Source organism: Cibotium barometz, chromosome 14, assembly GCF_041138505.1.
Source record: "Cibotium barometz isolate CiBa-2024 chromosome 14, ASM4113850v1, whole genome shotgun sequence".
NCBI classification, from domain to species: Eukaryota; Viridiplantae; Streptophyta; class Polypodiopsida; order Cyatheales; family Cibotiaceae; genus Cibotium; species Cibotium barometz.
Window position 1 is genome coordinate 11,750,742 of NC_141059.1, and position 144,179 is coordinate 11,894,920.

Here is a 144,179-nt window from a genome sequence, read left to right on the forward strand (position 1 = left end):
GCAATATAATCACTTATAAAAATCAAGATGGACTCTCGTTGAAGATCAGCAAGATCAACCAACAGATCCATATAAAGAGCCATGGACTCATCCATTGAAGACCAGCAAGGTCAATCAACCAGATCCATGCCCGTTTTCACAAAACAACTCTTACTCCTTGTTCCAATATCTTCCTCGACGCACGCGTGGGTATCCTGGGCGACCCAGAGCCCGAGCACCGTATGGTCAGCACCCTCTAGGATCCTTCGTCGCAGGTGACCTAGCGCTTCACTCATAGGCCGCTTCCTTGGTCCCTCATCCACCATACCGGAAGCTCACCATTTTAATCGAACCGAGGCTGGTCAAGACCTCGGCCAACCTTGCTACGCGAGACGTCCTCCATTGACTCTCCGTCAGCAGTTGCAACTTTATCAGTTAGGTCTCCACGACCTTAATCACAAGACGGTCAAAATGCTTTCCCAGCATTCTTGACATAAAACAGCCATTTACAAACAACATTTACAATAGTTTACAAATACAGTTTCTATATTAACTCTCAATTTTCCACATTATCCCTCATTAATCCACATTACTTATTCCACATTCCATTTATATATGTACTCATCCAATCACATCATTTTCCATCTCTTCACTTCAGATTCCTTCACATCACATATCATATATTCACATCCATATCCACATCCATATCCACATCCATACATCCACATCCATATCCACATCCATACATCCACATCCATATCCACATCCATATCCACATCCATACATCCACATCTACATGCTTACCTCCATTTTCACATCCACTTCAGATTCCTTCACATCCATATCCACATCCATACATCCACATCCACATCCACATTCACATCCATACATCCACATCTACATGCTTACCTCCATTTTCACATCCTCATTTATACATCCACATCCCGTATCCACATTCATACATACACATCCATATCCACATCCATACATCCACACCCACATGCATACATCCACTATCACGTCCTCATTCATACATCCATATCCACATACATACATACATCCACATCCACATTCCACATTCACATCTATACATCTACATCTACATCCACATTCACATACATTCACATCCACATCCACATTCCCATTCACATCCACATTCCCATTCACATCTATACATCCACATCTACATCCACATTCACATCTATGCATATACATCCTCATGCATACATCCACATTCACATTCACATTCACATCTATACATCCACATCTACATCCACATTCACATGTATGCATATACATCTTCATGCATACCTCCACATTCACATTCACATCTATACATCCACATCTACATCCACATTCACATCTATGCATATACATCTTCATGCATACATCTACATCCACATTCACATCTATGCATATACATCTTCATGCATACATCCACTTTCACATTCATACATCTACATCTACATTCATCTATTTCTAGATTTCCATTCATATGGCCTCATACGCCTTCACATCTATTCTTTTACATCACATCCATTCTCGCCCTATCACAACCCATATACATCTTATCTCATCTCATACACTTCTTATCTCATCCCATACACATCTTAACTCATCTTATCACATCCTAACTCATCCCATAGGTCTCTTATCACATCTTAACTCATCTTATCACATCCTAACTCAGCCCATAGGTCTCTTATCACATCTTAACTCATCTTATCACATCCTAACTCATCTTATCACATCATAACTCTTCTCATATACGTCTTATCACATCCTATCCCTTCCCATATCTATTTATAGAATATAAGAGAATTCTTATATTTGATATAAAAATTTCTTTACGCATCTAATTATGCATAAATTCTAGTTAAGGATACTAACACTTTCGAAATAAAAATCAATCTTTTATGCATCTTCCTATGCAGAAATTCATTTTAAATGAGAATGACACTTTGAATTAAAATGAATCTTTTATGCATCTTCTTATGCATAAATTCAATTTAGATCAGAAAGACACTTTTGAATTAAAATCAATCTTTTATGCATCTTCTTATGCATAAATTCAATTTAGTAGGAATTACACTTTTAGAATAAAAGAATTTCTCTTATGCATCTAATTTATGCATAATCTATTTATGATGAAAATCACACTTTTAGTATAAAAAATATCTTTTATGCATAACCCTATGCATCAAAACCAATTATGACAAAAGTAACATTTTTACAATATAATAATCATCTTTTATGCATACCTCTATGAATAATTTCAAATGTGATAAAAGCAACACTTTTACTATAAACAAAAATATCCTTTATGCATACTTCTATGCATGAAAATAAAAAATGATAAAAGTAACACTTTTGATATAAAAAAAATTATCCTTTATGCATACTTCTATGCATGAAAATGAAAAATGATAAAAGTAACACTTTTAATATAAAAAAATTATCCTTTATGTATACTTCTATGCATGAAAATTAAAAATGATAAAAGTAACACTTTTGATATAAAAAAAATTATCCTTTATGCATACTTCTATGCATGAAAATGAAAAATGATAAAAGTAACACTTTTAATATAAAAAATTATCCTTTATGTATACTTCTATGCATGAAAATTAAAAATGATAAAAGTAACACTTTTGATATAAAAAAAATTATCCTTTATGCATACTTCTATGCATGAAAATTAAAAATGATAAAAGTAACACTTTTGATATAAAAATTTTCTTTTATGCATACTTCTATGCATGAAAATTAAAAATGATAAAAGTAACACTTTTAATATTTAAAAAAAATATCTTTTATGCATACTTCTATGCATGAAAATGAAAATTGATAAAAGTAACACTTTTATGTTAAAATAATAATCTTTTATGCATACCTCTATGCATGAAAATCAATTATGCATAATATCAATTTTCTCTATGATTATAATGAATATCTTTCAATTAATCTAGGATGATAATTCCTAGAATATGGTAGGAAGTCCTCTTTTCATGCTTTGAATAAAATTATATTATGCATAATTGTTATAAAAATTTTGCCATAGCTCCGTTGCTATGACTGATAAATCTCAATTTTTCTAAGAGATAAAGCTTATCATTAAGGAAATAATTAGAATGGTCTCTAATTGGATCATCAATCCATAATGGATTGAATCATCAATATACATAAACTAAAAGCATAGAAAAAAAAAACCATTAATTCGGCTTCAAGCATAGCTTAATCTTGGGTTAAGGAAAAGCTTTATAAAAAGCTTGATTTGGATTGAGAATGGGTCATGAGTATGACCATTTCTTGAGTGAGAGAGAGAAATTACATAAAAACCATTAGAATTTAAACATAAATGAAAATTAACTTCAATAGCATTTATTAAATTATGTAACTCTTCACTACTATTCACCAATTAACTTCAATAGCATTTAAAAAAACCATACCAATTAAGCTTCTCAAGCTTGAGAGGGGTTGAGAAGAGAGAAACATTGAGAAATTATAGAAAAGATCAATATTCACTAATTACCTTACAAATTGCTTGATTTTTTGTTCACGGTAGAGGCCCCCAACCAATCAATTGGTTAAGTATGTTGATGGAGCCACTAATGGGGATTGAAGAAAGAGGGAAGCTCCAAAAACTAGTGAATTATTAAATGAATTCACAGTTCTTGGCTTAGGTGGAGTAGAGTAACGATGCATAAACACTATATATTTTTCAACAAGGGGGAGGCTTCTATTTATAGGAAAAATTGAGCTCCTAACCAAACAAACTGATTCTAGAATTTTCTAAATCAGTTTGGTCAATATTTGACCATGTTTAGGTCGGTTAAGCTAACTTTTTGGAACTAGACTTGAATGAGGAGAGAGGAGAGATGAAATATCTCAATTTTTATGAGTTTAAAACTCATTTAAGCATGTGAAATATGCACCTCCTTTAAAGAACTCCCCTTCCTTACATATGTGTCATAATGGAATCATTTTAATATTGCTCATAGTTTTTTACTAATAAACCTTGTACATTTTCAACTCTTCATATTATGTGAAATATGCACCTCCTTTAAAGAACTCCCCTTCCTTACATATGTGTCATAATGGAATCATTTTAATATTGCTCATAGTTTTTTTACTAATAAACCTTGTACATTTTCAACTCTTCATCTTATGTGAAATATGCACCTCCTTTAAAGAACTCCCCTTCCTTACATATGTGTCATAATGGAATCATTTTAATATTGCTTATAGTTTTTTACTAATAAACCTTGTACATTTTTAACTCTTCATCTTATGTGAGCATTTACTCATTTTTGGATACCCAAAATATCTCATATTTTTAATATTGCTCATAGTTTTTTACTAATAAATCTTGTACATTTTCAACTCTTCATCTTATGTGAGCATTTACTCATTTTTGGGTATCTTCTTTTACAAATTGGATTTATCTCCTCCCTACACATGGATTGATGCTATTGGCCCATAAGAACCTTAATTGGACCATAATCCAAAAATTTCTGAAAATCTAGACCCTTAGGCTAAGGTCCTTTATACCCATTTCCAATTAATTCCAATTGCACATTGGAAAGTTCTTTTTGAATTTCTGTTTCAGGGGAACTTATTTTAATAAGATGAGATAATTTTATATCTAAAAATATTAAAAATTTGAATATTCTCTCTCTAGAATATTTTCTCTCTCTAGGTTAAAACAGTTAGAAACAAGTCTTTTATATTTCTGAAGAGGGATTGATTACAGGGGAAGATGCTAGACATCAAAAGGGGGTTGGGGGAGGAATCTTACAAAATGGATGTAAATGAATGTGGATGTGGATGTGATAAGATGTGATGTGATGTGATGTAAATGGATGTGGATGTGGATGTGAATGAAGAGATGAGAATGAGATGTGACGATATGTGAAAGGATGTGATGTGATGTAAATGGATGTGGATGTGGATGTGGATGTGATAAGATGTAAATGGATGTGGATGTGGATGTGATCAGATGTAAATGGATGTGGATGTGGATGAGATGTGATGTGATGTAAAGGGATGTGGATGTGAATTTGATGAGATGTGGATGAAATGTGATGTGATGTGAATATATGTGGATGTGAATGTTAATAGATGTGAAAATATGTATGGGTGTGATGTGATGTAAATGGATGAGAATAAGATGTGAAGGGATAGATGTGAATATAAATGAATGGATGGATGTGGATAGACATGCATGTGAATGACTGGATGGATGTGGATGAATGAGATGGGATGTGTATGGATGTGATGAGATATGGATAGATGTGGATGTGATGTAATGTGGATGGAATGAATGAGATATGATGTGGATAGATGTGGATGTGATGTAATGTGGATGGAATGAATGAGATGTGATGTGGATAGATGTGGACGTGATGTAATGTGGATAGAATGTATGTGATGGGATGGGGATGCAATGAATGTGATGGATGTGAACGGATGCGATGAGATGTGAATTGATGTAATGTGATGTGAATCGGGATAGATGTGAATGGATGAGATGTAATGTGAATGGATGTGATGTGAATCGGGATAGATGTGAATGTATGAGATGTGATGTGAATGGATGTGATGTGATGTGAATCGGGATACATGTGAATGGATAAGATGTAATATGAATCGGGATAGATGTGAATGGATGAGATGTAATGTGAATGGATGTGATGCGATATGATGTGAATCGGGATAGATGTGAATGGATGAGATGTGATGTGAATCAGGATAGATGTGAATGGATGAGATGTGATGTGATGTGGTGTGGATCGGGATAGATATGAATGGATGAGATGTGATGTGAATGGATGTGATGTGATGTGATGTGGATCGGGGTAGATGTGAATGGATGAGATGTGATGTGAATGGATGTGATGTGATGTGATGTGGATACGGGTAAATGAGAATGGATGAGATGTGACGAGGATACATATATGTGATGTGATGTGGATAGATGTGATGAGATGAAATATAATGTGATTAGAAGAGAATGGATGAAGGACGATGGGAATACATATAATTGGATGTGGATTAAGCAATGTGAATTGATGTAGAAGAATGTGGAATAGCGAGAAATGATGTGGAACAATGTGGAAAGATGAGAGTTCGTTAGAAGCTGTATTTCTGACCTGTTTTTAAATGACTGTTTTATGTCAAGAATGCTGGGGAAGCATTTTGATCATCTTGTGAATGGGGTCGTAAAGACCTAAGTGATAAATTTGCAACAATTGACGGAGAGTCAATAGAGGACGTCTCCCGTAGCAAGGTTGGCCGAGGTCTTGACTAGCCTCGATTCGATTTAAATGATGGTGAGCTTCCGGTATGGTGGATGAGGGACCAGTGGGATGTGTGGATTGATGTAGTTAATGTGCATTGATGTGGATGATGTGGATTGATGTGTGGATGATGTGGGTTGATGTGAATGAATGTGGGAATGATGTGAATAAATGTGGGAATGATGTGGGATGATGTGAATTGATGCGAAAAATGTGGGATAATGAGAAATGACGTGGAATGATATGGAAGATATGAAATGATGAAGAATGATATGGAAAGATGGGAATTTTGTTTGGAAACTCTATTTGTATGTGAAATTTTTACATCAAGAATGATGGGGGAGGCATTTTGACTCTCTTGTGAATGAGGTCGTGGGGACCTAAGTGGAAGATGTTACAACAGCTGATAGAGAGGCAAAGAAGGATGTCTCGCATGGCAAGATCGGCCGAGGTCTTCACGAGCCTCTATTCGGTTAAAATGGTGAGCTTCCGGTACGGTGCATGAGGGACCAAGGAAGCGGCCTATGAGTGAAGTGCTAGGTCACCTACGAAGAATCCTAGAGAGTGTTGACCATATGGTGCTGGGGCTCTGGGTCGCCCAGGATACCCACGCGTGCATCGAGGAAGAAAATGAGTTGGAGTTGTTTTCTGAACATGGGCATGGATCTGGTTGATGGGCCTTGCTGGTCTTCAACGGATGAGTTCATGGCTCTTTTACATGGACTTGTTGGTTGATCTAGCTGATCTTCAATGGAGAGTCCATATGGTTTTTATGTGATTATACTCCTAGGTACTATGAGCTAGGAACTATTGACAAGGCCCCTAAGTGAGCAGGTAGTGAGTGTTCGGGTTACCAATGATGCCATAGGTACGTTGAGGGGAAGGAATGAATGGAATATGGATTTTATGGAAAAATCTTGATTATATTCCTGGGTACTATGGGCCAGCAACTATTGAAAGTGCCCCTGAGTGAGCAGGTGGTGAGCGTTCGTGTTGCCAATGATGCCATAGGTACGCCGAGGAAGGAATGATTGGAAATTGGACTTGGAACTAGAATACTAAGAATTATGTTGGAAACACTGTGGTTTTATTGCAATGCTGTTTTGGAAATAGTTGAGTCTAAGAAAAGGCAATTTCATATCGGGTGCGTAAGTGGTGTGTCTATTTAAATTTTGCATGAAGTGCCGGCCAGGGGTCCTGGGAACTCTTTTCCCTGGTCCCCAGGACAGAATATAACCCAATGTTTTTAATGGATCCTATCAATATAGTGATTGGGCGGTTGGCTAACCCATGGGATTGGATGGGGTTAGGCTAGATTGATGGATGTCTATAGTAAAATTCAATTTTGTTCAAGTTACGATAGTTGAAGTAAGTCACAGGATAATTCTTGTTTTATGGAAAAGAATCAACAGTTGTGCCTCTTTTGATGGGGAAACAAGTGTTGTTCTGTATGAACCAAGTGCAAGTTCCTCCTTTGATTCGACCATGTGACCCGCGCGAGTTCAATCAGAATACAAAGGATAGTTAAGGCTCTTGACTACGTTAGAAGATTTTCCTAGAGGAATCGCCTATGCTTTCTTGCCAAGGGAAGTTTTTTCTAGGTTCGGTTTTGGAAGAACCGAGGGATTAGTCTCTTGTCCGGACATTTGTGGGCGAGGCCCCGAGTGGGAAGCTCTGCACTACGCGTAAGTTTGCTACTTACGCTGCCAGCACTCCAGGGGGGGCAGGGATCTCACAGCTGTGGTATCAGATTAATTTGGTTGAAGTTGATAAACCAAGAAGCAAGAAATGTCAAAAATTTATGAATTACCAGTGAAAGACTGTAATTAATTGTTGAAACTCGTACAAATTGATATCCAGAATGGGAATTCATAAATTGGGAATTGGGTTTTTAGATGGAAGTACCACGTTTGTGTGGAATCCTCGACTTGCTTGAGGCCTAGATATGATGGTATTTGCCTTATAACACCAAGGACCATGAATACTTGTATATATTGTGGATATACTGCATTTCTTTACTGACAATATATAAGAGTGAATCTAAGACCTTGAAGTTATGAGCAAAAATACTATCCTAGATGATGATTTCGAATGCTGGTTGATATGATTTTTGAATTCTGGTTGAGAATTGATGAATTGATTTGGATTTTGATTGAAGAAAGATGATTTTTGAATTCTGGTTGAAAGTAGATGAGTTGAAAAAGTCATGATGAGTTGAAAGTAGATGAGTTGAAAGTAGATGATGATGATGAGTGATGAGTTGAAAGTAGATGATTTTTGAATTCTGATTGAAAGAAGATGAGTTAAATAAGTCATGATGAGTTGAAAGTAGATGATTTTTGAATTCTGGTTGAAAGTAGATGAGTTGAATAAGTCATGATGAGATGAATTCTGGTTCAAAGTAGATGAGTTGAATAAGTCATGTGAGTTGAAAGTAGATGAGTTGAATTCTGGTTGAAAGTAGATGAGTTGAATTCTGGCATGGTTGGTGAGATTATGAGTGATATGTGGCCAGTGGGATGACAGGCTGTGTGACAGCCATTTTGGATTACTAGAGACAAGCATAGTTATAGCGCCAGCTCATTTAGTCGGGTTCACATTATGGACCGACTCATGTATGTTGTAGTAGTTGAGTACTAACCCATATAGTGTGTACTCTTATCTTTATGTTATGTTGGTTGAGTAGAGAAGAAGAAGATAGAAGAAAATTCAACCATACATCTCTCTCTTGTGTGTTTCTCTCTCTTGTGTGTGTGTGTTTGCTTGCTAGAGGGTTTGAAGCTCTCCCTCTCCCCCACATTCTCTTTATGGTATCAAAGCCTAGTTCATGTATAAGAGCTAAGGAGCAAGCAAGAGGCAAGAACAAGCAAGCAAGGAAACGGTACTACACGGGTAAGAGCATCATCATCTCTTTCCCAATCTTGGTTTCGATACAATACCCCCTGAGTAGCTCTGGGAGCTACACATCCCCAATTGAAGAGATGTCTTCATTGGAGTGGAGCTACAAGGTAGGTCTACTGTCCTATTGGAATCAATTTTTTTGGTCAGAATTACGTTTTGAGCGCATTATAGGCCCTGTTTTGTCACTATAGGGTATTTTCGACAGTTTTCTGGAAGTTCTGGTAGAGAATTATTTTTGCACGAAATCTGGTTATTGCAGTGCAGCAGTACATTTTGGAAGTGCAAACAGGGTTTTCACATGTATTGTTGATACTAGGTGTATGTACATGTACTCTGGTCACAGTTGGTGACACACAGGTTATGCTGACTGCTGCTGTAGCAATTACAGGAGATACTACTATATTGTAGGTTGCATACAAAAGTTGTTTGTTTGTAGGTTATTTTATTGCTGCTGCTGCAGGAGGAAAACATGTTTGACGGAATTAATAAGATTGTTAGTGAGAAGCTAGATAAGAATAACTTCCATGCCTGGAAGTTATTAATAAGAATTAATAAGATTGGTAGTGAGAAGCTAGATAAGAATAACTTCCATGCCTGGAAGTTCAGAATGACCAATTTCCAATGGGTAAAGGATTTTGGGATTATGTAGGAGACAATGAGAAGACCTCAAAGTTATCTGAGGAGAATACCACTCCTGCAGATATAAAGTCATTCAAAGATTGGAATCAAGGTACAAGAAAAGTCATGTACTAGCTTTAAGTTAGTGTCACATACACTATGATAGGACACATACAGGATGCAAACACTCCAGCAGTTGCATGGCAGAATCTGGTTCAGATGTTCCAGACTAACACAAAGGCAAGGAAGTTACAGTTAAAGCAAGAGTTGCATACTGTGAAAAATAAAAGCATGTCCATCAACGAATATGCCTTAAAGATCAAGGGCATTGTTGAATCCCTTGGGTCTATCAATGTATCGGTGGAGGCTGATGATTTGGTGAGTGTCTGTTTGAATGGGCTTGGCAAAGAGTACAAGCCATTCAAGAACTCCATTGTAGTTAGGGAGAATATTCCCAACTTTCGGGACTTGATATCTATACTGATCATAGAAGAAAAGGCTTTAGGTGAGGATTCTTCTTCACAAATCAAGAACACATCCAAACAGGCCTTTTAGTCTAATTTAGGTAGAGGCAGAGGTAGAGGCCGTGGTCGAGGCCAAGGTGGTGGCCGATAAGGAAATCATAATTCTGGACAACAACAGTCCAATGATTCAGAGCAGCAATCTTACACAGGTAGAAGAGGCCAGTCTAGAGGCAGGGGGAGCCAAAGAGGCCGAGGTGGTTGGCAAAGAAATCATAATGCAAAGAGCATAGAGTGCTATTACTGTGGCAAACCACGACACATGGCAAAGGACTACTACAAAAAGTAGAATGACATTATAAGTGGGAAGTTGCAGCAAGGCAACTTTGCATCATCTAGCAAATATGGAGGTGATGACAGAAGTGAGCAGCTGTTTGTGATGTAGCACATGATTAGTTCCATAACAGGGGATGTTTCAGGATCTCAAGATATATGGTATGTGGATCTGGGTGCCACTAACCACATGACCAGTCATACTGAGTGGTTTAGAGATATGCAGAAAATGGAAAAACTAGGTTATGTAGAAAGAAGCGATGATACTACACATCCCATTGCACATGTTGGTAAAGTGCCATTGTCTATGCAGGGTGGCAAAATGAAGTACTTTGCTGATGTACTTCATGTTCCCAATATTACAAATAACCTCGTTTCTATTGGATAAATGGTTGAGCAGGGTCTGCAAGTGAGGTTTAATCCTCAAGGATGTTTTGTGGAAGACTTCAAAAATAAGTGTCGCTTGGTTGCAAAGGGTAATAGAAATGGCAGGATGTTTACTTTGGATGTGAACATGCTTGAGATAAAGGCAGCCATGTTTGCGCATGGACAGGTTTCATTGCAGATATTGACATATGGCACAAGCACATTGGTCATGTGAATGTACAGCGACTAAAGTCTATGCAGGCCCAAAATATTATTGCAGGTTTGCCAGAGTTTAAGGTTGACGGTATGCATAAGGTATGTGAAGCATGCCAACTTGGTAAGCAGGCCAAACATGCTTTCCCACATGAAAAACATGTCAGTGCAAGGCCATTGGATATCATACATTCAGATGTATGGGGACCGACCAAGACTGCAACAATTGCAGGGTTGCAAGTACTATATGTTACATTCATTGATGACCACACTAGGAAAATGTGGGTTTATTTCATGAAGGCGAAAAGTGAGGTGTTTGCTCACTTTCAAAGATTTAAAGCCTTGTTCGAGAAGGAAAAAGGCATGCAAATAAAATGCCTAAGATCAGATGGTGGGGGAGAATATTTCTACAATGAGTTCAGTGATTTCCTGAGAAAGCAGGGAATCAAGAGGCAGTTTACGTATAGGTACACTCCACAATAGAATGGTGTTCCAGAAAGGATAAATAAGCATATTGCAGAAGTGGCACATGCCTTGATGGCTGAAAAGAATATGCCACATTACTTTTGGGCAGAAGCAGTAGCAATTGCTGTGTACATTATGAACAGGACACCCACTGTAGCTGTTCATGGTATGACTCCTGAATAGAAGCTTATAGGCATAAGACCGGATGTGTCTCACTTGAAAGTTTTTGGGCGTATTGCATATGTACATGTTCCTGATGAAGTGAGAACAAAGTTGGATCCAAAGGTAGAGAAATGCATCTTCATTGGTTATGCTATAGAGCAAAAAGGTTATAGATGCTATAACCCTACCGCTCGTGAGATGCGAATAAACAGAGATGTTGTCTTCGATGAGATGAGTAGCTAGTATGCACCAATAGTGAAGGCAACAAAAGATGCAAATGTAAGAAGTGTTGATGTTGCACCATATGTAGAGCAGCAATCACAGGTGCTGAATGGACCTAGGGAATCCTTGAGCAGTGGATCCAATGTTAGCCCATGGTCAGGCAGGTTGAGGAATGATGCAGGTACATATGTATCACGAAAAGGGAAGGAAAAGGTGGATCAACCTTTTGTGCACCTGATCTGTCAGAGCAGGTCACTCATATGTGGATGGTGACTCTAGTGGGTCACTCATATGTGGATGGTCACTCTAGTGGGTCTAAGCATAGCCTTGATGAGGAGCTTGGCATTCTGTCTATGGTTACTCCTAGTGTAAGGAGAACTAGGCTGTTTTGAGGACATCTAGCAGTGATCCAGATATATGCAGGTCTACGAGGGTTAGATACCCTGTTGACAGGTTGAGATATGATGGATATACAACCCATCATTATGCTTACATGGTAAAAGCAATACAAGAGGTTGAGCGGCAGCATTGGATGCAAATACATGGGAGTTAGTGCCTTTGCCTAAGGAAAAGAAGGCAATGAGATGTAAGTGGGTGTATAAAGTCAAGCACAATGCTGATGGTTCAATGAGGAGATACAAGGCAAGATTGGTTGCCAAGGGCTATGCGCAGACTTATGGCATAGACTATGAGCAGACATTCAGTCCGGTTGTAAGAATGGAAAATCGTGAGAGCTGTCATTGCTATGACTGCAACAAAGGGTTGGTCTTTATATCAAATGGATGTAAAGAATGCTTTCTTACATGGTGATTTGCAACAAGAAGTGTACGTGATGCAGCCAACCAAGTTATGAGAGTGATGCACATCCAGATTTTGTGTGCAAGTTATGCAAAGCCTTGTATGGCTTGAAGCATGCACCTAGTGCATGGTCAAACAAGATAGGGGAGTATCTTGTTACCATTGGATTTCAGATATCCAATGCAAATTTTTCACTATATGTGAAAAAGACAGATAGAAGGATCATGCTATTAGTCATCTATGTGGATGACTTGATTATCATTGGTGATAGTGATGCAAACATTCATGATGTTAGGATGCTTTTGAAGTAGAAGTTTGAGATGAAGGATTTGGGTGAGCTGCGGTATTTCTTGGGCATAGAGGTGGTGTGAGATCACCTCATGGCATTTTTCTATTGCAAAGGCCATATGGCTTGGACATGTTGTCCAAGTATGGTATGACAGGCTGTAAGCCTATTTCAGTGCCATTGGAGCAGAACACAAAGCTTCCCACAGATACAGGTGAGCGTTTGGAGGACCCCACTACATACAGGTGCATAGTGGGTAGTTTGATCTACATTACCATTATACGAGGCCAGACTTGAGCTGAAAGATCCCTACCCCCTCCGTGCAACAAATTCTAGGGTGCTAGCAGCACTTTTTGCGCAGGGCAGAACCTCTCACTCGGGGCCTCGCCCACATATATCCTGACAAGAGACTAATCCCTCGGTTCTTCCAAAACTGAACCTGAAAAAACTTCCCTTGCCCAACAGACATAGGCGATTCCTCCAGTATATTTTTATTCTAACGTAGTCAAGAGCCTTAACTAACCAAACTGATCCGACTGAATCCGTAAGTCACATGGTCAGATCAAGGAAGAGACTTGCACTTGGATCATAGAGACCAACGCTTTTTTCCTCATCAAAAGGCATAGCCATTGATTCTTTTCCATAGAACAAAGACTATCCGGGATTTACTTCATCTATCGTAACATAGCAGAATTGAGTCTCATTTTAGGGATCCATCAGTCCAGCCAAACCCCATCTAATCCCATGGGTTAGCCAACCCAACCACTGTAGTGATAGAATCCATTTAGAAATTTGGTTATATTTTGCCCCGGGTACTAGGGAAAAGAGTTCCCAGGCTCCCTAGCAGGTGCTTCAAGCAAACTTCAAGATAGTCACACCACTTACACACCCAATATGAAATTGCCTGCTCCATAGATTCAGCTGTCTTTAAAATAATCTTCAAGCAAACTTCAAGATAGTCACACCACTTACACACCCAATATGAAATTGCCTGCTCCATAGATTCAGCTGTCTTTAAAATAATCTTTTAATGAAACCATAGTATCACTGATCATAATCCTCCAAAATATCTAGCTTGAGTTCCAATTTCCAATCACTCCTTAATCGGTGTACCTATGGCATCATTGGCAACCGGAACACTCACCACTTGTTCACTCAGGGGCCTTTTCAATAGTTCCTAGCTCATAGTACCATGAAATATATTCACTTAAGAAAGTCCATATGGACTCTCTGTTGTTGAAGATCAGCAAGATCAACCAACAGATCCATATAAAAGAGCCATGTGAGAGGGGTTGAGAAGAGAAGTCATTTGAGAATATTAACAAAAACCATAAAATTCATTCTTACCTCAAGGTTTAGCTTGCTTCTTTTTCTAGAAGTGAAGCCCCCAACAAATCAATTGGTTTAGCAAGTGGAGAAGAGAGCTCCAATCTCCCAAGAGAGGAAAATTTAAGGGATAATAGAAAATATGATTATTTTAATATAATACTGGCATAGTATAGCTCCAATATTTTTTTACAAAAGACTAAGGGTTTATTTATAGGTGAGGGAGGCCACTAACCAAGTCCAACTGGGTTCTAGAATTTTCCAGGTTCAGTTTGACTCAATTTGGACAAGATTTGGACCAGTTTGGCTCCCTTTTTTATTTGGTTTGATCCACGAGAGAGGAGAGATAAAAATATCACAATTTTTTTGAATTAAAAACCCTTCCACACATGTGAAATAGGATCCTACCTCAAGAGTCCCCCTCTCCTTACCAAGGTGTAAAAAATGCATCATTATTCTAAAATATCTCATTTTTTTAGTAATATCTCATTATTTTTAACTAATAAACCTTGTACTCAGTCAACTCTTCATCTTATGTGAGCATTTACTCATTTTTGGGTATTTTCTTTTATTCTTTTGGGTTTATCTCATCCCAACACTTGGATTAATCCAATTGGCCCATTGGAACCTTAATTGGACCATAATCCAAAAATTTCTGAAAATGTAGACCCTTAGGATAAGGTCCCTTATCAATTAATTCCTAATGCACATTGGATAGTTCATTTTGAACTGTTTCAGGAGAATCCATTTTAGACACTAGGAGGATTTTTATATCCAAAGATATTTCAATTTTGGATTATCTCTCTCTAGGCCAAAACAGGGCAAAACAAGATCTTTCTTCTATTTCAGAGAGGGAAATAATTTCAAGAACAGAAGGGGAGGTTCTTACACCTCTACACCTCAAACGTTGGAGGGAGAAATCTTACATGATCCGGATTGTCAAGAATGGTTTCTAGCATACCACCTTTCCAAAAACACTCGTGTTACTTTTATGCACCGTTAGGAGTGACTTGTTGTGGAGATGATTTCATCGATTTATTTTTACTGCAATTCCATACCACAACTCCATGCCATGCATGTAAACGATGCATGCTTCTTCCCGATTCCCACCTTTTTTGTAGAATGTATTTTTGATGTGATGGGACCATGTTACTTGAATCCATGGTAGGAGTAACACCATAAAGGCATGGTGACTTGAGTGTTCTTTACGCAATCAATGGACCTAACCAAGTAAGAACATCCCAAGAGGAGGCAATGAGGCAATGGATTTACCTTGTGTTCATAAAGAGGAAGCAATGGATTTACCTTGCACTCAACCCACCACTTTATGAAATCCTCTTGCCCACACTATGTTTATTCTGGGTAGGCGGCATTTATAGATGATTTCCAGGGCATGAGATGCTTGACCAACTTACCTATAGTACTTATGCCCTTTCATAGCGAGGATGCACAGACACCATTGCCTTCCCATCCAACTAGAGGTTATGTTTTAGAGGAAACCCAAGTGAGGGAAAATCAGCCTCTAGTGGCATGGAATCGAAGCATGCTTACGAGCTATGGTTATCTGATGATGAGCTTGTTAGATGAGTTTAATTTCTAGAAATACATTTATAGAAGGGGTTTTTAAAATTTATTTTGAAAAAAAACCCATAAGTTCATAAGGGGTCATTTAATTCATGAAAAAATCATAGATAAGGGGTTTTTTAAATACCCCTTGAATGCATGTGATAGATAGGGCCTTACATACTCTTAGCAGAGGTCTCTTGACCATTCCTTGGTCTCATGAGGTAAATGCCTTATCCCTTTATGAGGGGAAGCATGTTAACGTGCTACACGTTTATCTGTTCGGGATAGGTGCTAGTTAGCATGAATTTTTATAATAATTTTTGGATCTAAAGATAACCCATGATGCAAAATTTCCTATCATGCTATACATCATTGAAAATCTCTTGAAGACGAGAATATTTTTGGTATAATCTCCAAAACCTTCTATTTTTATTTAAAAAAAGTTTACCACATGCCCATTTTTTTATGTTAGCACTTCTAAAACGCAATGCTAAAAACCTAAAAAAGCATAGCATGTTAACATGCTTCCACCCTTATATTGTATTTACTGAACAACCAAAAAAAACCTTCACACTTAGCGCGCTAATTCTAGTAAAGTTTGTGTATCTTGAAAGTGAACCATAACCATAGGCATGTGACTAAGACTATTTTAGGTACAGATAGGCTTCTTTTACTAACCTCTAAGTTAAATTGGCCTTACCTTTCCTCTTCATAGCACAAATTGAAATATACCTAGTCATAACAAAAAATGCATGCATAACCATATTTCATCTTATTGCTACACAGAACTCTTTACTGGTTGATTTGTCTTTCACATAGGTATCACAACTTGGCCTTCAACTATCATCACTTTCCTATCGACATCATCAACCTATCTTCACCAACATATTTTGAAGATAAAATCTACATCAAGAAGGGGGGCATATTAACCCTTATTAGATACCTCTCCATCATCGATGGTATCCATTAGCACAATTGTCACTTCATTTAGTCATTGGCATTAGAAATGCTAATATTATATATATTTATGGTGTGTGATCGATGCTTGTCTATGAAAGGCACACCACAAGATTGAGATTACATGCTTAGTTTAAGTGTTTGCACAAGCCTAGGTAGCCTTGGATAGCTAGGGACCTATATTTTAAGTATGACCGACCAAGGATTGAATGCTTGGGGTCAAGATAAGGTTCAATATATAATTCTCACCATTCATTCTCTTATGCAGCTAATAGAGTTCTGTTCTTCTCCATTCTCTTACTTCTTGCCTATTCTCTTATCTAGTCCAATTAGAGCTTTTATAGTCTTATTGTGTATGTGTGAGTCTATGTGTGAGAGAGAGATTGAGTGAGAGCGTGACAAAAGTGAACAACTGTTTATGATGTAGCACATGCTCACTTCCACAAATAGGAGATGTGTCAGGATCTCAAGATATATGGTATGTGGATTTTGGCGTCTCTAACCACATAACCAGTCATGGTGAGTGGTTTAGAAACATGTAGAAAATGGAAAGACCAAGTTATGTAGAAACATGTGATGATACTGCGCATCTGTTAACCCATGGCGGACATTGAGACGTACTATGTTTTACGTCATTAATTTAAATATTCTGAGTCATGGGCCGGGCTTGTCGGCACCATATGTTAAGGATAAAGGGATTGGGTGATCGCCGATGAGAGGCGGACCTTGAATATCAGTAGGATAAGGGTTAGGATTGGCCGGCCATGTATGGGCGCCCAAGTGTGAACGGCCAAGTCACCTATAAGAGTCAAATGTAACCCTAAAATCCTCATTCTCATGTGTTGTGAATACAAGAGTGCTCTTGCCTTATCTCTTTGGTTTCCTTCTCCTGCTGCGTGTGTAAGAGAGAGAGAGTGAGAGAGAGCGATCGAGCACTGTGTAGCGGCACGACGGTAGAGAGGCGGTAGAGCGGCGACGACGGCTCCTTCTTCACTGCTGCGGTGCGGGAATCCTTCAAGGCGGAGGTTGAGCGGTGAGTGACACACCCTTTGCATTCTGTTTGAGCTTCCTTCCCTGGTTGTATGCTTGCAGCCATTCGTGGCTCGCATACGGTGTCCGGCAAGTCCCCAGCTACGACCTGTGCGGCAAAAGCGCACATTTTTGGCGCCGTTGCCAGGGAATTGCCCTGCACCAAGCTCCAGTTTGCAGCTCGGCTGCTGCATGAAGTTTAATCTACACTGTAGGAAAGCGACTGTGTGTTTGTTGTTGAGGTGTTTCTGTGTTTTGCAATCTGTTTCTGCAATTCTGCATTTCTGTTTCTTGTTATTTTTTCGCTCCGCGTGTGGGAGTGCGCTCTGTTATCTGGTTATCTGCGTGCGGGGGGGATTTCTGAATCCCCAGATCTGTGCTGTGTGCGAACTGCGCCGCGGCCAAGGCTGAACCCTAAAGAAACCCTAGAAAACTTATCTAAAAAAAACAGAAAATAAAAATTTAAAAAAATATAAAAAATTAAAAATTAAATTTTATTTTTAAAGAAAGAACCAAACGTGTGGAGAGGAAAGATTTTCTAATTAGAGAAAAAAATTTTGAAAAGAAAGAATCCCAATTGACCCACGACCCACGCCCCGGCCTCAGCCTCGATCTCGGTCTTTTGATATATATATATATAGGAGAGTGAGCCTCCATAGCTTTCTTTCAAGTGAGAGCTTATGGGAAGTCGTGCCCTATATGTAGCCCACTCCCCAAGGAGTAAAGTGAGCATGTGGGATAAAGCCCTCACCCTTTCCTCCACAAGCAAATAGGCTTTTGCCCCTTCCCCCCAAGGAAAACGGACTGTTTTGAGGACTACATGAGCTCTAGATAGGCGAACACGGTGCTGTAAAGCACACTAGGACCCTTTGAACGATACGCTCGTTTCGAGCTATCACACGTCCTAGTCCAAGTTTGACCGTGGTGAGTAAGGGGGTCAAAAACGAGTTAAAAACAATCTAAAAACAATCTAAAAACAAGTAAAAACGGAGTGCGAAACACCTAAGAAACCACTTGTGTGAGTTTCAAGGATAGTTACCAACGCACGTAGGGTACCCACGTCACATGCATCTACGTTTTGGTCGGGTGCTAGAGCCTGGGCCACTAGAAAGCATTTCAGTTTACGCAGGCTCACACCATCCCTCCACGTTGGCATCTTGGCCTTCGGCTGGAACCCAAGGGAGTGCAACCCAAGATCCACGAATAGTGGATAGTGACTCGTCCTCTGACTCAGAAGCCATGGAAGAGCACCCTACCAAGAATCCTGAGGAGACAAGCCAAAACATGCCAGTGTGGGCCCCACAACCTGGATCTAGCATGTTTAGTCGTCTAATAGAGACCTTTAGTAGAGCTACACGCTCTGAGCATGCGACAAGCGAAGTAAATGAAGAAGGAGGGGTAGTAGATTCACCATTCACATCTTATGTAGACCCTACCCTCCCAAAGAGTGTCCATGTGGATATTCTACCCACTTCGTTTAATGAGGACCCTACTGAGCTACCAACTTCCGATGCTCTTCCTAAAGTAGAGGTCCCTAGAAGCCAATCCATAAGAAGTGACATTGCGTCCACTTCAAGAGAACCGTTTGGCACACCAAGTCTAGATGGGATATTTCTCAATGAAAATTGGGAATATGATCTACACACAGAGACTCTAACTGACCTATACACGGGCTACACATACCATGTAGGTTGGTTAGAAGTCCTACGATCTACATCTAGCGCCACTAATCTAGAGGAGCAACAACAAATGATATGTGAGGTTATTCATAGAATTATCCAAATTGAGAGGCAAAATAGGGGAGTGAACCTAGTTTCCACTGGCCCTATGAGGTTTTTGGATACGGGCAAGGCCAAACAACCAACCCTATCACAATTGGAGACTCCCTCGGTGAGTCCCATAGACCCTTCGTATGTTGTTTCGCCTGGAGTCTCAATGCAGGTTGAGCCCACGAGCAGTAACTTTAGTTTTCCAACCTTGGCTCAACTTTCCATTAAGGAATCCACAATGCCTACCCCAATGATGAGCATGACAGAAAGCGCACCTGTTACCACTGTAGTTAGTACAACACCACTACCTAGTGGAACAGTACCTACAACAGTGCGTGCCAGTGCCTATCGACCCTATGTACCTATCTCAACTCATGCTCATGTAGCTCCTACGCCTCTTAGTATGCCAATGGTGTATGCTCCACGACCACCTTATCACAACCCTTATCCAAGAGGAGCTAGGCCTAGTCATACATCATATCCTACGTCATTTGCCAACATACTCAGACCAACGCCAACTCCTATCAGCCAGGCTATCCCAGAAGTGCCTCCACCAGCTATGCCTACTCACCTAGGTGATCTCGCAGCGTTTGCTCAGACGATCGGACGATCCATTGCGAAAAACATGCGGGGCATGCCTGAGAGAGAACCTAGAAGCAAGGCAGTACAAGTGGCTAAGCTCACTCAAAACTTCAGTGGTAACGAGGATGTTAGGAAGCACATTGAAGTCTTTGAACACGTGTGTGATTCCTTGGAAGAGCACAATGAGCTGCATAAGTGTAAAGCCTTAGGCTTAACCTTGAGTGGGAAGGCCGGAGATTGGTATCGAACCTTAAGGGTTGAAGAGCGCACTCACTATCCCACTCTCAAGAGATTGTTCTTGAAAGAATACATACGTGAGGGTGTGCTTTGGGGAGTAGCATCTCAACTCCAAAAAGCTGAACGCGAGGAAGGGGAGTCAATGAGAGACTTTATAAGTCGATTGAAGCATCTAAATTCTCGCTACACTCCCGACGAGCACTTCAATAATAACCAACTGCTCGATAGATTCATCCGAGGATTGCGCCACGAGGACATTTACAATGGCCTAGTCATTAGAGGTCTTACAACGTGGGAAGCAGTCACTGCCAATGCAATCCAGTTAGAAGACAACTTGATGATTGCACAGGTAAAAAGGTGTCTTCAGAAACAAAATCCGTTAGTTCACAAGTATCTGGGCACGAGCCAATGACAGTAAAACCTATTGCCAAGGAGCCCAAGATATCCGAAATGTCTGTGACCGACCTTACTAAGGCTCTCCAAGAATACTTTAGGGGTAATCGAGCTCCTCAGAATAGCCATATGTACCCAAGAAGAGAGCAACAATGGTGTTCGGTGTGCTTAGGACCACATAGCACGAGTGAATGTCCTACATTCAGAGTCAAATTCAATGGGAATTGCAATGCATGTGGTAAGTATGGCCATCAATCTAAAGATTGCCTAGTACTTAAGCGAATGTTGGCAAATCAGGCACCACTGGCCTGGTCAAACACACCTCAAGTACCCGCGCTAATGCCTGCACAACCGGTCGAGCAACCGTCACAGCACATAGTTCCAAGGAATCCGAATGTAGTCCAGTCTATGCCGTTACCACCGCCAGTGCTAGGACCACAACCTCCACATCCAAGGATTACCTCAATAAACCAGATGGGTTGTGAGTCACATAGTGCGTGTGGGGATTATGAAGAGGAGATAGACCCCACTGCTCCATATGGGATTGATACGTTTGAAATGATTCCCCAGTACTACATGGAGGATCATTTCGGGCAAGTCAAGCCTGTATATCAAGCGGTTGCTCTCGCCACAAGAGGGCAAAACCTTAATACCTTGGCGAGGAGACCACCTCTTCAATGCTACGATTGTGATGGACCGCATCGTGTAGCGGAGTGCCCTAATAGGCTACAGAAGATCGCTACTCAAATGCAACCAAATCAAGGGAGCACATCGGGAATGCCGGTACTTACATGTAATCGTTGTGGCATAGATCATTTGATCGCTCAATGTCCACATAATCCTAATGCACCCAAGATTACGCCATTGAATTTGGTTGAGGTCACCAACCAAGCACGAGGAACCACACCCGTTGTACCCGCGAATGTAGTTACACGGTCAATGCTTCAAAATCAAAACTACATTCTTGAAGAGAGGGATACTGCATCAATCACTCAGGCAAAGAAAAAGAAAACACGACGATAGAGATCGATTAATGCCACGAGCTCCAAGCCCAGTTCAAAGACTAACATAGGGACAGGAGACGACCCCGTGTATATGAATGATCCTGAAGATGATTCCGATTCAATAGAAACCATAGGGACCAAAGCCACTACCTTAAGGGAGGAACCCACTCGGAAGCTCAATGGAGGAGAATCAAGCGAGTACATAAATAAAGGAAAACAGAAGGAAACTTCCTCGGCCCCACAACCAAGTCAGTTAATGCCCTCTCAACCACCCAAACTGACTGAGACTCCCCAAGACAAGCCACGTGGGCCAAAACCCCTCAAGAAAAAGATTGGAACTTACCCAAACCCAATTGAGGAGATTGAACAAGTGCAACACTTAAGGGGTTTGGTGGAAGAAACACAAAGAGAACTGGAGCCAAACCCGAGAAAAATCAAAATTCCAGACACAATGTTTCCTACGCAAGTTCAGCCTCACAGGAACCATAAACCGTTAGCTATTCCTAGTATCATTCGGGAAGAAAGTGAGGATAGGACATCAGGAAGTGGACAAACACCCTTTTTGCTTGAAAGAATGTTTAGTGAGGGAATGCCTGACCCCATCGAAGAGGAAGTAATTCCATCTTCACCAGTCCCTAGTCAAGGGACGATATCTCGAAAAGTACCGTTGAATGTGTCTAAGCTAATGGATTTCATGTCCTCTGAAATCAGAACCACGATCATATCCAAATTATACGGAGATCCTGAGCTATTCTTAGCTCTTCGGGCATTTCTCAATGGAGAACTAAAGGCGGGGCTACCACAATTTGCAAATATGGATAGACCCGACACGCTTCAAGATGAAGGGGAACATTGGGATCTACAACCCAACCCAAATGAAGATTCGGTCGTTGAAATACCTGTGAACAAGTTGGGACAGTACTTTGAAGGTGATGAATCTAATGCCACCCTCCCCAAACTCACCGCTCAACCACCCAAACTGACTGAGACTCCCCAAGACAAGCCACGTGGGCCAAAAACCCTCAAGAAAAAGATTGGAACTTACCCAAACCCAATTGAGGAGATTGAACAAGTGCAACACTTAAGGGGTTTGGTGGAAGAAACACAAAGAGAACTGGAGCCAAACCCGAGAAAAATCGAAATTCCAGACACAGTGTTTCCTACGCAAGTTCAGCCTCACAAGAACCATAAACCGTTAGCTATTCCTAGTATCATTCGGGAAGAAAGTGAGGATAGGACATCAGGAAGTGGGCAAACACCCTTTTTGCTTGAAAGAATGTTTAGTGAGGGAATGCCTGACCCCATCGAAGAGGAAGTAATTCCATCTTCACCAGTCCCTAGTCAAGGGACGATATCTCGAAAAGTACCGTTGAATGTGTCTAAGCTAATGGATTTCATGTCCTCTGAAATCAGAACCACGATCATATCCAAATTATACGGAGATCCTGAGCTATTCTTAGCTCTTCGGGCATTTCTCAATGGAGAACTAAAGGCGGGGCTACCACAATTTGCAAATATGGATAGACCCGACACGCTTCAAGATGAAGGGGAACATTGGGATACCCAACCCAAATGAAGATTCGGTCGTTGAAATACCTGTGAACAAGTTGGGACAGTACTTTGAAGGTGATGAATCTAATGCCACCCTCCCCATTACTACCAAGGGATTAACTCTAAAGGGAATCCTTGATCGTGGTGCTGGAGTGAGCATTGTGACTAAAAACTGTTGGGAATCTATGGAGAGACCTCACCTCGAAGTCACAAACATAGTGGTTAAGATGGCAAACGGAACTATTGCTAAACCTATTGGAATGTTAAGGGACCTTAAGATCAAGGTTCTGGGATACAAGGTACGACATACCTTCATTGTAATGGATTTCTCCAAGCATCCTATGTCATATCAAATGATCTTAGGACGTCCTTTCATGAGGGAAGCACAAATGGTGCATGATTGGTCGAAAAACCATGTCTATCTACAATTCCAGGACTCTGTCATTCGAGTTGATCTTGAGAATGGTCGTGCACATCCTTTAGGAAGCAAGGTTATCATTGATAATCGATCGGATACCACTATTCACTCCGCCCCATTAAGGTATTACTATACATGCAAAAAAGAGACTGATGATGGGAAAGATTCTCCTTATATGGATGTCCTACCGGGTATGACTGAGTCGGATAACGTGGATTGGGTACACCTAGCGGCAACCATAGACACATGGGGAAATAGAGGCACAAGTTGGGTAACATCTGAGGGGCAAGATATGCCACCGTTAGTGCCAATAAACATGATAGGTGTTATGCACTTGACTCCTGATGGCGAGAAAGTGGCAAACTCCACTGACACTGAAAGTAGCGAAGACTCTGACTAATGCAACTCTGAGTATGAATCTCAAGAAGAAACTGACCCTGAGCCTGATGGGGGGGATGAATCAAATATTCACCCAAATGTGGAAGCAAGGTGCTCAAGGCCTAGGACAGTGACCTCCTGCAGTTCATCCGAAAGTGAAGATCGACCAAGTGAGTCTGAATCTGATAGAAACAAAAATCAAAAACTTGGTAAGAAGAAAACGAGACATAAGCGCCAACGCTATCGAGCTAATGTACGAACTGCAATAAACAAGAAGAGATCCACCGCAGAATGGCTTAGTTATGTAGGAGCCATTGATGCTCATCGGGAAGATAGCGGATAATTGGAGACAATACCTCCAAAGTGTCATGTGGTGTATTCCGCAACCTCATGACGTCGCCCAATTAGAAATCAAAGAGAAGTCGAAACTAAGTCGTACTGCAAGAAGGCGGCAAAACCAAGAGTTGGCTCAGCAACAAAAGGAAGCGGAATTAAAAGAAAAAAGCCTGGCACAACAAGAACCAGTAGACTTACACCCCGCACCCGAGCATTTCAAATCATTTACCACCACAGGGGAACGTAAAGTGGTCTACACAAAAGCCCAACGAACGCCTACCAATGGGAGTAGCGGTGTCTACGATGGCCCTGCGGTAGTTAAGGAGATAGACTTTGCAGATCCGGGTGAGGAGTCTAAACCAGTTTTTATTGCTCAAGACCTCACCAAGGCGGAAGAAGCTGCACTTACGAAGCTTCTCAAAGAATTCAAGGACATATTTGCTTGGACATGTCATGATATGAAGGGTGTTCCACCCTCGGTGGTGCAACACACGATTCCAATGATTAGCACTGCTAAACCAGTCCAGCAACGTCCCTACCCAATGAATCCTAAGTACGCAAAGATTGTACAAGAGGAAATTGAAAAGCTTGTAAAATGTGGATTCATATACCCTATTGAGCACTCAGAATGGGTTTCTCTGATAGTCATCGTACCAAAGAAGAATGGGAAACTCAGAGTGTACGTTGATCTCAAAAAGGTTAATGCAGCCACCAGAAGGGATCATTACCCCTTGCCATATTCTGAACATGTGTTTGAAAGAGTGGCAGGCAAGGAGGCATATAGCTTTTTAGATGGGTACTCGGGTTACAATCAGATCACAATTGCAGTCGAGGACCAAGCTAAAACAGCATTTATCACGGAGTTTGGAGTGTTTGCCTTTCGCGTCATGGCTTTTGGCTTGACCAATGCACCTGCAACATTCCAACGATTGATAAACACGGCCTTTAAGGAATATCTAAGGGACTTTTGTGAAGCTTTCTTAGATGATCTTTATGTTCATTCCTCTTGGGATGAGCACTTGATGTGTTTACGAAAAATATTTGAAAGGTGTAGATTATATCGCATCTCCTTGAATCCTTTCAAATGCCAATTCTGGGTTAAACACGGAGTTATCTTAGGGCATATAGTGTCCAAAAATGGGATTTCCACGGACGAGAGTAAAATCAAGGTCATTCTGGAACTGCCACCACCCACCAACTACAAGGGAGTCCAACGCTTTATAAGCCACGTTGGTTATTATCGAAGGTTTATTCTCTTCTTCGCCGAGATAGCTCGACCATTGTATAAGCTTCTCATCGAGTTTATTTGGACCGAAGAATGTGACCGTGCCTATGAGCTATTAAAGAAAGCCTTGGCGAGTGCTCCAATCTTGAGAATGCCTAACTGGGATTTACTCTTCCATGTGCATATTGATGCATCAAACTTTGCTATTGGGTGTGTGTTAACTCAACCTGGAGAACACAAGCTAGACTACCCCATTAGCTTTGCCAGTCGCCAGTTGAATGATGCTGAGATGAACTACACCACTACGGAGCGAGAAGGGTTGGCAATGATATATGCAGTAAGGAAATTTCGTTATTACCTCCTTGCCACCAAGTTTGTTTTCTATGTGGATCATCAAGCATTGTTGTATCTAGTAAACAAACCATGCTCCACAGGAAGAATCACATGATGGCTATTGATTCTTCTTGAGTTTGATTTCACTGTTGTTGTGAGACCTGGCAAAAAACATGTTATGGCTGATCATTTATCTCGCATACCTAATGGTGAGGCTCCTACGGGGGTTGATGATGACTTACCTGACACTTCCCTGTTCATGGTGGAGACAATGCCTGAATGGAGTGAGAAGATTGTTAACTTTTTGGTTAATGGCTTTCCACCCAAGGAGCTTCGTAAAGATCTAGCTCGAAAGCTAATCAAAGAATGCGAACCCTATTGCCTGATAGCCGGGACTCTTTATAAAAGAGGAAAGGATGACGTTCTTAGGCGTTGTGCCCGAGAGGATGAGTATCTATACATTTTGCAAGAGGCACATATGGGCGTAGCCGGTGGTCACTTCTCAGGAGACTTAACTGCGCGAAAGATCTTACAATCAGGGTATTGGTGGCCCACTATGTTCCAAGATGCATCACTCTTTGTGAAGGGATGCGATGAATGCCAATGATACAAGAAACCCCAGAGGAAAGATTAGATGCCTCTACATCCAATCAAAGTAAACCAACCATTTGAAAAGTGGGGTTTAGACTTTGTAGGTCCAATTAGCCCAGCGGCCCGAAACACACAATCTCGCTATATTATTGTGGCCACTGACTATATGACCAAATGGGCTGAAGCGAAAGCAACACGTAAGGCAGATGCAAGGACAACAGCCAAGTTCCTTTTTGAAAATATAATCACACACTTCGGTTGTCCTTTTGAACTTGTGAGCGATAATGGGACGCATTTTATAAATGACGTGATTAAGGAGCTCACAACAAATTTCATGATATCCCATCATAAATCTACTCCTTACTATCCGCAAGCGAATGGCCAAGCCGAGAGTACCAACATTTTGGTTATGCCTGCGGGTACCATGGAAGGGACTGTAAACTTAGGGTGCAAATGGATGATGGCCACCAAGCGCAATATCGATTGGGCAACTAGATGAGTCACAACGCAAGAACCAACACTAGGTCTGACCGCTCAAAATCCCGCACCTAAGTCATCCACTCAAATATTAGATAATGAAAAATCACAAAGCCCAGTGGCAAAACCATCTTTGATTGTTTGCCATCCCTCTAACGCTTTAACGCCAAGAGTGGAAACATGCAAGGTGGTCTCTAAGGTTCCGCTTACTATGCCAAAGAGTATATACAAATGGGTCCCAAAAGCTTCGTTAACAGCTACTTCCCCTGCTCAATCTCGTTCATCCACCAAGAAGCCTCGTAAAAGGAAAGCAGCTACCCACCCGAGAAAGGGCAATGTAATATCGCGATGGATCCCTAAAAAATTATTAGTAGCCCAAGGGTACTACGAGGGGAATGACCAGATTTGGGTCCCTAAACATAAGCTGAATCCCTCTACATCACCTGTAAAACCTTGCAAACCAATTGTTGCCACCCCAATGACAATTCAAGACCGTGGTAAGGGAAAGGTAATAGAGTGCTCCGCACCACTTCTTCCAGAGTTAGTTTGGATTCCCAAACGTTATAGATCATTACCACCTAGCTCAGGAAGGGGGGAGCCACATGAAGCTTCTAGCTCCTCATGCCAGGCACACACTCATATAGAAGTTTCTACATGCTCTACACCTACTCTTGTCAACACCCAACAAAAGACCGATGAGTCTACGCCTCCCCTTGTAATAGTATCGTCGGAAACCATTTCCTCCATTCGTCAATGGGAGCGTACACTACCATCTTTGCAATTGGATGTGGCCACAAGGGTCATAAAAAGCTATCTGCCCACATCACAACCTATGACCCGCTGGACAAATTGGTTCCAAGAGGCTGCAACATCATTGCAAATAATATGATCTACCCAAGGAAAGGGGGACATGTACTCACGCTCGACATTCTAATGCTTCCTCCTTAGCCTTCTCCCCTGACCATGTAATTGCCAAATTCAAGGGGATGTATATATATAGCTTCATACATTTTTTTTAAAAAAACAAAGAAAAGAAAAACAAAAAATAGTAAAAAGAGCAAGAGCACGTTAAGAGCAGAAATATCCGTATATACAATCAAGAACTAGATTGACCTGTCATAAACCGACTGATGCTATATCTGTGTTTGCAGATATGGCAGATGCACGATCATCATACACTTCATCCACTCCCACCTTTGATGAGAGGTATCATCTGTACCTTTCTCAGATATTTCACATGTGCTATCCTGTAATTGAAATTGAATGGGATCATATAGATGTACTAGCCAGGGAGGAAAATATTGAGGAATTAGAATGGCTAATTCGCTTATTGACCATGACTGACCCCTACTCCGTAGAGGACATATCCCCGATAGCCCAATGCTTTCCTTTTCCACAAGATGACTATCCTCGCATGGTTACATTCTTGATGAGTTTATGTGGATGGGAAAATGAAAAGGAAATATCTGACAATGATGAATGGACGGATGAAACTCATGGCACTACTGAGGTTGACTTTATTTGTTTGGATGATGCGGATAGAGGCTTAGCCTTAGGGTTAGAGCCAAGACTCTACAACATCCTCTTACCGTATCCTCTTCAGTAACTTGATCTCCAATTTCAGGTGTAATTCTTCCATGCCCACTCTCTTTAATTTTTTACTGTTCAATTAATTGCATGAACTATAATGCATGACCACATGGAAATTGTCAATGTACTACTTAGTTTTTGAAGTTGCCTGACGTGCTAGTGTAAATCATTAATGAGCTTAACCTTATTGGATATATTCCTGAGAATGCATGACGTCTTTAGTTAACCTTGGAATATGATTGTCTTAGGTCTAGGGTCAAACCATCTTAATGTTTGACACCTGGCCATGTGTGTGTTGACCTCTAGGACATAGCTTTTACCCCTTTGTCGAAAGGATGCAAGACAAATTATAGTTCAGGAGCGAAGATCAAAAGAAATCATTAAAAAAAAAAAAGAGAGCTTACAATAAATGGCAATAAAAGTCTATGATGTGCTTTAATGTTGGCCTATCGCCTTATTGATTCTTGGTAGGCGAGAAGTATTCTACTCCACATCGATGCCTTGGTTGGTAGGGGGTAGCCTTGCCTAAAGTGAGCTAATAGATTCCTGGATAATGCCTTGTGTTAAACATGGTACCAGGATCGATGTTAGTTTTGCCTTAGGAAGGTCGCTATTGAGTGTAAAAATTGTCACGTGCATAAAAAAATAAAGGCAAAAGGCTCCTGTAACTCTGATGTTTCTTGTGTCCCTAGGCTCGTGGTAACTACTTGTTCTTAGAGTAGACACAGTGTGGTCATCTGTTTATTTATTAAGCTTGGTTATTTTCCTTGACTTAGGCCAGTTATTATAAACCTTGATTAACCTTTGACACCTTGCTAACTCTTGATTTACTTTCAATAATTTTAAACTCCTGTTAATTTGCTATACTAGCTCATTCATGTGACCCTTAAACTAAGTTCTCATAGCAACATCCATTGTGGTCTAACATGCTTGAATTTATACACTTTATATCTTTTGAATTCCAGCATACCTTCACTCTACTTCCCTGTTTTGCAGACGGTCCACCACAACAACCCTATCGAGCTTACCATACCATAGCTTCCGAGGATGGAATCTACATCAGGAAGGGGGGCATGTTAACCCATGGCGGACATTGAGACGTACTATGTTTTACGTCATTAATTTAAATATTCTGAGTCATGGGCCGGGCTTGTCGGCACCATATGTTAAGGATAAAGGGATTGGGTGATCGCCGATGAGAGGCGCACCTTGAATATCAGTAGGATAAGGGTTAGGATTGGCCGGCCATGTATGGGCGCCCAAGTGTGAACGACCAAGTCACCTATAAGAGTCAAATGTAACCCTAAAATCCTCATTCTCATGTGTTGTGAATACAAGAGTGCTCTTGCCTTATCTCTTTGGTTTCCTTCTCCTGCGTGTGTGAGAGAGAGAGAGAGAGAGTGAGAGAGCGATCGAGCACTGTGTAGCGGCACGGCGGCAGAGAGGCGACGGCGGCTCCTTCTTCACTGCTGCGACGCGGGAATCCTTCAAGGCGGCGGTTGAGCAGTGAGTGACACACCCTTTGCATTCTGTTTGAGCTTCCTTCCCTGGTTGTATGCTTGCACCCATTCACGGCTCGCATACGGTGTCCCCAGCTACGACCGATGCGGCAAAAGCGCACAGCATCCCATTGTGCATGTTGGTAAGGTGTCATTGTCTACACAGGATGGCAAAATGTACTTGTTGGAAGATGTACTTCATGTTCCAAATATTACAAAGAACCTCGTTTTTATTAGACAGATGGTTGAGTACGGTGTGCAAGTGAGGTTTAATCCTCAAGGATATTTTGTGGAAGACTTCAAAAATCAGTGTTGCTTGGTTGTAAAGGGTAGTAGAAATGCTACGTAGGATGTTTACTTTAGATGTGAACATGCCGCCTGAGGTAAAGGCAATTATATTTGCGCATGGAATAGGTGTCATTGCAGATATTGACATATGGCACAAGTGCATCGGTGATGTGAATACACATCGGGACTAAAGTCTATGCAGGCCCAAAATATTGTTGTAGGTTTGCTAAAGTTTTAGGTTGATGGTATGCATAAATTATGTGAAGCATGCCAACTTGGTAAGCAGGGCCCTTTTTCATCTCGTACAATGCCTTCTTCAGCCTATAAACTTTATTTTTTGATCAGGGCATCTCAAACTCTAGTGGTTGAGCTACATATACCTCCTTCTTGAGATGCCAGTTCATAAATGTTGATTTAACATCCATGTGAAAAACTAGTCACACTATTTATGAGTAGCCAAGGCCAATTACCGCCTTGATAGCTATCATGTGAGCATTAGCTATCAAGGTGGTACTTGGCCTTGGTTGCTCATAAATAGTGTAGTTTTTCACATGGATGTCAAATCAACATTTCTGAATGGGCATCTCAAACCCTAGTGATTGAGCTACATATACCTCCTTCTTGAGATGCCCGTTCAGAAATGTTGATTTGACATCCATGTGAAAAACTAGCCACTATTTATGAGCAGCCAAGGCCAAGTACCGCCTTGATAGCTATCATTTGAGCTATGGGAGTAAAGGTTTCAGCAAACTCAAAACCCTCCACCTATGAAAATCTCTATGCAACCAACCTAGCTTTGTATTTTCCAAGTAAGCCATTAGCTTTATACTTAGCTTTCTAAACCCATTTGGTACCAATTACCTTTCTATTTGGTGATCGGTCAAGTAGCTTCCAAGTGTTGTTCTTTATGATGCTATCATACTCAGACTGCATTGCAGCTTTCCACTTTGGATGTGCTAAGGTTTTGTCCAAGGTGACTGGCTCCTTCACTGTTTCCATTATCTCAGCCCCATAAAGGTCATGTTGATAATGAGATTAGATGCTCTTCTCTGCTCCTCTAGTTTGTTTGATCTACGTGGTCCATCCGCTAAAGATTCTAGCATCTCAGGTACTGGGTTGCGCTCATCAAAGTGCTATTGTGTCCATTTTGGAAGTGGCTTTCCATGTGGTGGTTGGTGTGGTGTGTGAAAGTCTTCATTCTCTGAAAACTCCTCCTTCTTAAGAGTAAATTTGGCTTGTGGGTTGGGCTCATGGTGGATTATTTCTCCGGTTGATGAGGATAGAGTGGATGGACCTATCTCCTCCACTAAGTGTGGCTGCTCCACAAACACCACATCTCGACTAGTGATTATCTTCTTCACCTTTGGATCATAGAGTTGGTAAGCCTTTGACTCTTGACTATATCCAGGAAAGATACACTTCTTGTTTTTGGCGTTAAGCTCCTTTCTGGATGCATCTGGTATATACACATAACATTCACAACCAAATGTTCTAAAATGAGACATTGAAGATCTCTTACCAGAGTAAGCCTCTTGTGGTGTGATACCCTCAAGCGCCTTTGTGTAGCTTCGATTGAGGATGTAAACTATTGTGCTTACTACTTGAGCCTTGTAGTCCTTTCCCTTTTAGCATGCATCAAGCTCTAGAGGAGTCTTTTCTCTATTGTTGCTCTCCTGTGGAAATGCTCTCCTATAGAAATGCTCCATTGCACTGTTGCTTGCCCATCATGCAAGCCTCACATGGTTCCTACAATTGTGAAAATGTAAGAAAATTAGCTACTACCATTTCCTTTTTCTACACTCCTTCAGCACTGCAAATTCGATGTGACCAAATCACTCGTGCCAAAGCCTGCTCATGCTCTTATCTACAGTTGTCATTTGTAAGGGCACTCAGTTAATACAAATTATTATGCCTTACTCCTTTGCCGACTAACTTACCAACAACATCTAGAATTTTTACTTCATATTTCTTGGAGCGTACTTCACGTCCACAATCTCTCATGCAGAGCAATTTACAGGAAGTTCCTCTTGATTTGAGGTACATAGAGTACGTCTCATAGCTTCTTCTCTTCACTTGTATAGCTGCCACAAAAGAGATGTTTCCAAACCCTTCAGATAGACATTTAGCATTATTCCTAACAACAACACTGATGGGTTCTTGCAGAGGTTTCCAGAAACTATATCAACCCTTTTTACTAGTCATGTGTTGGGATGCTCCACTATCCAAAGTTCATGAACCACCAACAGCTAGAGCTTGAGCAGATGAGCATACTTTTTTCTTTAATGGTGATCCAAAGTTCCAACTCGGTCTTAGCATTGTTAAACTAACTCCTTTCCCTTCTATGAGGACTTTAGGGTGCCATTCTTCTTGTTAGCTTGCTTCTTTCTGTAGTCTTTGACAACATGACCCTTCTTGTCACTCACAGTAATAGCAGCTCCTTTGAAACTTCTTCTTCTTTGGCTTCTTCTTCTTGTCATCAGAAGATGTCATGCCTTTGCCTTTAGAGGTGGTACTCTAACCTGAGTGTTTAGTACCACAATTGTACTTTAGAGGTGGTACTCTAACCCGAGTGTTTAGTACCACAATTGTACTTTTGTGGAATTCGAATGCACCTCCGGGCTAGTTCCTCACTAGTCTTTAGCCTCCGATGCCTTAGTTGTGTATTGAATTAGAGTAAGAATAGAATCACTTATGCTGGCGAATAATGGCACAAAGTGCATGAGTGTTGCATCTCTTTCATGTCTAAAGAAGTGTAGCATTATTTGGTGGAAGTATGTTCATGTTGTTGTTGGGTTCTGGGGTTTCCACTGGTTCTACATCCGCTCCTAGAACAATTTTTAGAAGCTCATAAGAGTCTAGAATGGCAGTGATTTTGAATTTCCAGAAAGTGTAGTTTGTTCCATCAAGCTTGCCTTTTGTGAAGGCTAGTGATGAATGCATAGGACTAGTGCAGCATCACAACAACCAAGCTAGAAGTCATCACTCATAAACTTTATGCAATACTTATGGTAAAAGCACCTAAGCTTTGATACCATATAAGAATATAGGACAGTGAAAAGATAGATAGTAAAACAAAGTGCAATAGATAGAGAATTTAAAATTTCAAGATAGGTACAATGTGATGGTGCTATCCACCCATGCACTCTCAAGTAGAGTTTAGATGGTGATCTAGGCAGACTTTGGATAGAGAAAGTAATGAACCCATACCATCGGGGTCGAGAGCTCCCACTCCCAGGCCCTAGTTAACACTTGCACCCTTGGATCATCTCTTAACCATCAATGGTCACAATAACGACCCCATCGGCATGTAAATCGGGATTCCTGCCAAAGACACCTCCACTAATGGCTTCTCCTCATAATGGGGGTTTTTATAAATGTGCACCAAATATAGATGTGAGATACATGTGCTGGGAGGTGGGTATTGATTGAGTGTATACTAACACCACCCCCTCAATGTCTCCCTGAAGACAGATTATGTTCTTAGCCCAACGCTAAGTCGATGAAGATGCCAAGTGAGCTGATGAGCCTTGGTGGTGAAGATGTAGTCACAATTCTAGTCTGTAGAATAGTACTCCAACTCCACTATCTCATCCTCAATCAGTTCTCACATATAGTGATATTGAATCTCAATGCGCTTTGTTCGAGCATGAAATATAGGGTTCTTGGCAATAGCCATGCAACTTTGGTTGTCGCATTACAAGGCTGTAGTCCCACTAATCTAAACTCCCATGTCTAGTAAAATCCTCCTTAGCCATACTGCTTCACAAGCAGTAAAACAAGCTGCCTCTTGTTTGTAGTTAACTTCTGTGAAAAAAAGTACCACTATAGGCTGCTTCTTGCTGGTTTAGTTAATGCTTGTACCCCTAACCATCTCCTAATCATATGTACGTGACAAAGACACAGAGAATGCATGTGAGAGAGAGACACACAAATATGCGTCTATATGAGAGAGTCGCACATAAACACATGCACGCAGGCATATACAAACACACACACCACACATAAAAACACACATGCACACACACTCTCTCACGTACTCTTGCATATATATACATATACATAGATGCACACACATATGCACACTTATGTACGCACACACATATGTATGCACATATGCATATATGCATACAAGCAAAACTTTATGCCTCAACATGAGGGTCACGTACTTGAAAATAAGTGGTGGTGCCTAGGCTTGTGCTCGTTTTTTAACCCTAGAGGCTAGATATCTATTTTGTTTCGCGGCAACACGGGATCGCTTGGGCGTGCCCTAAGAAATAAAAAGAAAGTGTGGGCTTATTGTCTGTGTAAAACATTGTAATTGTTGCTGACGTTGTGGTGGTTTTGAAGTCTCCGAGAAGAAGGTGGGCTATGGCGAGCTCTGCAGGCGGAGGGGGACCGGGCAGCATCAGTAGCGTGAGAGTGGTGGTGGGGGGCGATGGCGGAACGGGCAAATCCAGCCTCATCATCGCCGTGGCCACCGACTCCTTCCCCAGCACTATCTCTCCCGTCTTGCCCCCTACCCGCCTCCCTCCCGATTTCTACCCCGACAGAGTCCCCCTCAACATTATCGACACCTCGTCCAGGTCAAATCCCGAGCCCTTTACTGCGTTTTCTTAATTATCGTTCCCGCTTTAATCGTGTACTTAACCCGGTTAACTTTTAAGACAAAAATTTGATTGTGTTTCCTTAATTCTTCGTTTCGGTACGTAAAACCTCATCAGGGTCTCCATTTCTGTGCTTAGATACGTGTACTTTACCAGAGCCTCAGGGTTTAACCTTAATCTGATTCGAAGCCATAATTATCGTTCCCGTGCTTAACTTTAATCGTGTACTTAACCCGGTTAACTTTTAAGACAAAAATTAGATTGTGTTTCCTTAATTCTTCGTTTCGGTACGTAAAACCTCATCAGGGTCTCCATTTCTGTGCTTAGATACGTGTACTTTACCAGAGTCTCAGGGTTTAACCTTAATCTGATTCGAAGCCATAATCAGAGGCAGACCTCACTTTTCATTCAACCCTAATCACATTGCTGAGGTGTCCATTCATTTCTATATTTAACCCTAATCACATTGCTAGGTTTCCAACCATTCCTTTACTTAACCCTGGTGATACTGTTCTCGGTTTCCTTTCAGTGCTATACAGTCCTGTTCAGATCTTAGGGTCCCCAATCGTCATGGTTGTCAGTCAACGCAGTGCAAATCGAGGCTGTTCAACTGGGGTTATGCTACCTGATGCCAACTCCTTAGCTGTTCTGGAACAGTCTAACACAAAGCTGACGATGAAAGCCCGATTTGAGCTAGGTTCCTGAGATGCTGCCGTGCTGACAGGATTGGTTGTGGGCTGACCATTTTCCCAGGTGGAAAATGGATCACTGCCAATGCCATTCCCCAGTTTCCGGGGGGTATGGTCTGTCTCCTGAGGGCCATTCGCCAATTCATTGTGACTCTAATCAGGCTTTGAGGGCAGCTTCCCCTGTGATTTGAAGGGTTTCTATTAGTTTCTAGCATGCTGTCATTGCAGTACCTTACTCTTTTTTTGCATGTCCATTTTTTTTTAACTGTACGTTATTGTTGGCTTGGCAGACCAGAGGACAAAGGGAAGCTGGAGGCAGAGTGCAGAAAGGCTGATGCAGTCGTGCTCACATATGCATGTGATAGGCCAGAAACTCTCGACCGTCTATCTACTCACTGGCTGCCTGAACTACGACAACTTGGTGTAAGTGCTTTTTTTGGGGTTTTTTCCTGCCACCACACTTGTAATTCAGTAATATTGTGCTACTGGTATACTGAATTCAGATTGTTGATTACAGGTGAAAGTGCCTGTTATCATAGTGGGTTGTAAGCTGGATCTTCGCAGTGATCACCAGCAGAGTCTCGAGCAAATGATGACACCTATCATGCAAGAATTTAGAGAGATAGAGACTTGCATTGAATGCTCAGCTTTAAAACAAATTCAGGTGTGCTTGTCTGTGTGTGGTTGAAGCTTTAGTTTTGAGATACATAAGGAAGTAAGCAAAATGGTTTGGATAATATTGGCATGAATTGGCGCTTCAACAAGGGATGTATTAGCCAGAGAGAAGAAAGGAGGAGGGTGAAGGAAGAGATTGAGAAGAAATAGAAGAGGGAAGGAGCAAAGAGGAGGTGGATGAGAAGAAAGAAAGAAAGAAAGTTATATTAACATCTACGGAAGACCCCAAGGGCCTATGAGACCAAGAGTAATACAATGGTACCATGGATATGCTGAGCCATGGAAAACTGAAAGAAAAAGTAAAATGAAAACATCTAACAGTACATGTGATCAACAGATGATCCTGTGTAGAGTGAGATATGCTGTGATTAGCTAATGACTATACCCGCCTCGGCCAGAACCGATTTGATGGTGGAGTGAATGTCCTGTCTCTATGATGGGAGCGTGTTCTGTCGGCGGAGAACCTCACGAATCTATCTCTGTGTGGTGGAGGGTCTTGATGCTTTGGGTCGGGGATGTCTGGTTCGTAGAATGGATTGAGCTCTCTCGCTAAGAACTCCTATGGGCCGTGGAGCTGGAGCGTGGGTATAGGTAGGTGGTGGGCTCTGATGTCGTAGTAGAGGAAGTGTTGTGGGCAGGGATTTCAATGTGGATGTGTGTACCACAAAGAAATCTGAGATGGCCCTCTGTAAGGTGTCCTGTCGGAGCCTGGGCTGTCTCTCAGCATGCTACCTCAACACTACATTCCTGAGTCGTCTGAGCTCCATCAAGTACATGCCCAATCACCTCTGATCCTCAAATTGTATCACCCGTGTGAGTGGTCCGAATCCCTCTCGGAAGAGGTGTTGAGAAATGTAAGTCATTTGACCTATACATGACCTAAAATGGTGGTGTAGAAGGGAATTTGTTGAGATTGGCGGTGTTTTGGTGGCGTTTGTTGTTGTTGTGGATATGGCTCCCTCCTGCACGAACAAGGAGGACAAGCTTGATGGGACAAATTATGCTCATTGGAAGCTGAATCTGTGGGTCTGGCTTATTCATAAGGGTATGTGGGAGATTGTTCAGGATAGTGAGAAGATGCTTGAGCGTCCTTTGACACTGAGGAGACGTTGAACCAAGGATCAGGAGGATGAATTCCTTGCGGAATTACAAGATTGGGAGGATCATGATTCAAAGGTGCACTCGGTGCTTGTGCGGACCGTTACAAAGGTCTCACCGGCCGTGCAAACTCTCGCTAGTGCACATCAAGTTTGGTCCTAGTTGGAGGATCTCTATGCACGAGCTTCCGCGATGAGGGCAATTACTCTGCAAGAACAATTCTACATTTGGTATTTTTTTTGGTAGTTTGATGTAGTCGTTTTTAATGAAGGCCAAGGTTATACATGACCAATTGCTGGCAATGGGTGCAGCCTTGTCCTCTACACAGTTGGCTGCACTTATCCTTACAAAGCTTCCTCCAGAGTACGATGTGGTTTCTCAGGCTTTGCGGTGCCAGGTCACAGAAAGCAAGTCGGACAGCTGAGCTCCCTTCTCTTGGAAGAAGAGTCCATCCTCGTTTCACAAGGTAAGGTCAAGATGTCTCTTAATGGTCAGAATCAGGCAATTTCTATAGTGCAGAAGAAAGGTCCGAGCCGGTGTTGCTCATGTGGGAAGAAAGGACATTTGTCCAAGGACTACTTGTCCAAGAAGAAGGACAAGGGCAAGGGCAAGTCTTCATCCTAGAAGAAGGGCAAAGACAGTGATTCACATGCTTGCAGTGACTCATCTAGGGCTCCTAGGGTGTGTCCGGCCCGAGATGGTGTTCTTCTCTAGTCATACAGATAGTTTCCCCCCATATGCTTCCAACCAAAGGAGGCTTGTGGGTAGGAGAGGGGGTTGTTAGCAGCTCCATTTTTTGGTGCATGGGAATTGTAAGTCGGAGTTACAAGCATGGAAAATCTGGCAAGACAAGGTTAGCTTTGGTAGCTATGGATTGATTGCTTTTCAAATTCATTGCTCGGTGTAGCAGAGATTATGGACTAGATGTGTTCCAAGTTTTGGGACGTGATGTGTTCACAGTTCACTGTTGGGAGATTATGGGTGTCGACAACTCATCATTCTATACTTGGGAGTTCACTGCACGTTGGGAATTTGGAGCCAAGCATATTTCTTTGCTGTTCAGGGTGGCATTTTGTTTGGAGGAGCCAGGTTGGCAGGTGCTCTTCCCAAGGTGTTTTCGATATCTACAGAACTGGAGTGTCCATGGTTGCATCTTTATTAGGTTATCTTCTTCAAACTTTTGCACACTGAGCTGGAGAGGGGGTGTTAGAATTTGTGCATCTCTTAGTGTGGGAACTGGCCTTGTATAGGCGCATGTGTATTTTTTTCTCTCACCATTTATAGGTAATGGAGGATTTATAGGTCGTGGGATATTCATGTGAGTAGGGCAATCATGTCCTATGCCTATTTAAAGGCCCCCATTGTACTCATCCTTTCCAAACACATTGTAACGCCAGCTCCTGGCTATGTATTGCCATCGTAAACCTCTTGGTAATTAATCAAGGTGATCTTGTCCGCTCTCTCTCTATCTCTCTCTCTCTCTCTCTTTCATTGTTCACGCTTTCGTGTGTTCACGCTACACATGTGGCATCCAAGTGCGGGATGTACATAAGGGCTTGTTACATGCATTGAGGTTGATCATGGTAACGTACAACAGGGCCTTCTTTATACCTTTATGTGGTGAGATCTTAAGCATCCAATCCGCAGAGTAGAGAGAGAGGAGAATAGAAGAGAAGTAGAGGACACAATATTGGGTTCCAATTACCCATTGAGCCCCCCCCCCCCCCCCCCCCCCCCTTCCCTTTTGCAAGGAGGAGTTATTCACCTATATTAATTCTTTGGAGAATTGCGATCTGACTACCCAATGCAAGGACGAGGAAGATCACCATCATTTATCAGTCGTCGACTCCACCCCTTGCACACAGCAGCAGCCCGACTACATACAGCCACATCATCGACACTCTTGCAGTAGTGTTTCTGTCCCTATTGCTATAGCCACATCAACAATACTCTGCTCTCTGGCAGCACACATCTGCCCCCAGTCTTACTTAGCAACATTGCATTCATAGTTGCCAGGAAACGCGTTTCCTTCAGGGTAGGATACATGGAAACGTTTCCTTGTAGGAAACGTGTTTCTTTTATGCATTTTTTTTGACTTGTTTTTTTTTTTGCCCCAAATCCAACGTCTAAAAATTTTGACTATTTTGATAAAGATGTTTCTCTTGTAAATTGTTACAACTTACATGTAGGCTTCAAATTCATGTTTCCATATATTCTATGCATTCAGTGTTATTTTTACATATTTTATACAGTATATATTTGAAATTTTGTACATGCAAAAACTTGTAAGTAGGAAACTTGTAGGAAACTCTGGGTTGATTTTACGTAACCCATTTGAAACGTGTTTGAAACTTTTAGTAAACCCGTTTCAAAAACAACCCCCTAACTATTGAGCTTGTTGCCTTGACTTCGTCTTTGCTTCTTCGCTGGTCTACTACTGAGTCACCTCACATTAGAGGGCCTCTTGTACTAGATTACTGTCACGTGCACACCCATCAGGTGTACAAGTGGCATGGCATCATCAAGCATTAAACAGGATATCTAAGTATTATTCAGGCATAGGCATATATCAGCATAAGCATGTATATGGGGGTGTTTCAGCACCAACATCAGTACCTTAGCCTTCATAAGCATATAAGGCATTTAGTTGCATCAGGTCGGGGTTGTTAGCACCAGCCGACATCACATGATGACCAGCCGACAGCACATTATGGGCAGCATATTCAGCATATAAGTCATCATTCCTACCTCCTACATAGAGGGAAGCCGGCATCGAAGGGTGGACCTCAGCATTGGAGCAAGGAACAGTCCTCATCTTCAGCATTCAGCCCATCCAGCTCATCCCGAGAAGGATCTCCATCTAGGACAGCATCATAGATCTATTTAGATCTCATTGTAAACCCATTCATCTAATATAGCTGCATTGCATTGCATTGACACTATTTGTCTATCTCTTAAGCATCATTAAGTGAAGTTTAGTTAGCCTAAGGTTGTGTTTACGACGGTCAATCCCTCACATGTCACATTGGTATCAGAGCGTTACAGGGTAACCAGTCTTAGATCATTTTCATTCCATCAGTCATTCAGTCAGACATCATGTTAATCGCTTCCGCACAGTTAAACCTAGTTCTCAAAATCTTGCAGGCCTCCCTTAGGGATTTTCCCTTAGGTATGCATTAGTAACCCATCCATCTGCATTCTTGCACAACATATAGGGTTGCACATGGCTTGCATAGCAGACATCTTAGTAGACAGTCTTGCATCTGCAAGGCATACATGTTTACCCATGAATTCTCTGGGAAAGAATGACATCCATCATCAAAGGAGTGCATAAAGTTTTGGTCTTCAACTGGCAGCAGCAGCAGGGGGCTCTCTTCCACAGAAGAAGACGGAAGTTGGCTCCAACATCGCCTCAGAAAGTTCAGAGTTTCAGGAACGACGGAGATGGTAGGTCAAAGGATTCCACAGACAGGTCAAGGGTGACTCAGGTATTTCCAAGCAGTTTTAGCAGCATTTGCCATTCAGTTCCCGCAGTAGACAAGTCTTTGGTTCAAAGGATTCAACTCCTACAGTCGACCTCAATCCCGGCAGAAGAAGTCAGAAGGGGGCAGTGGTTTCAGTGGAGAAGGATCACCAGAGGAGTCGAAAGTTTGCCAGGTATACCACCTAGCAACAGTTTAGCAAAGGGGAATGTCACGTGCACACCCATCAGGTGTACAAGTGGCATGGCATCATCAAGCACTAAACAGGACATCTAAGTATTATTCAGGCATATATCAGCATAAGCATGTATATGGGGGTGTTTCAGCACCAACATCAGTACCTTAGCCTTCATAAGCATATAAGGTATTTAGTTGCATCAGGTCGGGGTTGTTAGCACCAGCCGACAGCACATGATGACCAGCCGACAGCACATTATGGGCAGCGGACAGCCTTCAGGGCATTTATGGCAGGTCGTGAGCATTGAGGAGCTGGCCGAGAGCGGCAAGGCTGGCCGACCAGCATCATGTTCGCATATATATATAGAAGCACATCCATTCAGTCCAGCATATCTCAGATCAGCAACGCATTGATCATCCTCTCCTCAGCGTTTCCTTCTTAGGCAACAAGGAGAGCATCAGTTCGTCATCTGTTCAGCATCAGTACATCAGCGTTTCAGTGTACAGATAGCATCGCATTAGTTCCAAGCATTCCCTTCAGCGTTTCCTTCCCAGGAGACAAGGGAAAGCCAGTGGGACAGCAGTTCATCCAGCATATAGTCATCAAATCAGCATATTCAGCACCATAGGCAGCATATTCAGCATATAAGTCATCATTCCTACCTCCTACCTAGAGGGAAGCCGTCATCGAAGGGTGGACCTCAGCATTGGAGCAAGGAACAGTCCTCATCTTCAACATTCAGCCCATCCATCTCATCCCGAGAAGGATCTCCATCTAGGACAGCATCATAGATCTATTCATTGTAAACCCATTCATCTAATATAGCTGCATTGCATTGCATTGACACTATTTGTCTATCTCTTAAGCATTATTAAGTGAATTTTAGTCAGCCTAAGGTTGTGTTTACGACGGTCAATCCCTCACATGTCACAATTACATTCAGCAGTATACATACATACATTCATTCATCATTTTCATGTTGTGTTGATTTGCTCTGATCTCTCGCACATTTGGTTCTTTCGTCCTTTTGCCTTCAAACTACTTTAGCTTATCTTCTTCCGATATGCCCAATTACTGGGCCATGGTAATGACCTTGTTGGAATAGGTCAAAACAGGGGAACCACCATGAGTGAGTTTATAAAACTCGTCCTCAAGATTTGGTCATATACTGCGGTGGAAGAAAACGGGCCTTGAGATCAGCCACGAAGTAGCCCCATCAAATTGGAATTGGCCTGTGAGGGGGTCTGTGTGAAATTGTGACCAATGCTGCCACCTAGTAATAGCTTCCCCAGTGAGTTGGGGTGCTGCCACATGGACTTTGTCTTGTGGATCTGTAATTTTAGCTAAGGAAGGAGACTTATTTGCGGATTTTACTGCTGAAGACTTTCTAAATGAATGATGATGAATTGATGCACTTGCATTTATAGTCCTAGGTGGAACTGGTTGGTCAGCTCTTGATTGGACAAAAATGCTATATAATAGCATTTGATCTTGGAACTAGTGACTACAGCTAGTTATGCAACGATTCGTAGCTCGCTGAAGCTCCCGCCTCCACCCTGCACTGCGCGCCCGCCTGTTCGCCCCCCCTCCCTCTGTCGCCTGTTCGCCCCCCACCTCTCCGCCTGTTCGCCCCTCCACCCCCCGCCTGCCATCGCCCCCTTCTTCTCGCCGTTGCGCCCCCTCCTGCCTCGCTGCTGCGCCTCCCCCCTCCTCGCCATTTCGTCCCCCCCCTCCTAGCCGCCTCTTCGTCTATTCGCCCCCCCCCCCCCCCTCTTCGCCTGTTCGCCCCCCCTCCCCTTTGTCGCCTGTTTGCCCCCCACCTCTCCGCCTGTTCGCGCCCGCCTCCCTTCAGCAGCGCCCCGCCTCCCCTCCCTTTCGCGTTGTTGCCGCCCCCCCCTTAGGGCTTCTCCTTCGTTTTCGCCCCCTCCCTCCTCTTTCGTGCTGTTTTTCATCCCCAGGGGGTTTTGTTTTTCTTCATTTTCATCCGGTCTTCCGCCTCTTTGTGTGCAGCCCGCTTCTTGCAGGTTTTCCGCTTTCGCCTCGCCTTCGCCTGAGCTTCAGACTCTGATGGAGACTCCTCCCGCCTCGCCTCAGAGGGACTCATCCGCAGCCCCCTCGCCCGCCCCCGAGGACATCCCCATCAGGCTTTCTCTTTCGCCGGAAGAGGAAGCGAGCCTCACCGCAGAGGTGGAACGCCTCCAGGCTCATTCCACCATCTGTCGTATAGTCGGCACTCGCCCCAGCAGAGGGGAGATCAGGGATCTTCTTCAGGCTCGCCTTCTTGCAGATGTGGGCAAGATCCTGGATGTACAGCTCCTAGGCCGGGGCCATTATCAGATCGAGTTCGAGGCCGCCCAGAGCGTTGCCAAGGTCCTTGCCACGAGTCCTCTGGACATCAGGGGTGCTCGGGCTTTCTTCAGACCTTGGCAGCATGGATTTGACCCAGCAGCGGCGGAGCAGGGAGAGCGCCTCTTCCATATTACAGTTTGTTTCCCTGGTCTCCGCCGGGAGCATCTTCCGCTCCTCTCCAGGCTCGGTACTAGAGACGGGCCCCTCAGCAGCTTCAGTGGTGGCCAGAGCAGCTGGGCTACCTTCGGTCAGAGTGTTGGTGTCTGACATCTCCTCCCTTCCTAAGGTCATTCAGCTACCTAGGATAGGGGGGGGTGGATAGATCAGAGAGTGGAGTTCTCGGGGCTCCCGAACCAGTGCTTCATTTGCAGGCAGGTCGGTCATCTGGCCAAGGCCTGCCCTCGCAGGAGACCTCGACCCTCACCACAGCAGCAGGCTACTGATGGCCCGCCCACAGATTCGGCTCGGCAGGCTGCGTCAGGGACGCTTGCTCAGGCCACAGAGACCTCGGAGTGGCAGCCTGGACAGGGGCGCCGCCGAGGGAGACAGCCACAGCAGCACGCCCAGAGACCGCTGCAGCAGCAGCCACAGTCTCAGCCTCACTGGGTTCCCGTGAGGAACAGCTTTGCTCCCCTTCAGGAGGAGACCCCTGCAGCGACCGAGGACCAGGAGATGCCAGCTCCCCCTCCTTCACCCCCCCCACCCCCGTCCCCTCCCACCGCCTCGCTTCCACCTTCGCCTCCTCCCGCCCCCGCTCCGGTTTCGGCAGCGGCTCCCTCTCCACCTCCTTCGCCTCCCCCTCCTCCCCCTCCGCCCGCCTCACCTTCCCGGGAGACCCTGGCAGTTCCCTGGCGCTCACCTGCAGTCCGGAGAGCGTTGAGCACTGACCTCGCTCGAGCATCACAGAGGAGACCTATGCCGATTAGGGCCTCACGGATTTCATCTATCCGCAGTCGGCTGAGTCGCCTTGGCATTAGACAGCGCTCGGAGGCCTTTGATTATACCTTTACACGGCTTTTTGGAGCAGAGGGCCCCCATGAGCCAGCACCCATTCAAGTTCATGTAGTGATACCTCCGGCCCGCGGGGAGGAGGCACTAGACTCAGCGGTGGCCTTCTCGTTCCCTCTATGTGGACCTTGTGATCGGGAGTGGACTCTAGAGCTCGCTCTCAGCACTTTGAAGACTCAGGCAGTTGAGTTTTCTCACCACATGAGCGATCTGGAGGTGACAGATGTGATAGGCCGACTTTGGGAGTTGGCTCATTTTTTCTTGGATCCCGGGAGTGTGGATACCTCAGGGATTCGGCATTTGGTTGTGTCATAGTGGCAGACTTGGCACGCGACCCTGGATATGTGAGTATACACGAGGTTTCTCTGTCAGAGCAGGAGGCAGTCGCCATGGGCCACAGCCACTGGTGCCTGATCCGGGATTCTTGCAGTACACCGGGTGGGCAGATTCGCAGCCGTTCGGATGGGGACTACTCTCCATCCAAGCCGCTTGCGAAGGCCCGCCGTACGGCTGAGACAGCATCCACCTCAGCAGGGCATCCATGAGGATCATCTCATGGAATGTACAGGGCCTTGGCGGAGCACACTTTATACGCTATCGAGGTTGCTTGAGGCAGGAGCTTCAGAGATGCCTGGTTGGTGGCAGCATTGACATTTTGATGATGCAGGAGCACCACTTGGGTGAGAGCAGGATCCGGAGATATGGTTCGGTGATGCCTGGTAGATGGGACACTTTTTGGTCTGCAGGGTTTGGTCCTTTGGGTGGACAGGGAGGAATATGCATGGTTATTGCAGATGTATGGCGGCAGGCCATTGTGGATCGAGGGATCATTGTGCCTGGTAGAGCACAGTATGTCATTCTGAGGATGCATGATGAGCTATTGGGTGTGCTCAACATCTATGCGCCCAATCATGCTAGTGCCAGAGCAGAGTTCTGGACTCAGGTTACAGATGCATTGCCAGAGGCCGCACATTGGTGTGTTGGGGGAGACTTCAACATGCTTGAGGACCCGGCAGATAGGGTGGGAGGCAGTCATGTTACAGTGCACGGCACGGAGCTTGCAGCTTGGGACCGGTTTTGCATGTCACTGAGGATCACTGATGCATGGCAGCATGGGGCTTTCTCCCGGTCTCAGGACAGTCTTAGTTTCTCTTGGTCGGATCGCCGGCAGGGAGGGACTAATCTATCACGGATTGATCGCTTTTATGTGGGCGATTGGTTAGGGGAGCGAGGGGGCTCCGTCGGCATTCTCGCTGGCACCTCATTTTCAGATCATGCGCCAGTTATATTGACATTGGAGGAGGGGACACGGGAGCCCAGCTTGCAGTTGAGGATCCCAGAGAGGGTACTTGCAGATCCCAGTCTCGCTGAGGACATTGAGAGGATCTGGCATGATAGTCAGTGCTTTGACCAGGATGCAGCGGGCCAGTGTGCCCAGGGACTCATTGATCTTAGCTCTTTTCTACACGCTGCAGCTTTGACACGACTGGGAGAGATTCGCGAGCGGGAGCAACGGCTGAGACGCAGCCTTGCTTCGCTACAGCGCCTTCAGGAGCAGCAGCCTGCATGTGAGTGGGTGGCGTCCCAGCTGAGCCAGGCACGCCAGGAGGTTAGAGAGGTAGAGGAGCAGAGACATGAGTTTTACTATCGTCGTCAGGCCTCTCAGTGGACGCAGCTTGGAGATAGAGTGACTGGGGAGTCTTTTGAGATCACTGGACTCCGTCATGCGCGAGCAGGAGTCCGCCAGCTTGGTAGACCGGATGGATCGGTAGCTACTGAGCTCGGGGAGATCAGAGCCATTGCCACTGCTTTTTATAGTGACCTGCTTTCAGCGGAGCCAGCCACTGAGGATCGAGATGTTTGCAGACAGACTATGTGGGCCCATGTGCAGAGGAGGGTCACAGACCATATGCATACAGTTCTAGGTGCGCCTCTGTCAGAGATTGAGCTTGCCGAGGCCTTGAGGGTCCTGCCGCGACATAGTTGCCCAGGGGAGGACGGACTGACGCCGGCCTTTTTTATGCGCTATTGGGACCTTTTGGGGCCAGGCCTCCGCAAGGGCTTTCAGCATGTTTTGGACACTGGGGTGATGCCGCAGAGCTTTTCAGAGGGCTTGATCTATCTTATCCCCAAGGGGGAGGGAGTATCAGATGACATTCGGCATTGGAGGCCTATTACGATCCTCAATACTGTCTACAAGGTCTTAGCAAAGGCCTTGAGTTTGAGGATCCAGCCCTTCTTGGGGGAGTTGATTCATGCTACTCAGACAGGATTTGTCAAGGAGCGCAGTATCCTTGACAACATCTTTACTTTCTGGGAGGCGACGGCCCGAGCTAGATTTCTTGGCGAGGACTTGGTCGTGATGCTTCTCGATTTTGAGAAGGCATACGATAGAGTTGATTGGGGATTCTTAGAGGGCACTATGCTTCGCCTGGGCTTTGAGCCAGGATGGATCAGAGGGGTGGCAGCTCTGTATTCCACAGCTCGCAGCCAGGTGTGCTGATTGCAGGAGGACGGGGGCCGAGTTTTGAGCTGACTAGATCAGTCCGTCAGGGGTGTCCTCTCACCCCTTTCCTTTTTCTCTTCTTTGCGGAGGCTATGAGTATGTATTTGACGGCAGAGGAGGTTGGTTTGAGAGGACTTCAGCTCCCAGTCCGGGGGGAGGATTTGCTTGATGCTGAGTTTGCAGACGACATGGGCTTATTTTTGCATGGCCAAGAGGCCAATCTTATTCGGGCTGAGCAGTCGCTCCAGGTTTTTAGTGCAGCTTCGGGAGCATTGATCAATTGGCGCAAGACAGTGGCCTTTTGGATCAGTAGTGCTCCCACTCCGGCATGGAGCCCGGACCCCGGTTTTAGATGGATTCCTCCAGGCACAGCAGTGCGGTATTTGGGATGCCAGATTGGCCTCGATTTGTCACCTGAGCAGCAGATTGCCCCGCTTCTTCTGAGCATTCGGAAGAAGCTATTGTATTGGAGTACAGCTCGACTATCCTTGGCTGGGAGGGTGGTGGTGGCAAATCAGGTGTTGTTAGCGACCATGTGGTACATTACGTCTTGCTGGATTTTCTCGAGCTCTTGCATCAGCCAGGTACAGAGGCTGATCAGGAACTTTCTGTGGTCTGGGCGGGACGGTCAGCCAGCTCGGGCAAAGGTTGCATGGGCAGTTATTACACTTCCGCTGGCTCAGGGCGGTTTGGGCATTATAGATCCAGTCGATCAGAGTAGAGCCTTATTGGGGAAGCTTATTGTTCGGGGGTTGCTTCCAGGCGCTGAGCCTTGGAAAGAGCTCCTCTTGCAGCGACTGCAGGCTCGGGCGCCCCCTGCAGGGGGTACTTGGGCACCAGAGATTCGCTGGATCTTCATAGAGATGAGGAGGACAGGCCTCAGTAGAGGATGGGAGGACAGATTTGCTTTGAGTATCCTGAGAGCTTGGGAGCTGCTGAGACCGGGGCTCTCTCAGCGGCCTCCTTCTTGTGTTGAGGAGCGGGCCAGGCAGCCGCTCATCTGGAGCCCAGCGGTTCGTACGGAGCAGGGTCATATGCTGGGTTCTCGGCCTCGTCTAGCCTGGGGACCTTTAGCGGCAGGCCCAGCTCGTAGTTTTGGAGACTGGCAGGCTTTCTGCAGTCTACCAGAGGAGATCCAGGTGGAGAGGCTGAGTCACTTCAGAGGGGGGTTGATTATGAGGGATGATATTCAGGAGGCACTTACAGAGGAGTGGTTCACACCTCTCGAGCCAATGGCCCCACGGTGGATGGGAGCCTTTACACAGTTGGAGATCCTGATTGCTGTCAGAGCTAGCACTGAGGATGGCAGATGCCTCTACTATGAGATTCAGGATGAGGGCAGACTCCAGAGAGTGGAGGTGGAGTCGCCTTTGGTTGCAGAGTGCACCTTTCAGAGGATTCGGGTAGTGGCTGCCGCTTCTCGGAAGTGGCATATTGACCCCGACCCTGCTGATGTGCTCCCAGATTGGCGCATATGGGCATATGCAGCGCGCCCCTTGGCCCGGCTACAGTGGGACCCTGGGGAGTACGAGTGGCATGATCCTTATGCATCCCTTGAGGCCACAGAGATCACCTTTTTCCAGTATACTGTTCGGCTGGGACGGCATATTTTGACGGCGGCGAGGACGGTTTCTCCAGCGGCAGCGGTGCATTGGCGATTGCAGGGACTCTCACAGGAGTTCCTGGAGGATTTCTGGGCTCGGCTCTGGGCTAGTCGGCAGGCTCGCAGGATCTCGGCTTTTCAGTGGCTGGTCGCCCACAGGGGCTCAGCAGTTGGCACTTGGCTTGTTTACAGCGGTCTTCCGGCGGCCTGCGTCCGATGCGGCCACCCTATGGAGACATAGAGACATTGCCTTTGGGACTGCCCTGAGGCACAGCAGATTTGGCTGCGGATACTGCGTATTCTGGCCCCCCTCTCTCCAGAGGGTATGTTTACGTGGGGTGCCGCTGCTTGGTCGACTTCGTCAGGGCCTGCTATGGGCTATGAGATGGAGCAGGGCAGTCAGGCCATCAGATTTATTAGGGGCCAGCCTCGCCTGGTTCCGGCACCGGATTTCTCGTCCGCCAGCTGGACACAGGAGAGGGATTTACGATGGGAGCTCCTCAGCAGCCTCACCATCTGGTTCACCTGGAGGGCCCGGTGCTTTACGGCCTTTGAGGGGAGATTAGAGCCACCAGCAGAGACTGTTCGGGGGATTTGGCAGGAGTTGATCCACACCCTGCGAGGACAGTACGACCGCATCCGGGGAGACTCGGATGAGGCGATCTTACGGCGCCAGGCCTTTCACACCACTTGGCGTTGTGGCCCGTTCTACACCTTACACACGGGATCCCCCCGTTGGCACTACAGGCCACCTGTTTGGCTCTTCCCCCCCCCCTATTGTATGATTTAGCCGCTCAGTTCTTTATACTGATGCTTGTATTTTGCAGCACCTAGGGAGAGTCTCCCGGGCTGCCATGATGTATTCACTGCTCTTCTCTCTCTTAGGAGCAGGAGAGATCTTTTGTAGCCCTACGGGCGTTTTTATATAACTAATGAAAGGATCTTTTCTCGGAAAAAAAAATAAAATAGCATTTGATCTTATAAAATAGCTAAACACTCCATAGTGGACAGGTTCAATTCTACAAGCCTCAAAGAGTGAATGAGCCAATTGCAAAGATAGAGAAGTTCAAGTAGTGGGGTCTATTAACGTAACCTTGGGAGCTGATGGTTGTGGGCAAAGTACTTGTGGCATGAGGGCAGGTAAATATGGACTAGCCTCTAAGCAAGATCTCATAGTGCTTGTAAAGTCCAGCTGATACGGGTCCAAATAGGAAAGAGATTGACAGTGTTGGACTAGAAAAGTGATGCTTGCCATGAAACTTGCAAGTGCAAACTGATGCATAGACAAATGGGCAGGTGATGAAGCGACGAAAGTGTGCCTATGGGTTTTGTGAGCACAAAAGTGGGCCAGTAAACTGTAAGAGGCTGGTTGACAAGACTTCTGGGCCAATAGTGGGCTGGTTGACTTAGGCTAAGTGACCCAACTTTCCATGCTCGTACTTTTCATGTGCTTTCTTAGCCCAGCAAAGTAACCACTCTTTCTCACTGAGTGGAATCGTGCAAACATAAAAAAAGGGATTAATATTGGTGTCAGTTCTGACATATATTTAGCTTCCATTTATAATCCTAAATGAATGACGGCTTCACAATGGATGTGATAGGCATCACATATCCCAAGCTATGAAAGTATTAGTATGGTTTCTTCTCAAATACTTTTGAGGGGGAAGTACTTGCTTTCTATTCACCTTCACTCGCAGAATGACTTTGTTGTGTTAACCTTGGGTTCAGCTCTTCAGAGTGCTAATCCTGAATTTACGAGAAAGATACGTGAAAGCACCATGAGGGGCTGAGCGAAGGGTTGCATAGGCCACATGTTCTTTTCTGGTTGCATAAATTGTATGCTGTGTAGCTGTACAGTGCAGCTGATATAGGGAGGTCAGAAAACAGTGAGGTGCTTACGGTTCTAAAGTTACACTTCAGAGTTGGTGGAGATGGAAAGAACTAGGGAATGGACAAGGTGCAACCATTCTTGTATATCATAGGCAGCTGGAGGTAGACCTGGAACCCGTTGTTCCTGTAGTTGCTGATGTGCCGCCATTGGCTTGGGGGAGAAAGGAGTGATTTTAGAGGTTGCTGATGTGTCTCTATCTCCTTGGAGGAGGAACAAGTGATTAATAATGTGTGACGATCTACTCAGTGTTCCTGCGCAGGTGATGATTTCCCCTCCGTGACATGTTGGATTTAAGACCACGACAGTTCACAGTAGATGTTTAAGTATTGTTCAGTGGCAATATGTTGTCGTGTAACGTAACTCGATGCTCATTCCATGTGTGGGAAGGTTGGTGCATGCTGAACATAGCTTGTATCACATCATTTGATGCCCTGAAGGGAGAAACAGGCCAACTAATTTGGCTCTGGTGGAGGGTGTTTGTAGAATGAATTGTATTTAATATATGCATTTTGGTCCCTTTACAGGTTGCTGAAGTATTCTACTACGCTCAGAAGGCAGTATTGCACCCAACAGCACCCCTATTTGACCAAGAATCTCAGACATTGAAACCCCGCTGTGTACGAGCCTTGAAAAGGATCTTCATTTTATGTGATCATGATAGAGATGGTGCTTTGAGTGATGCTGAGCTTAATGACTTTCAGGTTAGTCATGTAGTAGAGCAAAAACACTTATACGATCCGCTAAGCAGGCAGAAATGTTTTTTTTAGCGTGGCTGATCATGAATGGCTGTTCTGCAGGTTAAATGCTTCAATGCTCCCTTGCAACCGTCTGAAGTAGTGGAGGTGAAGAAAGTAGTGGCAGAGAAGCTTCCCGAGGGTGTGAATGAAAGTGGCCTGACACTGACTGGTTTTCTGTTTCTGCATGCTCTTTTTATTGAACGTGGCCGTTTAGAGACTACATGGACAGTTCTTCGAAAATTTGGGTATGATGATGAGGTTAAATTGAGAGATGACTTGCTACAAACTCCGTCGTTCAAACGGGCTCCAGATCAGGTAGTTGAATCTTCTGACTTGGTGTCCGTGTTTTCTACTTGAGCAATGACGGCTTATAGTACATTACGACATTCATGCTTTTTTCTTTACCTCCAGAGTGTGGAGTTGACAGACAAAGCAACAGATTTCTTGAAACGTGTCTTCTCTGCGTACGATCTGGATGGGGTAAGTATTTATTGAGCTGCAGAGATTGCTTTCAATTACCCTGAAGGTTAGTCAGACTACAGATTGTGGATAACTGCCTCTGCCCAAGGATATACCCCATGTATATAAGCAAAAGCAGTGCATGAGGTGTGGTACACAGATGCATGTGCATGTGTGTCTCCGTGCATCTTGCAAGTAGACACTCATAGTAACTGGAATATAGCCTACTACTCGAGGCTAATAAAAATTATATTTTGCTGTCTATATAACTATATAAACCAAACAGCATGAGACTTGCTTTGCCATGTGGCACTTAAGGCATTCTTAAAATCAAGGATACTAGCCAGAATCAATGCCATCTAAGCACAAAAACATCTTTGAACCTCCTCCCCCCCCCCCCCCCCCCCCCCCCCCCGTTTTCTTTTTACCCCCTCCCACCAACAAAAAAAAAAACCTTCAAAGGTCTCCTTGTGCCAGACTAACTCTCAGTGGCCATTTGTTCCTTTGTGGATGCCTTGTTATGCTAGACTGACTGGTGAAGTATCTTGTAATGATTTTCGATGCGGAACAAATTTTACTGCTTACATTGCAGGATGGGGCCCTACAACCTCAAGAACTCGAGGATCTCTTTTCCACTGCTCCTTCCAGGTATGCAACTTTTCCAGATAGTATTCAGGTCTGAATTTAATGAAATTGAAACACGATGAAAATGTAAACAGAACAAAACAGATGAAAATGCCATATAACTTGTAAGTATATGATGCCTGAGCTCCTGAAGGCTAAGCCAGAGCTATCTTTGAAAATACAAGTATTAAAAGCCCCCACAGGAGGGCAGGAGAGAGATGGAAGGGAATAAAAAGGTAAATCCCAAATGGTGTGCCTAGGTGGGTCGATGGAGCACGAGAAGGTTGCAATCATAGTGACTCACATCCTTTGCAAGTATATTTCAGAACAACAAAGCGATGACTACCACTCTTACTTGATCGTATGTGAATTGTGTGTTTTTCCACAGCCCATGGGAGGATGTGGTGTATAAAGATAGTGCTGAAAAGAATGCCATGGGCGGCTTGACTGTCAATGGCTTTTTATCACAGGTTGGTCCTTTGGAGATTCATAAATGAGGATGCCTTCTTCTCCTATGCTTTGTTTTTTCTGTTATATCAAAGATCAAAGTTTTACCGAGCCTCCCTCCTTTTTTCGTCTGCAGTGGGCTTTGCTGACATTGCTGGAACCTGTCAAGAGTCTTGCCCACCTTCTATACCTAAATTATCCGGGAGATGTTTCTACTGCTTTTCAAATAACTCGACGACGGCGCCTAGATCGCAAAAGGCAGCGTTCACAACGCAATGTCTTGAACTGCTTTGTTTTTGGACCCGTGAGAGCTGGAAAGACTGCTCTTCTTCGTGCCTTAATTGGAAGGTTATATTTTGTTCATGCTTTTGACACTTTGAAGCTCTATTGGCTGTTTGTTCTCAGGCAAATCCTTGGTCATAATGATAGTACTTCACACAGCTTCCATCCTCTGTATAGGCTGCAGTAGTACAACACATGTACAGCTGTGTGTGTGTGTGTGTGTGTGTGTGTGATCTGTCTGTCTAGAGCTTGCAGCCCGTGATGACCCGTTGGTACTGCAATATGCAACAGAGCCCCTGCTTGATATGATACTGAACAGTTTGCTTGATGGGTTGACTGATTGTACCCCTATGGTCTCAGCATATACAGAATTTTAGGGTCTGAAGATACTGGCTCTTACTATTTTTTGTGAAATGGAACGTGACAGGCCCTATGTTGATACATACACACATACCCAAGAAGAACAATACACTGTACATATTGTGGAACCCATAGGGGTAAGCTTCTATTTTTAAATAATGTAAATCACATGTTATTTAAGTTTGTGGTTTTGCGGCCATGGGTGTGGTGAAGGGTTTGGAGTCTGGACTACAACCCTGCAGATGCATGGGAGTCTATAACTAAATCATATTTATCTGTTTATTGGTTATATGAATTATATTGTTGTTTTGAATGCCATAGGGCTCAAAAAAAGCACTTATCTTGAGAGAGATCCCAACAGAATCTATCTCAAAGCTTCTAGCCAAGAAAGATGCCTTGGCCTCTTGTGATGTGGTGGCATTTGTCTATGACAGGTATCAATCTTTCTTCTAGATTTTATTGCCTCCTAGAAACTCTTAGGTAAGTAGGTAATTAATATTTGGAGAGAGAGAGAGAGAGAGAGAGAGAGAGAGAGAGAGAGAGAGAGAGAGAGAGAGTATTTATGTCCTCAAAAGACCCTGAGGGTCTATGAGACCAAAGAGTCTTTTGGTGGTGGAAAATGATGGCTCTGATCCTCCTGTTGTGACATGAGCATGGGCGGGGCCACGGGGTCGGGGGCATTGGGCTATGCATGGCTTGATGGCTTCTAGTGTCACTCCTCTCGGTTGGGCTCTTGCATCAACCTGGAGGTCGAGTGTAGTGGGTGGATCTGCTCTCGGAGCTCTAGTTTGGAAGAAGTAATATTAGCATCTACAAATAGATCCGAGAGAGAAAGAGAAAGAAAGTTCTATTAACGTCTACGGAAGACCCCAAGGGCCTATGAGAACAAAAGTAATACAATGGTACCATGGATATACTCGGCCATGGAGAACTGAAAGAAAAACTAAAACGAAAAAACATCTGACAAAACATGCGATCAAGAAATGATCCTGTGTAGAGTGAGATATGCTGTGATCAGCTAATGACAATACCCGCCTTGGCTAGAACCGATCTGATGGTGGAGTTAATGTCAGGCCTCTTGTGATGGGAGCGTGTCATGTCAGCGGAGAACCTCATGAATCCGTCTCTATGGTGGAGGGTCCTGATGCTCTGGGTCAGGGGCGTTTGGCTCAGAGAATGGGTCGGGCTCTCTTGCTAAGAACTCCTCTGGGGCGTGGAGCTGGAGCATGGGTACGGGTGGTGGGCTTTGAATGTTGTAGTAGAGGAACTGTTGTGGGCAGTGGATTTCGATGTGGATGTTGTACCACAAACATATCTTTGATGGCTCTCTGTGAGGTGTCCTATCGGAGCCGGGGCTCTCTCTCAGTGTGCTGCCTCAAAAATACATTCCTATGTCGTCTGAGCTCCATCAAAAAGAAAAGAAAAAGTGTGCATGTGTCTAGATACAACTGTGAATCATCATGGATCGGTGGAGCCCATATACAAACAATATAAAAGGGGGGTGGGGATGTGGATGGAGTGCTAAGGCAAGATGCATCTCTATATGCTGAAGGGGTAGTACAAGCATGCTATGCAGATCTATGTCTAACTCCATCCAGTGCCATAAGAGGGATATAAGATATCATACATCGTCGATGCTGAGGCTGTGAGTGGCGTGAACATGTACCCTGAGTCTGAATGAAAGCGAGCTAGCCTCTCCTGTGTCTCCATCTGGTGTCTCATCCGGATAGTTGCTATCTCTCGGTGACGGAGTCGGGGTGCTCTGTGTCCAGTCTGTCTAGGTCTCCTCCTGGCTCTCAATTCCTCTGCTCTCTGTGCGGTCACCCCATGTGGTACATCAGCTGGCACTGGCATAGCTCTCTGGAAGAAATCTGTGAGCTGGGACTGTCTCCCACCCCTAGTGGGAGCCCGGAGCGGGTGTCTGGAGGAGTCTCTCTCGAGAACTATGAAGCTCTAGTAGTAGTCTGCCAAGCTGTCGCTGGTCCGAGGCCTCCATCAACTGATGTAGTGAAGAGTGCTCCTCAAACAATCTTGCATAACCCCTGGTGGGCTCTACATCTACATACAAAGTGATCCTCAGTCTCCACCTCCTCGCGGCACAATCTGCATATCCGCTCGGCTCTGGGAACCCATGCCGCTCTCCCAGCCTCTATCTCTAGCTGATGTGATGAGACTCGTAGCTGTCCAATAGCAACGCAAGAGCTGTGTGGCATGTATACATCCATATACCGCGGTCGCTGTATAAACCCATCCCCTGAGATGCTCATAAAGTGGTCTCTGTAATACAAAATCTTCGGTGGTAGTGGGCTCTCTGGTGCTGTCCATGTCTCCTGTATGTAGCGCTGCCATATGTCCTATCTCATCACTCTGTTCCTCTCATTGAGAGAGAGGTAACCCCATGGAGCAGACTGATCATACTGAAAAGGTGGCAACCGCTCAATGTCTATCCCATGATGTGAGAACCACTGTAGCATCTGTGCATACCAAGATCCTGTGTGTCCAGCCTCGGCCAGCTGTCTGGATGCCTCAAAAGCTCGGCGGGATAATCTCTCCGTGTGCATCTCCTTGTATATAAAGGAGATCGTCTGGAACAATGCCTCCACTGCCATATGTGGTGCAGCAAACTCAGCTCGAACAATGTCGTGCGGGACGGATGGGTTGCTGCGTATCATCCTCGAGAGCATCAAGATCTGTGGTCTTTCCAGCTGTACCCATGTGGAGGCTGCAAGCCCTGGTGCCCAAACCGCTGCTGCATACATCCAGGCTGGTGTCACTAATGTATCAAAGAGCCACCCCTTCGTGCGGGGTTCCTGAAAATGTGCCTGATGACACTGACGCTCAAGGCCAGCAAGAGCTATAAGAGCTCACCACCTCGACCCGCCCTCTTGCTAATGTGGGAGTAGTGTGGCTCCTGACTGCGGGCGAGGTGTGGAAGATCATAACCTTGGTTTTCCCAAGGTTCACTGTGAGACCCTGCTGTGCGTAGAAGTCATCAAGAGCCACAAGGTGTCTTTGAAGCCCAACCTGTGTGTTGGATACCAAGACGATGTCATCAGCATAAAGCATAACATGGACAGTAATACCTGATAGCTCAACCCCAGAGCCTCCTCCTTGTGTGATGTAATCGACCACCTCATCAATATAGAGCCCAAAGAGCGTGGGGGAGAGCGGGCACCCTTGCTTCACACCAATGGTGCTAGCAACTGTGTCGGACAAGCCTCCTGAGATAGACTCATTCCATAATGTCACGCATAGGTCGATCCAGCATAGACAGGCTGAAGCGCCGAGGCCTTGTTGCACGACGGCGTGCCAATACTGCCTCTATCCTCTGATAATGTCTCGGCTGGGGCCGCGGCCCAATGGGTCGTGGTGGACGCCGTGCTCTACATAGCTCTCCAGCTCTGTCCAGGGTGACTCCTCGAAGCGGTTGTGTGGGCCCAATCGACTCGTGGGGTCAACGGTGCGCGATGTCGCTGCCGCTCTAAAGAAGTCGGTAAGGGTGCGTTGGTCTGTGTCTCGGACATGTCCCCCTTGTCTGGAGTGTAGGATGTGATCTCGGTGTCTACGTAGCTTGAGGAGAAAAAGCCCAAGGCAATGCTGGTCTGAGTAGTCCATCACTCTGGATAATGGCCCAACTCCATCTCGGAAGAGGCAATGAAAGCGCCCTCGGATCTCGTAGTACACTGGGCACCGACATAGGTAGTGCTCCTCAAGTCTCTGGCTGTAGTTGACAAAGCTGGCAAATCCGATCCTCAGGGGCAAGGGAACGGCTCCATATCGACCGGTCTCTATCCTCAGCTGATGTGAAGACATGTGGATCTAGCCAATAGCACATCTGACTCCATGAGGGAGGTGAATGTCCATGTACCTCGGGTGGACAACAAACCATTAGGGGATAAGTGGAGAAGACGCTTTCGGTAGAAAGCCATCTTCGTCCCTAGTGGCTCGGCTGGTGTGATCCATGTGCGTGCTATGTGTAGCTGAATGATATCCACCATCTTGATGATCTTGTTGAGCTGACTCTAGCTCAACTCCGGGAAGGGGGAGTCCAAGCTGTATTGTAAAGGTGGAAGGCGGTCTATATGCAAACTGAAACCGATCCCGTCAAGTGGGAATAGACTCCGTTGGACTCCCACACGCGTAATAGCACAACTTAAATATCACAATTTGAATGGACAACTTAATAACAACTGAAAACTGAAATGAAATGAAATGTTGATCAATGGACACCAGCGCTGGGGCCGGAACGGGCCGACCCCCCCTTAATATATGATATATTATTGGGAGTATTTAAAATATACAATGCTCCATGGGTTCAATGAACCAGATGATGTCCATGTACAACTGAGATGAATACAGTTACCAAACAAGAGACTCGAAGGAGACGTTGGAAGGAGAGTAATCCACTTGAGTAGTCTAGTCTCTACGGTCCTGTGCCTTCACTGGAATCCGCGGACAGCGCCCCACTGGTGTTCCAAGACCGCGCACAAACAGGCGCTCCTGTACTAATGCTTGGCTCTCCCGATCCCGGCACCCATGGACCGTGGTTCTCCAAAAGCTTGGACTACCCGGCACTGAACGGGTGTTAGCGGTAGAGAGTATCCCTTATCAGATTTACATCAAAGTCCTTTACTTAAATCTCAAGCCACTTACTTGTAGCTGGCTAGTGGAAGACATATACAAGAGACGTCTAAGTGCAGCCGCCTGGAGATCTGGGTGCAGCCGCCTGCTGAATGGAGAGGAGGCCTGGGCGCAGCCACCTGTGGAAGAGAAACACAGTCGCCTGAGGAGGACAGAAGAAGCCTGGCGGCAGCCGTCTGTGGAGAGGAGCGTAGCCGCCTGTAGAGAGGGCAGTCGCCTGTGTAGAGAGAGATTCTGACACTGCCCAAAATAATAGTTCCCTAAATTTTAGGGATGATGTCATCTGCATTCCTTCTGGTCTCCTGACCATCTTTGACCACTATGGTCACTTCAGAATTTGCTTAGAATTCAAGATACATTCACATTTCGGTGGCGGCCACTTACTAGTGTAAACCAGCCTATGCCCTCATTCAGTGGCCATGTCCTGGACACTGTCATTCATCTTTTAGTGCCCATGTCCTGGACACTGTCATTCATCTTTCAGTGCAGTTCTCAGGCTTAGCCAACCACTGGTCCAAAGTCCCACTGGTTGATCCATTCTGACATTGCAATGGCCCAAGCCCTTCCAAGAGATCCCGAGGGAAAACAACAGCAATCAAAGAGAAAGAAAAGAAAAATATATATTTATAAAGAAATGTAAATAAAGAAAACAACTGCAAAAAGTTTCACCTCCTGGTGACAGCTATCATAGCAAAATGCCTTATGAAACACCTATAATATGAACATAATCCCAGAAAACTACGTACTTGATGTACGTTTTGCAATTCTGGCGGCCAATTCCGAATGGTCTCTATCTTTGCAGGATCCATTGTTACTCCATCTTTGGATACAATGTGACCCAAATAATGTATCTCGGAAAGAAAGAACTCACTTTTCTTGGCATTAATGAAAAGTTTATGCTTCTGCAACTCTTCGAACACTGTGACCAAATGAGTTCTATGTTCCTGCTCATTCTTGGAGAAAACCAAGATGTCATCAAAGAATACACCTGTGAATTTGCGATGGGGTCGGAATATCCTATCCATCATACGATTAAACGTGGCAGGAGCATTGGTGAGACCAAAAGGCATCACCAAGAATTCATATAATCCAAAAGCTGTCCTGAATGCAGTTTTATGGACATCTTGTGGCACCACTCGTATTTGGTGATAACCACTCTTCAAATCAAGACGGCTGAAACAAGCCGAACCATCAAGCTTATCCAAAATGTCATCAATACGCGGAATTGGGAATCTATTCTTGATGGTAAGCTTTTTTAAAGCTCTATAGTCCACACACATGCGGAATGACCCGTCTTTCTTTTGAACAAGAAGCACGGGAGAGCAATAAGGTGAGGAACTAGGCTGAACCAAACCTTTCTCTAAAAGCTCATTTACCTGCTTCATGATCTCTTCTTGTTGTGCGGCACTCACACTGTATGCGGGTTTGTTAGGTGGAGAACTGCCTGGCACAAGATCTATGCGATGATCCTCGAGCCTTTGGGGAGGTAATTCACCTGGCAATGCATCAGCAAAACAATCGTTGAATGCATGAAGAAAATTCAGCCAATCGTAAGTCATAGCATCCACATTTTGATGACTTGGTACAATGCTATCATGGACAAAAACCAAGTACGCAAAAAGACTCTTTTTTTATTGCTTTATTAATCTGGATGTGAGATACAAGTGGGATGGAATCCCCTTCCTTGCTGGCATCAATGAAATGCATGCGGCCTCTATGCATAAAAGAAATCATGTTGGTCTTGTACTCTTTGCAGGGCTCAAGCCTATGATGCCATGGCTTTCCCAACAATACATCACATCCATTAAGTGGTGCATCTAAGAAATGTTCATTATCAAGGTAACCCTGGATATGTATGCGCAACTTCCCTATTAGTGGGGTAACTTGCACCTCTTTACCAACAAAGGCAGCTTCTGCTTCAATCTGAGGTCCCATGTTCTCAACCTCAATACCCAAGGCAGCTGCCGTTTGTATAGAGATGAAGTTATCGGTTGCACAATCATCAAACATGAATAAGGCGGGCTGATCCTTGATTTGACCCCAAGCTTTGCATACCATCCGCTCTTTTACATCATGTTTTGTGTTTCCCTGCACATCGGGAACTGCATGCACATTAGCCTTGGTTTGCTTGTCCTTATGCTTTGGTTTGCGGTCAGGGCATTGTCGAAACATGTGCTCTTTGCTGCCACAAAAAAAACATTTTCCCTCGGCATATTGCTCTCTTTGCTCGGGGGTCGAGCCAAATTTGTTCTTCTTTGGCCCTTGATCTTTAGATGAGGTATTTTCAGCTTTACCTCCGTTCTGGATCTCCCGGAAGTTCTTTTAGGTGGCTGTCCACCTTTTTGCAGATTTGGGACAGCCTTATCTTTCCCCTTTGAACCGCCTTGATCTTACTTAATTTTGAGCACCAATTGCTCCGTAGTAAGAGCAGAGGCTATAAGCTGTTGTAAAGTATGTTTCGGGTGCAATTCAATGCCCGAACGATAAGCTGGTTGCAATCCGGAGCGAAACTTCCTCTTTCTTTCATCCTCAGTGATTTGCATAAAAGGAGTTACCTCAAGCAACACTTTCCAAAACTTATTGACATACTGTTGCACACTTTCATTATCTCTTTGCTCAAGTCTATCCCACTTTTAGGTGAGAGTTTGCTCCGCATTAGGTGGCAAGAACTGAGCATAAAATCTGTCCTTAAACTCTTTCCAGGTGCAAAAGGGGTCTTTGGTGATCTTTTCAGTGATCCACCAATGAGCAACGGTCCCCTTCAAGAACATGCTAGCATGGCGTACTTTAGACTTCTCAGTGAAGTCCTCATCGCTAAAAGCAATGTCAAACTGTGCCACAAATGCTAATACTTTGGAAGCATCATGCTCTCCATGAAAAACATCAAACTTAACGGACTTGTCACCTGCTTTAAATTCCTTGAGCTTTCTGGCATGAGGCTCATGGTCCTTTCTTTTTCTTTTCCCTTTATCTAACGGGGCAGCCCTATCTGCATGGGCTCCATGGGCCATCGTGGAAGTTTCATGAAGCACGGTGGCATGTGCTCCACGAACCTGAGAATCAGATGCATGTGACCTTCCTGCATAAGGCAATGTCTCTCCATGAGACAACTCAGTAGGCAAAGCTCTTCTAGTGGCAGACTTGTCACCCCTTCCATGGGATACATGTCTTGAATGCATGTGACCATCATGCCCTCCATGAGCACTAGCATACATATACTTGTCAGCCTTTGTGCCTTGTGGAGAAGATGCATGACGAGAGGTGACTGTCACCTCTTCCCTTTGCATAAATGACCTCAACCTTTGAGATGCGGGATCTCCATGCTTCAAGCGAGGTGGATTTCTGAATTTCAGCTCTCCATCTTCCCCCTCTTTGATGTCACCTTTGCGGAGGAGGTAGGAAAGTGCCAACTCCCTTGGCTTCTTGTCCACTTCCCGTGCCATGGACTCAAAAGTCACGTCTACCATTGCATCGGCTTTCCTTGCTTCAATGGCACTTTGCACATGGGGATCTTCATGCAAAAATTTCAGCTCTTGCTCTTGTGCCTGCAAAAGCTTTCTCATATGCTCCAATTCAGCCCTCATTGCATCAGGCTGTTCTTCTTGCATGACTGTCTTTCCTCGAGACAATTGTCCCCTTGAATCACTATCATTTACCCTCTCAAGGGGCTTGTGCCTTCCCTGTAAAGCATCAGAACCACGCGAGGCACTTGATGGGCCCCTCGAATTAGGCACTTCCAAAGGGTTGCCTTGGCTGTCCATTGTGTTAAGTGTGCTAAAAGCGGGGTGTCCAATACACAGGTTCGTTTCCCCACTAAGAAGAGGAAAATAACCGTGCTTTGATACCAATGAAACCGATCCCGTTAAGTGGGAATAGACTCCGTTGGACTTGCACACGCGTAATAGCACAACTTAAATATCACAATTTGAATGGACAACTTAATAACAATTGAAAACTGAAATGAAATGAAATGTTGATCAATGGACACTAGCACTGGGGCCGGAACGGGCCGACCCCCCACTCAATATATGATATATTATTGGGAGTATTTAAAAGATACAATGCTCCATGGATTCAATGAACCAGATGATGTCCATGTACAACTGAGATGAATACAGTTACCAAACAAGAGACTCGAAATAGATGTTGGAAGGAGAGTAATCCACTTGAGTAGTCTAGTCTCTGCGGTCCTGTGCCTTCACTGGAATTCGCGGAGAGCGCCCCCTTGGTGTTCCAGGACCACGCACAAACAGGCGCTCCTGTACTAACGCCCGGCTCTCCCGATCTCGGCACCCATGGACCGTGGTTCTCCAGAAGCTTGGACTACCTGGCACTGAACGGGTGTTAGCGGTAGAGAGTATCCCTTATCAGATTTACATCAAAGTCCTTTACTTAAATCTCAAGCCACTTACTTGTAGCTCGCTAGTGGAAGACAAATACCCGAGACGTCTAAGTGCAGCCGCTTGGAGATCTGGGCGCAGCCACCTGTTGAATGGAGAGGAGGCCTGGGCGCAGCCACCTGTGGAAGAGAAACACAGCCGCCTGAGGAGGGCAGAAGAAGCCTGGCCGCAGCCGCCTGTGGAGTGACGCAGCCGCTTGCAGAGTGGGCAGCCGCCTGTGGAGAGGAGCGCAGCCGCCTGTGGAGAGGAGCGCAGCCGCCTATGGAGGAACGCAGCCGCCTGCAAGGGAAGCGCAGCCACCTGCTGTGGAGAGCGCAGCCGCCTGTTGTGGAGAGCACAGCCGCCTATGGAGTGGAGGGAAGTGCAGCAACCTGAGGGCAAGCGGAGAAGAGATGATCGCCTGCTAGTCCTTTCCAAGCTGGTGAGGTGGTCGCTCCTTTGTAGGTGTTGGAGAGAGAGCACACGTCCACAGCTGGCCGGCCTCCCTAGCTTGCATGGAGGCGGCCAGTTCCAAGGTGGGGTGTGGGTAGGTGGCCATGCACCCACCCCCACACATAGGATTAAGAGTGGGGTTTCCCTCCCCACCTTGGCCCATACGTGGGTGCCCATAATGGGTGCCCACCCTATCAAGGACATCATTAATTATTAGGGAGGGTGCCCACTCTTTAATGAATGTGAACTTACAACCTTATAAAAAATAAAGGTTAGAAAGAAAGCTATAAAACAAACAAGTGCAATACACTTACCACCTGTTCAAAGCGCAACAAAACTCGTCAGAAGACAGAGCAAACTGTTTTCGCATGACTTGTATTTTTGTGTTTGCCTGTTTGACGTGCCACTTACTGAGCGGGGACGCCTGCTAGTCATGCGAAAACAGTTCCAAACATGCAAAACATGAATGCATGTGCAACAGTATCATGGACATACCTCCCGTTCATGGAACAAGTACTAAACATCTGTCGGGCACAATGATGGCACGACAGAAAACATAAATCCCGGTCTTCCTATGGAGTGACAGTCCCATAGGTAAGACACAGATCTAGGCACGAGCCTCCCTATGGAGTGACAGTCCCATAGGCAAGACACGGCACAAATACTGGCTCTTCCATGGCGTGACAATCCCATGGATAGAACACAGTCCAGGTCATACACGGGTGGCACCAGTCTGGCTCCCATCCATACGACACCATCCTGCTAACACATGGGTGGCACCAGTCTGGCTCCCGTCCATGTTATGCAAAAATACTGGCCCCTTCACATGAGACACCGGCCTGGCCTCAAGTGAACGAGACACAAATCTGGAGATGGACCAAATGGTCGGCCAATTGGTGACACAAACCATGTGGTTGTAACCATGTGCTAGTCTGGGCACAGTAGCACTCCGTGTTGCCCTGTGATGCGAGCTGCTTGGACGGTTTTTAATAAACAGTCGCTACCCCCGGTACGTGCCGCTTTCCCAATCCAGAGTATTTGTGCTTGGAGAGGCTCCATAGCCTATGTATGAAAGTGATCGTCTGGAAGAGGGCCTCGGTTACGATCAGTGGGGTTCCTATCTCTGCCCGGACTATCTCATGTGGTACTAATGATTTACTCTTGATCATGTGGGAGATCATTATAAAACTCCCCTCCACTTGAGTTGTGATATGCAGCGGAAGTCTTTTGTATTGGAAGATCCTGTCACACAAATGCTCACACCGTCTTCTGTATCCTGAGTTTCGTGAGTTTAGCAATCCACTTTAATACTTCAAACTTTAAAGAGATGAGAGAGAGATATATGAGAACTGTACACCAGATTGGGTCCCGAATTACCCACTGAAGGGCCCCCTATCCCGATAACGAGATAGTATTTGCTTTATTACTTTAGAGAGAATGACTGGGGACTGTAGATAAGCCAAACGCAAGATCTCGGAGGATCGGAAGCTTGGCTGAACTATACACGGCTGTAGAGACACCTCAATGAACTGATCTCGAGCCTATGCACTCTTCCCAAGGGCATGAGGAAGGGCTGCACACCTGAGGCTGAGAAAAGAAGGCGGTGGACTGTTCTAAGCTATGTTAGAATGCTGTGTTACCTTCACCAGATGGCTGGGGCAGATGTGGATGATGATTAGAAGGCTGAGGACTGCTGTAGACTGAAACGCAGACTGTATGGATGAGGCTGGACTGGAACGCAAACTGTAGGCTGATGCTGGACAGAAACGCAAGGTTGTAGGCTGATGCTGGACAGAAAACGCAAGGCTGTTTGCTGAATTGGGGACTGTGGAGGACTGTACGGCTGCGCCTGATTGCTGTCCTACTGTACTGCTGCGTTATGACTGCTGAATGGCTGCGTTGGTACTGCTGACTTGCTGCGCTTGAGACTATGGAAGACTGAAACAAAAATGCAGATGCTCAGAGGGTTGGAGAAGCAAAGCTCAAGAACTCCAAGGCTAGATGAGACTAGTCTAGTGCTGAAGGCAAGGGAACTCCTAGGGCTGAGGAGGAAAGCTCTTAGCACACTGAAGATTGAATGGGAAACTAAGCCCTATGCAAGCCTATTTATACTAGATAGGGGTTGGTCAAGTTGGCTGGTCATAATTTAATAAACTTTATGTTTATAAATGACAATAAATGCCAAATAAATACCATAAAATATGGAAAAAATACCAGATAAATCATAGTAAATTCCCTAAGGCTTCTGGGATGTTCTAAATGATGCACATGCATATGAATGCATATTATGCAGGATGCAGAGTGCTTTCTGATGCAAACCCTAAGGCTTCTATTGACTCTACATGCATGAATGATTCTCTCCAAGTGGGTTAAGGGATTTGACTGACTGACTGACTGACCGACCTGCTAAGGCTGAGGAATGACCTACGTAGCTCGTGCCTAACTTATCCTGGACTGAGGATGTACAATGGGGTCACGGCGTACGACAAATATCATTCTACTGGGTTCTAATAATGTACAACTGTTGCACTGCTGATGATGAGCCAGTTTGTCACCATGCACTGAGTGCAGAATGCATGTGACATGAGTCTGGTTGCTCTGCTGTAGATCCACTCCTACGCTTGTGATAGAGACTCGGCCCCCAGATGGGAGCGCCATACAAAAGCGCTGCTGCTGATCTCCTCTGCCATCCCCCTCGGACCCCGGACCCGGCCTCTGACTGACTCATACGATGCTAAGACTCCCCATCTCATCTCAGCGGGCACCCCCATGTCCTGTAGCCTCTGCATCAGTCTCCCTCGTGGTATTGTGTCAAAGGCCTTGCAGAAATCCACAAAGCAACAATATACTCTCCTCCCTTGAGCATTGCCCTCCTCGATGATGGCCCGAAGCGTGAAGATGTGATCCAGGGTAGCGTATCCCCTCCTGAACCCCGCCTGTCCATGTGCTTGATGTTGATGTGTCTCCGCCCATTTACTCAACTCATGCTCTAGGACCGATCCATAGAGCTTGGCTAGCACGTGGCCAACCATGACGGTCCTATAGTCACTCGGAACCGTAGGATCACCCGCTTTCAGGATTGGTACTATAGTATTCGCTGACCAACTGGCAGGGAAACCTTCGCAAAGGGCCCGATTGAACAGGTGGGCTAAGAGTGGCGCGAGCACACCCCTCGCATGCGAAAGTTGCTCTACCACTAATCCATCATGATCCTGGGCTCGGCCATTCTGCAACCTGTCAATGGCGTCGCGGATCATGCCAACGGAGAAGAAGGTGGAGGAGGTGAGTCGGCTCTCTGGTGGTCGGGGGAGAGGTGGCTGTCCGGGTATGTGGTAGAGCGAGGTAGCATAAGTATGCCATGTCTCCGGCGATGTAATAGGTGTCTGGAAAACTCGCCACGCCTCTGTAAAGCCCCAACCAGATAAACCCTACGATTAAGCATAAACATGGAAACAAAAAGACATAGCATCAAGCTCACCGCCCAACCATAGAGCCATTCAGGCTCACCCCTTGCTGATTAAGCATAAACATGGAAACAAAAGGACATAGCATCAAGCTCACCGCCCAACCATAGAGCCATTCAGGCTCACCCCCGAGCAAGGGGGACAGTAGCATCCGAGACATGCCTCCATGTGCAAAGTCCCTGGCGTCCCATATCACCAGTACACACCCATCGGATGTAAGCACGGAGTAGTCTCAAGGCCTCGAGTCGGTCTGAGTAGCTCTCCCCCAAACTGACCCATAAAGTGACTTATATAGGCCTCCTATAAACCAGGAGCCAAATATAGCACACATCTCATAAAAGCTACTAATCCCCCCACTTAAGATGCCTAACCCTGGGCTATGGTTAACCCAACTCGAGGGTCTTAACCTTGGTTAGCCCTGGGACGTAACGTTCTTCCCCCCTTATGAACCATTGATGTCCTCAACAATGAATTCGGGGAATCGACTCTTCAAACTACGCATTGACTCCCATGTAGCCTTGACCTCAAACCGTCCCTTCCACTTGATCAAGTACTGTGAATAAACGGTATTACGAGACTGTTTTGTACGTTGATCCAGAACCAACCTGGGCTCTAGGGGAATATACCTAGTAATATCCTTGAGGTTAGGGATCTCCTCCACTGGGACAATCTCATTACCTTCACCCAGACGTTCCTTTAAACGATTGATGTGAAAAACAGGGTGAATCTTGATTCTAGAGGAAGTGCTAACCGATAAGCTACCTCCTAATCTTCTTTGTGATTTGATAAGGACCACAACATCGAGAAGACAGCTTGTAAAACTTACCAGTTCTCATCGTTTTAGAGTCCTTTGGGACTTTAAGATACACCCACATGCCCTCTTGTAAGGCTCTAGGAGTTCGTCGTTGGGTGGTGTAAAACTGAGCGCGATCTTGAGTACTCTTTACGCTTTCCCTTGCAATTTTCAGCATGTCTTGCATATCTTGCAAGAAGTCCATTGCTGATTGCAATTTGAGTCCTCTTAACCCAACGGCTATAGGTGACTTTGGTTGATAACCATACATAAGCATGAATGGGCTATAACTAGTAGCCGCATGCTTACTGCTATTATAAGCAAACTCAATTTGTGGGAGGTACCTTTCTCAGTGAGACTGTCTCTTGGAGACATACGCCCTCAACATATCCTCCATAGTCTGGTTAGTCCTATTTGTCTGACCATTCGACTCAGGATGATCTGAAGATGACATTCCAAGCGTGTTTCCAATTTGGAAAATATGGATTGCCAAAATTGTGCAGTGAATTTGGGATCCCTGTCAGTCACAATCTCCTTAGGCAGTCCATAAAGCTTGTACAACTACTCCACAAAGAGCTGAGCCAACTCGTGACTCTTCATCGTTGACTTAGTAGGGATAAATCTTGCCATCTTCGTCAATTGGTCTACAACAATCCAGATTGAGTCATGGCCCCTATTATTCCGGGGTAATCCAACTATTAAATCCATAAAGATACATTGCCATTTGTTCTCAGGACTTTGCAAAGGATGTAACAACCCACCGGCTCTAAGCCTTTTAGCTTTGTTAAGCTGGCACTGGGAACACTTCCGCACATAATCCTCGACAAAGGCCGCCATGCGCGGCCAATAAAAATGCTGGCCAACCAAGGCTAAGGTTCTATGTATGCCCGGGTGCCTTGCACTAGGTGCATCATGGTACTCATGCAATATCAAAGTTTGGACGTTCAGATCACTGGCACACAAACCTTGCCATCCTTAAACAGTAATCCACCTCTAATGGAATACTTTTCCAATATCTTTCTCTTAACAGCACTCACCGGAGTGTCCGGAACACTTGGATCTCGCAGGCTGCTTCCGGGCTGGACCAATTGCCAAATTCAACCAAAATGGGAATCTTGTTGGCAACGCCCTTTGAGAGATAGCTAAAAGTTAGTCGTTATCTCGACAAAAGAGATAGCATTAACCTCGGGGATCCTACCAAGGGCATTAGCAACCCGATTTGTTGTTCCCCTACGGTAATGGATCTCAAAGTCAAACTCCTGCATGAGGTCAACCCATCTGACTCTTCAGGTCAGGCTGATCACAAATATACTTCAACGAATGGTGATTTGTCCAGACTACAAATCAAGACCCATACAAATAGTGTCTCCAGATCTTCAACGCATGGACAACTACCAGAAGCTCCTTTTCTTGGGTACGGTACCTCATCTGTGCATTTGAAAGCTTTTTACTTTCAAATGCTATGGACCTCCCATTCTGGAATAGGGCAGCACCTATTGCATAATCACTGACATCCGTTTCAACCACAAAAGGTTTACTGGGATCCACAATCAGCAACATAGGCGTCGAGGTAACAAGCTCCTTCAGTGCTCCAAAACACTGGTCCAACTTGTCACTCCAAACCACCGGAGGACTTAACTTGCCTTTCTTGCTTCTCACCCCCTTTAAGAGTTTAGTCAAAGGGGCGGCAATCTTGGCATAAGCCTCGATGAACTTCCTGAAAAAGCCAGTGAATCCCAAAAAAGATTTCACTTGCCTAATTGTCCTTGGAATAGGCCATTCAAGGGCCTTTCAAACCTTTTCCGGATCAATCTTCACACCGTCAACGGTAATGATATGATCGAGATACAAGAGTTCTTGCTTAAAGAAGTCACATTTTGACTGTTTTGCATACAACTTCTCTCGTGTGAGAATCTCTAAGACGACTTTGAGGTACTGTATGTGTTCTTCCAATGACCTACTATAAATCAGTGTAACACGCGGAAGCTCTGGGAGTCTTCTTTCAGCCCTAAACACTCCTAGAAACATGCTGATGCAAAACGCAGATATGAAGAGAGAGAGAGAGAGAGAGAGAGAGAGAGAGAGAGAGAGAGAGATGCTGGAAATTCAGTATATTAATATGGTACAAAAGGTACCTCCACTACAGCCATAGGCTGCCTTGTACAAAAGGTGGTATACACCCAAAATCTTGTCCTACTCTAGGACCCTAAGGATCCAATCCCTAAAGGACTGAATACCCAACACAATGAGCACCCTATGCCTTACATAGGCCTCTTGTAACCTTGGAGTGTTGGCCGACCAGCAGTCGGCTGGCCGACTGGGCACATAATTCCATAAAAGCTGCGCCAAATGATATTCTTGCTATGTCATGGTGAGTTCTCAGCTCCCTGGCTTTCTGGTACAACCGACTGGTCGTGTAGGCAGTCGACAGCACCTTCCATGCTTTCTAATGCCAATTCAAGTCCTGGCTCCAAGTCCAAGCTACTATCTCATCTGCACCTTTGGAGGATAAACCTCCATTGGGACCATTGCCCGAGAACCTATCTGGCTCACAGGACTGCCATCCCCTCTGGCTTTGTGGAACACCACCAACAAACCTCCTGGGAGCTCTTCCCGATTCTGTGCTCCTTGCCTTGGGCTTCGTATCCGTGTACTTTCCTGTACCTTGGACCTGTACACCATCACATGGGACTGATTCATTGTTTAGCTTTGCTGAGCCTGATGCTTTGATACCAATGTAGCGTCTGCATAGACTTTATTCTCTGCACATTCACATGTCCAATTTTTTTATGCCAAATGTCAATGTCTCTGCAACAATTCTTGAACCATTTGCAAACATTGCAGCACTCACTTTAGGCATGTTTACATTCAATGTAAACATTCTGCCCACTGTGTTGCCCATAGTTGCTATGAAACGCGTTTCAAACTTTAGCAGACCCGTTTGAAACGTTTCAAACGTCTGGGAGTTTGAAACGCGTTTCAAACTTGGCTTTTCATTTTTTAATGTTATTTAAGACGGGTCATATCAGTCGATTCAGTCGCTTTCCAGAGAGCAAAAAAAACACGCCGTGCATAGTACAGAGGAGAAAGTTGACTATCCTTCTCCACGCTTGCCTTCGTTCGTGTGATTTCTCCGCCACCCGCCCCCTCGGGACCTGTGCACCGTGCTAGCAAGGTTGGTACTTGTCTGTTTTCATATTTTTGCTTGATTTTTGCACCAATTTCAAAACTTGAAATTTGGGCAACATCCTTCCAGGCTTCCAAAATGCCTTGTGCTAGAGATTCAATGTGGACTCATGTCATTCCCATGGGCAAGTATGGGGGTTCAGGCACTGAAAAATGGAAGTGCAAGTATTGTGATAAGGTCTCAGGTGGATCTGCAAACAGGATAAAGGCTCATTTTTCAGGTCTAAAAGGCAAAGGCATTGGTGCTTGTGATAAAGTGCCCTAGGATATCAAAGCCTCTCTTCTACAATGGAGGAGGGAGCAAGAAGCAGCCATGAAAGGATTTGGAAGCAGCCATGATGACATGCAGGAAGAGGAGGAGGATGTCACCAAAAGAGCTAGAGTGGGTGATGAACAAGAGATGCAGAGTCAAACGGCTGTAGGTTCTACCTCTGCTCCTTGTGCCCACAGATCTTCCTTGCCCATTAGGCCTTCTTTGAAGAGTGCAAGCATTAAAGCTCGTTTTCAGAAAGCAGCAGTTGCTGAGGCCACCCGTGAATTGACAAGGTTGTTTATTTAGTGTGCTTTGTCATTTCACATTGTGCGCACTCCAAGATGGAAGAAGACCATGAGAGCCATTAGCCGCATTGGGTATGAGTGGGAGGGTCCCAAATATGACTCCTTACGCAAGAAGCACTTTAGAGATGAGAAAGATCTTGTACAGCTTGAGATGGAGCCTTTGAAGGCAACATGGCATAAATATGGATGCACCATATTATGTGATGGTTGGACAGATATGCGGGAAAGGAATGTTTATAACATTCTGGTGTCCTCCTGCAAGGGCGTAATGTTTATGCGTGCCATTGATGCTTCAGTTCCAGGGACGGTGGTGACAGGAGCCTTTATATGGCAACACATACGCCAGACAATGTTAGAGATTGGTGCTCAGCATGTGGTGTAGGTGATTACTGACAATGGCTCTAATTGTGTGTCCATGGGCAGAATGTTAGAGGATGAGTTCCCAGAGATAGTGTGGACTCCTTGTGCAGCACATAGTCTTGACCTCATGATAGAGGATGTTGCTAAAATCCCTTGGATTTCTGAGATCTTTGCTATAGCTCGGAGCATGGTGAGGTTTGTTACCAAGAGGCTAAAAGTCCTCTACATGTACCGTGCCCATAGTGATCTAGAGTTGCTCAAGCCCTCAAAGACCAGGTTTGCGTACATGTTCATTGTGATTGAGAGGCTAGTGAGAGTCTAGCAAGGGCTACTCCGCACAGTTGTGTCACGAGAGTGGATGGCATGGGAGGATCGAGAGCAGCCCAAGGCAGTGGCATTTGTGCGTGCTGTGATGCGAGAGAGTTGGTGGGATGATGTCAAAGCACTTGTGAAGGCCAGTCAGCCTCTTTACAGTGTCCTTCGCATCACAGACATGGAGGGCAGCTCTCTTGGTCTCCTTTACGAGTTCATGGACCGTATTGGAGAAGCCCTGAATCGGTGCACCGTTCTATCAGCAGAGAGGTATGTAATATGCAATATGCATGTCTTTCCAATTTTGTACTTGTCGGGTTTATTTGGCTTTGGTTGTTGGTGAATCGTTATTCGTGACTTGGTCTATGAATAGGGTCCAGGACATCAGGGAGGTTTGGAACCGTAGATGGAATTGGTTTCATAGACCAATCCATTCGGTTGCCCATATACTGCATCTTCTATGTCGTAATGAGGAGCAGTTCAACAACGAGGAGTTGGAAGAAGGGTGGCAACAGTACATCCAGAGGTGGACAGGAGGTGATATTAATCTCTTGAGAAAATTGGAGGATGAGCTCTTGGTATATCGCAATGGGAGCCGTGTGTTTGGAAGACCCACCGCACTACTAAGAGAGACACAGCTACAGCCAGTCTCATGGTGGGAGAAATATGGGATTGGTACTCCATTACTGGTAAGTGTTTAGTATTCAAATGTTACATCAATAATAGCCATGAATCATGATGCAATGGGAGGTTAGTGCTTTATCATGACTACTTACAAAGTTTTATGTCCTTTCTATGACAGAAACGCCTTGCATTGCGAGTCCTCTCACAAGATTGCAGCTCTGGGCCTTGTGAGAGGAACTGGAGCACATGGGCTCTCTTCCACACAAAGAAGAGGAACAAATTGAGCAGTGCTCAATTAGAACGGTTGGTTTATTGTCATTGCAACCTCCGTCTAATTAAGCAACAAGGCAATCCAATCGAGCCGCGCCAAGTGAATGTCGACAAGATTGACATAGAGTTGGTGAAGGATGTACCGGATATTCCTCAGGAGGAGCGTGACATCTATGCTATGCTTTACGAGGAGTTGATGGCACCAGCTCGTATCACACGAGTGCATGCATCTAGAGATGGAGCTTCTACGAGTGCTACGGCTGCAGAACCTGAGATTTATGGAGCTGAGGCAGAGTCTTCTTCCGGCACAGAGTCAGAGACATCAGAGGATGGAGATGACCATGAGGAGGAGTCGTCGTCTCCGTCTGAGGAGGATGACTCCTGAGTCCTGACTCCTGATTCTATTTTCTACTTTATTTTGTACTATGTACTGTGTGTTACATGTGACACGGATTGTGTTTGACTATTTACTATTGACTCTTGAGCTTACTTATGATGAGCATTTACCATTGAGACTCTGTGTCATGTGATTTGTCTATTTAGTATTATCTATGATTGTTGATTCATGAATCATGATTGAAACCTGCAGGCTGCAGCCTGCAACCTTTGAAGTTAAAGTTTGGCATTTGAACTTTGTAGTTTGTACATATTCAGCATACACCATGGCTCATTTCTTTCTTGCATTGTTTTTATCTAGGATTGAAATTTGAAACTTTGAGTTTGAAGTTTGAACATGGATGACTGCCTTGGCATATTTGGCATTTGCTATCCCATGGGCCATGGGCCCATTATGCATAGATGATAGTACATACTTATTACTAAATCCTGATACATCATACAAGCATGCATATATTCAACATATTATCATTTTATCAATGCTATCAATGATCCCATATATTCTGGCATATAAATATCATATATGGTATTGGTTTTTCACATGCCAAGATGGGAAAGTTTGAAACGCGTTTCAAACTTCTGGGAAAGGTTTGAAACGTTTCCAAAACGTTTCAAACGCGTTTTTTGAAACGTGTCGCTACTATGGTGTTGCCTTTTGCAACCAACCTGCACTTTTCTTTAAAGTCTTCAACATAACAACCATCACCGAACCTGCAAACCCTGCTCAATCATGTGGCCAACTGAAACCAGATTCTTTGTTATGTTCGAAACATGAAGTACATCTGCAAGGTATTTCACTTTGCCATCCTGCATAGACAATGGCACATCTCCAACATGGGCAATTGGATGAGCAGTGTCATCCCCTGTTTCCACAAAACTTGGTCTTTCAAGGTTTTTCATCTCCTTGAACCACTCCCCATGACTTGTCATGTGGTTCGAAGCACCTGAATCAACGTACCATACATCATCTTTATGTACTGCTTCAACATTTTCAGACATGGCATTAACGACATGCTGCATAACAAACAACCTTTCATTATCCTCATTGTTTTTGCTCGAGGATGCATAGTTGTTTTGCTACAATTTTTCATTTTGCATGTCAGCCTGCTTCTTATAACAATCTGCCTACACATGTCCAGGCTTACCACAACAATAAAAGCATCCACGTGTATCATTCTACTGCCTTTGCCAATTTCCATGACCTCTTTGACTCCCCCTGTCTCTGAATTGGCCTCTTCCACCTGCGTGTTGTTGTTGTTGTGAATTCTGGGACTGTTGTTGTTGTTGCTGCTGCTGCTGGCCATAATTTTGATTACCTGTTCGGCCACCTCCTTGGCCGCATCCACGGCCTCCTCTACCTCGTCCTCTTCCTGAACTTGTGTAGAAGGCCCGTTGCTCTAAACTGTTTTTGTTTTGTTAAGACTGTTGGTCTTCACCCAAGCTCTTCTCTTCTATAATCAACATAGACACCAAACCTGTGAAATTGGGAATGTTTTCCTAAGTCTAAATAGACGTCTTGAATGCCTTGTATTGTGGCCCGAGACCACGTAGATAGACTTTCACCTTATCATCATCATCTACAGAAATGCCAAGCTCTGGGAGTCTTCTTTCAGTCTTAAACACTCCTAGAAACATGCTGATGCAAAACGCAGATATGAAATGAAATGATATATTAACGTCTTCAGAAGGCCAAAATGACCTATGAGACCAAAAAGGTTACAACAATTGGTGGATCTGATACAATGTCTGTGTAAGAAAAGCTAAAAACAACTAAACAACTAACTGAAACTGAAACAACTATGAGGAAAAGTATGGTACTAGGAGCTCCTAATGGATAACATCTGGGAGGAAAACTCCAGCAACAAAGGTAAGCCTCATACACATCACTATCCAAAGATGTCTCTCATCGGTCGATGGCGGATATCCTCAATGTCCTCCATGGTGAGTACTCTGACTGGATGTCTCCCATGCCGTGCTAGTATGGTCCTGATCCTCTGTTGTAGTCTCCGCCGGTGTCGAGATGGGCCTCTCAATTTGGGGCGCCTGGACCGCCCCAGCTCTATAGCCCGATCAATCAGTGTACCTCTAGTGTGGCTATACTCTGGGGCTAGCTGGAATGCCTGCTGGCCTGACTGCTCAATCTCTGGTCGAAAGAAGAGAGAGTAGAGAGAGAGAGAGATGCTGGAAATTCAGTATATTAATATGGTACAAAAAGGTACCTCCACTACAGCCATAGGCTGCCTTGTACAAAAGGTGGTATACACCCAAAATCTTGTCCTACTCTAGGACCCTAAGGATCCAATCCCTAAAGGACTGAATACCCAACACAATGAGCACCCTATGCCTTATATAGGCCTCTTGTAACCTTGGAGTGTTGGCCGACCAGCACAGTCGGCTGGCCGACTGGGCACATAATTCCATAAAAGCTGTGCCAAATGATATTCTTGCTATGTCATGGTGAATTCTCAGCTCCCTGGCTTTCTGGTACAACCGACTGGTCTTGTAGGTAGTCGACAGCACCTTCCATGCTTTCTAATGCCAATTCAAGCCCTAGCTACTACCTCATCTGCACCTTGTGCTCAAAATCCTAACTCTATTTGGTTCATACTCTTTATGTGGCTGCCTCTTCTGGACCAGCACCTGAGAATGTCCATGGCATCTTTCATGCACATGACAATCAGGTTGTCATCCAGGAAGACAACAATCCACTTTCCCAGATATGGATGAAATAAATCGTTCATCATTTGTTGGAAAGTAGCAAGAGCATTAGTCCCGAAAGGTAAGACTAAAAACTCATAGTGGCCATAGCGCGTCTGAAACGCAGTCTTAGGCACGTCCTCAGGTTTAATCCCTATCTGATGATAGCTTGACCGTAGATCAATCTTGGTGAAATACTTAGCACCCTGAAGATGATCCATCAAGTCATCCATCCTCGGTAAAGGATACTTATTCTTGACAGTGAGCTTGTTCAAGCCTTTGTAATCCACATAGAAGTGCATACTACCATCTTTCTTCCGTGACAGAAGAACGGGAGCGTCCCATGGAGACTTGCTAGATTGAACAAAACCTTTATTGAGATATTGTTATAGTTGCTGAGCAATCTTGTCCTCTTTCCTCCGGCTAAACCGATAAGGTTGCCGGGAGACGGGATGGATACTCAATCTCATGGTCAACACTCCGCTCGGGTGGTGGACTATCTGGTAACTCGTTAGGAAATACATCACTAAACTCTTTTAAAATATCGTCCAAAATTTGTTGTTCTTTAGTACAACTATTGCTTGAGATAGAGTTACACTCTAAAGCAGATGCTCTTAAAAAAATTTCAGAATTGAAAAGATCATAGAAACAACAAAAAGAGACAGAATTTGGATCAAAAAGTGATTCATATATATCCTCGGCCAAAGCCTGAGTTGAGTTTACAGCAGAAAATCCATGGGAGACATCACCCCGGATTACATAGAGTTCACCATCATGAACAAACGAGAGCTTATGAGTCCGATAATCTAACATTATTGTCTCGCTCTTATCAAAAAACTAGGACATTCCCAAAATCATATCCACCCTGTCAAGGTTCATGATATGGAAGTCCAAAGCCTCCCAGCAGTCCTGAATCTGGACCTCCAGTCTAGGCACTGTTTGATCCCACACTTCCACGTCTGCAACCCGAGCAAGTTTGACCACATACCGATGATCACTTGCCTCCGTGGGTAGCCAGAGTGTCTGTCCCAAACCTGAGGAAATAAAATTGTGAGTAGAACTGTTGTCAAATAGAATCCGCACCCTTTGGCCGCCTATAGATCCCTCAACTCGGAGGAGATCATGCGGACCGAAAGCAGATTTACTTATCTGACATCCACGGCAACTACTTGAGGCCAAATGATGAATTTCAATAGAAGAGATCAAAGAGTTACCTTGTAGTTCCGTAATATGTACCGAGGTCGTACCCCCTGAAGATTTCTTCTTCGGACAATCCCGATAGTGATGACCGGGTTGGTTGCACTCGAAGCACAAGTTCTCTTTCTTCGCCTTCGCTACCTGTTCTTCGGTTTGCGGAGCGGATCTTCTCTTGCCTCTCGAGTGCTTTTTGGGATTGCGTTGTGATGACTGACCATCTTGGGATGCTGCAACACTACCTCGCTTCTTGTCTTTAGAGGATTTTTGGTTCTTGCGTGCAGACTCACCCGTAGGTTCACCACCTCTTCTGACAGCAAGGGTGTAATCAAAATTCTTGGCATAGCGGTAGATGTCCAAGCAAAAAAGGCGGTCCACTTCGCAAGCCAGCTTTCCAAGTAAAGCTCCTCACACACTTTCTTCTCACTGGAAAATGATTCCGGATGAAAAGGCACTTGTAGAGGAGGAGGATTACTAGCTAAAGCTTGGGAAGCCTGGGAGCATAGCTCTGTGAGTTGTCGTTGTAGATCAAGTACAGTGGCATACAAAGTATCCACTCGTGAAGATGCACGAGGTTGAGGAATAGGAGAAGGTTGTGTCGAAGGTAGAGGAGGTTGTACATAACCTGTATACTGAGAATACGGAGTAGCAAACTGTGAAAAAGCATGTAAAAAATTGGGATCCACACCTGTTTGTAAAGCGGGTATGGGTTGTCCCACATACTGAGGGAAAACTTGTGGTATACTAGGTTGAACTGGATCACCACCCTGCGTAGGAGCAATAGATACTGTAGTTACCCCAAGTTGAGTTGTTGCAGGAGAGGTTGACCAAGTTCGAGACACCTCCACAAATGAAACCAAGGTGTCCATGTATTCAGCCATGAATCTGTCCAGAAACAGTACTTGTAAAGAGAGTAAAGGTTTGAGGTGGTGGTGTAAACAGGTGAGGTCAAAAGTGATGCACAAGAAGGAAACCAAGAGCAGGCAGTTCAGGGTGTAAAAAAGCACAAATTCTGGTCAACTACAGAATTCTGTGTGCTTGAATGACCAAACACCCCAAAAAAGCACACTTGAATCCAAAAATAGCATCTCAGATGTGCGCCCACCAAAAAAGCTCCAAATCGACCTGTTTTTTGGTTAAAAGCACCACGTGTGCTTTTTTTACACAATACACTCACCTATCTGCCATATATGGAGTACTCGGCCCTTGCTGATATGCGCCCATATTCTGGCCATCCAGCCCAGTTATGGGGCGTCCCCCTTCACACCCGGGCATGCCCACTCATGGGTACCACGACCACACATGGGCAGTCACACAGGACAGCCTGAATCGGCTCACAGCAGTGCTTTTCCCTTCTCTCTGTGCTCTGAACAGGGCCCATATAACCTTCTCTACATGTCAAAACCTCACGCATGCTGATCTCTTCCCACCCCTCTTTCCTCCTGTTCATGGCGACCAGCAGGGCTGTTCACAGCAGCTCTAGGTCGACCTCCAATCTACCCATACCACTCGTAGACAGGGTGACCAGCCCGCACAGAAACCCTAATAGTTCAGCCATGGAGAAAAAAGCTATGGGATGAAGCCTAGAGATGCAAAAGCGCAGGTACAAACAGAAGGTTTTAGGGCGAAGAATTCCCCCGCATAAAACTCAAAAAAGCACCAAAAGCACGATGCTTTTCTCTCTGCTTTTTCACATGGATATGGAGTTCTTTGCAAAACTCCCACACATCCAACCACACCGATCTTCTCCCTTGAGCCCGGTTACTCCCCGCCTTCCGTCCAAGCATCCCATACCACCCAGACCTTGGAAAGCGAAAAAGCAACCCGACGACTTAAGCTCTGGAAGATCCAGGTGATGGATTTTCTCCTCTCCTCCTTTTAGAGATTTTCAAGCTTAATCCAAGTAGGTTTGGCTCTGATACCAATGTAAAGCCCCAACCAGATAAACCATAGTCACAAGGAACGGGGGATGGTAACGGGGGACGGGGACAGGGACGTGACGGGGGACGGCCATAAGTAGGGAACGGGGACGGGGGAGGGAATGGCACTCAAAAAATACTTTTTTTTAAAAGTTTTTCCACCCTCAGGTAACTACGCAGGCACTGGCTAACTCTACTTTGTGAGTCCCCCCTATATGAGGAGAAGGCATTTATGAGTAGCACGGGTCACCTGATAGGTCCCGGTTTAAACACCGGATGGTGGCCGATTGTGGCCAGATAGCATGAGAGGATTCTGGAGAAGGTTGGCACACTGCCAACCAGGCTACATGCATATGCGGTGAGTTATTATACACCTATTGCATATAGGCTGTAAATTTTGGGTCCGTTGTGGCGCGCAGTTTCACACCAGCCTACTTGGGGGAAGGTGCGGAGGGGGGCGTGAGCCCCTCTCTGCAGGGGGTCCGGGGGGGAGATGACTCCCCCCGGGCCCGAAGGGCCGTTTACGCTAAACTCCATGCTTGTAGCCTTGTAGCCTTGTTCTTATATAGATATTAGATAGGCAAGAGAGAGGCAAGGGCAAGTGAGAGAGAGAAAGAAAGAAAGAAAGAAAGAAAGATTTTATTAACGTCTTCCAAAAGACCGAACTCGGCCTATGAGACAAATCGGAGGACTTGTATGGGGTATCCTCTGTCATCCCAACAAAATGAAAAAGTACTGAATAAAAAAGCTGAATCTGGGTGTGCAGGGGATGGAGCTCTATTACTAGGAGAATGCAAAGCTATATGCATGGAGTATACAATCATGATATGCAACCTATCTAGCTCCATCCTGTACCATACTGGGGGTATAAAATGGTATACATCAGTGAAGGGGGTGTCCACAGCTCCCTGAAGAACATGCCTGGGTGTGCTCTGAAGCGAGCCAGTCGCTCCGCACCCTCTCTGTGAAACTGAGCTCTGATCTCTGTCATCTCTCTCTGGTATAGGCGTGGTGTCCGAAAGCCAGGTGTCCTCTGTCTCCTGCGGGCTCTAAGTGTCTCTGCTCTCTGGAGAGAGGCAAGGGCCAAGCCTCAAGGGCCAAGGCCCCAAAGCTCAAGCCTAAATGCCAAACCTCAAGGCAAGAGAGAGGCCCGGCCCAAGGCCCAAGGCCCAAGCCTCAAAGGCTCAAGGCCTCCCCAAACGGCTAGAAATGGGCAAAAGAAACCACAGAATGGCTCCCTGCCGTCCCCCCACAGTGCCGTCCCCCACAGCCGTCCCCGTTCCTACTGCCGTCCCCTTCACCGTCCCTTGTGAGGGACGCCTCCAGGGGGACGTCCGACCGTCCCCTGTCGTCCCCGTTCCTGAACCGTCCCGACTCGGCGTCCCTCCGTTCCAACAGTCCGTCCCTTCCGTCCCCTGTGACTATGAGATAAACCCTACGATTAAGCATAAACATGGAAACAAAAGGACATAGCATCAAGCTCACCGCCCAACCATAGAGCCATTTAGGCTCACCCCCGAGCAAGGGGGACAGTAGCATTCGAGACGTGTCTCCACGTGCAAAGTCCCTTGCGTCCCATACCACCAGTACAGACCGATTGGATGTAAGCACGGAGTAGTCTCAAGGCCTTGAGTCTAGGTCTGAGGAGCTCTCCCCCAAAACTGACCCATAAAGTGAATTATATAGGCCTCCTATAAACCAGGAGCCAAATATAGCACGTCTCTTAAAAGCTACTAATCCCCCCACTCAAGATGCCTAACCTTGGGCTATGGTTAATCCAACTTGAGGGTCTTAACCCTGGTTAGCCCTTGGACGTAACAGCCTCCTTGCTGTCCTGTCCCAAGAAAAGATGGTACAACTCATGCTCCAACTTCACCAGGTAGGCTCGCTTCTTCCTCTGCACAAGGCGGTGAAAGATCACGCGCGTCTGGCGATGTGTACTGATCCCCTGTGCTTCCAGCGGTACATGTGGGTCCATGTCCTGCAGAGCACTGTACAAGTTGTTGGCGTAGCTGGATGCCGTCTCTCTGGTGAAGTGGTATCGGGGGTGTCTCTGGGGGCCGCTCGGTGGTGGCGTCGGATCAAAGCGGCATGCAATGCTGAAGGGGAGAGAGAAAGAAAGAAAGAAAGAAAGAAAGATATATTAACGTCTACGAGAGGCCAAAGTCGGCCTATGAGACAAAAAATAATACAACTGTGTTCTTCCGGTCATCGGAAGAAAAGGAAAAGAAGAAAAGAAAAAGTGTGCATGTGTCTGGATACAACTGTGAATCATCATGGATCGGTGGAGCCCATATACAAACAATATAAAGGGGGGTGGGGATGTGGATGGAGTGCTAAGGCAAGATGCATCTCTATATGCTGAAGGGGTAGTACAAGCATATTATGCAGATCTATGTCTAACTCCATCCAGTGCCATAAGAGAGAGAGAGAGTACAAATGATACGATGATACCATGGATGTATTGAGCCATTGAAAAAGTAACTGAGGGAAAAGGAAAAAAGACTATCACTAGTGTAATACAGATTTGATATCAGCAGCTCTTTGTTAAGGCGATATGGTTACAAAGATGCCTGAGAATCTTGTCTTTGGAGGGGCTGTTTGCTGACCCCTCTTTGCACCCAAGGAACATGTTTCTGATTTCTCTTTGGCTAGATCCTAGATTTGTGGGCTTTGTTCCTTCGGTGCTTTTAGGCAGCTAGCTGTCTGGAGGTTGTAATGAGCACTCTGTGTGGGGTCAAGTGTCCCCTTGGCACATGGCTCTCTAGCTTGGGGCTGGCCATTTTTTGTGGTTGAACGATGTAAGCATTTTTTGGCTTTAATTGTCTTGTCATCTCTGGCCTCTTATTAATTAGTCTCTAATTAGTCTCAATCCTCATGTCCCATGACCCTTTGGAGTGCCTCAAACCCCTCTAAATTGAGGCAATGGAAGTGGCCTTTGATTTCCTAGTTGCTGGGCATGATAGGATGGCATGCGTCGTAGTCTCTGAGATCGACTTATTAATGTTTGCTGGAGGTCAAACTGGTATATGAAATGGAAAAAGTGCACTATGCATACACTCTACAATATTTGATGCTAAGACGACTACAATATCTGATGCTAAGACGACCCCCTAATGTCCTCAAATGCCAATGCAGGTCTATGAAACCAAAAAGTGCACTCTGTATACAATATGTAATAGGTGATACCGAGAGGATCTGCCAAATGCCCTCAAATGCTATTGCAACAAAGAAATAGAAACTTAAGTGACCAGTAACCAAGCAGATGCTAGAAAGCTTTAGCGGGTTGTGGCTGATGCAATTTTGCAAGCTCCCTCTTTGTCATAGAAACTGAGTTACAAAGTGGGCAAATTGGATCCTTCCAGTCTTGATAGTGATCCCTCCATGTGTCTAGGAAACATATCCTCAATCCTTACCTGCCATGGCTGGTTAGGTGGCGGTTGGGGCCTTCTCTGGATTTTATGTGATTTCCTCTCAGATGGGATGCATGATGTGGTTGGAAGTTAATCCTCCAAAGAATGGAGGAGGAATCTTGATTGCTGATACCTTAAAATTGTCTTCGTTTGTTGTCTTAGCCTGAAATTTTTGTGAAAGAAAAGTGTTTAGCCTGGTATGTGTGTCTATTAATGGCTGCCTCACCCATTTGTAGAAAACAAGGAAGACCAGGAAAATTGTGTTTTTTTTTGTTTTTTTGTGTTTTTCAACAGCTCTGATGAGTCGTCATGGAAGCAAACCTCAGAATTATTACTAGAAGTCACAGCCCATGGTGAGAATAGTGGTTTCGAGGTACCTTGCCTCCTTGTTGCAGCTAAAGATGATTTGGGCCCACAGGCTGCAGCTATCTCTGATTCAGCAAGGGTAAGATCATCATGTTTAAACCACCCCACTTCCTCCCCTCGTCCACATGCCCCGACTCCCCTGTCGCTGCCGCATCTATGCCATCCTGCACTCGCCCCAATGTATAAGAATCTGAATTTATTCATACTTCTGTGTATGTGAGTAGTCATGCTAGGACGGTACTGCTCTTTTAGCCAAACCTGCACCTGCATGTGTAAAAAAATAAAATCTTTCAAAATTTTCAGGTATGCCAGGACATGGGTATGGAAGCTCCCATCTCAGTGAGTATGAAGCTGGGAGATATTGGCAACATCTACCGGCGTGTTGTTGATGCTGCTCAACGCCCACATCTAAGCATTCCAGTCACAGAGGCGGGAAAGAGCTACCAGCACTACAAGCAGATAGTCAGCCGCTCGCTTGTGGTACTTTCTGGTATGCTACTTCAACGTAGGGTGTTTCATTAGTTAGGGTTGGATGCTTTTAATTTGTGTGATGGGAGGGATGGAATGGAGTCAGTGTTTTGATTTGATGTGGTGTGCAGTGGGGGCTGCGGTAGCTGTTGTTGGAATAGCAGCCTACAGGGTCTATTGTGCAAGACGCCACACATCAAACTAAAGACGTTGAAGGAGCTTGTTGGGAGGTTTTGGTACCTTGAAGTCAGATTCATTTTTAGAACGTTAACTGGTAACGAGGTTTGGACACATGCAGAAACTGAGAGGGCCAAGGTATGAAGTCTGTAGCTAGTGTTAAGTCAAGTCTCAATGACCAGAGGTCGTTTATGATCATCTATCAAGGGTAGGGTAGTGTTTCTTTTTCTGCTTGTTTGCCTTCTCTCTTCTCTGATCAGAGGTGTGCCATGTAACGTTGATTTAATCTGTTAAATGTGACAAATTGTCTATCCAGGGCTGAAGATTCAGTTGCCTTTGCTTTCCTGGTAAAGAGATGTTATTTTGTAAAACATTTATAAGACATACATACTACGTTCATTGAGTACTGTGCATTTTGCAGCAATTTATGACAGACTATACTTCCATATACATTTGATTCGTTTACTCGTTCCTTTGTGAAGTGCTGAGTGAGGACATGGCTAAGATCAAGTATGAGCTGGAAGATGGTCTTATCAATTGGATTGAGAGCATGAAAACAGTAGTAGTTGGCTGCGGTTTGAAGCATTTTATGAGAGAGATTACTTTTAAATACATTCAATTAGTTTCTCTTTCCTTCATCAAGCACCGAGTGATGACATGGCTAAGATCAAGTATGAGCACATGGCAAGACGCATGGAAGATGGTCTTATCAACTGGATTGAGAGCATGAAAACAGTAACAGTTGCCTTGCACATCACGATGGGTCGGTTGTTGGGCATATGAACAGTCACCTGGTTACAATTCAAAATGAGTACCACAGTACATGAAGTTGTATGGTCTTGTTAACTGTTCAATGGCTCAGGTGCATTTATGTGTGACATGTGGGAGTCTGTTTACAAGCCAGGCCTTCAGTTTATGAACACATAGAGAATCTGGCAGCATCTCACTTGTGAGGCTGATTGTGGAACCCGCAAGGCTTCGGGCAGTGGCGGCCCAGTTCCCCTCATTCGTGTTTAAACTGTGCTTTGATAATATTGAGACATAGGTCTCTATTGCGCATGGGAAACTTTTTTGTTGGATGCAAGTGTGTTTATACCTTAGGATGATTTCGGCCCGTTAGGTGCTGTAGTTTGGAAGCAATTGCGATTTAGTCTTTATGCATGTTGCAATGCGGACTTTTCCTCCATTAAGAAAGCCTGTCCTGTAAATCATGTATTTTTTAAAGGGTTTTTGAAATCTATCTGATCAACCTTTTATCTCCAGATTAGAATTCATCAATCTTTAGTTCAAGCAGTGTGCAACATAGTTATGTAATGTGGTGCACTTTAAGTTGTGTGCAGTGTAGCAATCATGGCTTCCTCGGCTTCAGCCCAAACTTAGCGACCTTGCCACTCAAGAGGGAGGTGTAAGGTTTGAGTCTGCCCTTGTGGCAACGTGTTGATTGGGGCTGGCCTTGAGGTTGCCCTTGGGGTTGGCCTTGCCATTGTTGTCCTAAACGGTTTAGTAGATTTCTTACCAACTCATCTATGCTCGTGTCCTTGACTAGGACTGGTGTTAGTTGGGCTCCCTTAACTTCTATCTCTTGGTTTGGGTGGACTTTTACATCCTTGTCTTGGAGAGTGTCTACTAGGTCTATTGCCTCGCGGTAACACCTATTGAAGATGTAGTGTCTAGACTTGTACAAAAGGTCATGAAGTTTTTTGCTCTTGAGATCGATCATAAATCAATCAATGAGTAATAAGTCATCTAGTCTCTCACGGGGGTTGGAGATGCTTTCTCCCAGCAGTATAGTCTCGCATTGTTTCTCTCTCCTAGTGCTTGAGGTTATAGATTTGTGCAATGGGATTGCATCTAGCTCCACTAGGTGAGAATCCCTCGATGAATGTCTCAAGACTTCGTTCGTAGTTGGCATATGGGTTTAGAGATTTAAACCATTGGCGTGCTTTACCTTCAAGTCAAAGTCCAAATGACCATATCTTGGTGGGATCATTGATTCTTTCCGTTCAAACGGATCTAATGAGAGCTGCAACCATTATACATGGAGTACACACGTCTACTCATCATAGAGAGTAGCCACCTAAACATGGAACGTCGGCCATGAATCAGTCATCATGAACGTGAAGTCAGTCATGAAAGCTTGCATAAGGTCCAAGAAAGTTAGTGTATAATATGTGAAAAAGATCAAAAGATAGAAAGGGTATAATAATCCAAGGATTGGTGTCTTCTATAGTCTCATGGTCCTTATGCTCGATTTTTCAGTATAAATTTGTTCCCATGCGTACGTGCATCCTAAAATAACTTCATTACAAATCATCTCCTCTTACAATGATTTTATCCTCGAAATGGAAGGGTGGTCATGCACAACCAAACATATATAAGAGGCTATGTACAAAAGCGAAAAATTGACCCACAACTAGTTATCGATGTTAGAATTAAACAAAAGACTAAGATACCAAAGCAAAAGTCATGCCAAAGTCACATGATCCTTGGGATAAAATGGAAAGGGTGGTGGAATACCGTTGAAGATTGAGGTTAACCATGCAACCACCTGGATCAAAGGGAAAACCAAGCCATGCAAACCTTAGGACAATGGCCTCATGTCTACTTGTTAATGGAAAGCGAATTGCTATCGATGATGAAGCTAGCCATATATTCTCCAGTATCGAATGGGTAGCCATGGTATATGTCACGGATCCTTGAGATCAATGTAGTAATAACTTCTAGGTTAAAAGGGAAAGTTTGCAAGCTCATCCTCTTGACTATAGTGTGAATCCGGCATCCAAGGTATCCATCGGATAAACCTATAATAGATGGTGAGTGGTCTTGGCACAAAAGAATCTCCGTGTAGGTCAAAACCAAGGTGATTTGAATGACATGTCACATAATCATATACCATATATCCCAAGTGGCATGTAATGTATATCCAAAGACAGATGTCTTTGCTCCAAAGAACATAGGATCATGTCAACATCCATGGAAGCCAAATGAACATAACTCATAATGCAAAAACAAACGTGAATCACTGCCATTGTTCCCATGTAGCAGAGCGCTCAAACCATTCAACACATGGTCCACTGCGTTATCCAAAGTAATACCATGATCAACAAAATCATCATAAGCATAGTCATTGAATATTAACAATGTATCCACACATGAAAGATAGTAGTATCATCCACAAAGTCATTGATCATGGCATTCTCAAAGTTTCTAAACTCATCCTCATAGGTATGGTCTATCTCCATTAATGATGTCCCTATATAACCCATATTCCATGATAAGTCAATCTCCATCTTTACTCTATCTAAGAACATGCATGGATCAAATATAAAACTCTCAATATCCACATCATATGATCCACTAAAAATATAATCCATGTACGTAATCTTGCCTCTCCTAGGAGGCCTCACCTCAACGAAGTCATGACTACATTCATGCACTATGCTTAACCGTTCAAACACATGAACTTTATCCACATGAACGTTGCAACTATGAGAACTAGGAGTAGTGGTGGTCAAATCATGAATGCCTCCACATGTGGAAACTCGAAGAGGAGCCTTACACATCTAACACAAGAAACTCGAGAATATGCTCCTCATAGTCTATATCTACTGCATGCTCATAGGTATCCTAGGAACCCACATGTGGAGCATTACTAACAACGCATTACCAACCAAATGCTCACGATCCTCTAATAGACTCTCACGATGATCTAATGCATCCAAATGGTTTCTAAGAAGGTAGGCAGGCATAGATGTATTATCATCCACAATGTTCATCGTCATCCATATTCCCAAAGTCATGTCTACATGAACTTACTCACACACATCAATGCCACATACATCATCATTACGTGCATGTGTGTATCAATATTATTATGTGTGTATATGATACATCATCATTATCATCATCATCTGCAACATAATATAATGAATGGATTGGTCTAGGTTAATGGGAATCAATAAGACTTACTAGTAGATTGTTATGGCTCACACTAACCCCCCTTGAAACACATCCAACAAGAGATTACTTGGTGAACCGCAATTGTTGTGAGGATATTTCCAATGGCCGAGCTCGTAACCCTTGAGGTCTCCAAACTCTACAACTCCTTGAGAAGCAATTCCATCGCGTCTCCTCCGTGAGCATTGTTACACCGCCGCGTTACACTATGGGTACTCGTCCGTCCTCTCACGTCACATCACTCACACACACTCACTAGCATGCATTAGCAAGAGCAAGACTCAATTGCACAATGGAAGAGCATGTTGTATTATGAGAGAAATTCACTTATATATATGGCCATAGTGCTCACAGTCACTTACACTGTGGTCGGTCGGACACTTTAGGCTCATAAGAGGCCTAAGACTTACAATGACTACTCTCATAATATATCCATGAAGTACTTCATCCTGCATGCTACCACATGCTCTTAAAGTGGGAATCGCCTTAAGTATTCCATTGGACCATTACAGGTGCCCGTTCAAGTTGTAGATTTGGACACCATTGCTTCATATCTTGAATGTATAACCCTTTGGTGTATCTACCTTGACTTCTTGATGTGAGATAATGGCGGTAGCTCTTGTTAATCCTAGAAATGGGTTAACATTCCCTCCTTCTCTGATGGTGATCGTGTCCTCGTGATCGCATTGAAGACCTTTGTTTGGGGAGAATGGACAAGCTTTGTTGATGGCTTTGATGTTGATTGACGTGCAATGGTCATTGTTCCTCCGGAAGGAATGAGAAAGGTTAGTTAGTAAATGAAAAGGTTAGTGGTTTATTGGGAATTCCTAACGGGGTGGGGGGTGGGGTTTTTTGCGGATGATTGCATTTTTATATTTGTGTGAGCATGTTTTGTTGTTAAAAAAAAGATTATTTGCTCACTTTGTTTTGGTAATTATAAGCAAGGTTACAGTTGATTTGTGATAGTGAGGATACTAAGAGATGTTATAATAATGGGAGAGAAGAGAGAAGGATCCGGAGGAACGTAGACATTATCATCAGAACGAGATGGTGATTCTCAGTTCCTCGTTTGATTCATTGAAGTGACATTTATCATTTGAAGAAATTGGCCTTTGATGATATCCCTTTGTGTGGCAGGAATAGGACTTGTTCGTGCGTGCTTCTTCCCATGTACTTTTTATGTTTTTTTATGTATATTTAAGTTATCTTATAAAATAGATATACATCAGTACAAGAATTAAGTCAAATAGACTCTTATTAAGCTTTGCTTTTTGTCCAAGTAGCCACTTGTGTTGATGAGGATTGAAAGAATTACGTTGACTTTCGAGGCTAAGATATGTTCACTAAGGATTGGAGATCATTGATTTGTGAAGATGGTAGCGCCATTTGGAGAGGTTTGTAATTTGAAAAAAAATTCAAGGCGAGGGGTTGTACCATTGATTAGGCTTTAGCTCACCATGGCCCTTCCATCTAGAGATGTATCTGAAAAGTTGTTGATGGTGAAGATTTGGTGTAAATGTCCTCTAGTGCATGAGTATGGATATGTACTCTCGTGGAGTAGTTGCTATATTAACTTAGCTAAAAGAATAGTAAGTTATAAGCTTAACCAAATATAATGGCTATTGAAGATCCTTGGGAGTTGCTTGTGATATTCTACCATTTCTAGGTAGGTCCTATGTGTAACTCCCTTGTGTTTATGAAAAAAAAAAAAGGTTACCACCTTGGCGAGCAACAGGTTCTTGTGGCTACTCTCCTTTTTTAGGGAATAGATTCTTATGTCTGCCGCATAGCTTTTGCACTAATGTTTCACATCCAGAGGGGTGAAAAGAGCATTGTGAGTTTGTCTTTGATGCGCTTATAAGTCTCTGTTGTAGACGTGCGAATTGATTCTTGAATTTTTGGTTCAAATGTTGTCGAGGCGGTAGGTAAGACTACTGGTTGGTTACCATTGGGATTGCTTGAACACACAAGCTCTTGTGTAGGTGCTGAATGCACGAGGGTGGTTGAGTGACTTGTTTGGTGTTGCTTGGGCCTCTATTCTTGTCGAACTTTAGGTGAAGCTGTTGGGGTTGAAGTTGGTGGTGAGGCTTTTTTCATGTTGTTCAATGTTGGCAACCATATGATGGTATTACCTTCATAATATCCTTGTTATTAAAGTACGTTCACAGGCACCCATCTTTGATGAATATTATAATGTGGTGGTGGCTAATTCTTTTAGTGATGAGGTTTCTTTTTTTTTTGTGTAGGCTTAGGTGACTTTTTGATGCGCTTGAGAATCCAAGCTTTGGTATTACTTTGATAGTACCCTCGTGCTTGGAGTAATTTTTTTGATACCTACACTTGTTGACCTGGTGGAGTTCTTTGAGGAACTTGCATAGGGTTTTGTGGATAGTGTTGTGGAGTAATTTTATTTTTCCTTCACCTAAATTAGGTGTTGCGTTGAGGAAGAGGCTTTGATGATCGAGGCACCCAAATTTGATTAGCACCTTCGTAGTAGCCTTGAGCTACAAGTAGCTGCTTCTCCACCCATATTTTGATACCATTAAGATATCTTGATTTTTGTTGTCTTGGTGGATTTTTCTTTTTGCTTGAAGTGGGAGGTTGTGAGCCCTCCTTCACATTAGTTGGTGCTGAGGTTGCAGGTTTGAGACTCATGGGCGTTGTTGATGATAAGGTTTGAGTCTCTTGCAGAGTGGCATTCGATGATGAGGCTTTTGAGCATATTGCCATCTCCTTTGGTGAGGTTTGTTGATAAAGAGGCGTTGGCTCTAGGGGTTTTCCTTTGAGTTCCTTGTTAAAGATAGATGGTTGTGCTGCGTTGAAAAATTTTTGAGGAATAGTTGCTGCTGTGACTGAGAGGTTTTGGCATTGAACTTCGTTGGTGAGGATGGGGTTGAAGGAGTAGATGCTTTATCGGAGTCAATCCTTGACGCAGAGATGGTAGGTCATTGTGTAGAGGGGTTTTCGTGGAAGAGGCTTGTAACTTTTTGCGTTCAGCATCATAAAAATCCATTAGGGTTGGATCCTCTTTCTTGCAGTATGATATTATCAACTTTGTATTGTTGACCATCATGATGACCATATCACTAGCAAAGCACAGTGGTGCTTGTATTGTTGACCATCATGATGACCATATCACTAGCAAAGCACAGTGGTGCTTGGATAGTAATAGTCCATTTACGTCCCAAGATCAAATCTGCTTCCAACACATACTCAAGTACAAAAACTTGCAAGTAAGGGGGTTAGTTTCAATATACATTATATGTTCAAAGTACCCCAAACATGACATGTTCAAGTCTTGTGTAAAGGGAATTCTTTCAAGATGAGCCGTGAGTGTTGGTTAACCTAACAAATCTCATAACTTGAGAGTCATGAGATTGTTTCTCGTGTTGGATAAAGACGTGCTTGAGATGTGGTGATTTTATTGGAAAGTTCCAATCCAACTAGAATCCTAGGGATCTTTTCAGTAAGATATGTTGGAAGTTCCAGCTCCTCCAAGGTCTCTTCCTTAATAGCAATTGTACAATGCTTGCAAGCAGGAGTGTTCAAGGTGACTATTTGCATGGATTTATCAATTGAATAACGAGTCACATATCCAAGTTCCACCTACTAGGATGACATCATGCTCATGGGAATCTATGATAACATGGAATGTAAATGTCACATCTCCACCGATTGTTTGAGTAGCATAGCTAAAGTGATAAAGAACTTCAATGTTTTGTCCATTGGCTCTTCTTGCAAGACCATTGTTTGTAGGGATGAGTTTAGGTTGTCCCAATGACACCCAAGTGTCTATTGTCATGATGTTACGACTAGCTTGAGGACTAATCAATGCGCGTTTGCGTGATTAACATCATTGCATGTAGGGAAATATAACCATACCATGATAGAATATTCAAGAGGAACCATGGATGTTTCAGTTTGTGTTTTAGCTTCAGATCCTGTTTCTGTTTCATATTCCCATTCACTTTCTTCCTCTTTTTGGCTCTCAGCTTTTTTAAGAGTACCCAATGTGTACAATGGCACACTTGGTACTCTAACAATTCTAACTGAGCTCTGTTTGGAAATTGTGAATCCTTACATTCCTATTCTATGGAGCTCTTTATGTCTTGGTATAACTCATGTTGAGTCCTTAAAGGTGCAAGTGCTGATGTTATGCTGGCTTCACCACATAAGAGAAAAGCATTTCTCCAAATGAGGTTTTGAGAGACTACTTTAATTTGGTAAGGGATTCATCGAATTTCTCACGTGCTTTTTCAATCGCATAATTCGTGCAATCTGTCCTCTAATGACTTTTCTGTAGAGAGTATGTCTTCCTCTTGAAAGGGGAAGCGGTACTTCTCTGGGTTTTATATTTTGGTTGCTTTTTTAGGATTGGCATTATTAGATTCAATCACAACCGGTGATTGAATCATTATTAGATTCAATCACAACCGGTGATCCTGTAAGACACTCAACCATGCTAAGCATGCTCTCTTGGGCTTGCTTTTTGCATTCCGCATATGTCATATGATCATGGTTTTAAATTTGGTGTGGTTGGGTGGGTTTTAGTTTCTAGATTGGTCTCGGAAGTGCACTGAGTCAAGAGTTAGAACTTGTTTCATCTTCTGACTTTCTTTGGATTGTCAGGTTTTGATTATGTTTGCCCATGCGTCGAGATCGAATTTTCTTTTGGGCTTTTGTATTTCGTGTCGTACATATGGGTTTTGTGGTTTATGTGATAGTCCTTGAGGTAGATGCTTTTGCATCATGTGTAGCTTTTGGCTATTTTGGGTTTATGTTCTCCACAGGCTCCTTTTTCCTGTCCTTTAATTCAACCTTGGATTCGATAGTTTGTTGTCTCTTGTTTTTCTTGGGTTTAGAAGGTTTTATTTTCTCTTTTGGTTTCTGCTTTAAGGCATGTTCTTCTACCCATTTCGAAGTGTTATCTTTTGCATTCTTTTTTATTGTCTCTCGTGTCTTAGCTTGTAACCGTGTAAGCACATTCAAGGGTACCATGGACAATTGACCGTTTTGTATACTTAAGATGTTAAGAGTATTTTGTGAGACAAGTTGCAAAAGCAACTCACCTTGGGAAATCTTGGAACATGTGATACCCCTTGAGCAGCAAGGATGTGTGTGTAGAAGACCTTATTGTTGTTATGCAAAAGCTCCACTCTAATAACCCCTTCTTCAATGTAGCTCTCATACTTTACCTATTTTCATGTGATTTTTCTCTATTGCTATTTGCTATGTAGAACTAAGAATCTTAGCGTGCTTGGGCTTCCATCTGCTTAGGTTTTGTTGGTCTTATTGTGTGTAAAGTTTATGACATAGTTGTGAAGAGGCTTATAGAGAAAAGACACAGTGCAAAATGATCATCTAAATTTTTTGGTGAAGCTTGACACAAACTTTGCCATTGCATATTATTGAAAGCTGCCCTATTTGGTTGACAATTATGTAATGTATCCCTAATTTTATCGTATTTAATTAATCATAAACATTCACAATATTTCTCAAATATTTAGAAATCATAGCACTTGATCATATCTAATAGATTACATAACGTTTTATGAGAAACAAGAGATTTATCCAATAACTATAATATTTTTAAGTTTGATTAATCAAAAAAAAAATCGTTAATACAATTATGAAAATCTAGGGATACATTCATCAACAGAAATCCAGCCAATCTAGGGCTTTTTTTTGACGCTTGTCTACCCAACCTCTACATTGGACGTCGCAACTATCCTAGGGATGCCTCTTTCTCAGGGTAAAGAATTTTTGCACAGGGTGGGTTTGATCTTTCAATATGTCGAGCTATTAAGGAGTTGTAGGATACAATGCAGGCCATGAAAATTACTATGGGCTCAGGTCTTAAATCTAGTCATGTAGAAGATTTTGCTCTCAAATAAGTTACAGAGAAAAAGTCATTACCAACCTTTAATGGGAAGGGGAAGAGGAGTGAAGAAGCGGAAGTATGGATTGAGTAGGTTGAAGATTATTTTTGAACTGCAACTTTAAGGATGAAACTAAGGTAAAGACAATAATACTTCTTTTTGAAGGTTTTGCAAAATTATGGTGAAAGTCTATTATGCGCAGTAGGGACTTACAGACTTACAGAATGAGGATATTACATGGTCTCTAATCAAAAGGCATATGATTCAGCATTGCTGTCTACATGGAGAAAATGAATGAATTTTTAAACTTGGAGCAGAAGAAATTTTGGTTAAAGGTAACAAGTCAACTATAGTCCAATATGCTATGCTGCACGCCATGACATATGAGCAGATGAGAAAGAATGAAGAAAGCTTTGGAAATAAAAGAAAGAGATCATATTTGTTTTATGATGACAAGATAAGTTTTATGGAGAATAGGAGAATGTAGATGGGCATGAAGAATGGTAAGCAATCTTTCACATATTTATTCCCAGAGATTGTACAAAAGGCGGGGTGTGAAGGCCTTCGTTTTCATTGTCTACAAAAGGGTCATAGAACTTTTAAGTGAAAAAACAAGCTAGCATCACGTGAGGTACATGAGCGATTAACAACAGGAGATCAAAAACCAAGGCAGAGCATGCAAGAGAATGTATGTGGGTTTTCACATAATGACAAGGCTTGTGGAGCAAGAGGAAAAGCTGTTGCAATTGTGGCCAAGGAGATTGAAGAATATGCATATGTCAATGTTACTGTTCATGCAAGAAAGGCTGAAAACCGAGCTTCAGTTATTAAGATTCCTATCAAGATTGTGAAATAATGTATTTCAAGTGCTGATTGACTTGGGAAGCATGCGTAGTTTTTTGTCAACCCACATGGCAAATCAATGGAATAATTAAACTTTAGCAAAAGAATCTTATAGTAGAGCTTGCTTTGGGAAAGCAACATACATGTAAGGAGTATGTCAAGAATATGCCTTTTGTCATAGGTGATCTCAAGTCAAAAGTTGATTTCCATATGTTGCACTTGGGAAGGTATGATGCCAAATTAGGGATGGGCTAGTTAAATGCCTAGAAAGATATTGTGTCATGAAGCGAGTTTGCATGATTAGAGATGATGGTAAATATTATTGCTTACAGGGTCAAAGATGTGATGTAGAATTTAGAATGATATCTGCCTTGCAGCTTGTTAAAGTAGTAAGAAAAGGTTGTCATATATATGCCACTGAATTGCTGATAGTAGAAAGTGTTAAAGAACAGAAAAAGGGTGATGATTATCATTTACTTCAAGAATTTTAGAATTTGTTTCTTGATGATTTGATTGAATTGCCTCTGCATAGATTTGCAGATCATGAAATAGAGCTCATCCCTGGTACAGAACCTATATGATCATCCTTTACATAAAAAGGGTGATGATCATCCTTTACTTCAAGAATTATACTTGGTATAGAACCTGTATATAGAGCTCCTTATCATTTATTTGTAGAGGGAAGTGTTGAGCTGAAAATTAAATTACAGAAGCTGCTTGAGCAGGGATTTATTAGGCATAGTGTATTACCATGGGGTTCTCTTGTTCTCTTCGTGAAGAAGAAGGATGGGACAATGCAGTTGTGTGTTGATTTCAGGGGGCTCAATAAGTTAACGTGATTAAGAATAAGTATAAATTGTTACGAATGGGAGAGCGTTTTAATCAACTTGCAGGGAGTTGTGTATTTTCTAAAATTGATATACGATTTCGCTATCATTAGCATCAAAGACAATGATATAGCAAAGACTGCATTTAGAATAGCAACAAAGACTGCATTTAGAATACGTTTTGGGCATTATGAATTTGTTGTGATGCCATTTGGATTGACGAATGTCCTTGCAACTTTTTAGTGTATGATAAATTACATTTTTTAGGAGAACTTGTGTAACTTTGTTCTTGTGTTTTTGGATGACATATTGGTGTTTTCTAAAAACAAAGAAGAGCATGAAGAACACTTGTGGAAAGTGTTTCATATATTGCTAGAACATAAGTTGTATGCAAAGAGGTCCAAATGTGAGTTTTTTAAGGACAAGGTGGAGTACTTGGGACACATAATATCTAAAGAAGGTATTTCTGTGGATCCCAAGAAGGTTCCAGCCATTGTGGAATGGCCGACTCCCATTTCTGTTAGAGAGGTTCATGGATTTCTGGGACTTGCAGGTTTAACAGAATCTTCATTTTTGAGTTTTCTAACAAAGCAATCCTATGATGGACCTTTTGAGAAAGAGTGGAATATTCACATTAGGTGAATATGGACTCTCATTTTTGCCCCTTAAGGATTTCCACACCTCCTCTCTCTAGAAAAATGGGCTCATGGTGAAATTTTTGCAAATCAACTCAAAAGTGAGCGGAGTTTGGACATTTGGAATCTACCTTTCTAGTGATATATAGCATGATAAGCAATTTTGAGCCCATTGGAGTTGATTTACAAAAATTTCACCATGAGCCCATTTTTCTAGAGAGAGGAGGTGTAGAAATCCTTAAGGGGAAAAAATGAGAGTCCATCTTTCACCTAATGTATGGATTGTACAATGTGAGCAGAGTTTTTAGATTTTGAAGCATGCATTGACTATAGCCCCATGTGCTTAAATTGCATGAACGGATGTTAGTATTATAGCACTAGGTGGGGTTTTGATGTAAGATGGTCATCCTCTTCGCATATGAGTCATGTAGGTTGAAACCCCATGAGATAAATTATTCAGCATATAATTTGGAATTACTAGCTATTGTGTGTTTGGAGGCATTATCTTCTTGGAGTTAAGCTTTAGTTGCAAACTGATCAATCTTCTTTGAGGCATTTGTTTAGCTAAGCAAAATTTTATGCAAAGAAAAGAAGGTGGATAGATCAAGGATAGATCTTTTGCAAGAATATGATTTTGAGATCATTTATAGACCATGAAGAGAAAACAAAGTGGCCGATGCATTTAGTAGAAAACCAGAAGTTGCATGTGTGAGTGCAATCACTGTCGTTTATAATAGTTTGAGAGAACATGTAAACAGAAAAATTCCAAGAGATTATTTCTTCAAAATAGATTTTGAAAGTTTGAAAAAGAAGTACAAGTCACAAGAGGAGATATATGCATTCACAAAGCATGAAATAATTGATGGAATATTATAATATGAGAAAAGGTTATGCATACATGATGTTATGGAGATCAAGAGCAAGTTGATGCATTACTTTCATGATACATAACAATCCATCCAAGATTTCAGAAGACATACGTTAAGGCTAGAAAGAGTTTCTTTTGGCCAGATATAAAAGATTATGTGGTGAAATGCGTAAAGTGTCAATAGGTGAAGGCTGAGCATGCAAAGAAACAAGGATTTATGTTACCATTAGATGTGCCAGAGATGAAGTGGCAATGTATATTAATGGACTTTATTACTAGGCTAACAAAGAGTAGAGGAGGTTATGATATCATTTTTGTGGTGGTAGATAGGCTTACAAAGTCACTCATTTCTTGCCTATTAAGAGTACATGTACTGCTATGGATGTGGTAAAGGCATTTGTGAAGAATATCTTCAAGTTAAATGGTATGCCTACTAAAAGGATAGTATCGGATCGAGATGCTCAATTCACTTAAATTTTTTGCCTATCAAGAGTACATATACTGCTATGGATGTGGTAAAGGCATTTGTGAAGAATATCTTCAAGTTAAATGGTATGCCTACTAAAAGGATAGTATCGGATCGAGATGCTCAATTCACTTAAATTTTTTGGCAGGCATTGTTTAAAGCTGTTGGGGCATCTCTTGATATGAGTACAACATATCATCCCCAAAGTGATGGGCAAATAGAAAGAGTGAATCAGATCTTGGAGGACATGCTAAGAATGTATTGCATGAATAATCTTGTAAAGTGGGATGAATATTTGCATATGGTGGAATATACATACAACAATAGTCCACAGTCTACTATTGGAATGTCGCTATTCAAAGCATTATACGAGCAAGATTGCATGTCACCTATGTTATGGTATGATCATGTTGGAAAGGTAGAGATAAGTAAACAGATGTTAGATGAAATGGAGATATATACAAAAGACATAAGGGAATGCATAAGAGTTTCTCAAAGTTGTCAAAAGAGTTATGGAGAGACGAGAAAAAAAAGCCAAGAGAATTCAATGAGAGTGAAATGGTATTCTTAAAGGTGAAGCCAAGAAAGTGTCCTTTAAGACTTGGAAAATTTAAGAAATCGGTACCTAGATATACTGGACCTTTCAAGATACTTAAGAAGATTGGAAAACAAGCTTATCGCGCCTACAACTTCTAGAAGGATTTAAATCACATAATGTATTTCACATTAGTTTACTGAAGAAGTACATGGCTGATCCAAATCACATACTTGGTGATAGTACAAGGGTAGAGGAAGTGGGAAATTTTGCAATAGAACCAGATATTATTTTGGATCGCAGAGTTAGGAAGCACAGACATCAGGACATAGTTGATCTTCTAATCAAATGGAAGACTTATCCGACACAAGATGCCACTTGGGTCCAAGGATCATGTGAGGAGTCATTATCCTCAGCTCATGCGCTAAGGAGAACACTTTCTTTTTCTATCTGGAAGGAAAGAATGTAATGTACTCATATGTACGTACTTTTGAGTCCAGTTGACTTGATGATTTTTAGCATCTGTATTTAATGTTTATAAGTGGAAAATAATTGGAGGACATATAAGATTAATTTTGGTCACAAATTCAGTGATTTTAGAGATATTGATTTTTCTCAATTTTGGGATTTTTATGCTTATTTTGTGTTGTCATTTTGTGTTATCTTCTAATCAAATGGAAGACTTATTCGACACAAGATGCCACTTGGGTCCAAGGATCATGTGAGGAGTCATTATCCTCAGCTCATGCGCTGAGGAGAACACTTTCTTTTTCTATCTGGAAAGAATGTAATGTACTCATATGTACGTACTTTTGAGCAGTTGACTTGATGATTTTTAGCATCTGTATTTAATGTTTATAAGTGGAAAATAATTGGAGGACATATAAGATTAATTTTGGTCACAAATTCAGTGATTTTAGAGTTATTGATTTTTGTCAATTTTGGAATTTTTATGCTTGTTTTGTGTTGTCATTTGTAAGTGATTTCTATACTATACCTAACCATGTAAGATAATGTATAAGAGGGTCATAGTGGGTAGTTTAGACTAAAGGAAACTCATGTGGGGGTTCACATAGTAAACATGGCCGACGGGCGCTTGAAATAGAGCTTGGACACCAAATCGACCCTTAATTTTCAATAACGGCTTCATATGAAGGAGTAGATGACTTTATTTGTTGTTAGAGACATGAACTAAAGAAAGATAGATCATAATAAGAGAAACAAAGCCTATTTTCAAAACATTTGAAGATTCTTTACCGGTATTCGTGAAACGAATCCAACACCACTTTTCAGTGTTTAAAAAAACGTGTCATCACTATTTGCTATCCCTGTTTGACTGATAATTACATGTTGATACTTTTTGCACCAAGATGCCAAGTAATATTATTATAAATATGTTATTAGGATACTATTAAGCCTTAATCCTAATGTTGTACCTTATTAGTGATAATTTGAGTGAATCTTGATAAGATTAACAATAATTTCATGTTGTAAATCTCTTTTCTTGATCAGTAAACTATCCAAACTTCTCTTAATCACCACATGATGTAATATTTATCACTAATCACCTTGATTAAGCCCTTGTCAAAGCATGTGTCATTGTGTCTTTCCTTAGAGTTACAAATTGCAACTTCTTGCTAGCTCAAGGTAAGGCCGCTTTATATGTTTGAGCGTCGTCATACCAAAGATAATTGCATGTTCGAGCAGGTTAGATTGCAAAACGCCTTACGGTAGGTCGGGTGGGTGAAACCATGTTAACCTACGAAGTGGTTAACAATAATCAACTCATGCATAAAGTATTCTCAATGTGTTTTGTGTAAATGTAAGTGATAGGGTCCTTTGCAATGGCCAAGTCAACCTCTCAATCCATAATCAACTCATGCACAAAGTATGTGTCAATGCGTTTTGTGTAAACATGAATGATAGGGTTCTTTACAATGGCCATGCAACTATGTTATACAATCTAGTACTATTGGTTACTTTTTCATGACTCTATTATCTTCTACAATCCATCTAAGAAGAAGTAGATAGCGCATCATAAGATGTGAACAATCAACTTTGTGCTTAAGTTTTGTGTTATCATAGTCTTTATAGGCACACATATTTCTATTTTAGAGTTTGTAATTATTAGCTATGTGAGTCATTCTCATTGAGGCTTGATGCTACTAAGACAACAAAAATCCCACTCCATTTGGACTTTGATAAGAGCCTTAACGAGAAAACAAGCACACTTCTATTTCGTGAAGGGGTAGACCAATTCAACCTCTCCATTCATAACAATTCATCTTTGTGAAGAGCCGTACTGAGAAAATATGTATATTTCTATTTTGCAAAGAGGTATACTAATTCAGCCTCTCCATCCACAATCAAATCATGCATAAAGTGATACTATGTCTCAATGTGCTTTGTGCAAACACGTGCTTTGCGATGCCCATGTGCAACTATGTTACTTTTGCATGACTCTATTGCATTCTCTAGTCCATCTTAGCCATAATACCTCATAATATGCAAAACAATTAGCTTTATACTCAAGTTTTGTGTTATCATAGTCTTTAAGGGCATCATAATCACAAAAAAATGCATTTTGTCATTTCGAGACCTACGAAACATTTCTCAGAACCTCAAAACCTTTTGGCTAGGAAAGTTTCGGGGAAAAAATTTCCATTTTTAAACACATTTTTTGGTGCTTTTTTCTTGAGTAGATCCTATTGTAGTAGCAAGTTGAGTGCCCATGGGAGCTCTCCTTCTCCTCCTCTTCCTCTCTTTTCTTCCCCTCTTCTTCTCCTTCCTCCCTTTTTCTACTTCCTCCCCTTCTTTTTCTTAGTCTTCTTTTCCTCCTCTTCTTCTTTTCTTTTCACCTCTTCTTTTCCCATCTTCTTTTTCTTCCTATTCTTCTTAGTCTACTTAATCATACAAGCTTAACTTGCCACTACACCAATAGCACTAGAACCAGCACCTGTGATCACATAAGCACCAGAATTTCCCTTCAAACCAACACCATTACTACTCCTCCTACTTCCCCCAGACTCAATAGTAACACATGACATAGATTGGCTTGCCACAATTGAATTGTCACCAAACAGATACAAAAGGTGAAGACCTGCTTGCTAAGACTGGACCACTAGGAGACACAAAATGAACATCGTTGCATGTGCAAAACAATAAATATAAACATAAATACCTCAACAATGCATATACATAAAAATAATAAACATAAAATCACAAATAAATCAAAATTGAAACATTAAAAAAAGATCACCATCAACACTTTTGCAAAAATCACTTATTTTCTCATGCAAAACTATCGGATAGCTTCACACTCTTCTATGTGTATCATATGGCATTGAAATAATATCTTAAGCAACATCCACATGAATATCACTGGAGCAATCACACAGGTCGATGCACGTTTGTGCCCAATTACCAGCATTCTGACTTCAGGAGGAACCTGCCGCCGTAAGCTCATCCATGTAACACAAGTACTTCTTAAACTCTTGTTTGAATAATTCCCACCATCAGAAGAATCACATGACATCATGTTTTGAACAAGTAAACTAAGGCTCTTCACAGATACTTTGTTTTGATTGAACCAAACTTGCAAAACAAACCTTAGTTTTGATATCAGTACAAAAATCCCTTCTGTTGAACCCACGTGCTACGCTTACATATTTATGAGTGACCAAACCTCTCCCATGAAACATACTATAATCAACATCATTTAAGATTTTCTCTTCCAAAGTGACACCAATCATAGATGACTTCTTCCTATCTTTACAGAATCCACCTTCCACAGATCTTCGCATGGCAGTAAGAAGAGCGTTCTGTGCACCCTTGAAGATAGGGTTGTGACAAATATCAAACTTCACCTCCACAATACCACTAGATGCAACTCTTATCTCTTGTTGCCTCTTAATCATTCTCCCAAAGCATCGAAACACATTAGGTGAAATATGGACTCTCATTTTTGCCCCTTAAGGATTTCCACACCTTCTCTCTTTAGAAAAATGGGCTCATGGTGAAATTTTTACAAATCAACTCAAAAGTGAGCGGAGTTTGGACATTTGGAATCTACTCTTCGAGACCTTTCCAATGATATATAGCATGATAAGCATCATTGGCGAAGAGTAGATTCCAAATGATATATAGTTTGGACATTTGGAATCTACTCTTCGCCAATGATGCTTATCATGCTATGTATCATTGGAAAGGTCTCGAAGAGTAGATTCCAAATGTCCAAACTCCGCTTACTTTTGAGTTGATTTGTAAAAGTTTCACCATGAGCCCATTTTTCTAGAGAGAGGAGGTGTGAAAATCCTAAAGGGAAAAAAATGAGAGTCCATATTTCACCTAATGTTTCCATCAAAGTATCCGATGGATACAACAAACCATCCAACTTTGACACAACCAGAAAAAACCTAGAAAAAGCAACCCATTCAGCTCACGTAGATCCAACTTTTCCAACAACAAACTATAATCTAAACCACAACTCTTTCTCTACTCATCAAAACACCTCTTACAGATCTTTGCTTAGACTAGGAATATAAGCAAAATCATCAACATGACGCTCTAGGTTAGAGTCCTTCTCAACAAAACCAGACATCCTACCACTTTCAGATATATGACAGAACAAGACATGGTATTGCTTTTAATAGAAAATTGGCTAATATAAAAAACTCCTATTTCACACTCACAAACACATGTTGATCTGAAATCAACAATCGAAGCACCACCATAAAACACCTCTTCATCAACAACATACATTCTCCACGTGTATTTCTCCTAGCCCCCATACTCACCATACCGACTCAAGAAACATGCTCAGGATCCAGAGTCAGCAGAATGACGGATTTGAGCTCTCATGGCACAGAAAACAACTGGCACAAGAAAGTAGGTCTGGTTTATCCTCCTCCTCTATTTTTGTTTTAGCCATCACCTTCTTAGCCTCATGCTTGGCTTTTGCCAAAGACTTGTTTCGTTTTTGATGCCCAAGTTTTATAAGCTTAGGCAATTTCAGTTCTTGAAGGGTGACTTCCTCTCCTTATGTTTCCCTTTAAGGGATATCTTGCTTAACTCCTCACCCCAATCCTTAGAAAACTCATCGTGTACCTTAGTAGCTTCGAGGTATCTCAGCCACTGGGCATCCATGGGTTTTCTTCGTAGAGCAGGGCATTTCGTCAAGCGATATACCGTTTTTGCTTCTGCCATCTTCTAAGGCATTTAGCACTGGTACAGTCTTGTGATCCAGTCCCTTCTATGATTGAAACTTTCTCCTCCAATTCCTCTTCAATGGGTTGCCAATTGACCGTACAGATAGAGGTAGTGGGAACAGTCCCAGATTCCATGTATTGGGTTCCTCTCGGGGTTGCATCACATCTATGGTGGCTAGCACATGTATCCAGTTTTCACTGAAATCTAGAGGAGGAAGTGATGCATACGTTTCTGCTTCCTCTTCCTCTTTTGAAACTTCCACCGTGGGTTGGCATATTTGTACGGATGTGGTTCACTCAGTTGTTGTGACCGAATCATTACCAAATAGTTGCCCTTCCATGGGGTGTGCTTTCCATGTTCACAGATTGATCTTTATAATTTGTGAGTCCCTTCAAACATACACATGGTCTAATGCCCAATCGTGCACCAATTTGGATTCCCTCATGAAGGGACTCCCCAAGATTATGTCATATGAGTCTGGTTGGTGCAGAAAATCCATTACCATAAATGTATGATGGTAGCAGAACGTAAAGAGTTTAAGTCGCACATTCTCTAAAAGCCCCATGGGTCTTGAAGATGTTCCGTCTGCCATTTTAACGATAAGATCCGCTCCTTTCAGATTAGGTTTTTCCTAATTTTCCCAACATTGTTTTGTGATGATGCTGACTCCCACCCCACCATCCAAGATAGCCAATGCTTGGTATCCATTTTGATGAATTGGGATAGTAGCATTAGTGTCGTCACTTTCATGACAACGCCCCAATCGATTAACCTGTATTTTGATGAATCTAGGCATTCCTTCCCTTGCATGTTTTAAGTTTCTTTCTGCTAAAGGTGACTGAATCTCCTTTGCAGTGGCTGCTGGTTTTAGTCCGAATGTTTCACGTCGTGAAGTATTCTCTGTTAGTTCACGGATTACAATTTTGTCGGACTTGATGTGTCAGAGATTTCAGGATAAGACGACCTATTTTTAGCAAGGTAATCGTGTGATTTGGCGTTGATTGTGCAAGAGCAATTCACGTCGTGAGAAAGCAGGAAGTAGTTCACGTCATGAATTGTTTTCCTGCACTTTCATGTGTGAAGTTCTGGTGTCGACAGAGCAGAGAGGAGTTTGGTTGCAAATTACTTATCAAGATGCTCCAAAATGATTGTGCTAGACATAAGGAATGTAATGCGAGTTCAGAACACAACCAATGGCTCCTTATTTTTATGATTTTTGTGGATTTTTTCAAAGAAACAGAAATAGAGTATCACCCTTCTCGTTCATGTTCACGAATTCGGTGATACAAACATCAAAATTGAAAGGAAAAAACAATGGAGCTTTCCTGTAAGGTCACCCCAGTACTCACCCACACAACAAAAATGACCAATTTCTCACAAACCTTCACTTCCACTCAAACCTTATCCATTCATTCCATACACAATGCACTACTAGAATACAAAGGCAATGATGAAACTTGTGTAATGGGAGTTGAAACTCAAAGAGGATGGAAGAAACAAAGGTGTTTCCCTGAAAGCGGCACCAAAAATGTTATGGGCTACCACACCTCCAAGAAGGAACTCTATGCATTCACCTTTGGAAGAAGCAATAGAACACAACTGCCGAGCTCGTGTCCCTTGAGGTCTCCAAGCTCACTTGAGAAACTCCAATCCTCCAAGCTTCACCTCCACGCTGTCACCGTAGAGTTGCTAACACCACCACACAAGGCAATCTCTCTCTCTCTCTCTCTCTCTCTCTCTCTCTCTCACTTCACCACACAAGCATGCAAGTATACAAGTATAGAGAAGGCACATGTGCTAGAGTACTCTCTCTCTCTCTCTCTCTCTCTCTCTCACTTCACCACACAGGCATGCAAGTATACAAGTATAGAGAAGGCACATGTGCTAGAGTACTCTCTCACACACACTCTCTCTCAAGACAAAGCAAGAACTCTCATAGCACAATGGGGGATTTTGTCTCTTCATTATGAGAAAATACCTTATATATACAATTGGCTCTTATTCACACTTGGGCGCCCAAAACTTATTGACTAAGGCCTTGGGTGGCCAATCTCTCATAATGTTACAACCTTTATAGTGCCTTTATATGAAACTTATTAATGTCCTCAAAGGGAGGAGCATAATTGTTAATCCTAACTGGGATTAACAACAACCTTTACAGTCAGTAAGTTTTGGGTGCCCAAAACTTACTGACTAAGGCCTTGGGTGGCCAATCTCTCATAATGTTACAACCTTTATAGTGCCTTTATATGACACTTATTAATGTCCTCAAATGGAGGAGCATAATTGTTAATCCTAACTGGGATTAACAACAACTGGCAGTCCTGCCTTGTGCATGGCTATTGCCTCCTCACCCGGATCCTCGCATCATAAGATTCCTTTGCTTCCTCGCACTACTCAGCATCCGGATGAAGGGCTTTTTTCTGGCTCTGATTTTGCCGCATGGGAGCTGCTTTGCCCTTATTTTTCTACCTAAGACACGTCTAACTAGGTCATGAATTTGGTAATCTCCTCCCACATAGACGGTTGTACTGCTCTTGCCTACTTGGCAACCTGAATCAGACTCTACATATGCATGAAGGTCGTTTCCCTCCAGTGAGTTATATTCTCTTATGTTCTTTCTTCTTGGAGCCTATGCTGCAGTTCTTCTTTTTCCCTTTTCTCCCTTTTTGCCCGCTTATGAAAATATTCAATCATTTGGTCTTTGTTCTGTATCTTGCCAGCATGGGCCTTCCTTATGGTCTCCACCTAATCTTGTCTTTTCTTGAGTTTAGACTTGGATGCCTTTAGCTCTTCTACATATGTTCTCCTTGTAGCATCCAGCTGATCCTGTCTTTTCTTTAGATCGGCATGGATTGTCATCAGGGCGACGTTCAGCTCACTGACCGTCATTTTTCCTCCTTTTCCTCTTGAGTTCTTAGCAGGGGTTGTGGACTCAATCTCCTTCTTGATGGATTTTATAGTCAACCGGTTCTGTCGTTGTTATTCTTTATACTTGCCACCAACCCAAAAACCTTCTCAATCTGCGCTCTGAGGGCAGCAGCCTCATCTCTAGCTTTTCCTTCCAGCGTTTTTGTGGTTGGCCAGGCATGCAATTGTAGCTCATCATTGGGAATTATGTCCATAGACGATCCCTTGTATAGTACTAGCTCCTTTCCTTTCCCCTTAGGCTACTCCTGCATCTTCTTCCCATCCACTTTTGAGCTTGTAGCTCCTTTTCGTGGTGTGCTCCATTGGATCCTACCTTCTTGTCGCCTTGGCTGTGGGTAGCTCCAGGGCTCTTGTGGAGAAAGCTCTCGTCAGCTTTCTTGCATCCAGATTTCTGGAACCTCCCTCCACTAGATCCTACCTTCTTGTTGCCTTGTGGATCCTACCTTCTTGTCGCCTTGGCTGTGGGTAGCTCCAGGGTTCTTGTGGAGAAAGCTCTCGTTAGCTTTCTTGCATCTGGATTTCTAGAACCTCCCTCCATATTTTTGTCTTGCCTTTGGAAGGGGACTATTTGCTTGCAAGTACGTGTAGAGGGCTGCATAACCAATGTTAGTTTTTCCACATATCCACCCCACACCTCCTTTAGGTCCTCCATGGCATGGCCATCCCATTGTTCCATTTTTTTTGCATCCAGTTCATACACTTATGGTTCTTTCTCAGTGTCCAGGACTGCAAGTCGGGCATTTGCCTCTTGACTAGTTCCACTTGGTCTCTATTCGCCCTAGCCTGCACCTCTTATGATTTTGATGTGTTCTTCTCTAATCAAGAGGATTTGGCCCTCCGCCCTAGTGTGGCTCTCCTTTGCCTTGTCCATCTCCTCATTTACCTTCTTGTTGGCTTCCTCGTTCTCCTGGGGGCCAATGCTCCTTTTATTATTGCCATTTCCCTTTTTGTTTCTTCTTCCTCTTTCTGGAGTTTTCGCAGGCTGAAACTCCTTTTATTATTGCCATTTCCCTTTTTGTTTCTTCTTCCTCTTTTTAAAGTTTCAGCAGGCTGATTCTGCATTTCTTCCACCTTGCTTACCTCTCTCCTCCTTCTATTTAATTCCTCTTGTAGAGGCTCCTACTGGCTCCTCATGATATGGATGATTCAATCATGTTCCCTGACCATAGCCTACAGCTTGGTGATCTCCTTAAGTCCATCTACCATGCACTTCCATATAAGTAATTAAGGAATCCTTGCACCCAATCTGTGTCGAAGGACTCTGGAAACTTTGTAGGACGGGGTGCAGGGAGCTTTGCTTGTGCTTCCACTTGCAGGGGTTGTGCTTGCCCAGTTGTGGTCGTTCTGTGTCTGTAGCCCCCTACTATTCCTGTTCAGGATAAGGGCGTTCCACTGCTATTTCTCCTGCTGCTCTTCTAGCCTCTAAGTATTGACTTGCCGATATCGGTGAAGTCCTCCTTTAGATTCTTGCTATTTTTCTCCTCCACTATCTTCGACTTGTTGTCCGTCTTCTTTTCGGATATTGCATGTCTGGAGCTCCCCTCTTACTGGGACCTTGCCTTTGTCTCCTCCCTTCATCCTGCGTCTTTCTTGATGCTTGCTTCCTCCTTCTGGCTCTCCTCCTCCTTCGCCAATGCTGTTGTGCTTTGAAGAGAGCTATTAAGTAGGGGTTGATCTTTGTCTTGGTGTTTGTGTATGGTTTTCCACCACTACCATAGACGGTAGGAAGTTTGGATACATTTGGAGGGGTAGGAGATGGCTTTGTGAAAGCATTCGACCCATAATCCGGCCAGCGGTTAACCCAAGTATTCGCATACTTTTCTTTATATAGTTTAGCCAAGATCATTGCATCCTTGAGAGTTGTTGGTTTTTGTGCCTTCACATCCGTTCTAATTGCATCTGCTGAAGCATCTCTGGACTAGGAGTCTGATTCCCTTCTGGACACCTTCTCCCTTCACTTGACATCTTTCCATAATAGGGCTTCAGCTTGTATCCATTTACCCCATTCCAGCTAACGAACATCATCATAGGGACTCGTCCCATTCATCCTCATTGTGGTTTTGCTTAGTTTATTACATTTCAACCAAAATTCAAGAATCTTCATTTTTTAACCAGAATCCAAATCAACTCATCAGTTCTCAACCAAAATTTAAAATCATATCAACCACATTCTAATTAATCATCTGGGTAGTATTAATGCTTATAATTTCAAGTCTTAGATTTACTCGTATATACTGCCAGTAAAGAGTTGCAGTTATACCCTCGGTATATACGGATAGTCACGGTCCTTCGAACTATAAGGTAAATACCATCATGTCTAGGCCTCAAGCAATTCAGGGATTCCATACAATTGCGGTACTTCCATCTGAAGACCCAATTACCAATTTACGAATTTCAATTTGAATATCAAATTGTATGAATTTTATCACACAATTACAACCTTTTACTGCTTCTTCATAAATTTTTGACATTTTTGGCTTCTCGGTTGATCCTCATTAGCCAATTCACTCTGATACCAGCTGTGTGGTCCCTATCCCCACCGCGCAACGAATTCAGGGGTGCTAGCAGCGGAAGTAGCACTTCTTGCGCGGGGCAGGGTCCCACACTTTGGGGCCTCGTCCCCAAGGATATCCGAACAAGAGACTAATCCATCGGTTCTTCCAAAATCGAACCCGGAAAAACTTCCCTTGCTCGGAAAGCACGGGCGATTATAATAAAAAAAATTCTTTTATGCATCTATTTATGCATAAAAATTAATTTTGATGAAAGTAACACTTTTATAATCAAAATATTCCCAATATGCATCTTTCTATGCATAGAAATTATTTCTAATGAAAATAATACTTTTATAATAAAAGTATTTCTAATATGCATTTTTCTATGCATAGAATAAAAATAACACTTTTAGATTACACAAGCGGTGGGGATTACTCTTTTTGAATAATAAAAAGATAAAACTTACTTCACCAAATTTAAGAAAATTTTACCATAACCTCCTTTGTATGGTGTCAAGCTAAAATCTGAAAGGTGTTTTTGGTCCGTGTACATATGAGATGCGTGGTGTGCAATAAAAACTTTGCCTGAATGCCCTGGCAAATGTACAGGCCGAGTGGTTTTGTCGTGAGCTGGTTTATGCACGTGTTTTTTTTGGGAGAAGATGCTGGAGTCTGGAAGTTTATATGGCAACAACATGGTGTGCGGATGATTACTAAATACAGGGCATCGACTGGCAATTGTCGGATTTGGTAAGTAGATGCAGTTGACGGAGGCCGGGGGCAGCTCTGGTATTGGAAAGTTATGGGCGCGGCGTGATGATTCGAAGTGGAGAAGAAGGGGCTCTTTTAGCATTAGTGGGTGGCCATTATTTTGTGGCTTTGAGGTTTTTAAAAAAAAATAAAATAAAAAAATATATGATACACATGGCCACTTTATAAATAGCCAAGTGGAAGATCTTTTGGCAGCCAGCGAAACCGTCTGGAAGACGGTCGAAGGGTGGCGCGATGGTGTGAAGGATGGGGGGTGTTCTGTAGGCGAAAAAGAGAGAGCGGATTGGAGAAAATTGGCCGCCTTCTAGGAGAAGCAGACAGGCAGGAGAGATAGCCGCCCTGGTGATAGAGGGGCTCTTGAGCTGGGCAACGTGCTTAAGTTGCAGGTGCTGGTGACTGTAGTTGCCGACGTGAAGAGCTGGTGGGCGCAGACGAGGGGGCTCTCTGGAGCGTAGCTGCAGAACTGAACAAAAGAAGAAGAGAGGCGCAGTGTATAAAGGGCTGCTGCTGACGTTGCGTAGGGAGCCGACATGAGGGATTTTAAGGGAAGCCTTGGCAACGATTGGAGCTGATGCAAGCTGGCTGGAGACTTCTGAAGACAAGCAAAGCTGGCTGCAAAAAAGAGAGGTGAGGGAGACTGGTGTGGTGCCGGCTGTAGAGAGAGAGAGCACGCTGACCACTGTAGAGGAGTTGGCAGTGAAGGAGAGTGAGAAGGAGCGCGTTGGGTTTGCTACAGCGTGGGCTGGTGGTGTAGGAGCTGGCGTCAAAGGTGACCAATAGAGAGGACAGCAGAGGCTGTGTGTGAAAACAGAGAGGCTGGTCGACGTCAAAGTGTTTGGATTCTAGTATTGTGGTTGCTGCCATCACTGTGAAGAGAGGGAAGTTCAGAGGTATGGCTGGGTTTTGTTTACCTTGGTGCTGTGGAGTGGGCCAATGATTGGAGCAGCAAGAGAGGGCTGCTATTAGGAAGTGGTGAATGTGATGTGGCTTTGGCTGGATGCAGATGGTGATGCTGCGTTGAGTAGTGGTTTGTGGTGCTGAAGAGATTGTGCAAGGCTCTGGTGGTTGGTGAAGCTGCTGGTCTCGACACGCAGAGAGTGGGAGCTGCTGAGTTGAAGGTTAGCTGGTGTGGGTGCCTTCTGAAGAGAGAGTAGTTGGTTTTGTGTGGGCGATGATTGTAGGCAGTGCGTGGATGCCGACCAGAGAGAGAGCCTTGGTTTTTTGTGTGTGTTGGATGCAGAAGAGGTGCTGATGTGTGGGCTGGAGACAGTGGGGCTCGCCTACAACACTTGGCAGGTAGCAGCAGACAGAGAGTAGCCGAGCTACAGAGGAAGTGAAGAAGGGTTAGCTGGTGTGGGCGCCCTCTAGAGATTACAGGGACCGGGAGATAGAGGCTTGGTCGTCAGATGCAAGGGTGTATTCCCTTGGCAGTAAATCCTGGCCAGAGTCCTGGTCTTTGGTGTATTTGCTGTGTTTATACAGTGTGTATGGTGCTGTGTGTTTTGCTGAATGATCATCTGTTCATTGTGGTTCTGAGCTGTCTTATGGTGTGGGTGGGTGGTGAACAAAGTGAAAGTGTTCCAGCCGGTGGCTGGTGGTGCCCCCGTTCGTGGTAGTGTTTCCAAGTTTGCAAGGTGGAAGAGCTATAGAGGCAGGGTTTTCTTTCTTTTTTTCACCTCACATCCTTCTGGTGCCCCCACAGAGGAGTTGCTCAGGCATTGTTTGACTGAGGATAGCTCAGGGATTTCTCTTACGAGGGTGTATGCCCCAGAGTGAGAGGTTGAAGGAAGGTGAAGTTTGGGGGTTAAAATGATGTCTTATCCAGAGTTTTATGGTAGCCCTAATGAGGATGTGCCAGATTTCTTGGAAAGGATGGAGGTTGCATGCATAAGCAACCACATCAATGAGTCGGTACAGGTGTTGCGGCTACTGAGCATTTGCTTGAAAGGGGATGCAAGGACCTGGTACAGGGCTTATGAGGAGTCATTGAGGGTTGCTGTTCCACATCTTGATATGACTGAGAATGGATTAAAGATAGCACTTAGCAACAGGTTCAAGAAGGTAGAAGACCCCGACAAGGTTTGGCATGAGGTGCAAGCTCTGACACAAGGTGAGTTTGAATCAATAGATGATTATATGAAGAAATTTTCTTTGCTATGGGAGACTCTATGCAGGGCTTTAGGGGAAGACCAGGTACCCCCTGATATGATGAAGAAAAACAAGTTTGTAGCCGGGCTTAAGAGGAGTATTCGCTGGAAAGTGGAATTGAAGAAGCCCAGGTCTTTTGAGGATACGGTAGAAATTGCTAAATCAAAAGACTGGAAATTGCAGCGGATGAATCAGCTGGGGATGATTCCAGTTGTAGCACAGCCGGAGATTCATAGAGTGGAGGCTATACCCATGAATGCAGTGATTGAGAGGATGAAGCCCAAGCTATGCAGATGGTGCCACAAGCTAGTCAAGGAGTACCTATGGTTCCTGCAGGTTCTGATGAGGGATTGCGACAGGATATGAAACAGATGGTTGATCTTATGAAGAATTTGAGCTTAAATTTAATGGGAAGTACAGGTGGTGGACGTGGTAGAGGCCGAGGCAATAATCATGAAGGGGGAGATGGACAAGCAGGGTATGGACGTGGTCGCGGTAGGGGCCGTCGTTTCATTCCTACATGCTGGAACTGTGGTGAGCTTGGTCATCTGAGTACAGATTGTGATAAGCCTCAGCGAATGGGTGGTGATATGTACCCACTACCTTCATGGTTACCTGATAGGTCAAATGATTATGGTATTGATATCAGGGATCAAGCAGGCCCCAGTGGAATCACAACTGAGGAGAAGGGTAAAACTAAGGTGATAGATGTGGTCACCCTTGAGAAGACGAAGGAAGCAGAAGCAGATGTGATGCCTTTGGAGAAACGGAAGCCACAAGAAAGGGAAAGCAAGGATGCCGCAGGGCCTAGCAAGAAGAAAGGAAAAGTAAAGGAAGGAGGGGATGTGAAGGTCAAGCAGAAGCGGAAGTCTCGTAGGAAGTTTCAGGTAACTGATTTTCCACTAGGGGGTGGGCAGGATAGCTACAGTTTGCAGGAAGACATGGCTGGAAGGAAAGCTAACATTACTTTTGGGCAATTGATAGAGTTAGCTCCCAATTTGAAGCGTCAGTGGAAAAGACTTGTGAACCCGAGAGAGAAGGAGCCTGCCAAAGGGATAGTGACTGTTTTATCTGTTCAGGAGTTGCCTGATATATGTCCTGTGGTGAATGTGTGGTATAAAGGGAAGAATCTGGGAGAGGCATACATAGATGGTGGTGCACAAATTTGTGTGATCACATTGGCAGCTGTGGAGAGGCTTGGTCTTAATTTTACTGAAGCATCTGGATTCCGAATTCGGCTAGCTAATCATCAGAAGGTCAAATGCTTAGGTATGATCAAGGAATTGGAATTGCAAGCTTTTGATGTAAAGGTGCTTATGGATTGTCATGTTATGCCTGCAGGAATGGGTGCATTCCCCATCATTTTGGGAAGACCATGGCTGAGAGCGGTGAAGGCTGTTCAGGATTGGAGGAAAGGGGTCATTACTCTGTATGACAGGAGAGGGAATAAGAAACAATTTAATATGGATAACCAGAAGCCTGTTCGTGATGAAGAGGAAAGTGAAGCTGATTCAAGTGATAATGATACGACTAGTAGTACCACTACTAGTGAGGGAACAGATGACACTTCATCCAGTGAGGAGGATGCAGACATGGATGCCCTGGTTATTGATGAGGAAGTGCTTGGTGATGAGATTGCCCAAAAAGAGGCCATATAAGAAGAATGCGAGGAGGTACAAGTGGATCATGAACAAAGGTATGCATGTGATGTGAAAGAACTTGCTTTTAAGTCTTTGGATAATGAACCTGTGTGGGATGAGTGGGAAATAGATAGTCTACAGGATGATGAGCCTGAGTTGGAGCTGGATGATTAGATGTGCATTAATGTTAAAAAAGCCATGACCAGAATTGATGCTATGAAAGAGGAGAAACACCAGAAGTCTATGAATGATGCTGATGCTATGGATGAGATGGATGCTATGATAGATGAATTTCTCATTGGTCTTGATGAAGATGAGCATACAGGAACTGAGGTGGATGCTTTGGGAATGGTGCCTATTGAAGAGGAGTTTGTTTTGCCTGTGGTGGCTGGTTTTGATGGTGATGTTTCTTATGCTAATGGACAGAAAAATGTTATTGTACAACAGGTTTTTTTTGATGAGGCTTTCATCAATTTTTACCCTCAGCAGGAATTGGTTCGCTGGTTCTCTAATATTGGTGTTGACTACATCAGTGACTTTGGAGTTGAGATGAGGCAGGATGGTATGTATGTTAGGAGCTTTATTTTCAGAAGTTCTGGTGATATGTTGTGGGATATAGGATGGCAAGACATGCCTTGGGAGGATGACAGTATTTTTTTGATCACCTGGAATAGAGATGTGTTGGTTACACTGTATGATGCTCAAAGGATAGACGGAGGGAAACGTGGTCATATACTTTCTGCTGATCATAAATGATTCAGCAGGCTAGGGGTTGGGCAAAGTATGTCAGGCTAAAATCTGAAAGGTGTTTTTGGTCCGTGTACATATGAGATGCATGGTGTGCAATAAAAACTTTGCCCTGAATGCCCTGGCAAATGTACAGGCCGAGTGGTTTTGTCGTGAGCTGGTTTATGCACGTGTTTTTTTTGGGAGAAGATACTGGAGTCTGGAAGTTTATATGGCAACAACATGGTGTGCGGATGATTACTAAATACAGGGCACTGACTGGCAATTGTCGGATTTGGTAAGTAGATGCAGTTGATGGAGGCCGGGGGCAGCTCTGGTATTGGAAAGTTATGGGCGCGACGTGATGATTCGAAGTGGAGAAGAAGGGGCTCTTTTAGCATTAGTGGGTGGCCATTATTTTGTGGCTTTGAGGTTTTAAAAAAAAAAAATAAAAAAAATATATGATACACATGGCCACTTTATAAATAGCCAAGTGGAAGATCTTTTGGCAGCCAGTGAAACCGTCTGGAAGACGGTCGAAGGGTGGCGCGACGGCGTGAAGGATGGGGGGTGTTCTGCAGGCGAAAAAGAGAGAGCGGACTGGAGAAAATTGGCCGCCTTCTAGGAGAAGCAGACGGGCAGGAGAGATAGCCGCCCTGGTGATAGAGGGGCTCTTGAGCTGGGCAACGTGCTTAAGTTGCAGGCGCTGGTGACTGTAGTTGCCGACGTGAAGAGCTGGTGGGCGCAGACGAGGGGGCTCTCTGGAGCGTAGCTGCAGAACTGAACAAAAGAAGAAGAGAGGCGCAGTGTATAAAGGGCTGCTGACGTTGCATAGGGAGCCGACTTGAGGGATTTTAAGGGAAGCCTTGGCAACGATTGGAGCTGATGCAAGCTGGCTGGAGACTTCTGAAGACAAGCAAAGCTGGCTGCAAAACAGAGAGGTGAGGGAGACTGGTGTGGTGCCGGCTGTAGAGAGAGAGAGCACGCTGACCACTGTAGAGGAGTTGGCAGTGAAGGAGAGTGAGAAGGAGCGCGTTGGGTTTGCTACAACATGGGCTGGTGGTGTAGGAGCTGGCGTCAAAGGTGACCAACAGAGAGGACAGCAGAGGCTGTGTGTGAAAACAGAGGCTGGTCGACGTCAGAGTGTTTGGATTCTAGTATTGTGGTTGCTGCCATCACTGTGAAGAGAGGTGTGGCTGGGTTTTGTTTACCTTGGTGCTGTGGAGTGGGCCGATGATTGGAGCAGCAAGAGAGGGCTGCTATTAGGAAGTGGTGAATGTGATGTGGCTTTGGCTGGATGCAGATGGTGACGCTGCGTTGAGTAGTGGTTTATGGTGCTGAAGAGATTGTGCAAGGCTCTGGTGGTTGGTGAAGCTGCTGGTCTCGACACGCAGAGAGTGGGAGCTGCTGAGTTGAAGGTTAGCTGGTGTGGGCGCCTTCTGAAGAGAGAGTAGCTGGTTTTGTGTGGGCGATGATTGTAGGCAGTGCGTGGATGCCGACCAGAGAGAGAGCCTTGGTTTTTTGTGTGTGTTGGATGCAGAAGAGGTGCTGATGTGTGGGCTGGAGACAGTGGGGCTCGCCTACAACACTTGGCAGGTAGCAGCAGACAGAGAGTAGCCGAGCTACAGAGGAAGTGAAGAAGGGTTAGCTGGTGTGGGCGCCCTCTGGAGATTACAGGGACCGGGAGACAGAGGCTTGGTCGTCAGACGCAAGGGTGTATTCCCTTCGCAGTAAATCCTGGCCAGAGTCCTGGTCTTTGGTGTATTTGCTGTGTTTATACAGTGTGTATGGTGCTGTGTGTTTTGCTGAATGATCATCTGTTCATTGTGGTTCTGAGCTGTCTTATGGTGTGGGTGGGTGGTGAACAAAGTGAAAGTGTTCCAGCCGGTGGCTGGTGGTGCCCCCGTTCGTGGTAGTGTTTCCAAGTTTGCGAGGTGGAAGGGCTATAGAGGCAGGGTTTTCTCTTTTTTTCACCTCACATATGGCTGATTATTTTTAAAAATTTTCACTCTAGAATTTATTAGAAATTATCCAAGATGATTTAAATCATTCTAATCTAATCAATTTTCACTTTATTAAGAGTAAACAATATGAAAAGTTTAATTCCATCAATTTGATTACACATTTAGGATAAAGAAAGGCTGAATTCAATAATGAAGAGAAGGGGGAAAGCCTTTCCAAACAAGGCATAACATCCATTTTCATTTTAAAGAAAGCAAAAATAAGAAAACCATAAAATAGAATAAGAAAAAGTAGAATTTCTAACTTACTAGGAGTTTTGTGAGCTTTCCTTTGGCTTGATGGTTTGAGGGATCTACTCTTGTTTGCAACAAGAGTGGCCACCAATTCTTTTGAAGAGGGTAAAAAACAAATGAATTATCAATGAATTCACTGTTTTTGGCTCTGGGGAGGAGTAGAGTAACAGTGCATAAAACACTATTAACCATTTACAAAGGGGGATGCTTCATTTATAGGAAAAAGTGAGCCTCTAACCAAGCAAACTGATTCTAGAATTTTCCAGATCAATTTGGTCAAATTTTGACCATTTTTAGGTCAGTTTAGCTTACTTTTTGGATCTAGTTGAAGCAAGAGAGAGGAGAGATGAAAATATCTCATTATTTGTGAGTTTAAAACTCAACCACACATGTGAAATAGGTGCCTCCTTCCTGAGGAAAATTCCCCACACTGAGGTGTCAAAAATGCATCATTTCTTCTAAATATCTCTTCTTTTTTAACTAATAACCTTGTCCTTAGTCAACTCTTCATCTTATGTGAGCATTTACTCATTTTTGGGAGATTTTTTTTAATTCTTTCATTTATCTCCTCCCTACATTTGGATTAATCTAATTGGTCCATAAGAACCTTAATTCAAAAATTTCAAAAAATCTGGACCCTTAGGCTAAGGTCATTTTTACCTGATTTCAATTTATTCCAATTGCACATTGGAAATTTCTTTTTGAATATCTATTTCAGGAGAAACCATTTTAAACACTAGGAAGATTTTTATATCCAAAAATATCTCAATTTTGAATTACCTTTCTCTAGACATTTTCTCTTTCTAGGCCAAAACAGGGTAAAACAGGATCTTTCTTTTATTTTAGAGAGGGGAATAATTATAAGATCATAAGGGGAGGTTCTTACACCTGCACACCTCAAAAGCCGGAGGGAGGAATCTTACATCCTACCCCACTTAGGATTTGCCACCTAACGTTGTGGCAAAATACTCCGTCCTTTTTTCTAACTGAGCTCTGGAACGTGGTTTCAAAGGCGCAGATGTGGGTATTTGGATCCTCCTCACTCTTGCCTTTGAATTTCGGATACTTGTTGTGTATATCTTGCCCACAACTACTACTTCTTCCCCTTCTTGAGCTTCCTGCCTTGTCTTTGGTAGTTCCTGATGATCTTCTTCTTGATTCCTTAGTAGTTCCAAAATCAGTCTCTTCTGTTACTATGGGTGATCTTTTCTGATCCCTTAGTTGTTCCGGAATCAGTCTTTCCAGCTGTACTGTGGAATCAGTCTTTCCAGCTGTACTGTGGAATCCCATTTGCTATCTTCTTGGTCAGCGGTGGGCGTGGTGATGGTGTTGTGGTGCTTCTTGTGCTACAGCTTCAGCATGTCTACGACGGTATCGCATTTCCCTATTTAAGCTTCCTTCATTCTCCATGCTTGCTCCATTGTGCTTTTATGTCTCTCTAGTTTAGTATTTCTGATACTAGTCAGTGTGTGTATTTCTTTTTGGGTTTCTTTTGACTAGTTTACTCTATTGACTCTCTGCAGGACTTAACCTATACTAGCCTGCATCAAATTTTCGAGAAAATATCTACTTACCTTAGCGTGGGACTTGTTCAATCTTAAAAAAAGCCTTTTCAAGTTGATAGGAGAAGGGGACGTCCACCCCTAGTGGGTTCACATGAGCTGCACATGTGGGACAATGATCCCTCTCTATGGAAGGTGATAGAGATGATCTTATATGTGGTGAGTTTGGCTATAGGAGAGCCGCCCTCTCAAGTGGGAAACCATGACCAAGTGGGAAACCATTTGGTTTGCTGCCTTGAGCGACATATTATTTTATTTTGATGGTACGTCGATGACATAGCTGCAAGGTTGGTAGCTTCATCATTTAACGCTAATGCTGTGGAGGAGATATGAGATTAACACGTTTACAACTTTTGTAACAGGGCAAGGGCACCGAGGAAAAATTAGGAACTGTAAAGGGGTTCGCGCCAACCACCTAGAACAAATTCAAACAAATTTGAATAAAAAATCCTCCTCGCAAAATAGAGATCAATGGTGGTGGTGAGATAAGAGAATCTCTTCACAATTTTCAAGCTGCTGCCTTGTCAGATGAAGAAAATGCATGTTCCAAAAGAAAAAAGATATTAAGAAAAGAGAATGGTGTTCAAAATTACACACGTGAAAAGGATTGACGTATGTCTAGTTTGTTGTCTTAGCTAGCCTAGCTAGCATAAGCTGTACTTAATTAAAGCTTAAAAGGTTAAGGGTCTTTCAAGCTTTTAAAGCTTGAATTTGAAAAGATAAAAGCCTTAAAGTTTATATTTACAGAACTTTATATCTCACAAATCTTAAAACCTTTAAAGATTTACACTTAAAAAGCCTTCCATTCTCAACCTTTCCTTAGCTCTAGCCAATTTTATAAAAAGCCATAGCAAACCCCCTTCCCTTTTCACAAGCAAACCCTCTTCTCCCTTCACAAGTAAACCCTCTTCTTTAATTTTTGAAAGTTAACTAATTACTAGGGTTTGAGATTTACCTCAATATGCTTTCTTGCTCTCTTATATGCTTCTTTGTTCTCATCTCTTTCTCTTGTATGCATGCCTATTTGACTAGTTGTATTAATAGTTATTTATAAATAAAAACTTTACTAATCTTTTTCTTTTTGTGGGCTAGGTCAAGGCATTCTTGGGCTGGATTAAGGCAATCTTCTCCAAACTCACTCAACTATGTACAAGCTTCTAAAAAGCATAAGAGGTAAACCTTTGTTATCTTTACACCTTTGGGTGCCGGGGATTATTTCTTGAGTCTTTTTGCCTCTAGTACTTATTAATGCATTATGGATAAAGCATTAAGCTTATGTATAATATAATATGCATAATGCATTATGCATTAATGCAACTTATTATGCATTAATGCAACTTATTATGCATTATGCATAAGCTTATGTGTTATACATTAATGCATTAAGCTTATGCATTATTGCATCATGCATAATGCATTAATACATTAAGCTTATGCATTATGCATAATGATGCCTAATGCATTTTTGCATTATGCCTTAATGCATAATTACATAATGCATTAAGCTTAATAAATAATATAATAATGCATTAAGCTTATGCTTAATGAATTATTGCATTAATGCATTAAGCTTATGTATTATGCATTAAGTTTATGCTTAATGCATTATTGCATAAGCTTATGCTTAATGCATTAATCTTATGCATTTATGTGTTAATGCATTAAGCTTATGCATTATGCTTAATGCATAAGCAAGCTTAATACATTAATGCACTATGCATAATGCATTAAGCTTATGCATTATGATTAATGCATAAGCTTATATATAAGACATTAAGCTTATGCAATCATAAGCTTAATACACATGTGCTTTACTAACATATATATTTGCTTTCACTTGAAGATTATCTTTGCAACATAAGCTTAACTTCACAATGCAAACTTAACTTCTCTTCTTCTCAAGGTAAGAGTACTTGTCTTTCATGATTCCTTTCTTTACTTATTTATGGTGCACCCCCAGGTGCTTGGGAGTTAATTTTTGTGCATTTTATAAGGCATAAGGCTCATCCATTATGGCTTTATGCCTAAGCTTACACATTATGTTTTTGTGAATAAGGCTTTATGCATGAATCTTAATTCATATGGCTTATGCATTAAGTTTAATGCTTATGGCTTATGCATTGAGCTCTATGCATAAGGCTTTTGCCATGTGTATGCTCTATGTGAGCTATGTATGCATATGTTTTTCAATAGAGCATGTATCACTCACATAGTGCATACACATGCTCTATGTGAGCTATGTATGCATACATTTATGTTTAGAGCATGCTTATGCTTTTGCATGATGTTTTTATGCATAAAGCTTAATGTATAAGGTTTTATGCATAAAGCTCATGCATTAGCTTTATTCATAATGCTTCATGCGTAAAGCTTTTTTGATGTGGAGTGCTATGCATGGATGGAGAGTATAAGCTTTTTGAATGTTTATACTCTCTTATGCATATAGCATATATTGCTTATGATTTCTTTTTCCCATGCATAAGGTATACTCTCTATTCATAGAGTTTATATGTGTATAGACATAGTCATCACAATGCTTGCCAGACCACCTTATGTTAGAGTTGAATGGGAAGTGATAAATGTTGCATGCTATAAGGAGGTATTACATGTATTGTGAAGTGGGATCCTCTCCCATATTAGAGTATACATAGGCTCTATGCATGCATGCATGGATCCTAAAGCTTAATGCATAAGGCTTAAGGCCTTGTGCATAAGGCTTTACGCAAAAGCCTTATGCTTAGGGCTTAATGCATACATTAAGCTTAATGCATATGGCTTATACATTAAGCTTTACGCATAAGGCTTTTGCCATGTGTATGCTCTATGCATGCCCTACGTGAGCTATGTATGCATATATTTTTTCATAGAGGATGTATCGCTCACATAGAGCATACACATGCTTTATGTATGCTCTATGTGAGGTATGTATGCATATATATATATGTATAGAGCATGTATCACTCACATAGAGCATGCTTATGGCGTTACGCTTATGCTTTTGCATTATGTTTTTATGCATAAACATTTTTGGACATGATCAACTTATGTAATTTGCAATATAATCCATGATATTGTATTGTAATTATTATTTTTTTGTATGTATGTTTTGAGTGATTAATTATTTTAAAAAATGTGATTATTTTTGTGTATGTATGTTTTGAGTGATTAATTGTTTTAAAAAATATGATTAATTAGTGTTTAAATAATGTGATTAAAAGAAAGAGGGGACAGAATGGGGGAGAGATGTGGGAACACATGTCCCCACATCTCTCCCCCATTCTGTTCCAAATTTTTTTTTTTTGCAGCGCTATAGCCGCACGTGACTATACATGCTGCTATAGGTGCGGCTGTAGAGCTGCATGCCCCTAGTTGCATGTATAGTCGTGCCTATAGCCATGAGAAGTTTTTTTTGCCATAAATGGATTCTTTCCAATTTGCACGTCTCTGGACGCAGCTATGCCCTTCATGTGTTGTAGTGCATGTGCATAATACATGGTGATGATGATCACTTCATATACGTGTCCTTTTGCACATTTAACATGCATATTGTTTTTTCCTATGCTATGTTCCACATTAACCAACATGATCCCAATTGGTGGTTTGTCACACAAGTGTCTCCTCACATAAGACGTGTCTCCTTGATCTAAACTATATTTCAATATCTAGATGTTGATCGAGCGATAAATGAAATGAAAGTGCTCTAAGAGAAACATGATGTTTGAAATATGCAAGAAACCCACTCATAACATAACCAAACTAGCAATAATGAGGAGTTCGCTTTGATTTCACTAAATGAACGAGCCATGTGTTTATGACTCTAAATGCTTGGGTTGAGCAGATGGGATCCTGCTCTATTTCCTGTCAAAAGGGCGGATCAACAAAGAGTGCATCCACTTGGACTAATCTATGAGCTCACCTTAGGAGTATCCATATTCAAAAGGGCGGATGGGTTGAGCAGATGGGATCTTGCTCTATTTCCTGTCAAAAGGGCGGATCAACAAAGAGTGCATCCACTTGGACTAATCTGTGAGCTCACCTAAGTGCTGTTTGATGGAGGCTCAGGGGTCAACATCCTATCCAGATACAACACGCTAAATGCTTGGGTTGAGCAGATGGGATCCTGCTCTATTTCCTGTCAAAAGGGCGGATCAACAAAGAGTGCATCCACTTGGACTAATCTGTGAGCTCACCTTAGGAGTATCCATATTCAATTTCTAGACTGCAGTAGTGGTGCTCTAGATGGAGGATATCAAAGGTGCTTACCCGATGCTTCTTGGTAGACCATGGCTCCATGCACGACCGGCGTGGATCAAGCAAGATTGGGACGTGGACATGATCACTATCTGGCATGTGAAGAAGAAAGTAAGGATTTATGCTAGTAGATGTAAAGTGGAGAAACATTTTAGCCAGAAGTAGCCAAGGGAGTCAACATGCTGGAAGGTTTAGACCTCGATGAGAAGGAACAATATCTCCAACAAAATGCATACATGATCAGCCTACTCGAGGTTGACATAGTCTGGATAATGGACAGATACCAACTAAGCCCTCCACACGAGGATGAAGTTGCTAGGGAGGATCAGTCCAATCCGCGAAGCATAGGGCAAAGTCTGGATGAAGGTGAAAATTTTTACGAGGCTTTGGTCAATGATGGCAGTACTTCGACCTTACAACAAATCATTGTAGCATAGAAAATGCTTTTGATAGGGACCTTAAGCACTCCAAGCGGGTCAGGGAAGATGAATCTAGGAACTGATGTTGACCCAAAGATGGTCTGGGTTAGTGCCAAGTTGGATGTTGAGTTCTAGGAGAAAGTTTGGGTGTTGCTCACATCCTTCAAGGATGTGTTTGCATGGAGCCACAGCGATATGAAAGGGATTGATCCGCGGTTCTACCAACATTAGATAAATTTGAAGGAGGATGCCATCCCTATTCGGAAACAGAGGTACCAGATGAACCCAAACTATGCCAAAGGGTGAAAGAGGAACTCAACAAGCTGCTTCAAGTTGGATTCATATATCCGATTGATCGGGTGACATGGTTTTCCCCGATCGTGATTGTTCCAACAAAGAAAAACCAAAAGTTTCGGTTATGTGTGGATTTCCACTTTATTAAGAGTAAACAATATGAAAAGTTTAATTCCATCAATTTGATTACACATTTAGGATAAAGAAAGGCTAAATTCAATAATGAAGAGAAGGGGGAAAGCCTTTCCAACACGGCATAACATCCATTTTCATTTTAAAGAAAGCAAAAATAAGAAAACCATAAAATAGAATAAGAAAAAGTAGAATTTCTAACTTACTAGGAGTTTTGTGAGCTTTCCTTTGGCTTGATGGTTTCAGGGATCTACTCTTATTTGCAACAAGAGTGGCCACCAATTCTTTTGAAGAGAAAATGGTCAAAAACAGTGAATTATCAATGAATTCACTGTTTTTGGCTCTGGGGAGGAGTAGAGTAATAGTGCATAAAACACTATTAACCATTTACAAAGGGGGATGCTTCATTTATAGGAAAAAGTGAGCCTCTAACCAAGCAAACTGATTCTAGAATTTTCCAGATCAATTTGGTCAAATTTTGACCATTTTTAGGTCAGTTTAGCTTACTTTTTGGATCTAGTTGAAGCAAGAGAGAGGAGAGATGAAAATATCTCATTATTTGTGAGTTTAAAACTCAACCACACATGTGAAATAGGTGCCTCCTTCCTGAGGAAAATTCCCCACACTGAGGTGTCAAAAATGCATCATTTCTTCTAAATATCTCTTCTTTTTTAACTAATAACCTTGTCCTTAGTCAACTCTTCATCTTATGTGAGCATTTACTCATTTTTGGGAGATTTTTTTTAATTCTTTCATTTATCTCCTCCCTACATTTGGATTAATCTAATTGGTCCATAGGAACCTTAATTCAAAAATTTCAAAAAATCTGGACCCTTAGGCTAAGGTCATTTTTACCTGATTTCAATTTATTCCAATTGCACATTGGAAATTTCTTTTTGAATATCTGTTTCAGGAGAAACCATTTTAAACACTAGGAAGATTTTTATATCCAAAAATATCACAATTTTGAATTATCTCTCTCTAGATATTTTCTCTCTCTAGGCCAAAATAGGATAAAACAGGATCTTTCTTTTATTTTAGAGAGGGGAATAATTATAAGATCATAAGGGGAGGTTCTTACACCTGCACACCTCAAAAGCCGGAGGGAGGAATCTTACATCCCCACTTAGGATTTGCCACCTAACGTTGTGGCAAAATACTCCGTCCTTTTTTCCAACTGAGCTCTGTTTTCCTGGAACATGGTTTCAAAGGCGCAGATGTGGGTATTTGGATCCTCCTCACTCTTGCCTTTGAATTTCGGGTACTTGTTGTGTATATCTTGCCCACAACTACTACTTCTTCCCCTTCTTGAGCTTCCTGCCTTGTCTTTGGTAGTTCCTGATGATCTTCTTCTTGATTCCTTAGTAGTTCCAAAATCAGTCTCTTCTGTTACTATGGGTGATCTTTTCTGATCCCTTAGTTGTTCCGGAATCAGTCTTTCCAGCTGTACTGTGGAATCCCATTTGCTATCTTCTTGGTCAGCGGGCGTGGTGACGGTGTTGTGGTGCTTCTTGTGCTACAGCTTCAGCATGTCTACGACGGTATCGCATTTCCCTATTTAAGCTTCCTTCATTCTCCATGCTTGCTCCATTGTGCTTTTATGTCTCTCTAGTTTAGTATTTCTGATACTAGTCAGTGTGTGTGTTTCTTTTTGGGCTTCTTTTGACTAGTTTACTCTACTGACTCTGTAGGACTTAACCTATACTAGCCTGCATCGATTTTTCGAGAAAATATCTACTTACCTTAGCGTGGGACTTGTTCAATCTTAAAAAAAGCCTTTTCAAGTTGATAGGAGAAGAGAATGTCCACCCCTAGTGGGTTCACATGAGCTGCACATGTGGGACAATGATCCCTCTCTATGGAAGGTGATAGAGATGATCTTATATACAGTGGTGACTTTGGCTATAGGAGAGCCGCCCTCTCAAGTGGGAAACCATGACCAAGTGGGAAACCATTTGGTTTGCTGCCTTGAGCGACATATTATTTTATTTTGATGGTACGTCGATGACATAGCTGCAAGGTTGGTAGCTTCATCATTTAACGCTAATGCTGCGGAGGAGATATGAGATTAACACGTTTACAACTTTTGTAACAGGGCAAGGGCACCGAGGAAAAATTAGGAACTGTAAAGGGGTTCGCACCAACCACCTAGAACAAATTCAAACAAATTACACACGTGAAAAGGATTGACGTATGTCTAGTTTGTTGTCTTAGCTAGCCTAGCTAGCATAAGCTGTACTTAATTAAAGCTTAAAAGGTTAAGGGTCTTTCAAGCTTTTAAAGCTTTAATTTGAAAAGATAAAAGCCTTATTAAAGTTTATATTTACAGAACTTTATATCTCACAAATCTTAAAACCTTTAAAGATTTACTCTTAAAAAGCCTTCCATTCTCAACCTTTAATTTCCTTAGCTCTAGCCAATTTTATAAAAAGCCATAGCAAACCCCCTTCTCCTTTCACAAGCAAACCCTCTTCTCCCTTCACAACAAGTAAACCCTCTTCTAGATTCACATATCCTTATCGTCTTTGTTTTCTTTAATTTTTGAAAGTTAACTAATTACTAGGGTTTGAGACTTACCTCAATATGCTTTCTTGCTCTCTTATATGCTTCTTTGTTCTCTTCTCTTTCTCTTGTATGCATGCCTATTTGACTAGTTGTATTAGTAGTTATTTATAGATAAAAACTTTACTAATCTTTTTCTTTTTGTGGCCAGGTCAAGGCATTCTTGGGCTGGATTAAGGCAATCTTCTCCAAACTCACTCAACTATGTACAAGCTTCTAAAAAGCATAAGAGGTAAACCCTTGACTAAACTCTTTGTTATCTTTACACCTTCAGGTGCCGGGGATTGTTTCTTGAGTCTTTTTGCCTCTAGTACGTATTAATGCATTATATATAAAGCATTAAGCTTATGTATAATATAATATGCATAATGCATTATGCATTAATCCAACTTATTATGCATTATGCATAAGCTTATGTGTCATACATTAATGCATTAAGCTTATGCATTATTGCATCATGCATAATGCATTAATACATTAAGCTTATGCATTATGCATAATGATGCCTAATGCATTTTTGCATTATGCCTTAAGCTTATGCTTAATGCATAATTACACAATGCATTAAGCTTAATAAATAATATAATAATGCATTAAGCTTATGTATTATGCATTAAGTTTATGCTTAATGCATTATTGCATAAGCTTATGCTTAATGCATTAATCTTATGCATTTATGTGTTAATGCATTAAGCTTATGCATTATGTAATAATGCATTAAGCTTATGCATTATGCTTAATGCATAAGCTTAATACATTAATGCATTAAGCTTATGCATTATGATTAATGCATAAGCTTATATATAAGACATTAAGCTTATGCATAAGCTTAATACACGTGCTTTACTAACATATATATTTGCTTTCACTTGAAGATTATCTTTGCAACATAAGCTTAACTTCATAATGCAAACTTAACTTCTCTTCTTCTCAAGGTAAGAGTTCTTGTCTTTCATAATTTTTTTCTTTACTTATTTATGGTGCACCCCCAGGTGCTTGGGAGTTAATTTTTGTGCATTTATAAGGCATAAGCCTCATCCATTATGGCTTTATGCCTAAGCTTACACATTATGTTTTTGTGCATAAGGCTTTATGCATGAATTTAATTCATATGGCTTATGCATTAAGTTTAATGCTTATGGTTTATGCATTGAGCTCTATGCATAAGGCTTTTTCCATGTGTATGCTCTATGTGAGCTATGTATGCATACGTTTTTCAATAGAGCATGTATCACTCACATAGAGCATACACAAGCTCTATGTGAGCTATGTATGCATACATTTATGTATAGAGCATGCTTATGCTTTTGCATGATGTTTTTATGCATAAAGCTTAATGTATAAGGTTTTATGCATAAAGCTCATGCATTAGCTTTATTCATAATGCTTCATGCGTAAAGCTTTTTTGATGTGGAGTGCTATGCATGGATGCAGAGTATAAGCTTTTTGAATGTTTATACTCTCTTATGCATATAGCATATATTGCTTATGATTTCTTTTTCCCATGCATAAGGTATACTCTCTATTCATAGAGTTTATATGTGTAAAGACATAGTCATCACAATGCTTGCCAGACCACCTTATGTTAGAGTTGAATGGGAAGTGATAAATGTTGCATGCTAATGTAAGGAGGTATTACATGTATTGTGAAGTGGGATCCTCTCCCATATTAGAGTATACATAGGCTCTAACTCAAGTGGTGATAGCTTGAGTTCTTCTCAAAGTCGTCAGCGATCTAGTGGTGGCGGATGTGGGTGCAGTAGATGCTTTGGGATAGGTGTGTGGGTCACCATATCTATGGTGCCAAACGCCGTGCTTAGGGAGGGTGGCATGCTTTACTATACCCTTGCGGAAGAGGGCAGACCTTTTATGGACAACATGGGGCGGAGGGTTTATTATACCTTTCGTCAATTAGTCAACCAAACCTATAAAGATGCCTTGAAACCATGGGGAGAGTAGAAGAATAGAGAGTTCATGTATGTGGTGTAGTGCATGCATGAGTGGTTCCCAAACCCACCATACATGCATTTTTTCAATGAGTGGACAAGGAATCGCATAATAAAGATCCTAAATGACAGGAGGTCTCGCATAAGGAGGTACACGAAAGATGGTTTACAAATGCCCTACAATTATACAATTAAGTAGTGGGAGAAGGTGAAGAAAGAAGCCAAGGAGGGTACTCAACACGCTCAGCAAAAGGCGGTGCATGCGAGTCAACTGCAGAAGTATGGTGTGACAAAGTATGGATCCAGAGGAAAGGCAGCTTGGCTCACACGATTTGTAAGTTTTTTCTTTACCATACATCACTTATAAGTTTAGTTCATTTATCCTCGTGAATTTCATATCTCATGCATGTTATAATTTGTTGTAGGAAAGGGTAGTAGGTTGCCCCCCAATCATTCGGGAGAATAGGTACCATAAGCATCACAAAAAAGCCGAGACTTGGAAGTGGCTCAAACGAAAGTGAGTGGTCACCAATACAGATATCCAACAAGCTCAGGGAAACTTAGTGAGTAGTTGAACTTGAATTTTAATTATCACCGGTGTGTCTTAATTCTTATGTTGTTTTGCTTATGGCCAACGTTTTTACATTATTTCACTATTTAATGTAGGAAGACGATGCTGTAATAAATAAGTGGCAATGATGAAGGTGGTGGTGCATGTGGTGAAAATACGCGCAAGGAGAATCTTGATGAAGATGAAGATGATGCATTAATTTAATTAGTTTTCTTAGTCATCTTCATCTTTTGTCATTTTCGGACATAATCAACTTACGTAATTTGCAATATAATCCATGATATTGTATTGTAATTATTATTTTTGTGTATGTATGTTTTGAGTGATTAATTGTTTTAAAAAATATGATTAATTAGTGTTTAAATAATGTGATTAAAAGAAAGAGGGGACAGAATGGGGGAGAGATGTGGGAACACATGTCCCCACATCTCTCCCCCATTCTGTTCCAGAATTTTTTTTGCAGATAGTCCGTGGCTATAGCCGCACGTGACTATACATGTTGCTATAGGTGCGGTTGTAGCTGCATGCCCCTAGTTGCATGTATAGTCGTGCCTATAGCCATGAGAAGTTTTTTTGCCATAAATGGATTCTTTCCGATTTGCACGTCTCTGGACGCAGCTATGCCCTTCATGTGTTGTAGTGCATGTGCATAATACATGGTGATGATGATCACTTCATATACGTGTCCTTTTGCACATTTAACATGCATATTGTTTTTTCCTATGATATGTTCCACATTAACCAACATGATCCCAATTGGTGGTTTGTCACACAAGTGTCTCCTCACATAAGACGTGTCTCCTCGATCTAAACTATATTTCAATATCTAGATGTTGATCAAGAGATAAATGAAATGAAAGTGCACTAAGAGAAACATGATATTTGAAATATGCAAGAAACCAACTCATAACATAACCAAACTAGCAATAATGAGGAGTTCTCTTTGATTTCACTAAATGAACGAGCCATGTGTTTATGACTGTTGATGATGCATCCACCTCATCATTGGCTAGTGGAATAGGATGTTTTATTGACTCAGATGCCTAGACTTGGGGGTTACTAGACCCATTGCGATGCATGAACTTGTTGTAAGAGGGAGCTAATGAAGCCTCAGGATCACCTTGGAATGTATTTGACCCAAACTGCCATGGTTTTCCAATATGCTATTATTAGATTCTAGTGCATTTTGTATTTTCTGGCTTTCTACTTATGCTTACTGCATCTAAGAAAGTTACGGCCACAAGCTTGACTTGTTTTGTAGATGACATTATGTTTCTGATTTTCCACTAATACCCCCAGCTCTGCATTGTTTAAACCATAATATCACACACGCACACACACTCTCTCACTCATATTAAGATCCTAATCACAAGAATGTACAAACCACTTTCTCTCACATCAAGTCCAATATTTTACTTGACCTGAGCATGTAATATAATAAATGTTTGTAGGCACGATCTCGACCTCTAAAACCCATCATCTTCCTTGGTTTCAAACGCTTATTTGTAATGTGTCTTCCTTATTTGTAATGTGGCATTACATCATTTAGGATAGTGTCACCCCATATGGGGATGCCCTTATTGGCTATCCACTGTCCAAGGTGTTGCCCTAGTAGTATAATAATAGCTGAAAGGCGAATCGTAATCGTAATTTCCAGATAAGTGAGGAGGCACATATTGACTAAGGTTGGATATATAACTAAGGCAAGGGCCTTGCAGCAGTCCGGATGAAGAAGATCTATTTGAAGTATTGTTTTCTAGGTGATGATAGCTCTGATCAAGAGACCAATTATCAAAAAATGGTGCAGCAGGAGTAGGAACAGTGCTGGGGAAGCCTGCAGCATCTTCACACTCTGTTACAGAAAGCGGGCCCCTTGGAGATACCTTTTGTGTAAAGCCGTATGATGGGTCAATAGCATGGCTGCAGTTGACACTATTGGCCAAATTAGGGCTAATTAGCTTACTGACCGGCTCTTTACTTAGATGATAATTAGGGCTAATTGTAGCATTGGCCTGGAGCTCTGGAGTACTATTGTGGGCAGATAATTGTTGGTGTAATAAATAAGCCTCGCGAGGGCCATCAGGCTCTTTACTTCGATGATAATTATTGCCAGAATTAGGACTAATTATATCACTGGCATGGAGCTCCTGAGGATTGTGGGCAGGTAATTGTTGCTGAGAATTATCCGCATAATCCATTGACGTTGTTGTTGTTGATGCTGCTGCTGCATCTGCGCTGAGCTCACCTGGCCGGTTCTTCAAGCATCTCGACCGAGTTTCACTAGAGCCAGTGAGAGACTGTACCAGCCACATGAACTTGGAGGGTTCTGTGTGAATAACCTTAGGTGAGTATGTGTAGACGATGATGGGCGGCTTGTATTGCACGACCGGCAATGGAGCCGTCGATGCTCTCCTCACAGTCTTCTGAGAATGTCTACTCACGACCTTTCGATTGCACTTGCTGCTGCTCTTGATCGAGGCCTTCTTACTGCTTTTGCTGCTTCCGTAGTTGTTGTTATTGACAAGATTGCCTTCATACCCTGAGCTCTGCTGAGGGCACAGATCCTGCTCCAAGGTATGGCCTAATCGCTCTAAACTATCCTCGCGCTGCTCAATAATTACATCTAATTCTAGCTTTATCATAATTACTCAATCGAAGCTTTCGCTTTGATAAAATGGGATAGTATTTTGTAAGAGCAACACTCCTGGAGAACAACAGCAATTCAGAAGAGCTGAGCTGCTACCTAGTAAGATAGCGGGGAAGGCGGTTTATTAAATATAATCTCCATAGCCGCCATGGTGCCCACGACTTTACGCGCTTTTTTAAGTGACCCAGCCCTTTGAGTCCCGAGTCTCCACGCCTCCTACGACGTAGTAAGTCACAAACCGATCAGTCCAAAAAAAAAAAGAAATGTTGCGGGGAAATTATAAAAATTTCTTGAAATTCGTAAGGACGTTACTTAGTTTTCTTCTGTGAGCTCAAAGGTATGTATTAGTCAGGCCTAGTCCTTGATCACAAAGGCCAAGGAGGAAGAAAAAGAGGGAGTTGGGTGTTCCGCATCGGAGCCTACCGAAGGCACTCATCATCATAGGACACGAGAGTCTAGGAGAAGGCTGAGTAGAGTGGACTCTGGAGGCTGGAAAAAAAAGGATGGCCACAAATGAGAAGCTAAGTTTGTGGGTGGGCCTATCAAGAATATGCATTGTTTTACTTTTGAAACAATTGTCACTTGTGATGCCTTGAGTTAAATAAAACCTCACTATTATGATTAAATAAAACCTCACTATTATGTCACTTATGATGCCTTGAGTTAAATAAAACCTCACTATTATGATTAAATAAGAGGGCTTAAAAATTTAAATTAAATAATTGTGTCGTGAATGATTATAGTCTTCAAAGAGGAACTTAATTAATAAAAGGTTGAAACTATACAAGAAGAAGACAAATCTATTTCGAACAAAGAAAGTCACCACTTATTATTGCTCACATGATGTACAACTAGTTTTCTTCAACAATTGTTTTCCATTGAATGCGGGGTAGCATTTTTCCAGATGGTTAAATTTACACAAAAGCACGTGCCTAAAGATACCAACAGGGATTTTATATTCACGTGATCACAAAATTTTTCTTGTTAATAACATGTGTGAACATGTTATTAACATGTTCACATGTTAACATGTTCACAAAAAAGCCGGTGGCAAGCGACCTGGTAACCGGGAAAAATCCCGCCGGGCTTTTGATATACCCCGGCGGGCCCGCCGGGCTTATGCTTTACCCGGCGGGGCCCGCCGGGGTCGTCACATATCCCGGCGGGGTACATTTTTCTATATATATGGGCCCGGGGGACCCTTTGGGATTTCATTGCTGACAGCACACAGGTAATAAAAACTTGTGTGTGTGTGTGTGTGTTTGTGTATGTGGGTGTGTTCGTGCGGGCAGCCGCCCACTGTCGCAATGTGCGGCAAGATGTGGGTGGTCCGCCACACGAGGGATGTGTGTGTGGGTGAGTTCGTGCGGGCAGCCGCCCATTGTCGCAATGCGCGGCAGGATTTGGGTGGCCCGCCACACGACTGGTGTGTGTGTGTAAGGCCATTCTTCGGAATGGTGCTTACCCTGGGGCACTTAGTCGGTAACGCGGCTAGTCTGTGTCCTATGGTAAGTATGGCACGCCGTAGCGGTACTAGTCGGTAACGCGGCAAGCATAGTATCGTTATGGCGATGTCACCTTCCCTTCCCTTCCCTTTGTCAAATGCGGACATATGGTCGGTAACGCGGCCAGTGTATGTTCGTATCCTATTGGTATTCCCATAGAATCGGGCGGCATTTTGTCGTTAACACGGCAAGTTGGTGTCGTCTGCTAGTGCATAAAATGTTTTTTGCATATTGCGGCATTTGATCGTTAACGCGGTCGAAAAAGTGTCGTAAATTTGCTTGTGTATTTCGGCATATGATCGTTAACGCGGTCGAATAAATGTCGTAAATTTGTTTGATTTGACTTGTATTGTTTTTATTGTGTTTGATCCATGCGATACTTGGTTGCTAACGCGGCATTAGTATTTCATGGATCAAAGTTTACATCATATTGTCTAACCGTTTTATTTTATAATATCGTGATTCGTAACTCGAAAAATATGAATCTCTCTCTTCTTACCCCCCTCTCTCTCATGATACACTTCACAACTCTTTCTCTATCTCTCTCATGATTCACTTCACAACACGATAGATGTGTAGATAATGATTTTTTTTCTCTCTTAAAATATACATACTTCTTAATAATTTCTTTTTTCTCCCTCTATTTACTTAAAAATTAAAACAATACATTATCTTTCTCTTTAGGAACTCCCAAAAACATTAAAAATGTGATTTAATGTTTCTTCTCTCTATCTGTCACAACTCTCTCTTCCTCTCCTCTCTCTCTCTCTCTCTCTCATGATACACTTCACAATTCTCTCTCTCTCTCTCGCAATGATACACTTCACAACTCTTTCTCTCTCTCTCTCATGATACACTTCACTAAATACTTTAGGTATGTAGATGAGGAGTGCTTTAGGATTACAAAACATTATTTTTCTCTCTTTAAGAACTCACAAAACTATAAAAAATATCATTTAATGTTTCCTCTCTCTATCTGTCACACCTCTCTCTCTTCCTCCCCCTCTCTCTCTCTCTCTCATTCGATAATGTATACACTTCGTAAGTAATAATGCGCTTGTTGCGGTTGTCTCACGTTCGATAATGTATTGCATGATGTTGAGTTCAGTAATGTTTGATATATTTTGTTTTTGTTTGTTCATTGATAAGTAATGATACACTTATTGCTGTTTTCTCACGTTTGATGATGTATTGGATGATATTGAGTTCATTAAAATTATTTGATATTCTGTTTTTGTATGAACATTGACGATATTGATATACTTGTTGCTGTTCTCTCACGTCTGCTTGATGTTTATTTCAGTAATGTTTGATATTTTGTTTTTTTATGTTTAGTGTTATTTGCTGGATTTACGAAGACGATCAACATGCTTACTCCCGAAGAGCGCAAAATTGTTCTGCGAGCAATTCGCGTTGAAGCGGTCATCACAGTATCACAATGTACTGATGATGTCGTCAAGAAGACCAACGAGTCTGAGATAATCATGCGAGATCTCATAGACCAAATATGGGAAAATGCACAGCGGCGGCTTCGAAGCGGAGGCAACGCTGAGCTGCTGGATAGACAGAAGATAGCAGATTTCAACCATCAGCACATAACACGAACCATTTTGGGGAGCATGCGAGTAGCGTGCAGTGATCTTCGAGATGCTGCCCCGCCTGAAGCCAACATGCAACGTCTACAGTTATGGGACGTTGTATGGAGCGAGCAGAGGGCCAAGAGCAAGCGCATGAAGGCGTTGGATGCAGAGTCCCTCCCCAAAAGAGTTCGAATTGCCCAAGACGTCGCTGCAACGTCCAGTCAAGCAGATGCAAGTGGTACAGGTGTCATTAATCGTACCATCTACAATTCTATGTGCACACATCTTATTGGCATCCCGCACGAAGCTCTTCACGAAGGACGAACAATAGGCTCCGGTGTGTTTGGAACAGTAAAAGAGTATGCAATTAAAGGCATATCATTTTTACCCGAGCACATCACTTTTTGCGGAAAGCACTACAAAGGAGAAGACAGCGCGAAGTTCGAGAGCTTCCAGGCAGAGCAGGGTATGCAAGTGCTACATCCATCGATTGTCCGATGCATTGCCTTTACAAAAGAGGCTCCTTGGATCACAATTTTTCCGTACTTTAATGGCGGCGCTCTTGGTGATACTCTACTGAAGGTTCCCTTCAGATTCAGTGAGTTCACCAGAGCCATTTTTCGTTTGGATCGAGGATGGAGACAACCGCCGCCTGATAATATCCCTTTAGGTCATCTAGAACTTTCAAAAATAAAAGAGGTAGTAATAAACATGCCACATATTATGCATGCCCTGGTGGAAGGTGTAGCGGCAGCGCATATGGCAGGTATTGTACATACCGACCTACATCCTTTTAATGTAGTGTTGGATTATACAAAAGAGCTAAAGCCACGCATAGGTATTATCGATTGGGGATTGCTGCTGAGAGCGCCCAAAAAACGGGTGTCTCTCAATTTTGTTTATGAAGCAGACAAGAACCCCGAGAAGGTGGCACAGGCAGTCTCCCACGCAGACAGAGAGCGAAATAAACGGCCGTGGATAGCCCCAGAGCTTTATGATCCATTTTTGGCAGATGCATACACTCCTGCATCTGATGTTTTTGCCTTGGGATATTTATTACAAACTTTATATGACTTTTGGAAGAAAGTGCAAGAGTTGTGGATGGATAATAGTTCCCATGACAAAGTTACCATGGATACTATTATTCATAGAGTCAAAAATTGGATGTTTCTGCCTAATCGCGATGAGCGAAAGTCAATTTTGCAAGTGGTTGAATTTTTTAGGTCACTAAATACTGACCCTACGAGGGCACAACGTCCTCTTGTAGAGCTATCGGTGGCATTCACCCCGACTTTGTAATGATACAGTATCAAGAGATGAAGTTTCAGGAATTTGAGAATTTGATGTGTCCAAGGTTTCAAAATTTTGTTTCTCTTCAAAATTTATTGTGTCCAATGTTTCAAAATTTTGTTTCTCTCTTCATTGGGTCTTTGCAATATCTCTCTCCTCTTCTGGTGTTTAAGTTTATGTTTTCTCTTTAAAATTTGATGTGCGAGCATTGTTTGAAGTGTTTTTGGAGTCAAGTGGATATTTCTCATCGAGTCTTTGCAATACATATCTCCTCTCGTTGTGTTTGACTTCAAGATTTTGAGAGCAATGGTCAATTTATCTTGCGTTGATCTTTACTGTTCATTAAAATCCTGATGTCGTTTACGTTCATGCAGATATGGAGCAAGCGCAAGCGAACGAGCATCAGGAGTTAGCCAAGAAGGCATACGAGAGAATGAAGGCCCTTGCACATGGCCTGACAGCCCGCGAAGCTACAAGAACAGCGTGCAGATTATCGAAGTGGACAAATCCAACTTATGCCCAATGGAAAGACATAAACAAACGGGTAACCACAGAGATGATAAAGGCAATATGGCCATGTCCAGATGGCGAGATAAAGAAGGGAAGATGGAAGATTTCTCGTTGCACTAACAATGATATCAAAACTAATGCCGAGCGCATTTTCTTGGAGGTGTACGGCCGTCCTCTCCATAACGCCGACGCTCCACTGTATTTTGCTAAAATGCTATATGCTCACTTTGTACTGGAAACTCCAGTGGACTTCGCCTCCAGAGAGGCCACTGTCAACACCCACGACATACGTGAAGAGACAGTTACATTCACAAGAGAAGAACTTGCTCTTATGGTGGAGGGCGCCGGACTGGAGTTAAACCAGGTCAAAGAAAGCTTAGGGGCACAGCTAGCAGAGAAGGAGAAAGAAGCTGACCGATTAACTCAAGCGTCAACTCCTCCCCCGGCCAATAGAGGAATTCAAGAGCAGCTAACAAAGATCAGCCAAGACGTGCAGAGCATCTCTTCACGTATTGCTCCTGTGCGCCAAGGAAACCACATCTCTCATTTTTTGATACATCCTGATCTTGTGGGAGTTTCTGCTGAGGCTACAAGTTCCTCCACCCCCCAATGTCCTGTATGTTACAAAGTATTCGATGGGTGGAGCGGCCAGTATATACTACCATGTGGACACTACTACCACTTAATATGTTTAGTGAGACAAATGCAAAATACTTCCACATGTGCATTGTGCAGTGTCCCAATAAATCAAGGTATTTATACAGTGTTCGGCATGGCTAGCGAATATAAACCACCAGGACCTTTAGATGCAACTCCTAGTGCAATTCGCAATTTATTTCAAGATGAGAGCTAAGAAAAACAAATTCTACTTTTGTATTGATAATTTCTCCAAATATGATCATTTGTACAAGTACTTTTTATTAAATTAATAAAGTGACTTCTTCCTCTATGTCAGTATCTTGCTCCAAAATTCTTTCACCGTTTACTCTCTCGTCTGCTAAATTAAGCTCATCTAAGTCAATGTCTAAATTGTCTTCTATCTCAAGGGTGGTGCACAACGTACGTCCAACATCAAAGTTCTCGTCTACATCTTCACAATTGTACATCCATCTGGGCATATCTTCTTCATACTCTTCGCTTTCGATGTCTCGCAAGATCTTTTCATTGCAGTACATGTAAACAAGTTTATCTGCTCGATCCGCAAGAAGTCGATTGCGAATAGTACTATGAATATATTTATACATGCTCCAGTTTCTTTCTGAGCCTGAGTTTGAAGAGCACTGACTTAGAACCTTCATCGCAAGGTTGCGCAATAAAGCATAATGCTCACCACCATTCATCATCCACCACTTCCATGCAGGTTGCTCTTTAGCCATTTGTTGAACAAGGGAGTTGGAAAATAAACCCTCTTTCAACCGAAATGAGGTCATCTCCTTTATGCACTGTACACGATCATCATCATTATTATAGAAAGTGTTTACCACTTTATAAAAATCTTGCACCACCTCAACGTTGGACATCAAATCCATATTCCAATATTCAGGATCTAACATGTAAGCAGCACTGTGCAGTGGTGAATGCGCTCCAATCCATCTAGCATGAAAGTACTTCAACAGAACTTTTCTTTGTCTACTAGAGAACGGTACACGCCATTGCTTCTCCACCACTGAATGCTCTAATTTCTCAGGACACTCCAAACTCCGCTGGACAGTCCACCATTGCATCCATGCTTTTCCGAGATTAGGCGCTCTTTGATCAAGGCTTCGTACAGCATACATAACAGGCATCATTACATGGTATGCATCCATCACACTGTTCCACCAACTTCTTCTCGTAAGCGCTGCCTTCAAGACTTTGATTTTCTCTTTCACTTTTTCAAGTTGAGTGCTCTCCCAGTCATGAAATGCCATGCATGTAAATGTTTCACAAACTGCATCTTTATTTCTAAGAAGAGACTCAAAAGTGTAAAAGTGAGTGCAAAACCTAGTCTCCGCTGGAAGCTTTAACATAACTGACATGCGAGGTCGAAACATATCCAAAACTCTCTGTCTCTTGAGCATGAATTTCACAAGCTGGCGAGCAGTGTCGACGATTGAGGCAAACCATTTGGTATCATCAGATTTATACCAATCTTTTAATACAAGATTCAAACTATGAGTATTACAGCCTACCGGAAAAATATGTGGATATTGTCGCTGTAGGATTCTGGATGCATTTTTACAATTTTTTGCATTGTCCATGACGACTTGGACTACATTTTTGGCACCCACTTCCTCTATCACAGTGCTAATAACTTGAGCAATGTAAGCCCCAGTTTTGATTGAACCAGCTGAATCCACGGCACGGATGAAAGTCTCACCTCTAGGTGAAATAACCATTACATTAATTAATGGTTTTCTTTGCACATTAGACCATCCATCACTTACTATACTACATCCAGAAAGCTCTATATTGCTAAGAATTATTCTTTGTACACGTTCTTTTACCTGCGCATAACATTTCTCTAATAGATCATTTCGCATAGCATGGTACGTAGGCGGTGAAAACCCTGGTCCAAACTCACCAATTTTCTTCCATGCTCTCTTCCAATGCTCACTGTCCACCATCATCATAGCACTCCCAGAAAAGTAAATCGCTTCAGCAAGGACGAGTTGTGCATCATCGAGTCGACCTTGACGTAGGCTTTCTTGCAATGAAGTTTGACGCATGGGTATATTTCCTACGTCAAAGTTTTGCTTGCAAGAAGATGCACTGGGTAGATTACTTTCTGGCTGCATATTGCCGTTCGGGGTACAAGTAGGCGATGTAGCGGGAGTTTGATGATTAGAAGAACAGTGTTCTTGCTGTCTTGATACATTAACGGGAGGAGTGTCATGTTTTCTTGAATCTTTCTTTTGAATTTCTTCTCTTATGCGTTTGGCCACTATAGGTGCAGAGGGGTGGGTACATGACTTTTTCTTCGGTCCGCCTAAAAAGTGTTCTCTTAGTCGAGGCGCCCCACCTGATTTTACTGCATGGCATAGCTTACACTCCCAATCTATGAATCGATCACCAACGTTAATTGCATATTGCCACTCTATCCCAGGTGCCTTTTTTTTTCTGCTATTTGAAATTTGGACTCTATTGGAGGTACCACTGGATCCAACATTGTCCTCCATCTCAACAAATAGCCTATTCAACCAAGCATATAACAATGAATACACAAATGAAAAAACAACAAATCACTCACGTATAACAAAAACATACATCTGCAGACAAAGTACTTCGAAACTATCTTGACAAATACAAAAGATCATCACATAACACAAAACTATTTCAAACTATCTTGCAAGGTCTTACTACAAAACTACTTCGAAACTATCATGCACATTGCACCCCCAATGAAGGATGCCTTTTGTACCCAATTAAGGATACTTTACACAATCAAAGATCTATGCTTGCCCAATACTCTAGTATAGGACAATAGACCTTCTCTAACATTCACAAAAAAAATCAAAGATCTATGTTTGCCCAATACTCTAGTATAGGACAATAGACCCTTGTCTACTCTAAACTATATCAAGTATCAAGAACCAATACAAGCCCCTAAGCAGGACTCTTGGCTCCATCAAACCATTCATAAAGCAGAATGAGGTAGATTACATACGTGGCTCAAATGCAAAGCTGAATGACTCCAAATTTGTCCCTAAATCTCCGCAAGTATTAGCTACGAACCACACCCTGCCCCCAGTTCAAAGAACTAAGGACGAGTGGCCCAATAGCCTTAGGAGTGCCTACAAGGAAAGACGACAGTCCCTAAAATAAGGACGTTCTTCCCAAGAGGACACTTCTAGCAACTCGAGAGCTCTACAAGTACTTTGAGGAGAGATATCACGCCCCCAAAACAAGGACTATCTTCCCAAAAGTTGTACGACGGGTGTCGGGCAGTGTTTATATACAGAATAATACCCCGCCGGTGTTTTTGTTTTTCCCGGCGGGCCCGCCGGGCTTTTATCCTTTCCCGGCGGGCCCGCCGGGAAAACCTCATACCCCGGCGGGCCCGCCGGGAAAGGATAAAAGCCCGGAGGTGTTACTGGAATAGTGGGTTCCGGCAGGTCATTTCTCTGGTCATGTGAATATACAATGTGATCACAAGTTTTAATATGTTAACAATAGGTTTTGTTAACGTGATCACGAAATTGTGAAGACGTTAATGAAATCCCTGGATACCAACAACTTACATGTCTTTTGTATGTGTGATCACTAAAAGCTAGCATATAACTTAATGCTTCTTTGTATTATAAGCGTTGAAAATGGATTGATTAATTTCCACCTTATAGTTATGGTGTACAAAACATGGATTTCTTCTTGAAACGGAGCCTTTGAAAGTGATTGATCATGCCTTCATTTGAATGCATTACCTCCTCTCACTTCATCTCAGGAAAACAAGTCTTATACTCATACCCTGATTGGGTGTGGATGGTTGTAGGATCAGGGTGCCCAGTTTTGTCCACTCAGGCACCCTGTAAACAGTAAAAAAAACAGGCATTTGTTTACCTTTAGTGGCTAATCTCTTCTAGCTAATGAAGGAATTTCCTTTCAAGTTATTTTGTTAGAACATCACATGCAAAGTTGAAAATATAATTGCATAATCTAATTAAGCATTAGATAGTCGAAAGTCCTTATTTCCTTAGGCACAAAGTTAATGTATACACCCTGTTCCAAATTTGGATTGATTCCATAAAATGCTAATATCTTTTACATATAAATTCATATGAGATTCCCAATTTGGATCTTTGATCTTCACATAATATAGAGCATAACTTGATTTTTTGAGAAAATTTTAAGCTATTTGTCTATTTTCTTTAAATATTTCAAGGTCTTTAAAGTGTTATAATATATGCCACTTTTTGTACCCACAATAACTACCACTTAAAATGCTCAATCCTATAGATCAAAAGAGTGCTAGATAGTGAGACATTAGTAGAATGTGGTGGTTAGTCAAAATTGCAAATCCAATGGTTGGATTTTTAATGATCTCTTTTCCAAAATTCTTTCAGGCTATTAGAAGGTCTGTAAATATTAATAATCTAATTAGTAAAATTACATTTTTGATGTAAACCATCTAAAACCTATAGAGACTAGTGTACTTGTAATGGTGCATCTATGGGAAAAAATTTGGATCACTCTAAGTATGGAAATATCATGTTTTTATCATTTCATTATATTTTTGATTAATTTTGATTAATTAAACTAATTTATATTAATTTAAGTTATATTGGGTTATTAATTTCCACCTTATACTTATGGTTTACAAAACATGGATTTCTTCTTGAAACGGAGCCTTTGAAAGTGATTGACCATGCCTTCATTTGAATGCATTACCTCCTCTCACTGCATCAGGAAAATAAGTCTTATACTCATACCCTGATTACTTATCAGACCACTTGGCAAAAAAACACAAAAAATGTAAAGGTGGGCAACAAAGCTCACAAAAATGGAAGGGAGCCAAAAACACACTCACCTTGGGAGAGTTCCTAGCAAGAGACCTCGGTCTTTGGCTAGACATTACATAATGAATGGATGCCAGATTTGTTTCAAATCCTAACAGCAGTGAATCTAAAAAGAGTAACAAGGTTGATAGTCCTAGGCACACCAACACCTTCTAATGTAAAATAACACTATGTACAACCCATATAACAATGTTCTTTTTTAGTGCTAGTCCTAGTCCTAGTGTCTCTTTATCGTAAAGGACGGTTTAGTAAATTCAAATTTTATGGCCCGCCAATGACAACATCTTTACACACTTTTTTAAGTGACTTAGTAAGTCCTATCTTGTTTAATCTCCAAGAGCCACGTCTTATGGGGGCATTTCATTGAGGGGTAGAGAATTTTTGATATCCCATTCCCCTACTTTCCCTCTCCAAAGTGAGGGTGATAACATAAGGCTAAGGGGATTAATAAATGAATGAGAGCCTACCATTTCCTTGGCCATAGCCAACAACCACATGCATTGATTGTGTTTCCTTCTCTTCTACACATCATGGGATTTGTAAGATCCTTTCACTACTAAATTTATGGATCATGTGCATGGTTGAGGTGAGATTTCCATCACCCAGCTTGATTTTGAGGTTAGTGGAGGAAAGGGTTGGTGATCCCCAATTCACCCACTGTCTTTTTATACCTATGTGGACTCGTGTGCACCACCACCTTTTTATAGCTACACTCACTCTCGCACCACTACATAGGATAGCTATGGATGTTCTAGTTCCTAGTGTTAATGTAGGGTAGCATTGAGATCTTTGCCCTAAAATAGGCACATCCTTATAGGTCTTGAACCATCACTCTTTCTATATCCACTCTAGGCTTCCTTGTATATTTTTTTAGAAGGGGGTTATAGAAGATACTATTATTGGTTTCATTAGTTCTAAAAGCTCTTCGCCCTTGAATAGGCACATCCTTATAGGTCTTGTACCATCACTCTTTCTTAACACTTTTATAATAATAATAATAATATTTTATGCTTACTTTTATGCATAAAAATCAATAATAATGAAAGTAATACTTTTATAATTAGAACATACCATTGTTGGTTTCATTAGTTCTAAAAGTTCTCTTGAAAGTTAGTGGAATGTGAAAGTACTCTACACCAAGATATGAAATTTAATGTTTTGGCTTTTTTAGTTGTAAATCTCCAAGGAATATGGTTATTACAATAGTGGGTTCAAACGTATCTGCTAGTAGTATTTTATTTTATTTTTGCTATAATCCCCCAAGTTAGTTCCTCACTAGTGTTAAGGTTAAATTGGTAGATAGATAGGGTTAGTGAAGAAAAAAACATTGTGAAGGTTTGAAGAGGGGCTACTAGAAGTGTTACCATTCCCAACAAATTTTTTAAACCATCATTTGGCTCTATGGTGTGTGTCATTGGTTTCTTTGTTTATAATATGTTTTGTCACAACTCCACTATTTTGGCTTTCTTTTCTTCCAAGGCTTGAGTATTCATCTCTTCTCTCTTTTGGTTGACACATGTAAGCCACGAGCTAGTGTTTACCAACTTTTCTTTTTCTTTGGTGAGATACTCTATTGTGTATTGTAGCTTTAAGATGCCTAACTTGGCATCTGTGTGATATGACCTTTTAAATGTGCAGCGACATCGTGATGGCTTCGGAGGATCATGGCATCTTTCTCGTTATTCATATCTCTTACCCTAGTTTTCATGGTTTTCAGCTCTTTGTTTAGCCCCTCACATTTGTCTTCTTCTTTCTGTCTTCTTCTAATGCTTTTGGTTGTTTTTTGTGGTTGCATTCTATTAAGTCAATATCGAACTCTACATTTTGCAATGTATTTTGAGTATTTATCCTCACCACTTTTTATGCCTCTAACTATTCCAATAATATTTAGAACTTGTTGTTGGCTTGTTTTTTTAAACCTATGTGAGCTATAGAGTGTGTATGGCATGTACGTTTTGCATGAAGAGTTATAGCTATTTTTCTTGTGTTCAGCTCTTTGATTAGCTTATTCATTTTGTTGTAAAGTTTACCATAGCTATCTTGGAAGTCTTATAGTCCACTCTTCAATTTCTCTTGTTCCTCCTTACCCTTCATATGGAAGCACCACCCACTTGCTCTCCTTGATGGTTTATTAGAGTCTCTTTTGCTTTGGTAGCTTATAGATATTGGTTCCTCTCCATATCAGTAGTAGTTGCCAAAATATTAAGATCTTCCACCATTGCCTTATGAGATGCATCACCGTGCTTTCATTAGCAAGGTAGTTATGAGAGGTGATGTACTTGTGTCATACAGACACTACTCCAGTCCTTGTGTCAACTTTTTGATTACATATTTCTTTTTTATGTATATCATATATCGGGGATCTTGTTTATTGTGAGGACCTTTATGACACCTGGAGGAGAATACTAATTCTCAAGCACAAAAATTAGAGCATCATATAGACTTTCACAAATTAAAAACATTAACCTTAACAATAAGAGTTGATAAACAAAAGAGCTAGAGAATAAGAAAGAGATCACTGTCAACACAAGATAGGGTTGAATCTCCACTTGAGGAGTGTGGCCCTTGTACCACTTACCCATATTTATATGTATTAAAAAGCTTTCTTTTAAAAAATATAACTCCAAAAACAAAGCATAACTGCTTGTTTTTTAGCATAAAAGTGATAAACCCACAAACAAAGCCTAAGTGCTTTCGAGTTTTTTAGCATAAAAGCTCCTACCAAAATATAGTAAGCTACAAGGATAAAGTCTTAGACCTACCAAAAGTATAAAATACTATTTGATATGTACAAAGGTTTGAGGCCTTAGACTTACAAAAATGTTAATGCCAAAATATAAAACCATAAAAAGTGTTCACATGTCTTCCAAAATATCTCATAGTGGTCCAACACATGTTCCACCCGCGATTAACACATAATCTACCACTTAATTATCGCCTACGTCCAAAATAATATTAGTTAGTGCACACAACTGATTAAACACATTAATGACTATATCATAGTAGCGCACATAACTAATTAGACATATTAGTCTTGACTACATCATACTAGCGCACAACACAGCTGATTAAACACATTAATCATGTTAGATGATATAAATAAAAGGCATACCTAAAATAAAATATTCCAAAAAAAAATAATGGGCATCCCCATAGAGGGTTTGACAAACATTCCCTTTTGATTGGGTTGTAATTGACCTCAATTGCGGGGTCACCTAAAAATATATAAGTATACCACGTGAGGTCAAATGAAGGGATTTTTTAATTTAAAAATTTAAGATAAATTTATAGAAGTACATTTACAGAAGGGGTTTTTCAAATCAATTAAAAAAACCATAAGTCCATAAAGAAAAAGGGGTCATTTTATTCATGAAAAAATCATAAGTAAGGGGTTTTTTAAATACTACTTGAACGCATATGATATATAAGGTTTCTCAGTAGTGTACCCCATCGGGTTGCATGGATGGTAAGAGTGGATGAGATTTTAGTAAGAACGGAAAATTTTTTATGGCATCCATTTGGCATCTTCAATAGGATAATTCTTGAAAGTCACCAAATATTGAACATAAATTGTTGCTTGTGTGTGGAGTGATGGTCTCAGGGTCAATAATAGACTCAGGCACAATATGTTCTTCTTTTCTCCAATTTAGGATATTTTTTCTAACGCAAGATGAAAAGGTAGAGGTCCTCTACAAGTATCCAAAGACTAATATGAAAAGAAATATGAATATGCCAATTTGAGGGGAGCTCCAACTTACATGCATTATCATTCATCTTTGCAATTATCTTGAAAGGTCCGTAAAAGCTAGGAGCTAATTTTACTATAGTATCTATAGAATTAAGACCATTTATTTATAATAGGTTTAGTCATACCTGGATCATTAGAAATATTTATCGTGTTTGGAATTACCCTCTTTCTT

At 42.6% G+C, this 144,179-nt stretch overlaps 3 protein-coding genes across 9 annotated transcripts; 2 read left to right on the forward strand and 1 right to left on the reverse strand.

Annotated features, from left to right (window-relative positions):
* Positions 1–34,793: 34,793 nt before the first annotated feature.
* LOC147631668 (mitochondrial Rho GTPase 1-like) lies at positions 34,794–84,414 on the forward strand. Of its 7 annotated transcripts, none has more exons than XR_015267326.1 (16): positions 34,794–35,235; positions 36,236–36,368; positions 36,463–36,609; positions 51,260–51,436; positions 51,533–51,787; positions 51,884–51,952; positions 52,524–52,579; positions 52,944–53,025; positions 53,139–53,350; positions 53,712–53,781; positions 53,966–54,078; positions 82,598–82,748; positions 82,973–83,159; positions 83,269–83,452; positions 83,631–83,661; positions 83,736–84,414. XR_015267326.1 is itself a non-coding variant. In XM_086808181.1 (14 exons), the coding sequence occupies exons 1-14, from the start codon at positions 35,021–35,023 to the stop codon at positions 83,340–83,342; spliced, it is 1,941 nt and encodes a 646-aa protein (XP_086664307.1). In that variant the 5' UTR covers positions 34,794–35,020; the 3' UTR covers positions 83,343–84,414. The 7 variants fall into 7 exon arrangements, 2 of the variants coding, with proteins under 2 accessions (XP_086664307.1, XP_086664308.1); XR_015267325.1 differs by having other exon boundaries at positions 83,797–84,414; XR_015267323.1 differs by having other exon boundaries at positions 83,269–83,661.
* Positions 71,962–73,195, forward strand: LOC147631669 (uncharacterized). Its single transcript, XM_086808183.1, has 2 exons — positions 71,962–72,479; positions 72,593–73,195. The coding sequence occupies exons 1-2, from the start codon at positions 72,081–72,083 to the stop codon at positions 73,067–73,069; spliced, it is 876 nt and encodes a 291-aa protein (XP_086664309.1). The 5' UTR covers positions 71,962–72,080; the 3' UTR covers positions 73,070–73,195.
* A 44,325-nt stretch (positions 84,415–128,739) lies between the features above and the next one.
* On the reverse strand, positions 128,740–130,399 carry LOC147631670 (uncharacterized). Its single transcript, XM_086807867.1, has one exon. The coding sequence runs from the start codon at positions 129,875–129,877 to the stop codon at positions 128,813–128,815; it is 1,065 nt and encodes a 354-aa protein (XP_086663993.1). The 5' UTR covers positions 129,878–130,399; the 3' UTR covers positions 128,740–128,812.
* Between the last annotated feature and the right edge of the window lie 13,780 nt (positions 130,400–144,179).

Coding starts and splice junctions, on each gene's coding strand:
- LOC147631668 (XM_086808181.1), top strand. CDS start 35,021: ATGGCGAGCTCTGCAGGCGGAGGGGGACCGGGCAGCATCAGTAGCGTG. Junction 51,437..51,532: donor CTGAGCTTAATGACTTTCAG/GTTAGTCATGTA, acceptor GCTGTTCTGCAG/GTTAAATGCTTCAATGCTCC. Junction 51,953..52,523: donor CTGCGTACGATCTGGATGGG/GTAAGTATTTAT, acceptor CTTACATTGCAG/GATGGGGCCCTACAACCTCA.
- LOC147631669 (XM_086808183.1), top strand. CDS start 72,081: ATGTCTTTCCAATTTTGTACTTGTCGGGTTTATTTGGCTTTGGTTGTT. Junction 72,480..72,592: donor GGATTGGTACTCCATTACTG/GTAAGTGTTTAG, acceptor TTTCTATGACAG/AAACGCCTTGCATTGCGAGT.
- LOC147631670 (XM_086807867.1), bottom strand. CDS start 129,877: ATGATAAAGCTAGAATTAGATGTAATTATTGAGCAGCGCGAGGATAGT.